The 141,821-nt window shown below is 52.4% G+C and overlaps 1 protein-coding gene, 1 non-coding gene and 1 pseudogene across 7 annotated transcripts; 1 reads left to right on the top strand and 2 right to left on the bottom strand.

The window, feature by feature from the left end:
- Positions 1–6,593: 6,593 nt before the first annotated feature.
- On the bottom strand, positions 6,594–107,295 carry MYO18A (myosin XVIIIA). 6 transcript variants are annotated; one of them, XM_061142957.1, is made up of 42 exons: positions 107,206–107,295; positions 94,050–95,130; positions 52,692–52,779; positions 52,368–52,474; positions 52,068–52,244; positions 51,502–51,715; positions 51,022–51,164; positions 50,363–50,463; positions 49,584–49,647; positions 49,225–49,369; positions 47,542–47,553; positions 46,561–46,737; positions 46,289–46,379; positions 45,878–46,070; positions 44,944–45,030; positions 42,759–42,900; positions 42,423–42,582; positions 41,918–42,104; positions 41,342–41,588; positions 39,283–39,392; positions 35,853–35,918; positions 32,324–32,452; positions 31,490–31,633; positions 31,029–31,118; positions 30,765–30,884; positions 30,454–30,565; positions 29,780–29,907; positions 29,311–29,465; positions 27,432–27,555; positions 27,144–27,344; positions 26,471–26,581; positions 25,586–25,690; positions 25,172–25,318; positions 24,697–24,810; positions 22,949–23,065; positions 22,697–22,780; positions 22,127–22,264; positions 19,925–20,110; positions 19,404–19,543; positions 18,576–18,620; positions 15,300–15,422; positions 6,594–7,983 (listed from the first exon to the last, which is right to left on the bottom strand). In XM_061142957.1, the coding sequence occupies exons 2-42, from the start codon at positions 95,046–95,048 to the stop codon at positions 7,839–7,841; spliced, it is 6,168 nt and encodes a 2,055-aa protein (XP_060998940.1). In that variant the 5' UTR covers positions 95,049–95,130; positions 107,206–107,295; the 3' UTR covers positions 6,594–7,838. The 6 variants fall into 6 exon arrangements, with proteins under 6 accessions (XP_060998940.1, XP_060998938.1, XP_060998941.1 ...); XM_061142955.1 differs by lacking the exon at positions 107,206–107,295 and adding an exon at positions 104,726–104,844; XM_061142958.1 differs by lacking the exons at positions 47,542–47,553; positions 107,206–107,295 and adding an exon at positions 104,726–104,844.
- A 6,741-nt stretch (positions 107,296–114,036) lies between these two features.
- LOC133058136 (small nucleolar RNA SNORA72) lies at positions 114,037–114,182 on the bottom strand (annotated as a pseudogene).
- Positions 114,183–140,496: 26,314 nt separating this feature from the next.
- TRNAG-CCC (transfer RNA glycine (anticodon CCC)) lies at positions 140,497–140,569 on the top strand. The gene has a single exon. It is a non-coding gene; the product is annotated as a tRNA-Gly (tRNA).
- Positions 140,570–141,821: the final 1,252 nt, after the last annotated feature.

Below are 141,821 nucleotides of genomic sequence, written 5' to 3' on the forward strand. Positions count from 1 at the left end.
GTTTTCTAGGCTTATTTTGCCAGTTTGAGGGAGCAGGAGCTCCTTTTCTGCTATTAAATCCTGCCCAGTGGCTCAGTCTATGGTCCACTGGGAGGACCAGCCTCCGCAGATGAGCTGCTGGACATGCAAAGGCAGGTCATGGCCCTGTGCTTCTAGTGTACAACCTTCCAGGGTACTGCCATTCACTAGGGTCAATCCCCCTTGCTCTCCAGAGGACAGCATTCCTGTGGAGGCCAAAAGCAGCCCTTAAGCAAGGATGTTAACCTGCAACTGATGCCAGTCCCCAGGATTAAATATGTCACGAGGCTTATTTCATCACATACAGTTTTATATTTGCCTGGTTATCAGCTGTTGACCTGTCTTTCAAAGAGGTAATATTTCTAAAGCTACTGGCTGTATTCCCATACCAGGATGCTTTTTTTTTTCTTTTTTAATTCTCCACTTTCAAATTCCCTAGTGTCCTCTCTTCCCCAAATCCATTTGCTTCTTTTTCTAATCTAGTCAGATCATATAGATGTGGCACAAAACATATAAAAATTTATTAAAATGTGGAAACTCTTTGACTCTTAAACCACCTCAAATATAATTTGCCTGGGTAGTGTCAAAACTTAATATCTTTTTTGCGTTTTTTTTCCGTAAAGCTGTCATAGCTGACTTTTGATATCTAAAGCAAATTCTATATGCACATTTAAGTATTCCTCTGGGAGATTTATGTCACTGACTTCAATTGCAAAGCACACATCCTTTTTGGACTCTCCCTCATGTATATGACCCATCACTGGAGCTTACGCTACAGAAGACTCCATTTCTCTGTAAAATTCCTTCTAAATAAACCTAGCATCCTTGTTAACTCCAAAATGGCTATTGCTCTGAAAATCACTCCTCCCAGATGGAATCCCAGAGAATGGTCTGGATTGTTCCATTGTACTGCAATGAAATTAGACTGAGGTGCCTAGAGATTCAAATATGCATTCCAGGCCATGTGGAACATCATTGGCACTGTGTTCTTGAAGCACACATGTGATCACACATGGGGGATGCTCTGAGAATTGTAAGGAGCAACACAAATGTGAGGTTGACATTTCCCCACCCCCACCTCCCCAAATTGTCAGAAAGTGCTTCCTTCCTCTGGGCAGGCCTTGATGAATACCAGGCACACAGCTACTTGAGAGGAGGATCATGACAGCAAAATTCTTGGCTTTCTCGCCCCTCCCTTCATCCTCTGACAAGGCCAGAGTAGCTCGGAAACGCCTGGCCAGTTGCTGGAGCCAAGCTGAGGTCCCTGCTAGGACAGACATCACCCTCCCTGAGCCTGTTTCCTCAGGGGAAGGACACTTCACGGAGCTGTGACAAAGGTTAAGTGCGATTATGAAGTGCTTAAGCATTGGGGACATAGTTAGCGCTCACGATGGTAATATTGGTTGAGCCTTCCTCGTCCTCCGCAACACTCCTAACAGGCGAGGCCGGTCTACATCAGCCTCAGCTCCCGCCGAGGATTTCTAAAGTGAAAGTGAAGTCCCTCAGTCGTGTCCGACTCTTTGCCACCCCATGGACTAATGTAGCCCACCAGGCTCCTTGGTCCATGGGATTCTCCAGGCAAGAATACTGGAGTGGGTTGCCATTTCCTTCCCCAGGGGATTTTCCTGACCCAGGGATCGAACCTGGGTCTCCCACATTGCAGGCAGATGCTTTAACCTCTGAGCCACCAGGGAAGCACTAGGATTTCCAGGAGCCCTTAAAAGGGCGGGAAACAGTACTATCAGGTTGCCGAGCGAGGGAACCGGTTCCTTAGGCTTCTGGAACCCTTCAAGGGCAACGACTCGGTCCTGTCAGCGGCCCTTTATAGGGCGTGGCTTCCGGAAAAGGGGCGGGGGAACCTTCAGACGGGGGCGGAGCCAGAGGTCCCAGGCTCCTGAGGCCGGGGTCATGAAAATAAAATATGAATATGCTAATATGCCCAGGTTCGCCGTGAACCGGAGGGGCGCCGGCCTGGACGCTCAGAACCCGCCATTAGAAAGGTAAAGAACTGAAGAGGACGCAGGAGGTGCATCCGGGCTGCTGGACGGAACCAGGCCCAGACAGCCCTCGCGCTGGGGTAAGACAGCTGTCTCCCAGCCTGCGGGTCTCGGGGCCCCACTAGCGCCACCCGTTGGTTCCTCTGGCCCCTCACTGCAGGTGGTGAAGAGGTGGGAGTTAGAGGTTCTGTTGGCAGCATTGAGGGGTTCTGTAAGAACCTAGGAACCAAAAGTTTCTTGCCAGCAATTCCACCTTGTTTTACAGATGGGGAAACTGAAGCTCAAGAGGTCAAGGCCTTTCTCCAAGGTCTCAGTGCTGGCAGCAGAAGCGATCAGTTTAGCACTGGTTTTGTTTTCATGAGGGTCTGTGGACACCACTCTGTAGGTGAAAAAAAGCAGTAACTCCAAATGGGGCAGAATTTGGTATATTAGCAAGCATGTCCTGGACTGCCCACCAGCCCGGAGGACGTAGAAAAGAAGGCTTCCTGGGGAAAGATGAAAGGCATTGGGGTGGCAGCCAGTTGCAGGAGCAGGCAAAGACAAATTATCATAGGCTGGTCTGGAATAGGTTGCTATATAAGAGGTGATGAAATGTTACAACTTCCCTGAGAACCAGCTCGGAGGAAATGAAAGGGGAACGGAAAGCATGAAGGTTAGATTTAAGGCAGCACTTTCTCCCAGGGGTGATAATGGGGAGCTTTATTCAGTGACCAGCAAAGGCTGTGGACTCGCCCTGTCTCTCCCACTTCTGAGGCCTCTGGGAATCCATCTTCCTCCTGTCCCATGTGGGCCTGCTTGGAGGACAGGAAGGAATGACTGACTTTGAAAAGTCCCCATCACTCAGGAAGGAGGTCCTTCCCCCTCGGGCTCTTTGCTGAGGGGGAGGACAGCAGACACGCAGGCTCCAGGGCCCTGGGGGGTGGGGTGGGGGGAGGAAGCAGCAGTCATGGCATCTCTTGCAACATACTCCCTGCCAAATTGATTCAAATTGGCTTGGATATGAACATATGATTAAAGGAGCGGCGCGATTCATTTATCAGGAGAGATTAAAGAGCGGCATCTGCGCAGCCTAGCTGGGGGACAATTAAGGAGCAAATCGCTAAGTGTCTGTGCCACCAGGCATGGGGGCGGGGCCTGGGGGAAGGACAACTGGGATGTCTGCCAAGAGGACACAGGATGAAAGGAGGTGCTCTGGGAATCACCACGTGCTGCTCTTGTCTCTGGGCACCATGGGAAGCCTCACGGGGTTTTGGGCACCCCCATGCCTCTTATCCAGGAGTCAGAGTGGTCCCGGTGGTCTGAGATTACAGAGGAGGATCTAGCGAGGCAGCTTTGAGCTTGGCACAGGGACAGACTTGCTGCCTGTTTTGTGGGAATCACTTACATCTTAGGGACCAAGGCAACCATGAGTGTACAGGTGAGGGCAGGAGCTTAGAGAGCTAAGGCATATCCCGAATGAAGATGGGCTTTGATAGCCTTGCAGGTCCCGGGTCTCCCCTGGGGAGTTTGGTGCAGAGGGAATTGCCCCCTTCCCAGTCTGGAGCCCAGCACGCTGGCCAAGAGGCTTTGCTGCATCTCGGAGAAGTGTTGGTCATGTGAGGTGATGTCCACCTTCTCTGGACACCCTGCGGAGTTCTCCATCACTACCTAGCATTCCCTGCCTCAGGGCCTTTGCTTAAGTTCTTTTTTCCCAGCACACCTATGCAGTAATATCTGTCTGTAGAAGTGCGTGAGCGCGTGTGAGCCAAGTTGCTTTAGTTGTGCCTAACTCTTGGCGACCCTATGGACTGTAGCCTGCCAGGCTCCTGTGTCCATGGGATTCTCCAGGCAAGAATACTGGAGTGGGGTGCTGTGCCCTCCTCCAGGGATCGAACATGCATCTTTTACAACCCCTGCATTGGTGGGCAGGTTCTTTACCACTAGTGCCACCTGGGAAGTATAATCCTTTATTCAAGTACCAGCTCAAAAATACCAGCTCCTTTTAGAAGCCTTCCCCGTTCCTGACCCTCCTCTCTCAGTGACAGTGTCTCCTCTTATAACATGCCCAAAGCAAATTCTTTGTCCTTTTATGTCTCATGTGATTATTTCCAAAGGGGTCTGCCCTAGCCCTAATCCATGAGTCCCTGGAGGACAAACACTATGTTTTACTCCTCTCTACTCACCCAAAAGGAAAAGGAAAGTGAAGTCACTCACTTGTGTCCAACTCTTTTTGATCCCATGGACTGTAGTCTACCAGGCTCCTCCGTCCATAGCATTTTCCAGGCAAGAGTACTGAAGTGGGCTGCCATTTCCTTCTCCAGGGGATCTTCCTGACCCAGGGATCAAACCTGGGTCTCCCACATTGTGGGCAGACGCTTTACCATACTCACCCAAAGCTTGTATATATTAGGAGGGGTGGTACATATTTTCTGTACCTAACTCCTCTACTAGAATATCCACTTCATGCAGGCAGGACCTCATCCCACCCCAGCACTTAGAACAGTGTCCAGACGACAGCCAGACAGTGATGAAATATTTGACTGTTGAATGAATGAGCAGATGGATAATACATATTTTCTGATTTGAATAGGTCCATCTGCCCCAGGCCAGGCTATCAGAGGTTGATGCTGGGACTTTCTCTCAATAATTAGAGGTCCGACACGTGCACCCCAATGTTCATCGCAGCACTGTTTATAATAGCCAGGACATGGAAGCAACCTAGATGCCCATCAGCAGACGAATGGATAAGGAAGCTGTGGTACATATACACCATGGAATATTACTCAGCCATTAAAAAGAATTCATTTGAATCAGTTCTAATGAGATGGATGAAACTGGAGACCATTATACAGAGTGAAGTAAGCCAGAAAGATAAAGACCATTACAGTATACTAACACATATATATGGAATTTAGAAAGATGGTAATGATAACCCTATATGCAAAACAGAAAAAGAGACACAGATGTACAGAACAGACTCTTGGACTCTGTGGGAGAAGGCGAGGGTGGTATGTTTCAAGAGAACAGCATCGAAACATGTATATCATCTAGGGTGAAACAGATCACCAGCCCAGGTTGGATGCATGAGACAAGTGCTCGGACCTGGTGCACTGGGAAGACCCAGAGGGATTGGGTAGAGAGGGAGGTGGGAGGGGGGATCGGGATGGGGAATACATGTAAATCCATGGCTAATTCATGTCAATGTATGACAAAAACCACTACAATATTGTAAAGTTATTAGCCTCCAACTAATAAAAATAAATGAAAAAAAAAAATAATAATCAGAGGCCCGAGTCAGTGTGGGTGAGCAGAGTTGGGATCTTGCCTGTAGGTGGCAGCGACTTTTGTCACACTAGTTCCTTGGAAGAAAAAATGCACCAAACTAGCTGAAAGCAGGAGTAAAAGATGTGAATGACAGAAATGAACATGAAGAGTCAGCAGTTAAAAAAACAACCCGGTAACTTCACTTCTACTGTCTTCTGTATTCAACCTTCAGGGCAGTTTCTTTCATTCAAGATAGAACCACATCACACTTCACTCCCATTCATTTTGGGGATGACTACCCCCCTCCCTCTTTCCCTTTCTTGCCCCTTTCTAGATGCCTGACATCAGCAGTAGGCCTGTCTGATACCCTTTCTTGCCTACTTGTCCAAACCAGGGGAGTCTGTTTGACCAGCTGTAAATACTTCATGCATGCAGGGATTATCACTGGTCATATTACAAGAGGTAGAGGAGGAGGAGGGTCATTTGTTTTTTGTCCTTTTGCATGAGCTGCCTCTCAGCTATCAGGGAGGGGACCAAGTGTGGACTGGGACATGAAGGCAGAGATTGAGCAGGGTGAAGCCAGCATACCCAGCCTATTCAAACTGCCCTGTGGCCCATGGGATTGGAGGTCAGAGAGAGTTCTGCCAAGTATTGATCAGAAAGTCATCTTTGGGACTTCCCTGGTGGTCCAGTGGTTAAGAATCTGCCTGCCAATGCAGGGAACAGAGTTCAATCCCTGGTCTGGAAAGATTCCACATGCTGTGGGGGAACTAAGCCTGTGTGCCATAACTACTGAAGCCTGTGTGCTCTAGAACCCATGCTCCGAAACAGAAGCCACTGCAATGAGAAGCCTGAGCACCCCAACTGGAGAGTAGCTAGCCGCCACTCGCCACACCTAGAGAAAGCCCGAGCACAGCAACGAAGACCCAGCACAGCCAAAAATAATAAAGTTTAAAAAAAAACCTGATAAACGTTTGCATCCTTAAAAAAGAGGACAGCATTTCTGTAATTGGCAAGATTTAACAATCAGAGTAACCTCAACATACCCAAGTAGAGGCCAGGGTAGGACAAGACCTAGACGGCTCTGCCAGCCTGAATTACAACCCTCAGGCTTTTAAAGCAGAAGGGAGGTTTATGTGTTTCTTGACCAGTTCTCTCACCCACTGCCTGCTCCAGATGACCTGCCAAGGCTCTCTGAGTGGCACTGGTCTGACACGGCAGCAGGTCAGAGGCCAGGGTGACTCCCCCAGGTCCTCAGCAGCAGCCTCGTTCTGCTCCCATATGCCGACCCTGCACTTTACTGAGCCTGAAGGAACAGGAAGGAAAACTGGCAGCGCCAGGAGAAAAAGGACGTTTATTTCCATACATCAGGTAAACGGGGAGGAGAGCACAGCCCAATGAGTACAAACCAATTGCAGGAGAGAAGAGGGGGACAGCAGATGGGAGCGGCACCAGGCACTGCCCTTGGGCCCCCAAGCCTGGAGGTATTGGTGGGATGATCTTTTGCAGTGGGGGTGGGACTGGGACTGTCAGTCCCCATGTTGTCATGTCTTGGATAAATGTGTGTGGGCAGGGTGATTAGAAGAAGAAAAATGACTCAGGCTCAGGTCTCAGGGTGAGGACTTGTGTCTGATACATATTAGTACTGACCAAAGCCTCCATCTTCAGTTTCTCCAGACACAAGCCCTCCACCCAAGGCCTTCCCTCTCAAGTTGAGCTTGTGATCCAGGCAACTTGGACTGAGGGGGAGGGAGGCAGTGCTTGGATAAGCACCGAATTGGCGTAGGTGGAGCGGGTTTACTCTTAAATAGGTCATTGCACATAACACACGAATAAGACAAAGAGGGGTGGGGGCTGGAAGTTCCTGATGGTACATCCACACCCCTGTCTGTGTAGGCTTGCTCAGCTTGAACCCAGAAGCACCTGAGAGTCCCTCCCCACTCGGACTCTTAAGAAGCTGGACCCAGCTCTGCTCACCAGTCTCTCCAGCTGCACAGAGAAAGGCCTGCTCTCTGAAGAGTGAAGATGAAGCGGAGATTCCTCTAGTCATTCCCGGTGCGGGGAGACGGGCCAGCTGCCACGGCAGCCCCCCTCCCACTCTCAGGGATACAGCTGCGATGGAGAGGTTGGGTGTTTAAATTAAAAAAAGTAAATAGACAGCAGGCACTGAGAAGAGAAAGCCCTCGCCCCAAGCCAAGGGGGAAGGAATTGCTGTTTCCTGCCCCAGACTCCACCCCATGGACCCAGCAACCCGAGAATGTCCCAGTAGGCAATCTGTCCACCGTCCCTGAGCGGGGCGCTGACATGGAGGTCAACCTGCTGGCTCCGTGTGGTGCCAAGCCACCTGCCACCCACGGTGGCCCAAGGCAGGAGCAGAAAGTTCTCTTTTCAGAATTGCTCTTCCCTCCACTCTTCCACGTGGAGATGTCAGATACCCCCAGCCTGGGAAGCCCCCAGACCGAGGAGGGTCGCGGGTGTCCCGTGCAGATCCGCAGTCAGATGGGGGAGACCCGTGCCCCACGAGAGAGGCGCCCGTGGCAGCAGGCGGTGGGTGGGAGGGGTCCACACCACTCCCCTGGGCTATGCGTTGGTTTCTGTTTGCTTGGCCTCTGTGTCACTGTCACTCAGATAGTTGTGGGAGTATCGGGCCCTGGAGGTGCCGTCGAGAAGGTCATGCTCATCGTCTGAACGGTCAGGGGCAAGGGACTTCCAGTAGCTGGTGGGGCTGCAGGGAGAGAGAAATGAGGTCAGAGGAAGGGCGCTCTTTACCTTCAGCACCCAGGCCTTTGGTCCAAAGGAGGTCCCCCCCAACCTTGTCACAGCATTCCCCCAAAGCCACAAATTGAGAAATAGAAGCCTTCCCCGGTTTCCCCAGAAGATACGCAGAGTAGTAAGAGGAAGGCCATCTCTTTGATTCTGAGAACTTTCTACAACTCCGAAGGAAGCGATGCTGAAGAGCGGTGGGTCTCGAACTTGAACATGTGTAAGAACCGGCTGCGGATCCCCGTGTTCTTTCCCCAAGAAGTTCTCATTTGCTAGCTCATAGGTGAAACCCAGGAATTCTGCATTTTCAACTCCCTCTCTGGAAGATTCTGCTACAGGCAGTGCATGGACTGCATTGACTTGGAGACTGCAGATCTGGTGATTACAGGACTACAGCCTGTCTTAGTAAAGTTTCCTTCTAAGGAGAGGCTTTCCCCCATTGAATACTCTCAGATCATAACCCTGCTTCCTAATCAGATTTTCCTAAGGGCAGTGAGAATTTCTGTCTTTGACCATGCCACCGTCTACTCACAAGGAATGGAGACTGAGAGGATGTAGGAGCTGGCAAGACCTATGTTTCAAGGTGGCAAAGTCATTCCTGTCTTGGTACCACAATCCAACCCCATAGTTTTCATCAGGCTATTGGGAGCCTTGCACTGTCTCTCCGACCAAGGTATGAAGAAGCATTTCTCCCTGGATGGAGCAGACTCATGGTGTCCAGCATGGAAGGGATCTCACTTCCAGTTCTAGTCACCTTCTCTTTTTTATCTTTTCCAAAGCCTTAGAGCACCCCTTCCCTGCCCCTCCCACCTTCGCTGCTGCACTGTAATTTCAGCACTGCTGGAGAAAATGCAGCCCAGGGCGGCTCCACCTCTACCAATGCCCTGCGTCCAGGGGGCCCCTGCCCGGGGCTCCCAGGAACACAGCCCTGCTTCCAGATCCTAGAGAGCTTCTGCTAGGATAAACAGGAATCCTGTGATTTCAATGCCTACGTTTCTGATTTAAGGATCTGAGGAAGGCCCTTGTTTACTAATCCTTTCAGAGATCTTGTTTCTCTAAACCGAAAGAGGAGGAAAGAGTGTTGTCCAAGAAAGAACCACATTCTCAGCTTTTCCAACTGTGGTGAGGAAAGGATTTGATCGCTTGAGTATTTCCTCTATGTGAGACACTGTCCCAGGCAGGCTGGATGTGCTTATTCTTTACCACATAAAATGTCATGAGGAAGCTGGTTCAAAGAGAGGAAGCAGCTTGCCCAAGGTCACACAGCCAGTATGTAAATCTGAACCTGGGACCTTAGGCCTCAGAGCCTCTCGAGGACTCCACCTTGTCGCCAGACAGGTGACCTGAGGAGAAAACAAGACGAAACCTGCATTCTCCCCACTGGCCTGGGTGAGAGCCCGCCGGGTATGTAAAGGTCCGTGTCTCTCTCTCTCTCTCTGCCCCTGGGGAGAAGGAAGAGCCTGATAGAATACATGTTCAATTATGCAAAATGGTTCAGGAATGGGGCAGCCTGGTTAATAGTTATCGTATGTCTCATGAATGAATTACCATTTTTAAAGGAATCAGAATAGCACAAAACACATTTAATACAAACTAGACTGAACATAAATGAGCCTTACGTGGATGGGCCACAGGCACTTAAGGACTCTGGGGTGTCTCAGGGACAAAATTATAAAGCTCAACGAGCACTGTGCAACATAGGAAAAATTGGGGTCATTTTAGTTTTTGGATTGTTTGAATTCTGAATTAGTGGGAGCCTGATTTCCTTTTCTTTTTTTTAGACAGAACTTCTGGGCACCCAATGCTAAGGTCTGCTGTTGGGCAAAGGAAGGAACTGGCTTTGTGGAAAGACAGGAGGGTTATTTTAAGGGCAAAGGAGGGGGTGAGGTAGATGCCAGGGCTGGGACCCAGATGAAAGTGGGGTGCTCCTTTCCTTCCTCACACCTCTCCTCAGAGTGGAGCCGCAGCCCCCACTTCCATATTCCTGTGCCTGCCAGGCAGACACCTGGATGAATGACAGCTGGGTTTCAACACCATTCCATCCAGATGCTGGAAGCAACAGCGGAGGCAGCCGGGAGGGGTGGATGCCAGGCCCCTCTCTCCCCTGCTCCCACCTCGGATGCTCCTTAGCCAGTTTCCTTTGTGGCTTCTGAGGCCACAGCTGTGACCAACAGCAGGTAGCTAGCCACCTTCCCCAGGGCAAGAGTCAGGGCTGCAATTTGAACGTTTTAACCAAATGCTTTCAAATGCTTTCCTTCCCACAAGCCAGTGTTTCCTGCTCCATGCTGTCACACATGATTTGGTGCACAAGCTAATTTCTGCTGGGTGAGCCCAGGGTGGCGGTCCCCTCCCCCACCCTTTGCTGTGGATACTTTCCTGTTCAGAATTCTCGAAGGTCCCCATCACCAGGTGGGAAGCTAAGCCACTCAGCTCCTGCCCCAACTCTTCACAGTTTATTTGCCCAAAGCCAGTTCACCCTGAGTCCAACTAGGTCCTCTCTCCCCTGGCCCTTCTCTTGCCAGCTCTGTATTGGTTGGTTAGCTTCTGGCTCGGTGCCCACTCTCCCCACAGTGAATCCAATTCTTGTTGGAGGTGGTGGTGTATAGGGTTTCAGGACGACTTCTGTGTTCCTGGTGGATAAAAAGGGCTGTGCTGGTGGCTGAGGGAAGAAACAGGTTGTATGTGTTTTTGTTCTTGCCGGGTCAACAGTGATGATGGACTGAGTCACTGGGGTCTGCAGTCCACCAGCTGCTGGGCAGTGTGGGATAGCCTGGCTAGGCCCGTGTCTCCCTCTCCAGGTATTAGTGCAGTGCTCAGAAGGGCCTGGCCCCCTCTGCTTCCCAAACCTCCCCTCATAGCCTATCAGCTGACTTCCTGTGCTGGGGCAGTAGGGCATTCAGCAGGGCGCTTGAGTGGAAAGCTGCGAAGGTCACAATATCATGACCCCTGCCTTTTCCCACTGTGGTGCTGACAACAGCTCCCTAGAACAACTGAGATGCTTCCTGCTCCTCCCAGAGAATCCTGCAACCATCTGAACATGCGGGAAGCCACAGAGCAGGTCTAAGTCCAAGGGCTTGGTTCTGGAGCAACTCAGGGCCCACAGAATCTGAGTTGGCCATGAGCCTGGTCTGGCTTCAGGTTCCACCTCCCCCTTGCTGTCTCCCCAAACCCATCCCATCACCATCTCCAAGCAGCTGCAAGTAACATTTGCTTTCGCAGACTCCGTTCCTTAAAACGAAACTGGTCCTTTTCAGCAGAAACCAGCTCAAGTCAGTGTTCTTGCTCAGCAGCTCCACTGCATAAGAGGCTCACAAGCATGCAACACGTGTGTGTTAGTTCATGCATCAAGGAAACACTGCCCGTGCCCCAGGGGGGCTGCGCTCTAGGGTCATACCTCCTGGGAAGCAGCAAGCTTGCCCTGGGAGGGTACCATGCCAAAAACAGCTTCATATAACCAGGGTGATCCAAATGTCACCACCCACCGGGGAGAGTGGCAACAATGGTATTCCAGTGAGTCAGTCTTTGCCTTTCTTCCAAGGTGGGAGTGTGGGCATAAAGGGTCTAACAGCTTGATCTTCCTTCCCACAGGGAGAAGGCTGGGAGAGGCAAGAGAGCCAGGAGGGGGCTGTCACTCAACAGCTGCTAATTTCTATTCATTAAAACTTTACAAGATGAGCTAAGACGAGGTGACACCCATGTGTGGGCTTCAGGTGGGAGGGGTGGGGAGAGAGTCAGGCACCTCCAGGTCTGCTGCAGGGTGTGGTGCTGTGGGTGCTGTAAGCCTTGCACTCTGAGCCTCGAGATCCATGCCAGAGGGGAAGATGACAGTGCAGGGCAGAGGGAGAGCTGAGCAAAAGGCCCCTTGATTGCTGATGGCCACTGATGCATCAACTCACACCCGGGGCTCAGTTCCAGCCCTTTCCGGGGCCCAGCCTTTCAGGGCCGTGGGCAAAAGTTCTGCGTGTGTGCTGCTAGGCCCATACAGCCCATACAGATATTACGCTCATGTGCTCTGCCTTGGGTCATATGAAGGAGTGGTTAAGGGTGAGTTGAAGAGACTTCATTCAGATCCTGGCAACATCACTTTCCAGCTCTGTAACCTTGGCAAATGACTTAACCCGCCTGAACCTCACCTTCTTTTCCTAGAAAATGGGCTGGTGATCAGATATTTGTTTTGGGGTTAGTATGAGGATTAAGTGAATAAAATAAGGCAAGTGTCTAGGGGGGGTGGTCCCTGGCCCAGGGTAAGGGCTTGCCAAGTGGGAGCTGTGACCTGAGGTCACCAGCGAGCTCAGGTGATTGGGCTCAGGGCTCAGAACGACTGACCAGCTCAGCCAGCCTCCACTCTCTGAGGAAGCCAGGAGGCTCTGCAAGGCCAGGCTCGCTGGAGAGGAACGCAGAGGGGCCGAGGGGTGGCGGGTGGACCGGGAGCACGTTAGTTCACACCGAGTGGCACACGCCATGCTCTGCGCGCCGCACTGGGCGCCACCTACTGCGCTAGTCGCTCTCGGGCCGGTACAGGTACCGCATCATCAGGCTGTCCACCTCCTTCTTGCGCTTCTTCTCCTCCTTCCGGGATTGCCGGCGCCCCTGCCTGGCCTCCTCGTCCTCCGCAGCCGGGCCCTTCTTCACGCTCGAGCGGCTGTGGCCCGAGACGGTAGAGCCGCTGGACGAGGACGACGACGACTCCGACTCTGTCTCTGTTCTCTTCCTTCTCGACTTGGACTTCTTCTTGCTCTTCCGAGAGCGCCCCTTCTTCCGCCGTCTGTGCTCCGAGGAATCTTCGGAGCTGGAGCTGGAGCTGGAGCTACTCCTCCTCTTGCTCCGGCTCTTCCGGCTGCCGCGGGACCGAGACACGTCTGCGGCGGAGGCGGAGCGGCGGATGCTGGTGGCTCGCTCCGGAGGGTCCAGCTGGGCGCTGCGGGTGCTCTGGATGCTCTTCCGGTCATCCTCCTCGGAGTCCGGCTCCAGGCTGCTCCGGTGGAACGGGGCGGGTTTGTAGCTCAGGACCTCGTTGATGGCGGCCTCCAGGTCTGGGTCCAGGTAGGAGCGGCGGCTGACCGGGCGGACACTGGAGCCCAGAGGCTCCTCCGGGGTGGAGGAGGCGGAGGCGCGAGGCCGGGGTGGCACCGACAGACTGCGGGCCAGAGACGACGGGTGGCTGTACTGCGAGTGCGCCTCGCTCAAGGCCACGCTGGCTCCATCGTCCCAGTCGTCCAGGCAGCTGCGGCCCAGGGACAGGCGGGAATCGGGGCTCTCCCGGCCGAGGAGCGAGGCCCGGCCCAAGGACGGGCTGAGGGTCATCGACAGGCTGTCGAGCCGGGAGGTGCTGCGGCGGGAACTGGGGGAGCCCGACAGCGAGAAGCTCAAAGAGGAGCGCACCCCGTCCTCGCCGCCGGAGCCGCGCCGCGTGGCCGAGGAGGCCCGGCTGACCGGCGCCGAGACGGCCGAGGCCCGGTCCAAGTCCGAGCCCCAGCGCTTCTCCAGCCGGCTCGTGCGGCCCCCGATGCCGCCGGAGAGGACCGAGCCACCCTCGTCTGGCTCCTCGGACTTTCTGCCCGAGCCCGGCTCCTCCTTGGGGCCCCCGCGGGCCTTCCGGGGGGGCCTCTCCGGGGAGGCCGGCCGCTCACTCAGGGTGGTGAAGAGCGAATCCTCGTCCCCGGTGCCCCCGATGGAGTCCTTCAGGGTGAGCCGCTTTCGGTAGCTCAGCGAGCTGAGCACCGAGGCCGGCCTCTCCTCCACCCCCTTGCCCTCCTTCCCCGCGGTGCTGAGGGCGGTTCTGGCATGGATAGATTTGGGGGCAGCGCGGGGGGGCGGGGGGGGAGAGAATGAGAGAGAGAGAGAGAGAGAGAGAGAGAGACAGGCATTAAACCCAGAGAATAAAGACACTGGGGGAGGGAGGAGGAGGAGGAAGGAGGAGAGCTCGGCAGCGGCTCTGGCAAAGTGGTGGTGAGCACGTCGGAGGAAATGAAGCAAAATAATTTGCGTCAGTGAAAATAGCTTCACGGAGAATGTCATGTAAATTAGACTATTGTTCTATTTCATCACTTTTCCCCCTCTAAAACGTTTAGTTCAATTTATTTCATTGTCAACTACCTGCAGCCTGGTGCCACGCTGCGGTGAACGGCAGTGGGGTGGGGAAGGCGGCATTTTCTGCAATAACAAAATGTTGTTTGGCCAAATACATTAAACCAATTAGAGGGGGGCCGGCTGGGTGCTTGTGGTGAGGGGCTGGGCTTGGCAAGGGGCTTCAGGGGCGTTAGAGAAGGAATTGTGGTTGTGGCTTAGTTGCTAAGTCATGTCCCCGGGCTCTCTGCCACCCCCTGGACTGTAGCCCGCCAGGCTTCTCTGTCCATGGGATTTCCCAGGTAACAATACTGGAGTGGGTTGCCATTTCCTTCTCCAGGGGATCTTCCCGACCCAGGGATCGAACCCACGTCTCCTGCATTGAAAGGTGGATTCTTTACCACTGAGCCACCTGGGAAGCCCTTGAGGGAGGAGAGGGATTGCTCTTTCTACCCAGCACACCAGCTGTCTCTCGGAGGGGGTGGAACAGTGTGTCCTGGGGGATCAGGATGGCTCTGAGTTGGGAGGCAAGAGTCAGCAGAGAAGTGGTGGCAGGAGGGGTAAGAGGGGACCAATGCTGGCCAAGAGGTGAGGGATGGGAATCGGAGTCCCAGATTTCCAGGGAAGCTGCCTGTGCCATCAGAAGACTGTGACTGGCATGGACAACAGGGGAGCCAGTTTCTGCAGTGGATGGGTGTTAGCAGAAAGCATAGTGGAGGGCAAGTGAAAAGGCCAGAGGAAGAAGAGAACGGGCAGAGAATGAAGTGTGTCTGTAGCTGTGATGGGGAGTCAAGGGGAACTGAGGCCTCTTCTACTATTCCTACCAAGACCTCAAAGGCCCAAAGCTGGCCCTGTCCAGGGTTGTGGGATCCAGAGTCCCCCTTGCCCTATTTCAGTCTTGATTCCAAGTACACAAACCATCAGGCAGTTCGGTTAACCTTTGTTGAATAAATGAGTGGGGATGAAATTAAACCTACACCAAACCAAAGCCCTGAACCTAGTAAAGGAAAACATTCCTTAGGCAAAATAATGGTGATGCAGACCCTGAGTAAGAAGAAACCTGGCCTCCTGTGCATAGCCTATGTGCCTAGGTGCCTCCAGGCAAGAAAGAGACGCAAGTGGCGTGAGGTGCACCCTCTGGGATCAAGGCACTGCTCATCCATCCCTGGGGCACGAGGTGGTCTTTGCTCCCAGCCAAGGCCATATGCTTACCTGGAACTCTTCAAGCTGCCATCGTCAGAAGCCGCCTTGGAAGGCCCCTTGTTTTTTGACAGCCATGACTTGACTCCGTCGACCCGGTCCTCCAGCTCCGAGTCCACGTCTGAGTCCCCCTCGCTGTGGGATGAGGAGCAGAAAGGTAGGCAAGGATGGGAAGAGGTGATGAGCACGGTCCAGGAGGGAGCACTGAGTGGCAGCCAGTTTGCCTCAGCGGGGGGTGGGATGCACGGCGGCATGCGCATCAGTGAGTCAGAGAGAACAAGGGGTTAGACTAGAGCACACCTTTCACAAGGACCCTGCCCCGCTCAGCAGGCCACACTGTGTGACAGCCACCAAGAAGACCCTGGGGGGCATGGAGGTGCCTCCACCCCACCTTCTGGGACGAGCTGCTGTTCAGCCAACCGAGAACAACAGGGAGACCGTCCATTCGTCAATTATAGCTAAATGGCTCTTGGTTAAAAAGCAGAGTCCGGGGCCCTTCACCTCCTCCCTGAGGCCTGTTCTGCTGTTCTTGTCTGCCTGTTCCCCCAAATGTGGCTACAGCTGCTCCCACTTTCCAAGACTTCACTGCAAGAGAGGGGTTGGTGGCAATGGGACGGAGAAGAGAAGGGTTATTATGACTTAAGTGAACTTGAACCTGGAGTCTCCTGGGCTGATGGCAATGCCAACCTGGACACTACAGACCGTACCCCAGATCCATCCTGAAGCTCCCCTTGGCCTTTAAGAAACAAAGAAAGGACAGGGTGGGGGCAGCAGCATTTTCCAAGGGGCTCCCGGTCACAGCTTCAAGATTCAAGCTGAACCTGGAGATCAGGGTGCGGGGGCACCCAGAAGTCCCAGACAAAGTCTCTGTCTCTCCTAGCTCCTCTTCCTCCCTCAGGAAGCCTGTGGCTCTTGCTCCCCAAAGGCTTTTATTGGCCAAGCTGACCTGAGCCCTCTCGATAGCCCACAGGAGTCAAATTCTGATGCTGAAATCATGGAGATTTCTTCACAAAGCAGCAAGGGCTTGGAGACAGCTTCTGAGTGAGAATGCTTCTAGAATTCTGCAAAATGTCTGCTCACCATGTTCCCTGCTAGGGATATGCTAGGATTTCTCCTTGATATAAATTTCCTGTCATTTGTGTCAACAGGAGCAGCCCCGTTCCTGAATTATGTTCTTGAATAAATAGTCACACAGGCATGTACACACACACACACACACACACAAACACACACACACACACACACATGCACAGAGAAGAAACCACACCACCAGACACTGTTCTGGGGACTGTGAGACAGCAGGACTCGTGGGGAGGGGAATAAAGAGGCGTATTTTATGGGCTTCCGTCAAATACAGAATTATAACAAAGACGAGGCTGGCTGATGCCCCAGGTAAACAGGAGTTTAGTGACAACCCCGAAACCATTAATGCAAGCCCTGTGCCCCGTCTGAGCCCGGCAGATTTAGTGTGGTGCATGGGCCCCGTGGAACGCCAATAGCTCCTGATTTATACACCCGTGCAAAAAACCTCCTTCTCCAGCTTCAGAGCCTGTAATTTATCACCGCCGTTCATAACCATATTGATTGCCTTTAGAAAGGAGGTGCTGTATGCATCGCAAAATCTATGTCTACATGTTAAAAGCGTTTCTGTATAAATCTCCCTTAATACTGTGCTGTTTACTGCTTTCATTAAGGTTATGGCAATAACAACTGTATCTCTAAGTAAATCGAAACATTATTTTTCGCCCGCCTTAGCACGCGCGCTCAATAACTTGGAGCTTGGGCCCAGAGCTGCCGAGGGAAAGACCCACACCACCCCTCTACCATCAGCAGGAACTGGGCTAGGACTGCAGACCCCCGTGTGCCTGCATGAGTGGTGTGTGTGCACGCGCATGTGTGCGGGAGTTTAGAATGTGATCTGAAATGCGCATTTTATCAGGCCTAGAAGCTCCAACAGCCCAAGGATTGCAGGGCTGGAACACACAGGGGACAGACAGTCACGGGCCCAGAATACGAATTTGCCTCCTTACATTCAGAGCAGCGAATGAGTTGAGAAGCTGGCCTGCCTGCCCTTGCCTTCTCTTTAGTTTCAAGCCTATAGAGGATGTTTGGCTTCTTTTCCTTAAATAATCAGGCCCGTAAACAAACTCCAGGGCCAGGCCGGCTCAGGGGGCAGTTGAAATTTTAAATGGTTGGAATTAAACCTCGCGTCAAATACAATTTATGTCCAGGCTCATGTGCTATTAGTTAACTGGGAGCCGAATCGCGGGGGAACAAACAAACGGAGACAGAACGGCGGGGGATATTAATTGTGTGTGACAACCGGGCTCCAGCGGCCCTCTATCACTGTTACACACTATTACATTTATCATTAGCTCTCACGGAGTCCTTTGCGCTGCCGCCAGCCCATCCTGGCCAGAGGAGGAGGTCTGCCAGCAAGAGAGAGGGGAGGGGTGGAAACCCAAGGCCGCCCTGGAATAACAACCTCCAAAGACCAGCCCTGTTGAATCTGACGGAGGATCACTTCCATCTAATCCTCCTGAAGGCGCAAGCATCTGCACCTGCTGTTCGGCTCCCACCCAGAAAGAAGGAAACGGAAAGGGGGTGGGGCTATTGGGCTCCCCCCACCTGACTGACAGCTCCAGCACCAATGCCTGGGGCCTCCTTGCCAGGGGAGCCCACGGTGGGGGGTGGGTGGGGGGTAGGGCGGGGTACAGTAAACACAGCTGGCTGTGTTCCCTCCCCCTGCCACGCCATCATCCACAGCTGCTTGCTTTCCCCCAACAAGTAACTGTTAGATGCCCCTCTCCTTCTTCCCCGTCTTCCAAAAGTAGGGGGCAGACCTTTCAAAATGAAACACACCCACTTCTTTCAGGCAGGTCAGGCTCCAAAGGAGCCCACGGATGGGGAGAAATCCAACCCAGATCTTCCCCCAAGAGAAAGAGGCCAGAAAGTGGCTACCCTTGGTTTCTGAAGGAGGTGAGGCCGAAACCCAGGAAGGCAGACCGTGGGGACCACCCACTGAGGCACAGCTCTCCTTTCTGATGGAGCCCCCATCCTGCCGACCAAGGATGTGGGGGCCAGGAGCCTCCCAGGCGGAGCACCCTCACGGCCTGTCGCCCTGCCTCCCCCAGGAGAGAGTCAGCCCGGTTAGCGTGAGAGACTAGCTCGAGGAGTGGAGGTCACTGTGTGTCCACATGCGACATGCAGCACAGCGGGAGCCCGGGGTTAGGGGTGGTTAGACACCACGCGAGGAGAGGCAGAGAGCGCGCGCGCTCCAGTCCTCACGGTTTATTCTTTCTTTTCTGATACTTTGTCACCATGTCCTGCAAACTGGAAACAGAAAGAAAAGGGTGGGCAAGGGGGCCAAAAGAACACAGAAAAGTCAACGGGCAAACCAGGATGGACCCTTCAGCCGAGGACCCACTCCTTCTTCGGCAAGACAAGGCTCTGGCTGGCTGAGACCAGGAGGTGGGACAGTGCTGTACTCAGAAGGAGGTTGCCTAGGGTACCATCTCCCTGCCCCAAAGAAGCAGGCTCCCTGGACAGCCCAGGAGCAGGATGGAGTCCCAGCCTTCACGCGGGATGGGGGCAAATCCCAGGGCAGGGGGGTCTGCCCAGGGCAGCCTTAGGAGCTTCTCCAGGGCCTGACTCACCTCTACTGCTGGTCTGCCTGCCTCGTGACTGCCTCCTCAGCCTAAGACCACAAATCTCTCTCCTAAACCTTTCCCCGGGTGGGTTTTATGAGAGAAAATCTCTGGCACAGTAACAAGGCACCACGGCCCTTAAATCTCTGCTCTCCCCAGAGTGGGGCAGGCGCCATCAGAAATGCAGCTAAACGGGGTAATAACTCATCTTGAACAGGCAGAGCTGGAGAGCCAGGTCCTGGGAGGCCTGGGGAGGGGTACGGGGAGGACATGGGGAGGGCATCTCACACAAGCCCCACCTGTCCAGCCCTTAGCCACCACCAGATGGGGGTCTGTGCTGGGGTTTGGCAGTGAGGGGAGGGTGGGCAGGCTCAGTGGTGGGGAGACCTAGGTCGCAGCTGCTCTACCTGGTCTGGATGTGGTCACGAGGGCCTCCGAACCAGCCGCAGTTGCCACAGAGGCCCCTCACCTGTTGATGAGGTCCTCATTCTCGTCGCTCTCCATCTCATCCTCAATGGCGGCCTGCAGGTCCCCGATGCGCTTGAACGCTAGTTTCAGATCAGCCTGCAGGCTCTGGTTAGCAGCTTCCAGACTCTCCAGATCCATTTCCTAGGAGGGAGAGGGGACAGTCCAGTCCACAGGAGGGCTGGCATCTCATCCAGCTGCCCCAGAAAAGGCTGGCTTCACATCTTTCCGGGCCAGCAGCTGCTCTGTGGGTGCTGCAGAGAACCTGCAGAAGTTTCTCTGCCCTGGTGTGGCTGGGCTGTGGGGGCCCGGCCTCGCCTGAGGCAGAGACTGGTACCACCCTCAGCCCCTGGCCTGCCCTCAGGCTTCGTGGACCGTCTGTCCTCTTGGCACGTTCTCATCCCTCTAGTTCTCTAAACCATGGTTTCTTTGCAGCCCACCTCCACAAGCCCAGGGTGGGGAGGTGTGTGTCTAGCAGCTTCTCGGAGGGCTGCCGGCCTGCGGCCTCGCGGGTGGGGGCATTACCAGCTCATGCTTCTTGCGGCTCGCCTCGGCCTCCTTCCTGGCGAGCTCGCCCATCTCTTCCTTGGTGTCCCGGAGCTGCCGCTGCAGCCTCTTGTTTTGCTCCTTCTCCCGGTTCTCAGCCGCCACGCGCTGATCCCGTTCCTCAGTCAGCTTCTCCATGTTCTCCTTGAGCCGGCTGGCCAGGCTCTGGACAGGGTGGTGGGAAGAGAGACCCATCAGCTGGGCAGAGAGCGGGCTGTGGCAGAGCTCCGGGCTCAGGTGGGCAGGCACTAAAGCCCTGGGGGGTGGCTCCCTGTGCTTTTCTGTACAAGGGGGAGAATAACGCCTATTCCCCAGGGGTCTTTTAAGGACCAAATATGGTAAGGGAGGTGACAGCACATCGGGAAGATGAAAGGTGCTACATCATTATCACCACCATCACCTAGGTCGGAAGAGGGCTCTGTCTAGAGTCCACACTGACACCATGTGTGGGGCCTCCACAGGCAGCAGGGCTTCCCCCAGAGACTCTAACCCCAGAAGCTCTAAAAGCGAGAACCTGTGCTCAGAGGCAAATGACTTTACTGAGAATTCTGGATTAGGAAGAGACTAAACAGTCATCACGTGCCGAACACAAAGCCATCCCTCTAAACCTGATGAATCTCTCTTTCCCCAGAAACTTGAACATATTTCCTCTCCAAGGCCATAGGATGCCAAGCAGAAAACAACCTGGAGATGGGGGCAGTGTGAGGGAAGCACCCTGACTCTGATCCTAATCTTGGACTGGTCATGGGGGCTCCGCTCTCAGCCCCTAGCCTCTATGTCTTGAAAATAATTAGAGTGCTAGGCTACATCTTTAAGGGCCATAGGTGTTTAACATTCTGTGCATCTAAACCACAATACTGCCTGTCTGAGCTGAAGGCAAAATGAGAGACAGAGCTGAGGAAAGGGACTGGGACCCTCGAGGAAAGGAGGCAAGTGCTGCAATCTGTTCTGCGCCCACCAGCCCACCGGCCTCCTCTGCCCTGTAATAGCTTTGGGGCCTGAGGCAACCTACTTAACCCTTTCTCTGTGTACACTGTGGACCAGAATATTACCAAGGCAGAGCACGGACTATTACTAAGCCTCCTCTAATTCTCTCTAGCTCTCTGGAGAACTGTGACCTTGTCTTAGGAGGTTCAGCCACGTTTTCTTCCTAGGTCAAGGGTACTAATGCTCTCCGAGGCCCATTGCCAGCCCTATGGTCACCTGGTTCCATCCCCATCCTCTTTCCTGCTCCACTGACTCAGGGGGAAGGGGGAAGGAGGCAGGGATGCTCAGCACCCACACCATGAACACACTTCTCATGGAGGCCAGTCAGTGCTCAGATGATGTTTACACGCTCGAGATGGAGGAAAGGAAACAGGGAGAGAAGGCTGTAAACCCAGAGAGATCATTTTGCCGGCCTCTTTCTTCCTACCTGCTCTGCTGGAAAGAAAGGTGCTGGAGCATGCGGGCTTCGGGAGAGTGGAACCGAAAGGATTAAATGTGGAGGATGGAGATTATAGTTAGGAGGCAGGAGGGATGGAAGGAGAAGATGGGGGTGAACAGAAAAAGGAGAAGGGTTAGAGGGAAGAGAATGAAAAGTAGAGGGAGAGGACAAAAGGGATGGGGAGAAAGGAAGAAATAGCTCAGGATAAGGAAGGGAATGAGATTGGAGAGAAAACAGACTCAGAGGGAGAGGGAAAAAAATGGGGCAAAAATGGAGGAAAATGAAGAGGGAAGGAGAAAAGCAGAGACAGCAGGCGTGGGGAAAATTGACGGAAAACGGGAATAAGAAAGGGAAAGAGAAAGAGCAAGCGGTGAGATGAGAGGACAGACTCCAGCCCTTGAAGAAGTGGCGCCATCCACTGCATATTTATGACCCTGCCGGAGAGCAGAGAGGGGACCGACGGGGGGAGCGCACGGTGGAGGAAAATATGAAGACGAAAAGCTAAGCTGCTGTGGTCCCTTGGCAGAAAGCACGCACGGAAACAGAATGTAAAGCAGGCAGGCTCCGTGGTGCCCAGAGAGCAGGCCGGGCGGGCGGGGGAGAAGGCACCCGCCCCGTCAGCTGGCCTGGCAGCTTGGCAGGGGCCTCGGAGGAGCGGCCTCAGGCCTGCCTGGCCCTGCTGAGCATGCGTGGCTCCAGCCGGGGCCACTCAGCCCTTCCCCACTGCGGAAGGGATGGGGGAAGTGTGTGCCCACCTCCAGCCGCTTCACTTGGGTCCTTTCAAACTCCAGGCGTGTCTCCAGCTCCCGGATCTTAGCTTCCTGCCTGCTCACCAGGGACTTGTCCACCATGGACTGCTCCAGGAACTCCATTTGGCTCTGGAGGGCTTGTAGCTGGGGGGCGGGGGCAGGAAAGGAAGAAAGAACTGAGCCTGGGAAGGGAAGGGGCAGGCTCTGTACCCACTTCCCTGCCGGCAGGATCACCATGGTGACCAGAAGCTGGGGAAGGGAGGGATGCACAGAGAGCTGGAAGGATGGGTCCCTGAGACAGGGGCAGCCCCCACCTGACCCCATGCTGGCAAAGATTTTGCCCTTTGGAGAGAAAGGAGAGAACTAAGGACCAGAGAGAGAATAGAAATGCAAAATGAGGCGGTTGAAGCCAAAAACATCTGCTATGGTGACATGGCTCCAAGCCGAGGCCTTTGCACTCACTGATGCTGACTGATGGCAGAAAGAAGCGCATGTGAACCTGTGAGCTTGGGAGCTGGTCCCCACGAACAGGGACCCTGGCACCCTCTCTCTACCAAGGGAAATCCTGGTCCCCACCTTCTCCTGCAGCTCTTGCTTCTCTTTGTTGGCTTCTTCTAGCTGAGCTTGGAGATCATTCATCTGGGCCAGGTCCCGGGAGGCCTGGAAAAGGAGAGAGTGCCGAAGCAGGACTTCCCATGAGCACCAAATTCCAGCCGCTCTGCCCCACTCGGAGGGCCAGGGCACACAGGCACTGTGACGGGGACCTACAAGGAGGACCAGGGGACGGTGCCCGTGCAGGGGGTGGCGGGGCACTCCTGGGCGGGGTACCTGAGCCACGGCCGCCTTGTGCTTCTTCATCAGCTCGTTCATGTCCTCCTGATCCTCCTCCAGCCGGTTCTGGATCTCATTCTTCTCACGCTGAAGGCGGCTCAGCTGCTCCTCCAGCTGGACAGAGGCAAAGACAGACCGAGAGCATCAGGCCTGGCGTGACTGAGGGCCCTGGGTTGGAAGACTGAACCTCCCTTTGCCACCACCAGTGGGAGGAGCTAATGATGGGGCCAGGTGGACCCGTGGGAGGGGGTGCCAGGACCAGTGATGCTCAGGGAGCTGCCTGTCCTGCCCTGCTCTGGGCCTGGGAGCTGAGTGGAAGGACTATCTTTGCAGCTTAGGCAGCGTGCGTGCGTGTGTGTGTGTGTGTGTGTGTGTGTGTGTGCGCGCGCGCGCTACATCACTTCAGTTGTGTCCAACTCTTTGCAAGTCTATGGACTGTAGTCCATCAGGCTCCTCTGTCCATGGGATTCTCCAGGCAAGAATACTGGAGCAGGCTGCCATGCCCTCCTCCGGGGGATATTCCCAACCTAGGGATAGAACGCATGTCTCTCATATCTCCAGGATTAGCAGGCAGGTTCTTTACCAATAGCGCCACCTGGGAAGCCCAGCTCAAGCAAACCCTGGGCTAAATGACAGCTGCTTCCCCACAGCTCTTTGGAGGCTAATGAGAAGGCAGAAAAGGTCTACGCAGAACCAAACGACCCATCGTCCAGCACTAGCAGCTAGGCCTTAACCTCTGCACACGCTGCCCTCTCCAGGCCCCAGGGAAGGACCCCTCAAATCTGTGAGGCTCTCCTGGCCTGGACTCTTGTTCCCCCCTGGGACTGCCTGCTCCCTGCCCATCCAGTCCCCACGGCCAGTCCACTCCTGTGGGGAGGTGAAGAGACAGCCAACAGCAGCTTCAGGAAATGAATGAATCTATTAGCCAGTAATTCCAAACCAAAATGACTGCGTTGGCTCCTTCTCTGCCCCCATCCATCTTGTTACCGGGCTGCGGGGAGCTGGGGATGCCTCCGCCAAGAAATTTATTAACTTGGATTTAAATAAAATGGTAATTTTATAACAGCCTTTTTTAACACAATTAAGGAATTTGAATTACTCACCTGAAAACTGCTGAGGAGCACAAATGTCACAGGGATAAATCAAGCCCAGGAGACTGGCATCTCTCTGCAGCTGGGAGACTAGCTGGGGGGCTGGGGAGCCCAGAGCCAAGCCCAGCCTCCTCCCCTGCCCCGTTCCCTGCCTGAGGAGGTATACCAGTGGCCGCATCCCAGTAATGAGCTCTCGGCCGATGGATGGGCCGTGGGAGAGGTGGGGAATTAAAAGGGAGGCATTAAATAAGCGCTCTAATTAGCTGCCGCTTGGGCTTGTCAGTGGGGCTGGCCGGGGGCAGGGGAGGGAAACGGAGTCATCCCGTCCTCTTATCGGTGCTTCTGCTAATCTCTAGGTACCTGTTTACATCCCTCAGCCACATTAGCTGCTTTATTTATGGTGTTAGGGCCTGTGGCCAAGCTCCCACAGGCAGGTGGTTAAATAGGGAGATGGGCCCTTGCTGGCTTCTTCTTCCATCTTGCCGCCCCCTCCCAGGCCTCTAAGTGGGGAGAGGCAGAGGAGTGGAGGCCTATTCTCCCTGCAGAAAGTCCTGGGCTGGGGAAGGAGCCTTGTTTGGGGTAAAAGGAGCCACTGTCATGGCTCCATCGTCCCTCAACCCCCTGAGTCTGGCCCTGCACACCCTGTGTCCTTACCGCTGTCTTGGCCTTGGCGATGTCGTCGATCTGCAAGTGCAGGTCTTCGATCTCCACCTCCATCGCTTTCCGCGCTTTCACGGCCGCTGCACAAGTGAACTCTGACTCCTCCAACTGAACATAGAGCCAACCCCCGCCCCCGCCCCAGGGAGAGATGTCAGCCACTCCCCGGGGAAAGGAAGGCTGTGCAGGGGGCTCCTGGGGGAGAGGGAACCCCGGCGCTCTCCTCCTCCTCTGTTCGCTTCAGACCCCAGGGCTGTGATGTGTTATGAGTGCACTGAGGTCTCTGCCTATGATGGGGTGGCAGGTGCGGGGCCATCCTCACCACCCTGGGCTTGACAGTCATGCCTGCAGCACACGCTGACCCTCAGGAGTCCAGCTTCTCCCCGCTTCCCTGTCACCTTCCTTCCCAAGGACTCAAGAACCACTGGCAGGGGCAAGGAGAGGGAACTGATGACATTCTGTCTGCGGATACCTGGTTCTTCAGCTGGGCGATCTCTCTCTTGCTGGGTGCGTTGTTCTTCAGGTGATCCAGCATGATCTGGGCGTCTGCCAGCAGGGCCTTGGTGCGCTTCAGGTCTTTCCGGAGCCGTTTCTCTGACTCGAAGTCCCGCTGGTTCACCTGGATAGACACCAGGAGCTGGGGCTCTGGGCTCTGCCATGGGGCCTCCTCTTGTCTTGCCCGAGCCCCCTCCTCTCCCTGCCCTCACTCTGAGATGCCTTAATGAGCAACGACAGTGGCAGTGCTGGGATTACACCGGCTGAAGTGAGAAAGCCCGGTGTGCCCTGGGTGGTGATCACCCTCCCGCAGGTGATGCAGGGCCCTACGGAGCTCCCAGCGCCCTCCTGCTCCCGGCTTTCCCCGCCGTAGCCAGCGGTCTCTGCTCACCTGGTCACTGAGTGTGGCCAGCTTGCTCTCCAGCTCCCGCTTCTCCCGCAGCACCTTCTGCTTGTCCTCGTACTCTTCCTCAAGTTGTACTTCCATTTGCTTTAACTGTAAACAGGGGCCCATGGGTCCCTTCAGAGTCAGGTGCCAGGCAGCCCCTTCCCTGCTGGACCCCCCCATGCCCGTGGGAGAAGAGTGGGGCGGGGGCTGAGGATGGATGACCTGGACGGGCAGACCCTGAACTCAAAGTTCCCAGTGTTTCAGAGCAGCCTGGGAGGAAGGGGAGGGATGGCAGGCTACGAGCAGCAGCACAGGCCCAGGTGGGAGCCCTTGTTCCAGAGCCTTTCTGCCTGCAGCTTGGCACAGAAAGCGAAGGGTGTTAGCTCCCCAAGGGCCTGGGCCTCTCTACGGACCCTCAGAGCAGCACACATCCTGGCCAACGCCAGGATCCCAAGCAGAGCTTCCCAGTCCTGAATAGCAATGGAATATCGTGAAGGACAGGGAAGCCTGGTGTGCTGCAGTCCATGGGGTCACAAAGAGTCAGACACGACTGAGCGACTGAATGACAACAGAGATAAAGAAAACAGAAAAGCATTTACTTTAGATTTGTTTTTTAACTGAAATATAGTTAATCTGCAATGTTGGGCCAATCTCTGCTGTACGGCAAAGTGGTTTCGTTATATACATACAGACATTCTTTTTAAAAAAATGTTCCTCTCCATTATGATTTATCTCAGGATATTGAATATAGCTCCCTGCACTATATGGTAAGATCTCAGTGTTTATTCATCCTATATATAATAGTTTACATCCAGAAAAGTTCTTACTGTAACACATGGATGGGGGAAGCAGTGTTTCTACCGGACGGGTCAGAGCCAACTGGTTTACCTTCTTCTGACACGACTGCCGGGCCTCCTCCACCTCCTCATCCCGACTCTCCATCTCCTTGGAATGGGTCTGCCTCATCCGCTCCATCTCCATCTCGAGTCGCAGCTTGGCCTGCAGGTGGGTGGGAGTAAGGGCTGGGTTTCTTCCCCGGCAGTACCCTGACCCCTCCCCACCGCACCTCGATCGGCCGCTCTCCCCGGGCTCGGGAGCAGGGAACATCTCTGCCAGCAGTTCCCTGTGCTCCCACCTTGCTCTGGTGGCAGCTGGCTTCTCCAGAGAAACTGAACTCCTTTACTAGAGGCCTGGCACAGGCCCAGGGAAGGCTGCTGGGTGTGGGGGCAATCCTGCCGCTTTTCCACTTGGCCTCAGGGCTCTAGCTGCCTGGACTGACACGGTGGCTCAGTGGCAGGCTGGGCGGGCTCACGGCCTTCCAGCTGCCCTGCCTCCTGAGCCCCTCACCAGTGGAGCTCAATTAAGATCTGTTCTCGTGGAAAGTGCCGTGAAAAAGCTTAATTATCTTCACACTGTGGCTGGCACAGATCAGATGCCCCCTCAGTACTTTGTGAATAAGAGAAGCGACTACAGATTGGATTTGGGATCTTGTCCTCCTCTGGCCCACACCCCGGGGCTACGGAGAGGATGGTGTTGCCTCCCTTGGCCCAGCCCTTAGCACCTGCTCCAGCATCTGGATGGTCCCTGCCTGCTCGTCCAGCTCCTCCTCCTGATCCTTGACCTTGGCTTCCAGGTCTCGGAGCTGCTTCTTGACCTTGGCCAAAGAGGCTTCATCCTTGGACTCTTGGGAAGAAATGTCCTGGAGCTCGGCCTCCAGTGACACAACCTTCTGGGTGAATCCTGCGATGTCCATGTCTTTTTCCTGGAGAGAAAGAGAAGATGAGGCTGGTCCTGGGTGGGCCTGAGCCTGGGGCGGGGGGAGGTGTGGATGGCGGGCAGCCCCACGCACCTCCATTTGCTGCTTCAGGCTAAAGGCCTCGGCGAGGAGCATGTCCTTCTCCCGCTGTAGTTTCTCCCGCTGCAGCTTCTCTCGCTGAGCCTCCTCGTGTGCCTGTGAGAGTTCGCTGTCGAACCTGCCAGGGAGCGTGGCCACGGCGGCTCCATCAGATAAAGGAAGAGTCCGGGCCTCCAGCACCCGGAGGCTGCCAGGAAGTGGTGCCACAGACCCGGACAGGGTGCAAGACGGGAGGACTCATGCTGCCTGAACTTGGGGCCCGCGCAGAGAGGTTACAGGTCAGGCCACCAGCGCCCTGCTGAGCAACCTGGTCTGGGATTGAGGGGTGGGAGAGCATTTCATCGAGAGGGCCTAAGAGGGACCCACAGACTGCTTCCAGGGAAGAAGTGGACAGACTCTCCTCTGGCATTAAGTCTAAGCATTTTCTCCTTCAACAGATCAAAGAATAGGAAGAGAGACCAGGGTGAAGGCAGAAGGGGTGGCAAAAGGGCTGGAAATGAACATCCTGCCTCATCTCACTCACTTTCTACAGCTCTAGACAGAACAACTGGCTGCTGCCCCACCTCTGGGCCCCAGCTTCTACCCAGACCTACCTGTCCCAGCAGCACCCCATCACCCCAGGACACCTCACCCTGGGCTGGAAGCCCCATCCCCCTGTGCCCAGTTGGCAGCATGCTTCAAGGGGGAACACGGGCCATGGCTGGGGTCGGGGGCTCCTCCTTTGTTCCTCCACTTCCCAGCCTTCCATCTCCTGCCCAGTGACTCCAAACAAGGAGCAAATTGCTGAAATTCCTCTTAACACCTTCCTGGAATAGCTAATCGGGTTCCTGTCCCTATCGAAAACTGACGAGCTCACTCCCATCCCAACCCCACGTCAAGAAAAAAAAAAAGTAAGAAAACTCCAGGCCTGCTGAAACTTAATAAGTTGCCCAGCAGGGAGTGCAGCAAGATAGTAACTAGGTCGAGCTGGCACTGTCATGGGGTGCTCCAAGGGGGGCCCCTAAGGGTGCCTGCCTCTAGGTAAAAGGGAGGGTGCGGGTACAGATAAGAACCAGGAGAGCAGAGAGTCAGAGCGCTGGGAGGGAGGAATATAAGGCTTTCCTAGTGCCCCTCACCTGGCAATGAGCCCAGGAGGCCGAGGGTAACCCCAGGTCCCTGGAGGGACCCAACCTTGCCCTCCTCACCCCCAGGGCTGTGGGGCTGTCCCTTCACAAAAGCAACTGGTGCCTCTGCTGAGAACCCGATCTCTGCAGAGGGGAACCGGGTGCCCACCCCACTCCCTGGAGCGTCCTGCTGTTCCCAGAATGTGGGGGTGCCTCCCTGTTCCTAATAAAGGCGTCCCATTCCCATCCCGGCCTGGGAAATTAATTTAGATTGGCTTTTCTCCTGTGAGGGCTATCCCCCGCACCCTGCCACTTCAGGTCATTATCATAATGAGATGGAAGTAGCAGGTAGTTTAATGACATTAGCCAGGAGTCTGTATTTGTGTAGCTGAGGCAACAGGGGCGGGGGTGGGGGTGGGGCACGGGAATGGGGAGCCGGGTGTTGGGGGGTCCAAGGGACAGGACCGCCCTGGAGTGGTTCCTGCATGGGTCCTGGGTGACGCCCATCCTTCCAGATCCCAGGCTGGGTAACAGCACATACTCGGGAGTGGGGGAGGCAACATCTAAGAGCAGAGTCCCGAGCAGGCCGTCAGGAACGCTGTGGTCTACACACGCCTCAGAGGTCAGAAGTCAGACCCTGACTCTGATTCCAGGGCGAGGGACCAGGCAGGTGAAGCCCCTGCAAATTCAGGCCCTCTCGTCTCTCCCCCCGGAGGGAGGCAGGGAGCTGCTCAAGGAGGTCCTCTAATCCCGGCCAGGGGCCCACCCACCTCCGCTGCTTCTTCTCCAGCTCGTGGTTGCGGACCTGCTGGCCCTCCAGGTGCAGCCTGGTGTCCTGAAGCTCGGCCGTCAGCCGCTGGCACTTCTTCTTGAGCTGCTGCAGGGTCCGCTGGCTCTCATCACTATCTGCCTGCAGGTCCCCGAGCTAGCGGGTGAGATGGGGGTGCAGGGTCAGCGGCCATCGAGAGGCCTGGAGGTGCTGGTGGAGGAGGTGAGGAGAGGGCGGTGCGTGAAGGAGAGGGAGGTCTGGGGACCAAGGATGAAGTCAGGGTTGTCCGGGGAATCTAAGACACTCTGACAACAGTCTGCCCTTGGTCGTCCCTCACATCCAACGTTAGCCCTTCCCTAGTGCTCCCAGGGCCTGCCTGGCTCACCGGCCATTCACCACGCCAACATGTGGCGCCAAGCCCTTCCCCGCCCCTCCCAGGCACGGGCCTCCACTCCCTGCACCAGCCTCACCCGCCTCTCCAGCTGCCTCTTGCTCTGCTGCTCCACCTCCAGCTTGTCCTCAAACTCCTGCTGGAGCCGTTTCTTGGTGAAGTCCACCTCCCGCACGGCTCGCTCATACTTCAGACGCCACTCGCCGCCTGTGGGGTGGGGGCAGACAGGGGATGAATGAGATGCTGAGAGTCCCCGAGAAAGGGTGGAGGGGAATGAAGGCTGGGAGAGCAGGTGGAGTCAGCCAGAGGGACTCAGAAAGGTCCCTGGATTGGTGACTTCCATCCAAGGCAGAAGGAACCACTAGCCAGCCTAGAGAGAGTGACGACGTGGCCATGTGTGCTGTCTTCTCCCAAGGACCGCCAGAACGTGGTCCTCAAACATTTTCATTATCATGGTTGCTGTGGTGGTTTAGTAGCTATGTCATGTCCGACTCATGCGACCCCATGGACTGTGGCCTGCCAGGCTCCTCTGTCCATGGGATTCTCCAGGCAAGAATATTGGAGTGGGTTGCCATTGTTACCTCCCTCCATGATAATCCCCTGCACTTATTGGCACCTCTACTTTCTCATCAATTTATTTCACGCAGCCTTATAACAGCTCTACAGACAGGAGACAAAGGGTGTGGTTATCCAGGGCTGGGCCTCAGAACTCGCCACTCAGGCCACTGCCAAGTCCTCCGGCCTCTGACCCACCTGTGTCACCATCAGCCACCTCCCCGTTGATCTCAGCTGCCCGGATGAGACGGGCCTCCATCACCTCCATTTCCATCACCTCCATTTTCTTCTTCAGTGCATCGTACTGGGTCTACAGAGAGGCGGTTATGTGCTATGCTGCCCCACCCCCTCACTCAGTACCGCCCACGCCCCTGAACCACACAGACCACAGTCACAAGCTTACCCAGGGCAGACAGGGGTGCTGGGCTGGTGGCAAAGATGCCACCTGTCCTGGGGGAGTGGACAGGCACTAGCGTGTATGGCAGCTGCTAGCTTGGCCCTGCCCTCACCTGCAGCTCCTTCATCTCCTTCTCAGCCCGGAGCCTCTCTGCGGTCTCTGCGTCCAACAGCTGGGAGGCGGACTCTCCTGTGTTACGTTCATCCGTCAGCTCCGATGTCAGCTCTGAGATCTGGGGTTGGGGGAGGGAGTCACCACCCGTTGAACCAACTGTCTCACTCAGCTGGAACAGTGGTGGTGGTGGTGGGGGGGCCTCCTGGGCTAGGCACCCTGCAGAGGGGGTCGGTCTGTCTGGTGCCGGGAATCACTCACTCACCCGGGTCTCCAGCCGGTCACTGCTGAGCCGCAGCTCGTTCCGCTCCTTCTCCACTTTCTCGAGCTTGCTCTTCAGCTGCTGGATCTCCTCCTAGGGCGCGGGAAGGAGGGCAAAGTGAGCCAGAGCCCCTGGGAGACGCTGGGGTGGGATCTGCACCCCTGGGGTGAACCAAGCTGGTGAAGCTCAGGCCGAGACATGAGGGAACTGGAAGCCACCACCTGCCTGGGGCTCCCTCCCTAGACCTTTCCCCATGGGCTGTGGACGCCTGAGGTTTTATCCTAAGAGGATACCCGGGGGCTCAGCCAGCACCCTAGAGGGACGCCTTCTGTTTGCTGGGCATGGCTCAAGGACACCCGCTCTGTGGACTAAACAAAGGAGCACTGGGGAGCCAAGGACAAGTTGGCAAAACTCTGGCCCACGTGGATGAAGTTCAGTCCTCCCCTCCCCGGGCCGTTCCGTACGTCTTTGTTCCGGATCTGCTCTTCCGACAGCTGGACCTCGATGAGGGGTCTCACGGTGGTGAAGAGCTTCCACCAGGGCCAGTCCTTCACCCCTTTGTTCTTCTTGATGTTCTTCTGCACGCAGCGAATGGCCAGGTCCTGGATCTAAGTTGGGGTGGGAGTGGCGCGCAGCAGGCTGTCAGTCCCAAGTCCAGCCAGGATGGTCCCCGCCACCAGCCCCAGCCTCTGGGGCTGCCTCTCTGGCCACCAGACCCACCCCTTGCCCCCAGCCTCCCTCCGACCCTCAGAGAGTGGGCGGCAGAGAGCGCGGCCCCGGGAGCACCGCGCTGGGCACTAACCGATCCGCCGTCATTAGGAATAATTTCGTCTGCTTTATTTGCTGCCTGATTATTTCCAGCACGCCGGCCTAGATGTGCTATAAAACCTAATCTTGCTGAAACACAAGAGGCGGCGGTGCTGGCTGTTTTATGGACTTGCTAATAAGAAAAGGAGTCGCTGACACAGCTCCTTAATCTTCATGGAGCAGCCTGCGATCCCTAGCCCACCTTTGCCTGGGCCCTGCTCCCCACCACCCAGCCTCGGACCAGGCCACACGATCTCATCACCAGGCACATGAGCACTCTGGCTGGCACAGGGGGGCTGCCCATCCCCTGCCCTGGCCCAGAGTGCCCCTGGGAGGTCCTGCCTCTTCTCCCCCAGATAAAGATAACTCACAACCCCATGACTGGCCTCTTGCCTCACGGGAATGCCCCTCCCAGTCCCACCCCTACCCCCGGAGCTCAGCTCTGCCCAGATAGGCTGGGGAAGGGGATCAGGCTGTCCCTGGAGCAGCACCTTCTTCTTCTTGAAGTGCTGACGGGCCAGGTAGCCCCTGCAGGCTGCTTGGAACAGGGTTAAGTTCCGGCTGGTTTGTTCATCTCGCTGCTCCTCCAACCGTGCCAAGGTGCCTGCCCGGAAAAACACCTGTGGAGACACGGGCCAGGTGAAGGTGGGGAAGGAGAGAGGTGGGGGGCAGCTGGGCGGAGAAATGAGCAGCTGGCACAGAAAACCAGTGGACCCAGGACGTGGCCTTTGGCCTGGGGAGAGCCTAAAACCCCCTTGTGTCTAAGGCGGAGGAGGGCTGGCGTCTGGGGAGGCCTGGGTGGGAGAAGTAATGTGGGAAAGAGAGGAAGGAGACGGAGGCCAGAGAGAAGTCATCTTGGACAAGAAGGACGCGCCGTGGATGCCCCATAACACCTCTGGTGGCTTCATCCCCAGGGCCACCCACGCCCCTGTGCCCGCGGCCACCACAGGCCCAACCACAGGCTCCAGCCGCCTGGGATCAGGGGACGGTGTACGTGTGGAAGAGGCAAAAGAGCAGGCAGTGGTGTGCAGGGAAGGGGGAGGGTGGGGAGGGGGCCCCTTCTCTGCACCCTCCCCACTCACTTTCATTTCAGACCGTCTCCTCTTTCATGTGCCAGCACCCACCCCCACACCCAGGTTTCACCTCGTGAAAAAACCGGTGGGGTGGGCAGGGGTTGGCCCAGGCGAGGGACCTGTCATACAGGTTTGGGGGCAGGAGGGCAGATGTGAGAGGAACCAGCTGGGCGCCCCCACATCTGGCCTTTCCTCTCACTCTTCTCTGCCCTGAGCTGGGCCTGGGTAAAATTCTCTGTGCTAAGAGAAGAAAAAGAGGGGGAAATGGTCAGGTGAAAAAAACAGGACTCTGGTATCCTCAGAGAGGACAAAGGCCATGGAAGTACAGGCCATCACCACCGTGCCCAGAAGACAGAATATTTGCTTTCGAGGGACACAGAGAAGACGTGCACTCCATAGGAAACAGCACCGATAGGTATGGCGTCCCCAGGCTTCCCTCCAAGGAAGGTGCGGGGAGACGACCGCACTTTCTGCTGGGAACGTTTTGCCTCCTGGCAGGAACTGAGTCCCGTGGGGCTGGCCTGGGAGAAAGCCACGCAGTCCTCCACAACACATGGGGCTGAGCGTCGGGCATCTCCTGTGGGTCTCAGCCCTCCCTGAGCGTCCGTGTCCCACAGTGTGGGAGCCTGAGATTCCACAGCGGCTGGGGAAGACCCAGGTCCCTAGAGGGAGAAGGCCAACGTGCTAGTGGTCAGCGCGCAGCTGTCTGAGCAGGCAGCAGCAGCGAGGTGCCAGGGAGGGGGATGGAGAATGGCCCAGAAACACACGGAGACGAGAAAGGGTGGTGTAGAGTCGAGAGCAGTGAGCCTCTCTTAACAGTTGTCCGTTTACGCAGTTGAGTCTCTTTGGGTTATTAGGTGAAATCTCAGGGCCATCTCCTCCCCTAGACATACCCACCCATTCATATTTTACAAACAAAGTCAGGGAGGCTCTCAGACCCCCAAACTTCTTTGCCTAAGCTCCACTCCCAGCCACCTGTGGGCTCAGATGGACACCCCATTTCCTCTGAAACAATGTGACAAACACAGTGGATCCTTGTTCACCACCACAGCCTGTGTGCGTGCGTGCTAAGTCGCTCAGCCGTCTCCAACTCTTTGCGACCCCATGGACTGTACCTGCCAGGCTCCTCTGTCCATGGGATTCTCCAGGCAAGAATACTGGAGTGGGTTGCCATGCCCTCCTCCAGGGGATCTTCCTGACCCAGGGATCAAACCTGGATCTCCTGTGGCTCCTGCACTGCAGGGGGATCTTTCATGGCTGAGCCACTAGGGAAGCCCAACTGCAGCCTAGAAACCCGGAAATGTCTCTTTCAAACCAGATGTCAGCAAACATCTGACTTTGCCCCTAATTCTGCTCTGAGGGTGAATGGGCCGTGGGGCTCACCGGCTTCAGCAGGCGCCTGGGACGATGCCGAGAGACAGAGACGGCAGCTGGGAAGAGGACCAGCCTGGACAGGCCCTCTTCTACCCAAGACATGCCTTGGAGACGGTGCCATCCCCCCAAGGCTAGCCAGCAGCTCAGCCTGCCAGAGGGACAGGACCCCACCCAGAGAAAGACCAAGAGGCTGCAGTGAAAAAAACCTGACTTCAGGCTTCCCAGGGAAGAAGAGCTTAGAGAGAGGTGGGGAGGAGGAGAGGAAGGAGCCAGACACAGCAGAGAACAAAATCAGAGAGACAACACAGAAGAGGGCGGGCCCACAGGAGGCAGAGAGAACCAGCAAAGAAGCAGGAAATAGCAGAGCCCGAAACCAAGGAACACAGACCAGCAGGGACAGCCGGGACCCAGAGAAAAAGGAAAAACCAGGGACAGCAGAGCCAAAGACAGGAGGACAGGAAAGGGATTCCCAGCGAAAGAGGGAAGGAGGGAGGGGGCGGTAGGAATCAAAACCATGACTCAGAACACAGAACAGGGAGAACAGAGCCGAGAAGCAGAGCGCGAGCCTTTTCTGCAAGCATCCCCTTCCACCTCACTCTCCCCACGAGTTCCCTCCCTCTCTGCGGACAGATGGACAGTCCAGAACCCTCCCAGGGGCTCCTCACTGCTCTTTGCCCACCTTGGCCCTTGGAGCACGTCCGTGGATGCTGTCTGTCAGCCTCCCAATCTCGGTAGGGGGACGCGCAGGCTCCCGGCCCCGAGGGAGGGACACCCGGCTGGCCCTCTGGGGTGGAGTGATGCGGCAGACTGGCACTCAGGGCCGGGCACGCCTGCCTTTGATGTGCATTCCAATCAGGTGAGGAACCCGGCCTGTGGGCAGGCGGCGGCGGCACAGACTCACAGAGCCCTGCTTCCTCTCTGTGACCCTGGACAGCTCAGCAACGAAGACACGCTTTCCGCCTCTCCCAGCTCTCCCTTCTGTCTTCCCCATTCCCCACGCCAGGACTCAGGCCGACTCAGGACCACCTTCCGACTCACTCCCTCCTGACATCACAGAGGTATTCCTAGCACTGAGCAAGCCATCTATTGACAGGAAAGCAGAGACAGGTTTGCTGCAGCTGGAGCATCTAACTTCCCGGCCCCCGGCCCTGAAGGGGGCAGCTTGAAAAGACGCAGTTGTAGCAATAGTGTCAGTCAATCAGTTATGTCTGACTCTGCGACCCCATGGACTGTAGCCCCCCAGGCTCCTCTGTCCACGGGATTCTCCAGGCAAGAATACTGGAGTGAGTTGCTATTCCCTTTTCCAGGGGATCTTCCCGACCCAGAGATCAACCCTGGGTCTCCTGCATTGCAGGTGTGTTCTTTATCATCTGAGTCACCAGGGAAGCCCATTTGAGAGGAAGCACAGCCCCAAAGCAGCTGGGGTGAGGGGCTGGGAGGCAAGACCCAACAGGGGCCCCAGGAGACTCCAGAAGTTGGACTGAGCAGGGAGGGCAGGAGGGGAGGACCAGCCACTCGGACAAGGGTGACCAGAGAGTGTGGGCCCGGCTGCCTTCCTGCAGGGTCAACTCACCCGGCTCAGGCCCATGCAGCAGCTGCTCTTCTCCAGGTCCAAGGACTCTAGCAGCTCCTCCACCGCCTGCAAAGAGACGCCTCTGTCAGGAAGCCCACCTGGAGACTCCCCGCCTCCATGCGGGGCTTCACCCAGTCACTCAGCCCTTCTTATTCTCCGCTCAGTCTACTATGTGTTCAACAAGCACTTTCGGTGGCTTCTGCAGCACCAGGCTCTGTTGCATTCTGGGGATATAAAGATGACTGCAAGAGGAACAAAGCTATCTTGTTGGGGAGCCAGACAGGAAAACTGATGAAATGCACAGAGGAGGAGGCATCTAAGCCAGAGAAGGGGGCTGTGGAAGGCACCCGGAGGAGGTGTTGCTTGCGCTGTCTTTAGCTACAAGTAAGGATTAGCCAGACAGTAGGGGCGAGGGCATTTCAGGCAGAGGGACAAGCAGGCGCAAAGGCCTAGAAGCATAAGACAGTCAGTGGGAAGCACTGAGGAAACTCCAGGTGGTTCAGAATAACTGGAGAGGGGTGGGCAGCAGTTAAGGGGCAGGTGGAGAGGAGGGCAGGGGCTAAAGGACGTGAGACTGTGTGCTCTGAGCCCCTGGAGGTTCTCTCCCTGGGAGGGGCGTGGTCAGGTTTGCTCTTTACAGAAATCCCACTGGCCCATAAGGGAGGATGCATGGACCCCTTAGGCAGGAATACGTAGGAGAGAAGACTAGAGCCTGACCCAAAGGGAGAAGAGGAGGGGGAGATGCAAGAGATGTTAAGAAGATGGAGCTCAGAGACCCCTGGTGGTCCAGTGGTTAAGACTCCACACTTCCAATGCAGGATTCAATCCTGGGTCCAGGAACTAAGATCTCACAAGCCACGGGGTGTGGCCAAAAAAAAAAAAAAGGACAGAGCCTCGCTCAATGTGGGGGAGAGATAGATGAGAGAGAGGAAGCTAGGGACACACAGAGGCTTCTGACTCGCATAGCAAATAGATAATGGTTCCATTCTCCATCTCTAGTGGTCTCCCTGGTGGCTCAGTGGTAAAGAATCTGCCTGCAATGCAGGAGACCCCAGTTCGATCCATGGGTTGAGAAGATCCCCTGGAGAAGGGAATAGCAACCCACTTGCCTGGAGAATTCCTGAGACACAGGAGCCTGGCGGGCTACAGCCATGGGGTCACAGAGAGTCAGACACAACTTAGCACATAACCAGTTTGGTCTGAGCATGGTGAGTTTGGGATGCTACAAGGCATCCAGGTAGAAGAGTTAGAAAGCAGCTAAACAGAAACGCATGTCTGGAGCGGGAGAGAAGCCTGGGCTAGAGGTATTGATCTGGGAGTCATCGATATATATGCGGTAATTGAAATGATGGGTGTGAATGAGGTTGCCTAGGAAGAGGGTGTTGCATAGAAAACAGATACGGTCAAGGACAGAGTCTTAAAGAAGAGAGGGACCTTTACTTCAGGGGCATGTGGACGAAGGGAAGCTCAGAGGGACTGAGAAAGAGAGAAGAGGGAGGCAAGGGCAAAACCAGGAGTGGCAGCAAAGAAACTGGGCAGAGAATGCTTCAAAAAGAGCAGGGCTGTCACGTGCTGGCGAGAAGCACTGAAATGTGCCCTGAGCTCTGGCAACATGGAGGGCTTGGGAGGACAAGCCCGTCCCGGGTGTCCTCGGGGTGGGAACCGGGGGGAAGGATGAACGGCAGGAGGGAAGTCAATGTTGACGACCCAGGGCACCAGGGAGGGTTGATGGAGGTTCCCTTCTGAACGTAACATCTGTGGACTACTTCACTCAGAGAAAAGAGCGGGTGGGGAAGGAGAGGTGGAAGGGACAGGAGACAGGAAGACATCGTGCTGATGGAGCAGCTCTCCAGAGAGACCAGAGGGAATGGGTTCTAAAGCCCAGGAGGAAGGGACTGGATGAGAGGTGCCCTTCCCGCACCCAGACAGGAGGGCGGGGGAGGAGGGGACACCCGGAGAGGACTGCACAGGGCCCAGAGGAGGTTGGAATCCCGATCTGTATTAGGGTTTGGAGGCAAGATCAATTGCTGGGAAGATGCAGTAGGGGAGGGTTCGAGGGGAAAGATGGAGAATGGAATAGCAGAGGAGCTCGGAATAGAAGCCAGGTAAGGATGGAGCACATGGAAAACCAGAGATCATGGACCTAGAGGAATTCCAGTCCCCACAGTTGTGTCATTTTCTCCCACAGCCCTCTGGGAGCTCCAATCCAAGGAGGGCTTAATGCCCAAAGGTGGCCCTTCAGGGAAAGGGTTGGGCAGGGCAGGTGCTCTGGGAGACTGAGGAGCTGAGGGTGGTGAAAACCAACTGGACCACGGCATCCAGACTGAGAGGAAGAGGAAGGGAAGTCAGGAAGGGATGGACACAGCAGAGAAAATGGAGTGGGGCTGAGAAATGAGAAGTCTCGATGGAGTCACAGAGAGGGTGTCCCGAGAGGGAGAGGTGAAGAGCCGCACAGACAGGAGGCTGTGGTCAGAGATTTCAGAAGCAGAGCACTTCCAGAGATGATGAGGTGCTGGGTGTAGTCCTGAGGGGGAGGTGGGAATGGAGGTCAAGGGTCAGAGAGAAGGGGGCGTGGCTCGGGTCATCTAAATCCATGCCAAGGTCACCCACATCCACGCCAAGGTCACCCTGGACACTGGCAGGTCCCAGATGGACAGGGTGGGGAGAGGGTCTCTGAGGCTCCATCAGTGTGGGTCTGTGACTTAGGGGGGCAGCAGGAGGTGTGGGGGTCCTGCCCCATCTGCCATAGTAGGCTCCCTTGTAGGAAAGCCAACCTAAGGCCTAAGATGCCTTTCGAGTCAGGCTGTGCCTGAGGCCAGGGCACAGCACAGGAGGATTCCTCTGCTCAAACAGCCCTTTGCCTCTCCGAGGAGCTGCCTCTGGGGGTCAGCGTGACAGCCAAGAATGGCAGGAAGACATCCCCTTGTGTGGCAGGAAGTCACCAACCTGACTGACAAGGGCCCGCCCCAGGAGCCCGAGGCTCACCCTGCACCAGGGCCACGTCAACCTTTCTCCTGGGTGGGATGCCTGCCTCACCTCTGGGCAGCTTCCTGTTGGAGGGAGTGGTCCCTGACATAGAGGTCAAGGCTGAGGGGCCCGGGTGCTACCGGTGGGGCATCCGAAACGCTAGTTCTAATCTGCCCCCCCAGGAGGCTCTTGGGTGACTGTCTGGCTCAGCAGAGAGCAGACACCCTCACCTCGGGCCTTGAGAGCAGGTGGCTCTTCTGTGATTCCTGCAGTCCATGTCCCGGGTTGCCTTCCCGCCACTGGCCAAGCCCGTTGCCAGTGCCCACCCCAGCCGTGGTTGGCACAAACCAGGCACCTGAGCAAGGGCCAGCCTGGTTGTCTCTCGGCAAGGGAGGGCAGCTGGCTCAGAGGGGTCTGAGCAGGGGGAGGAGGGTCCGGTGGGGCCGTGGGGGCCCAGACCTACCCGCCTTTCGTCCACCACGATGTAGTTGCGCCCGTGCTTCTTGGTCAGGTGCGGGGCCAGGACATCAAAGCGGCGGCGGAACTCGGAAAACACCATGTGGTCAGGGTAACCTGGGGAGACAGGAGCCCGGAGCCAGGCCCGTCAGCCTCGTCTGCTCCCAGGGAATGACGTCTTGAGGACTTCATAAAATGAGGGCATCAGGGAGTAGCAGAGAGGAAAAGTGCAAGTGCTTGGGGCTGGAATCCTGCCCTGGCTCTTCCTATCACGTGACCTTGGATGAGTCACTCAACCTCTCTGAGCCTCGGTTTCCTCATTTTTAAATGGGGAGCCCTCCCACTTATCCTGCAGTCACAGTGCTTACAGGAGAAAACATGGAGAAACAAGCTTGGCTCACTTGTTGAACGTTCAGTAAAACGTTCTCTTCCTTTCCTCAGTTCCCTGAGGCAGATATGAGAAAGGGCACCCCTCCTGCCCCTATCCTGACTGTGGGCCCCCGGCCAGGTGACCAGAAAGCCTCCCTTTCCCTAAAGAGTGTCGGCTCTAGCAGAGATCCGCTACCGCCTGGACTTAAAGGCTAGAGCAAGGTCAGGATGGAGGCCAGTGAGAGGTAGCCCCAACTCACCCAGAGGACCCCAGAGCCCATAGCAGAGGACCAAGAGACCTACTCCGACAGAATCTCAAACCAAAGAAGTCTTAGAGCTGGAAAGAACTCATCCTCCAGACGTGGAAACTGAGGCCCGCGAGGTGGAGGGACAGGCTTGCTCAAGGTCCCAAGGAGCAGCTGAGGGCAGCCCTGATTCCAAACCAGGGCTCCCAGCAGCCCGTCGGGGGCTGTCTCTGCCATGGCAGCCGGAGCTGCTCTGGGAAACCCTCCAACTGAGAGAAGGGCTGATGCATGTGCCTGATAATTGAAACAGGAGGCGGGGGCCGCCGAGGGGCCAAGACAAAGTGAGCTATTGATTGTATCTGAATTGCAATTAAATTGATGGGCTGGGATAGCAGGTCTGGACGCCTGGCATCTTAATTAATCATCAGTGCTATCGATGGGGGCTGGGGGCTGGGGGAGGGGAGGGGGGGCCTGCCGCCACTGGCCGCATCGACCTGCTTGTTTGAGTAAAGCACATTGATTTTGGTTCAGAGCGGTAACAATCTGGTTTTGAAATAATAAACACCAACTCCATATCAAGACGTGGGGACAGATCGATGATTTATTTTCAGCAGGGCAGGGAGCCCGTTTCCTGGCTCTGGCTGCTAAGGAAAAGTGACGGTGCCCCTGGGGGTGCCTCCAGGAGACCTGGCTGTTGGTGGGTGGGAGCCTGCCTGCTCCTCCCACTAAGGGGGAAAAGGGCAGAAACCTGGCAACTCATAACATCTTGGGAAAACGAAACACTATGTGGAAGCTGGTCTGCTTAGGTCAGATCTGCTCTGCCATTCACGAGCTGTGTGACCTAGGGAAAGCTACTCACCCTCTCTGAGACTCAGCTGCCTCATCTGGGGATGATACTAGCACCTACATCTCCTGAGGTTGTTGTGAGGATTACATGAGTTAATCTGTGTGGTATGTTTAGCATAGCATCTGGTATACTATAAAAGCACTAAGGATGTTAACCACTATTGTTATCATCCTCTCTGGCCCCCTCTTCTAGATTGGTCCATAGAAAGGGTCTATCTGACCCTTCTTGGGAATTTCAAGTTCTTCAGAAAGAGTTAGCACCTCATTTCTCACTGGCCCCTTCTTACAGGCAGCTGCTCCAGTAAGACACTGGGTCAGCTGTGGGCAGAGCTGACCTGCCCAGACCAGGGGAGGGGGAAGGAGACAGCTGTGGGGACAGGGCAAGTGGTGGGGCGGGGATGAAGAAGGCTGGACTGTAGAAGAGAAAGGAGATCAGCTGGCTGGAGAGCTGCAAGGAGAGACGCCAGAGGAGGCAGTGACAGAGAAGAGCGAGGTCCAGGGCTGGTGGGAGACGGGAGGGGAGCAGCTCCCCTCCAGACCCCGCGGTGGGGGTCCCTGTTGGAGCGGTGGGGAGGGCAGGGGCTGCTCTGGGAGGGAGGGCCCCACCTTGGCGGTACATGCGCATGGCGTCGAGCAGGCGGGAGCCCCGGAGCTGGGCCCGTAGCAGCGGCACGTCCAGCGGCAGGAGGCCACCGGCCTCGCAGTGCTCTCCAGGGGGCAGGTCCAGCTCGCTGCTGCTGCTGACTCTGCGGGAGGCGGCGGAGCGGGGCTCCCCGGCCCAGCCCTCCGCCACTGGCAGGAAGCAGTGCACGAAATGCAGTTTGGACTTCTTCACGGTGTCAATAAGGGCGTCCTGCCGAAGCGGAAGGATCGGCCCTCAGTGGGCACAGACAGCGCGAGCCAGGGGGCGGGGACCGGGGCGCCAGCATCTCCACCCTGGGCAGGATGGCAGGGGGCCCCCTCCCTCCCCCGGCCAGGACAAGCCTGCCTCTACCAGGCCCCGGAGACTGCTCACAGGTGGCAACATTGAGCAAGGACCGCGCGCCCCACCCCACCCCCGTGAGCCGCGACCGAGGCAAGTGGGGTGCTGAGCGGGCACGGGTGACCTGTGTGCCCAGGAGGCCCCCGGCCGCCTGCCAGTGTTCCGGAAGTGCCCCCCGGGGCCCCCGCGGGCACACTCACCACCTGCAGCTTAATCTGGATGCACAGGGACTTCTTCTTGACCGCCGCCATCCCCGTGGTGAAGGTCTTCCGCATGCTGGTGGCCCGGCGCAGCGCCAGCTGCGAGCCGCCCTCCAGGCCTGCGATGGAGCCTGAGAGCACCGTGGCGCCGCCCGCCCGGCCCAGAAACAGGTTGCTGATAATTTTTCTGCCCGGGGAGAGGAGGCCAAGGAAGGGAAAGGTCTCACTCATGGAGCCTGTAGAGGCCGGCTGCCCCTTCTCACAGCTCCTAGGACGCCCCACCACCCCCACATGACTGTGGCCAGGGGTCTAGGTTATCTGGGTGTGTGGGGGCGGATGGAGGGCCCTCCCCTCCCCCTCCCCTCCCCCTCCCCTCCCCCTCCCCTCCCCCTCCCCTCCCCCTCCCCTCCCCCTCCCCTCCCTCATCCAACAGAGACACTGCAGAGGAAGCCCTCAAACAGCGAGAAGAGAAAATCCGGGCACATAGAGCCAGTGGCGCTCTTACTTCTGGGAGTCCTGTAGGAGCCGGGGGGCGTTCTGGGCGGCCGGGTTCTGCTTGGTGTAGCTCAGCCAGCCCGCTGTGTTGTACTCCACCCAGTTGGTGCCGTGGCTGTGGCCCAGGAGGAAATGGTGCGATTTGCTGCTGCGGAGGAGGGGGCTCTGGCCTGGTTTGGGTCGGGGGGAGAAGCAAGGTTCAGATCATCAGGGCCCAGGCCCCCCACTCCACCCCAAAGCCTATGGACTCAGTGAGCCCCATCCCGGGCAAGGCCAGTTGGATCCGTATATACATAACCAGGTTCTCAGGAGAGGAAGTGGGGAGCGGCCCTCCAGGGCCACCCACCTTTCTTGTCACCTTCCTGCGGGCCATAGTAGGAAAACAGGCGCTGCAGGAGGGTGTCCTCTGTGGCCCCTGGGACCAGTGCCTCCTCTTCCAGCAGCCACAGCAGGCCCCTCGCCTCATCCGTGCGGGCCAGCGAGCGGACCTGTGGAGACGGAAAGAAGTCCCACGGGGTCCCACGGAGCTGTGGGGAGGGAGCCAGGACCGCTGGTTCCCAGCCACACACTCTGAACATGCCACACAGACACACACACACACCCTCCAGCTCCTGCCACTCACGGCTGCCATCCTGTGGAGCAGGTGGGCAGCAAGCAGAAAGCGGGGCAGAGAGAGGAGCCCACAGCACAACATGATTCCTAGGACCTGTGTCCAGAGTCCCCAAAGACTGAAGGCTTCTTATGAATGCCAAGCCCACATCCCGAGGCTCTCCTCTACCTTCAGCCCCAGGGAGGTCGGGGGGGGGGGGTTGGGCAAGACCCATGTTGCCTGCATTCTCTGGGTATCACCTTCTAGGCACATTAAAGAGCAGGTCTGTAAGGCCCTGAGTACAGAGGATGGCCCAAAGGAGGCTGTCAGTAAGAGGAAAGAGCCGGCTGTGGGGTGACCCCTGGTCCCCCCAAGAGGGGAGAACCTAGAGAGGGCCTGGAGCTCTGCGGGTGGGGTCACTGCAGGGTCATAAACTTGAGTGCCGAAAGCCTAAGACGGTTGACTTAATGCATGTGGCAGGTAAAATGGGCAGAGCTGGGGTGTCCGGGGAGCAGTGTCTGCATCTACCAGCTCCCACTCAGCAGTAGCCACCTGCCGTCCTGGAAGAACTCGGGCCTGAGAGTGTAGGTAAATCCCCCAGTTTTTTGAGAGAATGCAGAAATACTGAACTCCGTTTCTAATTCCCCACATAGACCAAACAACTAGGTGTGAGGGCGCCTTTTCTATGCAGTTCCCAGGTCTTCCTTGGGCAAGAAGGACTCTGGCCTGGCCTCTAGGGACTGGGGACAACAGAAGTAGAGAAGTGCCTTCTTTGACCCCAGCTGCCCAAGGGAGACTGTGTGCTGACCAGGAGGAAGCAGAAGGTGGCTACCGACAGGCAGGCAACAGGCTAGCTGGAGCTGTGTGGTAGGAATGATCAGGAAGCTATTGGAGGGAGGGGTGAGTGGCGGGCGGGGCACGAAGGGCTTCTTTGCCCAGAGGTGCAGCTGCCGATGCCAAGGCCCATCAGGCGAGGGGGGTCAGAGGAATGAAGGGACAGCTAAGCGCTATCCAAACACACCACCTGACCCACTGCTGCATGTAAGTCCCCTGGGCCAACTGGCCCACCTCCTGGGAAGGGCAAAGACTCTCGAGGGAGGCCTTGGTGGGGGCCCAGGTATCAGGAAGAAAAGCCAACTTCCCTCGGGGAGGTGGGGGACTCGGGCACATTAAGCACTTGTCCCAGGGGGATGGATACGCGTTCTCTCAGGGCCCCACCTCTGGGCCAGAGCCTTCCCACGGTGAGGAGGGGAAAAGAGGTAGGATCCAAGCAGAGGAGGGAGATCGGCAACCTGGTAACATTGCCGGTTCTTCAATCAAGCACCTTATGAAGCTTCCCTAACTGAAGACGACTGCCAAACGCCAAGTGCCCATCAGGCCAGCCCGTCCCCCAGGCAGCAATGTGCCCAAGATGCTTGCCCAGCAAGTGACGAAGCCCATCCCCAGAATGAGGGGCAAGGGCTCACACCCACACAGCCCCTCGGTGTTGTATCTGCACACTGTACCTATATTCAGGCAGAATGCCACCTCCTCACCCTGTTGTTCCTGTTCTTGGGGACAAGGGGCGGGGATGACTGCGTCCTCTGGGTCTAGCCAGGCCCTCACCCGTGAGGAGGTGGTACGAGGGCTCCTGGCAGACACACCTGAAGCACAGCTGAGACAGGGCCTGAGCTTAGACACCCGGGGCGAAGCTCCCTACCGCACCAGGGCCGGAGGTCACAGTATCTGCTTCCTGGCCAGACCAGCTGACAGCTGAGGGCAGGGCACATGACTTCAAAGTGCTTGGTATCTGGGCCTGACTGCTGCACGCCCCCACCCCACCCCCCACCCACAGTGCCCCCTCCGACTGGCAGGCAGCAGCTCATAAGGGGAGGACTCTACCGAGGGAGAAGAATGGGAAGGGTGATAAAAGGCCAGCCCAGGCCCTCCCTGGGATTCCTACCAGGGACTGATGGGATGCCTGGTCCACAGCGGCTACAGAGTCATCCGTGGCCGGCTCCAAGTCATCAAACGCCAGCTCGATGTTCTCCTAGGAAGGAAGGTGGGGTGGTAGTGAGCACGGGGCCGTGTGCAGCCCTACAAGCAGGCCAGGCGGGGAATGCTGGGGTCAACAAGTCCAACGTCCCATCAGAGCGGGAGGGACACTCCAGCAGCCCGACTGATGGACACTCACCCCCTCCCAAGTCCCCGCACTGTGTCTCTGGACAGTTAACCTTCTCCTCACTGCCTTCACGGTGAGCTAAAGTCTTGTACACATTCCTGTTACTCACACCCGCTGATCTGGCCACCTGGAGTTAGCCCACTCTCGATTTCACATACTCATCCTCGAAATACTTGAACAACTGTCATTTTCCTCCTGAATCTTCTCTCATCCAAGATAAATATCACCCCCCCCCCCCAATATCCCCCAGCTCATTCAACTCAGCTCCAAGTGAGGTAGGATTCTCAGATCCCATCTCGGATACCCTTTTATGGAAGTGAGGGGGGGGGGGTGCTTAATAATTAGTCTTCATCCTAACACATCAGGAGACAGGGAAGGCCAGGCCAGACACACATGGAGACAGGAATTGCCCAATGATGGTTCATGGGGCCAAGGCAGGTAACCTTGAACGCAGGCATAGAGGGACTCCCAGGGAGGGACTCTGCATGCATCTTTGGCGTGTTGGAGAGCAAACTCCACAAAGAAAGGATGCGGCCTCGGCAGGAAAAGCCTCCTGCTCCAGAGAGCGCACGGGACAGAAACGTCAGAGTAAAGAGCTGGGCAGGGAGCAGCTGGTGGGGAATCCGCTGCATCCACAGATGCCCCCCGACTCCAAGTGTGCCAGGGCCAGGCGAGCCTGGGGGTGCTAGGCGGCAGGGGCAAGGTCAAGCGCTACCTCCTTGTATCTTTCCAACTCCTGAACGAAGGTCCGCTCGTGGAAGAGCCTCTGCAGCCGGTCTTGGGCGTAGTTGTGGCACAGCTCCTCAAAGGAGGCCCCGCGGGCTGACCCACCCTGCTCAGGGTTCTGGAAGCCTGGGGTGTCCACAATCATCACAGAGCAGAGGGAGTGCTGGCTGGACTTGAGAGCCCTGCCCGGGGAGAGCCGGGTCAGAGCCCCCCAGCGCGGCGCCCCGGCGGCCAGGCAGCCCACCCTGCCCTGAGCCCGATCCCCATCCCTGCCCAGGAGCCCAGGACCTGTGGGGAGGACTCAGCTGGTGGAGGCTGGCTCTGCCTCAGCGACCCCACAGGCAAAAGGCATCAACCCTACCTGTGTCAGGCCAGGAAGCCGAGAGTGCCTGGCACCCACCTGTTCGCCAGGGAGATGAGAAGCGTGAAGAGCTCGCTGTAGAGGCCGGACGCCATGCCCTCCAAGCACTCCAGCGCACTCAGTTTGGGGCCTGTGGGCAAGAGGGTCAGCTCTATCTCCTGCTCCCTGGGACTCCATACGTGGGTGTTCCCCCCCCCCACACCCCCACCCAGGCCCAGGCAGCACGGAGCATCTGTTTGCCCAGCAGTCTGCCCACCCGGAGATGGCAGCACACCCCGGAAGAGGCCTCCGATCACACGGGACTGGGGTACCTGTGCCCTCGCCCAGGCTGCTCTCCTCGGGGCCCTGGCGGAAGGACGTGGAGCGCTGCAGGGTGCCACCCTGGTGGTGGTGCTTGAAGATGGCCGAGGAGAGCTCTTCCAGGCTGCAGCCCAGCAGGTACGCAGCCTTCTGGGCCCACTCGTGGCGGGCAAACTGCCTGCGCCCAGCTATGAAGTAGAAAAAGGAATCTAGCCTCTTGGGTCTGCCTCCTCAGGCTGCTAGATGACCACTGTGCCCTTCGGCTCCCTCGCTCCCGTAGCGATAGGGAACAGGCACCCTCCAGAAGGAAAAAACAGCCCTGATGACATCAGCAAGAGCTTCAGGCATAACAGGGACAACCAGCAGCTGCCAGTGTCTCTCAGGGGTGGCGTTTCCGACTGTTTGTGACCCCATGGACTCCCTCCCCTCCAGGCTCCTCTGCCCGTAGAAGTCTCCAGGCAAGAACACTGGAGTGGGTTGCCATTTCCTTCTCCAGGGGGACCTTCCCCACCTAGGGATTGAACCCCAGCCTCCTGCATTGCAGGCAGATTCTTTACTGTCTGAGCCACTAGGGAAGCCCCTTGGAGAGAATGAGCAGATCCAAAAAGAGGAGGTAACTCCAGGCTGTGGCCACCAGAGGGCTCCCCAACAGCTGGGAAAGCCCCTTTAGAGGGCTTGGCTCCAGGTGCCAGCGTGGGGAAGGACCGAGGATGAGCCGGCCCACCTGTGAAAAGCACAGGACCAGCTGTGCCTGGTGGTGGTGGGGGGCGGGCAGCGTGTATCAGAAGAGTACTGGAGCCCCCCCACTTCCATGGACACACCAGGACCCTTCCCCTTCTCCCCAGGCATCCACCAGGGGAGATCTCAAATATCCACTGTGGCCCAACAGTAGGGAGGCAAGAAAGAGCTGCAGGGGACTGGGACGACGCGCCTCAGCCAACACGTGTCTAATCGCGGCAATTAGGGAACGCTAACAAGAAACAAGGTTTTACCTTCAGCAGCTTCTGTAAGGCAAAGGACCAGCATGCAGCATGCAAAGAAAAACAGCGTGTTAGCAAACAGTCATCAGCTGAGCCTGCCAGGCCCAGGGAAGGGCCTGTAGGGGGTGGGGGTTTGTGAAGATGAGCCGGACAGAGAACACAACCCGCATTCAGAAACTCAGAAACACAAACACACACACACATGTGCACACATTCACAGCCTCATAGTATTTGTATAGATATAATCACACTGACACACACAGAAAGAGACCCACAAATACTTTCTACCACACATACACACATGTGAACACACACACACACACACACACACACACCCTAGAAAATCCTGGAAGCTCTGCAGAGGTAACAGACTCTGCTGAACAAGGTCCACGTGCTGACGCACTCAGCACTGAGTAGGGCTACAGGAAACCTGGGCTTTCACCTCCTCAGAGTGAAAGACGCCCTCAACACACAACCATACACCCATCCACCTGCCCATCCACAAGTGTGGAGACAACTTTAACTCTGAGCCTGCTTCCTCTTGGGCAGGGATGCCACCTGCTGGGATCATAAGGTACCTACCTCATGATGCCTGCTCCTCCGTGCTCCCACCCTCCCTCCCACCCACCAGTGCTTCCTCACTCCTGCTGACAGCCTGGGGCCCTTCATATCCCAGAGGAAGATGAAGCCAGTGCCCCAGGTGCCGTTCAGAAGCAGCAGCCCTTTCTCTACACTGGAGAGAAAGAGGTGAAGAGGCTCTCAGAGCGCCGGGCCATCCATATCATCTCGGAGGAAGGCAGACCAAAGCCAGACCAAACTCGAGCCATTCGTGAGACACCCAAGCACTAATGCCGAAGCTGCAGCCCATTCGATACCACGGCGCCTGCTGCCCCCTAGTGGCCGCCACCCTGACATGCAAGAGGAAAAGCCCCTTAATAACCACAGCGCCTGCTGCCCCCTAGTGGTCTCCACCCTGACATGCAAGATGAAGAGGAACTCGAATACCAAACCAGTGAAGACTAGGGAAGACTGAGGGGAAACTGGCCTTGGGAAGCCCCAGGAAGCAACACACCCTTCCCCACCTATGCCCCAGGGAGGGCATCCTGAGAGGTTCCAGGACCTGTACGCAAAACACGTAGAAGCAGCTGTTCCTGGGGCTCTGAGAAGCCCCACCGCCCGCAGGCACCCTCTCCACCCTCAAACCTGGGGCTTCTCCCAGGCCAGTGCCCTCTGCTCTGATAGAATTAGCCCAGCCCCCAGAGAGAGCCCAGGGCAAGCACCAAGACAGGGCACGGTGGCCCCAACACCCCTGATCGGGGTCAAGGTCAGTTACCCGCTTGCTCCTCGGGGGCCTCTGTCAGGAAGGGAACAGAAGGAGAATTATTCTGGGGGGCTGGGGCGGGCTACTCTGAGTTTGTACCCTCCCAGCCTCCGAACCCCCAAGCCCCCTGCTGTTCACAGCACTTCCGGCCACTGTCACCTCAGGCCAGGCCTCTGGCCATCACTGGCAGAGACGCTCTCTGAGTGTTTACAGGCTTCTGCTCTGACGAGGGGGACTGGGAAAAGGGACAAGCCAGAGAAGGGTTTCTGATAACAGGCAAGTCTGTGCAGGGCAAGGACAAACTGCGGGTGGGCCGGGCGCCCACCAGCTCTCCCGGGTGACCAGCCAGCCTGCTGGGCTCCACGGTGGGTTACCTTTGGTGGCGCCTGCAGCCCCCAGGTGGTAGATGGCAGCCAGGATGAGCCAGCAGACTTTCTGTTCGTCTGGGGAGACGCCCAGCACCTTCATGGCCATCTGGAGCTTACTGAACTGCTGAGCCGCCTTCTGCTTCTCCTCAGGCTGCAGGGATGGACGGGCACACGGGCAACGGATCTCAGACGGGCTGTCCTTCTGGCCATCCCCATGTTGCTGGGCCCTCAGGGTGGCCCAGGCTGGGGTACTGCCACCCACCCAGAGCTGGGCTCCTGCTATTCCCCTGAGGCACTTCAGGCCACTTGAAGCTTCTCCTACTCCAAGGCCCCGGGCTGCCAACCCCTCCTCACAGGCCCCTCACCTTGGCCAGCGGCACAATCCCAAACACATTGTTCTCTGCCAAGTGGTTCAAGTGGAGCTCTGTCCTAGGGGTACACACGAGGTGTCAGCGCAGGGCTGGGTCCCCACACCAAGTCCATCTCCCCACCAGGCTGGAGGCAAAGACTGCCTCCAGACTCAGTTCTGTCTCTCCACCATGCCCTCCCGTCAGGCACCTTTCCTAATTGGCCCAGATGCAAGGCTAGCACTGGCCCGGATGCAAGGCTGGGCTGCTTGCTCAGCCTTATCATTTATCCTTTTTTCAGTGAACACAGACAGCAAGCCCAAATGTCTAAAGGGAAGAGCCTCGCAGAGGAGCCAACATCAAGGCAAGGGGGCCAGCGTGGAGGGCAATGGAGAAAAGGCTCGGCCTTCGGCCCCCAGGTGGGCTCCAACACCAGCTCAGCCCCACACTGGCCGTGGGGCTGCGGACAAGTCCCGGACCACCTGCCCCTCGGGGTGCTTTCCGCTCCAGATCTGGCGTCACGGGGAGCAGAGATCCTGGCCAGGCCCTGGGGATGCTGAAGGGTCAATGGTGCCCCTCACCTACAGCCAGGCCCCCGGGGTCCAAGGCCAGGGAGCTCCAGTCACGCAAGGTCTATGGCTCATTCAGCTCATCACCTCCAGGGCCTAGCTCAGAGCCCAATACACAGCGGCCATGAAATAAACAACCGGCATGGGATGCAATCAGGGGGCAAAGCCCAGGAGCTGTCAGTGGGTGGGAGCCCAGAGCATCCTCCCAGTGCCCTCTGAACCACTCACCTGAGGGTACCATCCCCACAGGCCAGCAGGTAGTAGAAGACATTGAACGTGGCCTCACCGGCTGGACGTCGGGCCACACGCAGCTTTTCGAGAAGCATGGTCTGCGGCACAGCATAGAGGGTGTGTGGGCCAGAGGGCAGGCCCAGGTCAGGCTTCCCCGACCAGGCCCGTGGCAACAAGCGGCTGCATCTTATTCTCCAGGAGCTGAACCAGAGGCCAGATCACCTCATAGGCAAGCGTGGGGCAGACCCCAGAGCTAGGGAAGATCACAGGCCCTGCCACCTCATCCAGCCACCAGGGGAACCAGGCACTCGGTGTGAGCTATTTCACAAGCATGGAAGGGAACCAGCCTCAGAGCGGGGGGGGGCTTACTTTACTGACAAGCCAGTCCTGCATGGGTCAATCAGGCTGAGAGAAGGCCCTGAGCAACTAAGGTGTTGGACACCCCAGGATAGGCAGGAAGCCAAGCCATGCCCCACCCAGGGCAGGAGGCATGGCAGGTGGGCAGAATATGGAGGCTCCAGGCAAAGCAGGCCCCTGCAGGGGCCGGGGTCCATTTTGTTGGGGCAGAATCTCAGGAAAACGAGGTTCAGGAGAGAGTCTGGTTTCTAGGCATGAAATCGGACAGCCAGTCTCTTACTACTCTGCATGTCCCTCACCTGAATAGAGGCGGAGGCCACCTGGCCGGCCTGGTCAAAGTCCAGGGAGAGGATCTGGGAGAAGCGGGTGGCGTTGCCGTTCATGACGGTGGGGCTATTCCCAAAGGCTTCCAGGAGAGTGGAGAGAGCCTGCCACTTGTCCACTGCAGAAGACAGGCCCAGGGGCTCTCAGAGGGCCAGGCACTGCTCGCCCCCAGCCATGCCCCCAGAGGCCCAGGCAGAATGGGAAGCCCAGCCCGTAGCTGCTCCCCTAGTACCCAAAGGCTAGTACTCACACCAGGACTGCTGGGGACAGAGGGGTTTTGAGGACAGAGAGGCCCGGGCGGAGAAGAGCTGGTATCTTGGCAGGGCCTCCATCCCCCGCCCCCTCTCCAGGCCCCGCCCCTCTCCCTCCGGCCCCGCCCCCTCTCCAGCACCCCGCCCTCTCCAGCACCCCGCCCCCTCCAGCCGATTCTGTTTCCCCGGTTGCCTCTGCCTCACCAGAGAACACCTTGTTCCCGCTGGTGCCTGCGATGGTGGCCAAATATTGCACCAGATGCTGGCAGCTGGTGGTCTTGCCACTGCCACTGCTGCCCAGGAGGATGATAGACTGGTCCTGACGGCTCATGAGCATCGCCCTGTAGGCGGTCTGGGCTACTGCGTAGATGTGGGGGGCCATGTCCTCCCGCCGACATCCCTTGAACATCTGCATCACCTTGGGTGTGAGAGGGATGGAAAGAAGGGGTGGGCGCTCTTAGCTGGCCCCATGTGGACAGCCCTCACCCCCAAGACCCACACCTTTCTGGGCTTTTCACTCCAAAGGAGCCAGAAGGTTCGGAGGCTAAGGTCATGCATGGAAATGCAGATACCAGTCAAGTCCTGGCCTCTATGTGAGGTGGGGGTGGGTGGGGGGGTGGTGGCTTCTGTCCCCATCTCTTGAAATGACTCCTGTCCCCAAGGTCACTGTGAGTGTGGACAGGAGCCCTGTGGGATGCCAAGTGAGGGGGCAGAGCCGGGGAAGGTGGGCAAGGTGGGGAGGTAGAGGGTGGTGGGTCTGTGGGGCACACCTTCTCCGAGTACACGGCCGGGGCCCCTCGGGGACTGAGGACCAGCAGGCTGGGGCCGGCGTACGTGTGCAGCAGGCTGGCACCGTAGCGCTGGCGCAGCGTGTGCAGGACACTAGACTCGTTGAGGTACACCAGCGAGGCCAGATCCTCCAGACGGTCGCAGGAGGGAGCATTGGCCTGCGGGATGGGACAGACAGGTGGGCACCGAAGAAGCAGCAGATCTGGTCGGCCGCACCAGCAGACAGCCTGCCCAGCCCAGCACGGCCCCCCTCTGGTGCCCTCCACCAGCCTCCGGCGAACCTTCTCCACGTCATCCTCATCCACGTCCAGGACAGCCCCGTCGTGGTCAAGCTTCACACGCAACTTCCCCTCAGGCAGGCTGAGCTCCTTGGATTTGAGCTGAGTGGCTGCAGAGCAGGGACAGACAGACGGACAGACAGACATGGGCCTGGGAAGCCGTGGCAGTCCTCTCTGGACCCTTCATGGTCCTGCCTTCTCCCGGCTGTGCTACCAGCCTCTCCCCACGCACCATCCAGCCCTGGCCAGACCCAGAGGCCCACCAGCTGCCCAGTCCTGAAACCAGAGAGGCCCAGGCACCTGCCCCCTGGGCCTCCCCAGACTCACCCAGCGAGAAGCCATCCTTATGGACGAGCCACACCTTCTCTGTCTCATACCAGGCCTCCTCAGCTGCAATCTGCTCTTCTGTCTTCACCTGCCAGAGGGAGGGGAAGGACAGAGAGTCAGAGCCTGTTCTGGAAAGCAGGCAGGGACAGCGGGAGAGGAGATGCGTGACAGGAGGGGCTTCCGGACGAGCCACTGGGCGAGGGGGATAAGAGACATCAGAGATGTCAGAGAAGAAGGCGGGGGAGTCAGGAGCTGGTGGTGGGTGGTCCTGAGGAGCCCTGAGGACAAGGACACAGGACTAGGGACCCTGCCATCCCTGAGAGTCTGGAAAGACAGGGACACGTGGCGGGTGTGCCCAGGAGACAGCAGATCCCAGGAGAGCAAATCACCAGCTGCCCTCCTGCCCCCTCCCCGCGAAGCCTGGACCATCGGTATTCTGCGCCCCCAGCCCTCACCCTGGGCTGCAGCTGCTGTGACCTCACAGGCCCAGCTTCTCCATCATCACCTGACAGGCCCTCCTTCACCAAGTGGGGAAAAGGCATGTGCTCAAGATCTGAGAATGTCTCCCGGGGACTCAGTGCAAACTGATGGGACGGTCTGGAGTCCCAGCCTTGTCCCTGGCCTCCCCCCAGAGGATGCTCTCCTGGCAGGGGCTGTGTTCAGATGCACACGCCAGCATACTGTGCCCCCTCCATGCCTCCTCAGAAGGGGCCCAGACCCATATGGATGTGCTGAGGCCATACAAGGGCATGAAGCAGCGTGGCTGGGGACATGAGGCGGGGGCAGGGGCAGCACTGCTCTGTCAAATATAGGAAGAACCATGCATGCCACACGAATGGACGTGGACATGGGTATAAAGGGGCTGGGAGCCCCTGGAGGCCCAGGTGGTCACCAGTCAGAAAGAAGCATTCACAGGCACTGTCAGGGCATGGGGCTGCCAAACCTGGCATCCCCTAAGACGACCTGAGCTGGGCAGAAATGGTGCCTGGGGGAGCTGGGCAAACGGGAGAGGTGCTCAGCCCCCACGGCCCATAAGGGTCCTTTTGTCTTGTGGGCGAAAGGGCAGCAGGATTCATCCAGTGGCCTCGTGGGGAGATGGTCACCGCCCCCCATGGCATGAGGAGTCCTCAAACTAGCCCTAACCCCCAGCTCTCAGGGGGTCCCCAGCTCAGAGGTATAATTAGTCTCTTAGAGTCCCCCAACCTCACGAGGCCTCTGGCCAACATATTGACACTGCTCTGTGATACTGATCTTCTGGGTGAGGGATCAGAAAGGACAAGGGCAAATAATAACAATAAATATTTTCTCTATTACATTTCTTGGAGCTGAAAGAAAAAGATCTGTGTCCTACTCCCAGGGTAGACTCCAGCTTCAGATCACTCCCTTTCCCTTGCTTCAGCCCTCCCAGGCTATAGAGTCAGAAGGCTGGCTAACACACTGGTCTCTAGACTCTGCACATCGTGGACTGATGAAATTACCCCTCAAACAGGAGGATCACCACCATGGGGCTGCCAGCATTTTAATAAGACATCTTTTAAAAAAGGCTAGATATTTATATTTGAAAAAGATTGGCTTTATAAAACAAAATTACTTTTTTAAAAAAAATCATGAGACAGGTGAAACATTTGTCTTGAATGGGCACGTTGTAGGGGTCAGATGTTTGGCAACTGATGACATCAAAGGATAAGGGCCTCTAACTAACTCAACGAAGTCCTTTAGGGCTAATCCGAAGAGAGGTTCCCACACTGGCCAGCAGGGGGAGACAGAGGAGGCACTTCTTCAGGCTCCAGAGTGGGGGTGGGGGCAGAGGTGTGTGTGGGGTGGGGGGGGCCGCCGGGTAGAGATTCGGCCTTTTCAGCTGTCTCTACCCAGACCTGGAGCCACAGGAGACTCGGGTTCCAGACTCTTCCCTGGGCCGGGAAGATCCCCCGGAGGAAGGCATGGCAACCCACTCCAGTATTCTTGCCTGGAGAATCCCATGGACAGAGGAACCTAGAGGGCTACAGTCCACAGGGTCACACAGAGTCGGACACGACTGAGCAAAGACACACACCCAGAGACAGTGGAAACTGAAACAGCTAGGAACCAACACTCTGGCCAGGCCCTTGGGCTTCAGTGGATGAGAACCTCACACCACAGAGGCCTAGACATTCCTCCAGGGCTGGACACAGAGCAGCGGCCCTAAGTCCAGCTCCTGGCATCGCCTCCCCCGGGGGGTCCCCCCAGATACCGGCTGGGAGCCAGAAGGGGAAAGAGGCCTTACACTCCAACACGAGGCCCGAGCACAGACGCCAGCCCAGGTACAGGCCGGGGGTGGCGGGTGGTCACCGGAGGGCTCCTGAGGGGGGCAGGAGTGCCCTACCTGGCTGTGGGCAGGAGAGGCGGCCTCAGGGTCCAGCTACCAGCGGCAGGCAAAGGAGAAAGAGAGAGAGAGAAGAGGGGTGAAGACAAGCAGGATGTCCATGTGTCCCCTTCAGCAAGCACCCTGGCCAAGTAGGGGGGAAGAGGGATGCAGCACCAATAGGTGAGGGGGCTGGCTGGGGCAGGTGCATTGCACCCAGGTAAGGAGGGGCCCTGGATGGTGAAGAAACACTTGTCACCATCAGACTCCTTAGTGCAGATGCACATCTGATAGTGCAGATGTTCCCTGCGGCAGGTGGCAGCCTCCCTGCCTCTGGCCACAGTCTCTCCTGGTATCTAGTCCACTCTGCAACAGCCTCCTCTTCTGTGTTGCTTGGTCAGGCCACCTCACCACCCTCAGGGCCGAGACCCCTGGGAGCCTGTGGTCTTATGTCCTGGGAACTGCCCAGCCTAGCTCCCCTGTAGCCACCAGACCCCAGCACGGTTGTCCCTGGCCTCCAAACACCCACCCGAGGGTGCCACTCCCCATGCCAAGGGCGATCTTTCAGACCGCCTGTTATCCCTGCGTAGCTCATCAAACAAGACCACCAGCAGCTGGATGTCTAGGACCCCCTTTTCAAACTCCCATGGCACCCCTGCACCATTCCCACCCCACAGCATCCCCACACCACTCCCACCCCACGGGACCCCCGCACCACTCCCGCCCCACAGCATCCCCGCACCACTCCCGCCCTGCAGGACCCCCGCCCCACAGCACGCAGAGGCTGCACCTAGCCAGGTGCACCCGCCAGCTAGCTGCCCAAGGATCACAGACTGGACAGAGCCTGGGCCAGCCCCCACCTCCCCATCTCGGTCTGGTTACTCCAAGGCTTTTCTAGAGACGAAGGGGAGGCAGCCGGCCTTGGACCTTGCCTGTGAGAAATGGGCAATGAGTTTAGAGGTCCACCTGGATCTAGAGAATCAGGGCTTGATCCAAAAAGGAGAGTGACTGCTCCCTGCCTCACACCCACCAGGTCCTGGCACCGAGACAGGCCCTCCGGGGCAAGAGACTGGGGCCAGAGGAGCGGGCTGGATCTCCAGCCAAGAGGGGCCCCTCCCATGGGTTCCCTGGAGGAACAGGCCTCACTCTGCTCAGACCCCCCGCCTTGCCCTTCTCTCATTTCTTCACAGGGGAAGCCCACGTGAGGGCCTCCAGGCCCCCAGGGAGACCCCCTTCCATGGCCGGGTGCTCCTACACACACGGACACACACAGTCTGGCCGGCAGCCCCCATAAAGGGACCAGGGGCTGGGAACCACAGGTGAGAGGCGGCATTACTGGAGCTGTGAAGATCCTCTCGAGCCGCCGGTGGGCCTCCTCTGGGGGGGTCAGCCAGACCTCAGGGGCAGCTCCAGCCTAAAGGTCAAACCACCATTAGTCCTGGCCCCAGGGAACGTTAGGGGCACAGCACACCAAGCTTCTAGCTCAGGAAGCCACTGGGACCCCCATGGGTAAGTAGAATATGGTCAGCGAGGCAAGCAAGGCACCACTTTAAGCTTTTAAGCTATCAGATGAAAATAAAAGGGCTTCCCTGTGGTCTCAGAGGTAAAGAATCTGCCTGCAATGCAGAAGTTGTAGGAGGCAGAGATTCAATCCCTGGGTTGGGAAGATCCCCTGGAGGAGGGTGTGGCAACCCACTCCAGTATTTTTGCCTGGAGAATCCCGTGGACAGAGGAGCGTGGTGGGCTACAGTCCATGGGGTCACAAAGAGTTGGACATGAATAAGGCAACTTAACATGCACGCATGAGAATAAAAAAAAGGTGCCTGGAGCTCCAGGGTGAATTCTTTCCACCGCCTTAACCCTTTCAGCTCCTAGATGACTGTTCTCCCATGCATCCTCTGGCTCCGGCCCCAGGCCCAGGAAACACATGGCTGAACTCCAGGTCAGGGCCCCAGCCCCAACTCCACCCTAGAGAGAGGCAGGAGGCCAGAGAGCCAGAAGGAGGGCAGCCGGCCCAGGACCAGGCACGTGACCCTCTCTGGCTCCTTGGAGGTTCTCCTTAGGGGCTAGCAGTTCACTTCACGACCAGCCTGTCCGGCCAAAATGTCCCTGCCAACTCCTGAGTGCCAGGTCGTCACTTCCCTGAGGCAGAGTGGGCCAGGAGGGATGGGGGAGCTGTGGCTGTTCCCCTCTCAGCTCTGCAAAGCCCAGGAGCAAGGTGGGTCTGGGACCTCAGGAATCCTAGCGGGTAGCAATCAGAGAGGCAGGCCTCCAGGGCCTGGGGGACAGGACAAGCCTTTGGGAAGTGCCCTGCCCCCACGTCCCTGACTGTCCCCTTCCAGCCAGAAGGAGCAGAGAGAAGCGGTAGTGAAACTTGGCACGTACCCCACTCCCCTGCGCAACGCCATGAGGCCCCAGAAGGTTCACAAAATGGCAAAACTTGAAGAGAAATGCCCCCCAACCCAAGGACCAGCCAAGCAGGCATCATCTTCCAGGGATGGCCGGATGGATCGTCCTCAGTCCTCCCCTGCGCCCCTCAGCTTCCTGTCTCACCCACAGGGCACTCTGTGGACAGATGGGGACCCCAGATCCAAACAGGGCCCACTGTGCTCTTTGCCACTCAGGCCTAGAGTTCCTCAAGAGTCCTGCTGCCAGAGGGGACAGCAGGGGACAGTTGTCCAGGCCTGAAGAAGCCGTGACGGTGGGGATGGCATCAACAAGCACTGTTATCAACACCACTATGTGCTCAGTCGCTCAGTCGTGGCCGACTCTCTGCGACCCCTGTGGACTGTGGCCCACCAGGCTCCTCTGTCCATGGGATTTCCCAGGCCAGAATACTAGAGTGGGTTGCCATTTCCTTCTCCAGGGGCTCTTCCCAACTCAGGGATCGAACCTGCACCTCCTGCCCTGGTAGGTGGGTTCTTTACCACTGAGCCGGGTCATCATTTTCTCATGGAAATAATGTGTTTGATCACTGGTTGCTGCTCATTATGTACATTGTATGACACTCCCAAATACAAAAATCACCCATTTCCAAAACACCTGTGGCCCCAAGGGCTTCAGAGGAGAGATGGTAGACTGATGTGAACCCCATGCAACAGCGGAAGGCTCAGAGATGCTGAGGGCCCACAGGAGTGAGGGGCTGGGGGCAAGGTGTGAGCACAGGCCACCTGACCTCAGAAATTCTTTCTACCCTCACAGCAATCTGCTAAGACTCTGAGGGGTGGCTTGGGATGTGGCGCCTCCCGCTGACATGGTGCGGGGCTCAGGGCCAGGCCCGGCCTCCCATGCAAGAGTGAGAAAAGAGCAGCTCCAGGCAGTCACCAGGGCCCCTGGGTTCTGGCGTTCGGTAAACGCAAGCCATGCAGCCCTGCCGTCGGCACGTGGCCCGGGCCCAGCTTCTTTGCAGTCATGCGGGGCTTGTGCAAAAGAGCCTGGGGAAGCTGACTGCCAGCCCTCCGTCGAGGGCAGTGCGGGGACTGGGCAGTTAGTGACACACTCGGGTACCTCCTGCTGCGCGTCGGGGACTGCTGACTTGTTCTGCTGCAATCCAGTGAGGTTCGACTTGAGATTCGGGCCAGCGGAGCCTGGGTCCGCCCGCTCTTCCGGTGGGGCCGGGGAGCCTGGTTTCCCCGAGGAGCCTGGCTCCTGGTTGGAGGGCTTCTCCGCCTTCCCAGGAGACTGCCTGCCACGCGGCTTGTGGTCCTTGCCCCGGCCCCGGGACATCAGGCTCCGCAGGCCCACGGAGAGCTCGTCTTTGGGCGCCTCCTTCTTGGCTTCGGGCTTAGGTGGAGCAGGGGGGACAGGAGGGGGTGGCGGCTTGGGGCCAGGGGCTGCCTTTTCTCCCTTCTTGCCTCGAGCCGGGTGCTCAGGGGATCGGACCCCTCTGGCCGGAGGCTCCTTGGCGCTCCCAGGCTCCTCACCAGGCAGCACCCTGCTCACCACCTTCCTCACTGCGTTCGCCACCCTCTTCCGGGACAGGCCCTGGGCCTCCTCGCTGGGGCCGTCCGCTGAGGGAGCCGCCGGGCCATTCATGGCCGGGGTGGACGTGGGGCTCTTGGCTCTCTGGGGAGGCTCGGAGGGCACAGGGCTGGTGGAAGGCTGAGGACTCTTAGATGGGCCACTGCTGCCCTTTGAGCTGCCCTCTGGCTACGGTCATACAAATACAGGGAGACATTAGCAGCAGGCCCTGTGTCCCTGCCCACCCTCCCCAGAGGAAGTAAGAGGCATGCCCTCACGCCTGGTCACGGAGGAGACCTTCCATTCATTCAACAGACAACACAAGCTCCCAGAGGCCGCCCCCAGGAGACCCACGTTCTATCCTCCAGATAGAACAACTGCATCGAAGAGTTTGGCTTCTCTCTCCCATAAAGCACGGGCAGGTCACCTGCTGTCTATCTCCAGGCTGAGCTTTGAGAGGCTGGCACAGGATATCCAAAGGCCCAGGAGGCACCCCAGCGTTACGGGCTTACGTCAGGATAGCAGTCAAGCTCGGATCCAGGGAAGCCCACCCCCTCACAGCCCAAACACAGCAGAGATGCAGCACAGTGAGGCCAAACACCCATTCGCACCATTAAATCCTGCGCCTAACTCTGGGCCTTCCTGCCTCTGTGGTCCTCCTCTGACCCGGCTTGCTCAGCAGTCAGCGCCAGAGCCTGCCCATCCCAATGAAAACCACAGCCAGGAAGGAATTCTCGGGCCTCAGACACGCCAAGTCTCTTCCCTCCCGATTCCTCTGGTCTGTGGCCACCATCCGCTCCTCACCCGCGCTCTCCAGGGCTGCGGAAAAACAGTGCTGGCCCAGGAAGCTTCCACCTCAGCCTGCTTTCTGCCACTCTCCCTGCTGTTTTCCTTGTGCAAACCTCTCAAGGGCTGGAGACCTCCTGGCTCCCAGAGTGTGCATGGGGAATAAGAGGGGGCAGATGCGGCACTCAAAGGGCTAAGCACTCAGCCCACTTCTGGGCACCCAGGAGTCCCCTGGAGATGCTGCGGCATTCTGCCTGGTGGGGACAGTCTGTGGTCCCCAGGGATCGCCACTGGGGCAGGGCAGACCAGGCTGGCTAGTATGGCAGGGCAGTTTCCTGCAAAGATGGCCACCCTGCCTGGGGCAGCCAGGTCAACCTAGGGGCCCCTTGCTGGTCAGGTAAGCCCCTGCCATTCATGAGATGTGCTCGAGTCCTCATTCTCCCAAACAGTGACCTTGGTTCTAGGGTGTCCCTGGGTGCCAGGCTCTGAGAGGGGCTGGCAGCCACTCTGATGAAATGCAGGAAGGCGCTCAGAGCAGTGGACAGACCTCTGGCTGCCGTGTGGATTGAGACCCACGTCCTGGGCAGAGCTAAACCAAATGACCTCAGGCCAAGCCTCTGCTGCAGGGGTGGGGAAGGGAGGCCTTGAGGGGGCCCCCTCCTCAAGCTCTTGGGTTGAGAGTGTTCAGTGGGATGTAGGGCCCTGCAGAGCTGATGTGACCCCCACTGCTGGGTCCCACGCCCCACTCCCTTCTGGTTTTCCTCCCACGCCCTCTAACTGAAGCTGATGATCACAGTGATGATGCTAGTAACTGCTAACATCATATGGAGCTTATTATGTGCCAGGCAGTCTTTTAAGCACTTGACATCTAATTCTCCCTCCAGAGCTGGCATGCTCTAAGGCCCCTCCCTCACAGATCTCAAACATATCCCTTTGAAATCACCCTGGCCTCACAGGACTGCTTACAGATCAGGTAGAAGCCATTAACACCTGGCTAATCAAATCTCCACCCAAGGAAGGGGGGCAGGGGGAGGGCAGGCACCTTCTGGGGTAACAAAGTTAGGATCTGTTCTGTGCCCCAGCAGTCCCGGAGCCCTGGGCGCTCCTGCCCGCTGGGCCAACAGCAGCCCTCATCTAACTGCACATCTCTCTCCCCTCTTGCCTTAAAGGTGTCCAGCTTTATTCAGGGTCTCTGTCCCTTTATTCTGCCGCTGTCCCGAAGCAGAATGACTGGTGGGGGTTGCGGCACCGGGTGGCTGGCGCCTGCCTCCGGGTCGCCCGCACCGAGCAGCTGACGGGGTCTTGGGAAGAGAAGGCAGCAGCTGCAGTGAGATCCCTCCCCACCTCGTCTTGTGCCACCAGAGCAGGACTCAGAGGCCCAACAGCTGAGCTCTCATGTGACACACGCCCACCTCAGAGCGATCCCACCCATGCCTCTCCAGCCCCAGAGAGTTCGGGAAACCAGGACCATAGGAAGGAATGAAGGAGAGGGGGGTTAGGGAGAGGTCCCCAACATGCCTGGCACTGCCAGCTCCTTCACACACCCCGGGTTGGCATCACATTTGCCGTTCTTCCCATCACTTTAGTGGCCTTCCCTCTAGCCACCCCACACGGGAAGGGTGTGGGAAGGCTCCAGCGGGCCTGCTGGCTCCATGGAACTGCCTCCCAGACACAGCCTGCCTGGACACACAACTCACTGACTTTCTCTCTCTTTCACACACACACAGGTCTGGGATAACCACTTACAGCCCCTTCCTCTTTGGCAGGAGGGCCAGGCTTCGGGAGAGCTTTATCCTCCTCTTTAACCTGAGGGAGCAGACAGAAGAGGTCACTGGCAGGTCAGAGGTCAGAGTAGGGAGACACAGGAGGAAAACATCCAAGCTGTTGCTCCCTCTGAGAGGCAGAGCTCCTGAGTGCTTAGGAGTCCTGGGGCTCCGGACCCGGGCAAGTTATCCTACCCTGGGGTCAAGATTGTCCAGGGACAACTTCAAGGATGAAGCATCTCTGTGGGGGATTAAAGCCACGGATCCTTTGCCTTCAGTGACCGGCCATGTGGCCCACGTAGGTTGCCTACAGAAATCCACCTATGAGAGTGACATCATGGCCTTGCTTATAGGAAGGATCCAGCGAGTTCAACTCAGGCTAAACTACAAGAGCCATTCCCAGCTCAAACAGGAGGTGGTCTGAACAAGAGCCCCCTGACCCCAGGACTGAGGCGGGGGAAGGACCCCAGTGTATGGGGTCGGCAGAGCTCAGTGTGGGGTGAACAGGCAACCCAATCAGGCTGGCCTCCAGGTCGGTACGATTTCCCCAGCACAGTCTGTGTGCCTTCCCCACCAGCCAGCCGAGCTCTGGCTGGAGACAGGAAGTCGGGCAGAGGCAGGAATGCAGGAGACCAGATATCTTCCCAACCTCAGACCCACAGAACTCTGCCAACCATGCAGTTGAGGGAGGCAACCCCAAGGTTGGGGGGTGGGGGGGAGGAAAGGAGGAAAGATGCCTGGGCTCTGGGGTCTGTGCCCAGCCTGGGAGCTGGCTGGCCTGAGTTAGAGAGGAAGAGCAGAGTCAGGGGCAGACAGCAGCAACCGTTACGTATCTGGGAAAAGAACAGACACTATGGCCGCTCTGATGGTTCTTTCAGCTCAGAGCCTGGCCCAGATCAGACCCAGAGGGCCAGCCCTCCGGTCTGGGTGAGCATTCTCCTCTCCCCCTCACTAGCATCCCTCCCTTCAAAAGCTCAGGCAGTCCCAGTGGCTTTCATTTCTCTTTTTCCCCCAGTCACTTAGGACTAGAGGAAAAAGACAGATCTGTCAGCAGGGACAGGAGAATGGGAAGGAGTCCTTGATTCCTAAAGGAAAAGATCTTAGAAATGCATCCAGAATCATTTTAATTATCCACCCAGGGGGACTCTCCGTGTGTAATCAGGGTCCAAGGCTAATTCTGAGCTCTAATTAGCAATGCCTGGGGGCACTGACCAGCATGATGGCTGCTGCAGTTTTAAAGCTAATAGCCCACAGAGCTATTTTCAGTGGGCCCAAGCTTCAAAGTTAGCTCACACTGCCACAGACAGAGGGAAAAAGGCCATTATTCATCAGAGCGGACTCCACGACTTTAGAAATTGGGGACTGGAGCAGAGAACAGGCAGAGAGGAGCTAGTGGAGAGGAAAGGAAGGAGAGTCTAGGTCTGCACCTGACGCCCCCACAAAGGCCCATGCCACCCATCTCCCATCACACCGTGCATTAGTTCCAGGGCACATGGGTTAGAGGGTCAGCGAGTGTTCACACACCACCCAGACACACTCATCACGGCACGCAGTGCTGTCAGCTCGGGCCCAGCGATGGCCCAGACTCCCAAGTCCACTCCGTGTCCTTCGTCAGCTCCAAGTTTGTCCTCCTTTGTGTGGCTCAAGCTTGGGGCCCCGAGGGTCTTTCCCAAGTGGTGAGGCATGGCAGCCCCCTGCGATGGCTGGGACACGAGACCCAGCTCTGAGCTCAGGTCTGGATTTAGCCTGAGGCTGACTCACCGCCCCTCCCCCACCGAAGGGTTGAGTCTGCTGGAGGTCATTGCCCAGCTGGGGCCTGTGCATAGCACAAAGGCACGCGCAGGTCTGCGGCCTGAATCACCCTCTGGCCCCAGGCAGCCAACTGGCTCAGCTCCCCACTCCTGGCTCCTTCTCACCCTCCCCATCACAGACCCCAGACTCGGGGAGACCCAGTCCTGAGGCCAAAGCCTCAGAAGCCAAAGAGCCAAAGCCATTCCCAGCGGCCCCTTCACAGCAGCTCAAGTGCCCAGGGGTGAGTCAGAGCAGCGGCGGGGTGCAGAGGGCGTGAGGGGTTAACTTGGAGGGGCTCCCGTGGGACAAAAGGCAGCTTGGCTTACCAGAGGTGGAGCTCAGGGGAGGAGCATGACCCAGCAGAGGAGCCCATCCAGGCAGGAAGAGGGAGTTCACGCCCCACCCCGGCCCCCTGGTCCTTCTACCCAACCTCCAATACACATGCCCCAGTCCATCGCCAGGTCCCAAAGCTCCCTCTCCCACCAGCCAGTCTCCTGCCTGCACACACCATGCCAAGCACAGAGAAAAAAAAGAAAAAAGCACAAAGATTTTGAAATATAACTTTCCTTTTGCTCCCAGAAGGCAAACCTTGATGAAAAGGCCATGGTGCCGAAAGCAGCCCACACCCTGGGTCAGAGAAGAAATGAGGGCAGGCTCTCTCAGGGGCTCGGAGTCTTCCTAAAGACCAGGACCTGCCGGGACAAAGACCGTGGGCCACAGGGGAAAGGAAGAGTGGAGTGGAGGGGGAAGGATTACGAAGTTCCAAAGGTCAGAGACGGAGTAAGGAATAAAAGATTAGAGGAAAGAGAAGACAAAGTGAGGTACGGGACCTTGACCTTCCTGCCCTGGGCAGCTGTGTGTCCTTGAAAAAGCTGCTTCACCTCTCTGGGCCTCTCCGTGGAATTAGGGGATGGGCTAGTCCAGACAGTGTCTAAAGTCTTTTCTAGGTCTGGTACCCTAGGAGTTGGGGTGAGGACAGGCACGTGCGTGCATGCTCTGTCGTGTCCAGCTCTTTGCAATCTCACGGATTATAACCCGCCAGGCTCCTCAGTCCATGGGATTTTCATGCAAGCCCTTAATTCAGTGAACCTGCAGGCCTGGGAACCAGGAGGGGATTAAGGAAGGACTAGGACTCCTGGGGCTCTGCCTTTTACCTGCAACTCACCAGCACCTGCCAAGGGTAGGAGGCCTGGGGAACAACAACACAGCTGCCCCATCGGGGCGTTAGAAACCAGAGCGGGTCCTCTCGAAACTCAACAGGTGGAATCTGCCTCAGCCCAGGGAGAGGTGTCATCTCAAGAATCTGTTCAAGTCAGCAGAGTTTAAACTGGTTCATTCTTATTCTTGTTGTTGTTTAGTCACTAAGTCATGTCCGACTCTTTCGACCCCGTGGACTGTAGCCCACCAGGCTCCTCTGTCCATGGGATTCTCCAGGCAAGAATACTGGAGTGGGTTGCCATTTCCCTCTCCAGGGGATCTTCCCCACCCAGGGATCAAACCGTCATCTCCTGCATTGGCAGGCAGATTCTTGACCACTGAGCCATCAGGGAAGTTTCTACCCTACTGTCAGGTCATATTCTAGACTTTAAGTTGGCTTGTTTAATTCACTGACTCATCCTCTGATGCCCTGCTCCGGCTGTCCTGTGTGTCCAGAGAGGAGCCCGTCAGCTTCAGGCTCTGAGGACACCAGGCTGCCTTCTTGTCAGCCGCTCGCTCCTCAGGAGCATCCTTCCGACCACAGATGTAGGCTTTTCCCTGGAGGAAATTCCTTCTGTGGCTTCTGTGCTCAAGTGCCCAGATCTTCTCTTCTCTTCCTTATCACTAGATTTTAACTAAAATTAGAATCAAGAAACACCTGTCTTTGTCCCACAAAGAACAGGTAAGGAATGCAGTCCCAAAGATGGTGGCAGCATCTCCTCTACAATCACCTGCATCTCTGCTATAATCACCTGCATCTCTCTCTGCTACTCTAGCAGAACTGAGATCTGATGGTTCTGTGGAGCAAGGGTGCCTGGGAGCAACAGCCTCTCTTCTCTGACCTGTCCTCTCACCTGTCTCTGGTGAATTCAGACATTTCCAACAACAACATTCATTACTGAACATGGAACACCTGCAATGAGAAGAGCCCTGTAAAGGTGTTTTATATGTATTTTTGTATATAAATCTTATAGCCTTAGGATAGGAGAACCACTATTAGTCCTGTTTTACTGATGAGGAAGAAGACTCAGAGATGAAGTCACAAAGCTGGTAAGTGGTGGAGCTGGGGTTTCAACCCCAGTGGCTCCAGCTGCAAGCCTGTGCGGCTCCCTTGGAGGCCCATCTTTTCTGCTGTGTCAGGCAGGGTCAGGGGGGCTGAGTCATCCTTAGTGGCCAACTCTGGTTAAGATCTGCGTCAGCATCGAGCTTCGGGAGGCCTGGGTCCAGCCAAAGCAGAGATTAAGAGGGCGGAGCTTACCAGCATTCAACGTGCCCAGACTGAGTCTCTGGACTTGCGAAGGGACCACGACCCCACCACTCTCAGGCTCTGGCCACCACCTGCCTCTCTGGCACTCCTGGTCTCTTCTCTTCCGGGAAAGGGAGAGAAACCAAGGCTCACCAAATCCTCACTGTGGTACTCAGCACGGTGGTAGGTGCTTCATGCTCCCTCCTCACCTAATCCTCACAAAACCCCACTTTCTAGGTAAGGAAATGGAGAAGGCGAGTCACATGTTGAGGGCTCCCCAGCTGGTGGGTGGGAGCACTGCGATTCACAGCCAGGATGGATCTGGGGAGCCGCTTGTGCTGTCTAGATCACTCTCCAAACTGTGATTTCCTCATAGGCAGGACTCTGTTTTTACTCATCATACTGTGGGCACTTAATAGATGTTTGCTGCCTGGCGGTCCTGCAGTGGGGGTCCTCTGCACAAACCTCTTATTCCCATCTGGTCTCTTCTGCCAGCTGTAAATTATCGAGGATAAAGCTTGTCCATCCTGATTCCCAGGGATGTAGGGAAAAACAAGGGAGGTATAATCTCTAAATTTAGCAACAATAAGTAGATAGTAAACCCAATTGCCATGGGGATGAGGGGAGGGCAGGACACTCTGAAATTGCTTAGTAGCTCTTTGCGGAGCCAACAGTAGCCATCCCATCTTCAGGAATGCATAAGCAATGAGCTGACTTAAGAGAAACCACCCCCACCCCCACCCCAACACACACACACACATACAAACCTATGCAAAGAGGCACCCTCTATAATAGCCCTAAATTGGAAAGAATTAACTCCCTAGAGTGGGAAGGGGGTCAGGTAAACTGTGCTAAATCAGTACAATCCATTATTATGTTGCCATTTAAACTAACAAATATGTGGACAATGTAGCCATATGGAAAACTCCTCCTAAAATAATATCAATCAAAAACACTAGAACCTAAATAGTAAACAAACATGGATCATAACAATCTTGTAAATTGTGCAAATTAGACGCAATAGAAACACTTGGTATTTATTGTGTTATGTATTTGTTACTTACTATTTATTTCTATTATAAAGATGGCAAAACAGTCCATAAAAAAGAAAAAGTGGAGGGGATAACAGCCAAAAACATTTGTTCTCAAGGGGGAGAAATCCAAGAAATGTGTGAAGAGACCCATCTACCCTCTGCCCTGAAGGCTTCCAAGGCTGGGGCAGGCTGGGTCTCACCCTCTGCATCATGAGCAGGACCATCCGCCCTTTACTTATGATCCTCTGGGTCCCTTGCAGGAGGGAACAGGTACACAAATGCCTCTAGGAGAACCAGTCCAATCACCAGGCACCCTCCAGGCATGGAGTGCTCAGCCTGGACAAATGCATTGAGGCCCAAGTGTCCATGCAAGACATCCACCCCACTGCAAGCCCCCAAGGGCAGTGGACACCCCAAGACTGAGTGCCTAAAGGAAGAGAAGATCCGCCATTTGTGACCAAGAAGCCTGGCAGCTCTCCCCTCTACCAACACTGTCCCATTTGAATGCAGAGGGTCGCTCCCAGGTGACCCTCTCTCTGCTAGTCCTAACCTAGCACCAACTTAGCTAAGGATGGGAGAGGAGGGTGGTGGTGTAAGGAAGAAAACCAGTAAGAACAGTTAGCCTTTACTGAGCATGTACTGAGTGCCAGGTACTGTGCTGAACCCTTGACATGCATTATCTCAGTTAATCCTCACAACACCCCTCTGAAGCAGATACTAGTATGATTCCTACTTTACCGATGAGCAAAAGGAAGCTCAGAACTGACCTGTCCAAGGTCTCATGGGTTCACATAGTCAGACACGACTTAGCGACTGAACAACAACAAAGGTCTCATGGGAGCAAGCAAGTGGCCGACTGGGACGTACACCCAGGTCTGTCCTCCAGCAGGAAACTTGGAGGCTCATGTTAGGGGCCAGAAGGTAGCCCTGCCCCCTCCCTTCCTTGATTCACCTGCGTCACTGACCTCCCATGACACCTCCTGCCAGAGCAACAGTTTGGGTAGAAAGCAGGGGTTTTCCAGAGATGGCCTTACCCCTCCACCTGCCCGTGACTGCCATAAGCTTTATACTGAGCTGCCTGGGAGGAATGGGGGGAGCACTGCCAGGAATGCCCTCAAGGCCAGGCTGCCAGAGGAGAAAGGGGAGAAGAGTTTGGCAGGGACAGCCTGGCCCCTTCGGTCCAGCCTCCAGCAAGAGCCCTCCTTCGGCCCAGGGCGGAACAGAAAGCCGCCGAGTGCGAGGCCACCGCCGGTCGGGCCAGCCTGGAGGAAGCAGGTGTGCTGGGATGGCTTCCTGTCAGCACTGCAGTTGCAGAAGGCCCAGGCTTCCTCTTCCAACGGCCAGACCTGCTGGGGGCCCCCCTCCTCTGGGGATCCTCACTGCCCACCTACAGGGAATTGCCAACTGCCTGGCCATCATCGTGCATGGCCCCAAGTCTGTGACCTGGTGCCAGAGACCTGGATGCCCAAGATGGGCAGGGGTGGGGTGGGTGGGGTGTTAAGCAGGAAGCACCCACTCCCAGGGTGTGAAGTCTCTTGGGCCCCACCCCCGGCCGCCCACACACCTCAGCGCTGCTGCCAGTGTTGAGGCTGGGGCGGGGCAGGCTCTGGGTACAGGGGGACACAAATGTTCTCGGGCACATCTCAGGCTCCTGATCCACCTCCGCCAGGCCAGCTCCTAGACTCGGCCAACTGCTGACACAACTGAAAACCTTATCCTTGGTGGCCGGGAGGAGCGGCGTGGGGGGAGCCCAACACACTGGAGGCAGCTATGTCTCTCCTCACTTGCTTTTTTAAGGAACTTACTCTGCTGAAGTAATCTCTGCTAAAAAAGAGACCTGTAGAGGGGTCAGGGCATCCCCGAGATGCCATCTGTGCCCCGTTTGAGAGTCCAGTTCACAGAAATGGAGGAGGCGACGCTGAGCCCACCCTCGGGGGCTCTGAGGAGGGAGCCCTGACAAGTCCCCAAACCAGCCCTCTCAAGCCCCTCTCTCTCGTTCACCAGGAGGAAAGAGGGGTGGGGGGTAGGTGGAGGGCTCTGCTGGCAACGCAAACCAGGGATAGGACTTCCCAAGGCCTGGGAGATGCTGGGGTTCTGGGCTTTGGGAGGAAATAGCATTCCCAGGAATGGAAGCCTGGAGCACTCACGGTTTGTGGGGAAGGCGTGTCCCAGCAGGTGGGGTGAGTGATACAGTCCCTGGACCCTGAGGTTTAGAGGATGGTGCCCCCTCCCAAACTCCCGAAGTCATGAGTCAGGCCCAGGAGTCCCTGCCCCTCGCCTTTGAGAGGCAGAGGCTTTGGGGATGAAGGATTCCCTCCCCACCAAGAGGCCAAGAGAGGAGCCTGACCCCTCCCTCCCCACCTACTTTAGCCACATCGAGGGAAACGACAAAAAGGCCCCTCCTTTCCTAAATGAGGAAACAGCGTGAGGAGTCTGGGACGTTTCCGGGGTGGGGGGTCAGAGGGACACTCACCCGCATGGCCTGGCCTGGAGCAGCCCAGAGCAAGGAGTCTCCTCTCCGATGCTGCTCCGTTAGCGGCTCAAAATAGCACTGGCAGCGGCCCCGCCCCTGTTCCCCTCCCTCTCCCCAGGCCCCTCCCGGCCGGAGCTGCCCAACCCTGGCCAGAGCCAGTCGGGGAGAGTGAGAGATTGAGTGGCCTGGCCGGGAGGACTGCGGGAACCAGGTATGCTGGGAGGCAGAGGGGGGATACGGCGTGCCTGGAGGAAGAGGAGGAGGCTCTCAGGGGAAGGACGTGGGGTGGGGTGGGGGGGCAGAGGTGTTGGAGGGCTAGGGGCAAGGGACAGGGCGGGGGAGACTTTCCGACTGACACACACCCAGGCTCCCGACAGCTGAGCTGATATGGCCCCTAAAAATAGCAGAGGAATTTGAGACCTGCAGCCCCCCAGCCCCCCAGGCCAGGATCAAGACGAGCACATGCGTGTTCGTGTACATACGTACACACACACACACACCCCCCAGCACGCATGAACACTCGATCACAGCACAGTGTTCTTGAGAACGCGTAATCACAGGCTCACCCCAGCCATCTAATGACTGCGGCAGAGGCCAAGACAACCACTAACGTCACCTCCGATACAACAGCAACAGACACACACAGGGCCCGCTGCACGCTGCGCCCAGACAGCAGCCGCACAGCCATCCTGTAAAGTCCAGCAGGAGCAGAGACCCGCACGATCCGTCTGAGGCCCACTGTGGCCGCCTCCCTGTTATAAATACACCGGGGACGTGCATGGAATTGACTGCACGATCTGTGTAGACATCCCTCTCCCCCACACCGCCAGCGACTGAGGAGGGTGGGGCTGGTGGGGCGGGGTGGGTGGGCCTTGGCCCTGCAGGCAGAGGAAACTGTGGGTGTCTGGCTGATGAGCAAGGGCTGCAGTGAGAGGCCAGTGCTCCACATGAAGAGAGCTAGTATTCCAGGGTGCCCAGACCAGGGCTGGGGACACCCAGGAGGCCGAAATGGGGGCTGGGAGCAGGTGGGAAGGAGCCAAGAGACAGCCCTTCTGAAGCTTTCTCAGACGCTGTCAGCTCTGCAGAATAAAGGAAACAGTTGTCGCCTCCCTCTTCCTCTCCAGGAAGAGCAAGGGTGGGGTGAGCGTGGGGGTGCGAAGAAGCCCGAACAGAGCTGTCACCTAACCAGGGCCCAGCAGTGGGTCTGGAGACCCTGGCCTGTCATCCTGGCTGCTCCAGTGAGCCCAGTAGGCCCTGTGAAGAGGCTGCTAAGCACTGCCCAAGAAGACCAAAGCCCAGCTCCACCTCCTACCTGCCACTCACTGTACCAGCCGTCAGGACCGGGCTCCCCAGGTGGTGCTAGTAGTAAAGAACCCGCCTGCCAATGCAGGAGATGTAAGAGACGTGAGTTCGATCCCTGGGTCGGGAAGATCCCCTGGAGGAGGCAGGGCAACCTACTCCAGTATTCTTGGCTGGAGAATTCCATGGACAGAGGAACCTGGCAGACTACAGTCCATTGGGTTGAAAAGAGCCGGACATGACTGAAGCGCTTTAGCACTCAAGCTCTGCTTTCTAGGGAGGGGGCGTCCCAGGTGGCTCAGTGGTAATGAACCTGCCTGCCGATGCAGGAGATCCAGATTTGATCCCTGGGTCAGGAAGATCCCTTGGAGAAGGAAATGGCAACTTACTCCAGTATTCTTGCCTGGGAAATCCCATGGACAGAGGAGCCTGGCGGGCTACAGTCCATGGGGTCCCAGAGTCGGACACGACTGAGCAACTAAACCACCACTGCTTCCTAGGGAATGGTATGTCCTCCTGAGAAGATGATCTGGCCCCTCAGGGACACATGCCATGTCACAGGTCTCTGCACCTCCAGGGCTTTCTTGACACAATGATGCCAACCTCGGCAGCACGCCGAAAACCCCTGTGGGACTTTAAAGATGCTGACACCTGTATCCCACCACTTCCTCCCAGTTTCTGATTTGATTGGTCTGGGAGGGCAGCCCGGACACTGGGATTTTGAAAAGCTCCCCAGGTGATTCCTACACGCAGCCACAGCTGAGAGTTGCTTGATTGGAGGGCCAACATAAGGCCTAGGGCAGAGGTGCCTGTTTGTTAAATCAATGAGAGAGTAGGTGAATGAAGGACTGAATGATTTATCTGTGCAACCATAGGCAGGTGACTTAAATTTCCGTCATCTGCAAAACAAGGATTAGGCTGAAACCTCAGTTGGTGAAATGACTTTGGTTTTCAAAATGTGGTCCCCAGCCTGGCAGGATCAACATCACCTAGGAACTTGTTAGAAATGTAAATTTTAGAGTTGCACCCCAGACCTACTGAATCAGAAACTCTGGATAGGCGACCCAGCATCTATGGTTTTAACTGCCCTCCAGGTGATTCTGAGAATCACTGCTTTAAAGGAATTGTTCACAGTGTACTGTGCTTAACTCAGTGAGACCTCCAGAGTCAGACTGTCTGGTTCAATCTTGGCTCCTCTATGCAGTAAACTACACAACTTAACTCTGTGCTTTCATTTCTTCACCTGTAAAATGGGGAGAAAAACAGTGCCTACCACATAGGTTTATTGCAGGGATTAAATGAAGTGGGACTTGCAAAGCCCATATGTTTTCAGTAAGTTTTAACAATTATTATCTATCTGTGATCATTAGGGGGAGAAAAGGGACATCACAAGCAAAATTTCCAGGTAACTGAAGTCTACCCCCTTTAAGGGTCAAAATAGTTTCTATTTTAAGTAGTTTTCTCAATTCTGTGACTACTTAAAAATCATAAAAATAAGAGACTTTTTATAGACTCTCAAAATGTCTTTAGTTAAAATACTCTGAAAGGGAAAGTGTTAGTCTCTCAGTTGCGTCCAACTCTTTGTGGCCCACCAGTCTCCTATGTCCATGGGATTCTCCAGGCTAGAACACTGGAGTGGGTTGTCATTCCTGTCTCCAGGGAATCTTCCCTTCTCCAGAGATGGTACCCGGGTCTCCTGCACTGGAGGCAGATTCTTTACTGTCTGAGGCACAGAAGTCATCGCAAATACCTTAAACTCTGTAAGCTCCTGACTTAAAACCTGGCTTCAGCCTCATCGATGCCCAGATCCACTCTCCGAGGGCACCAGGCCCGTCTCGGCACTGCAGCCAGCGTGAAGCCTCGCTCTAGCCCCGTGGCTTCCGACGCCCTTTGTGTCTGTCTGTGTATCTGCTGTTCGTTCGGTTCCTTTGTCCCCTACCTCTCCTGTCAACTCCGCCTGTCAGGTGCCCGTCTCCAGCAGTCTCACCTCCTTCTGACATGCTGTTTCTGCCAAAGGCTGTAAAACCTGATAACCAAGCCTGACAGAAGAGGCCAGAGCAGAACCAGTGGGATGTCGGCGAGCCTGCAGCCTCTGCTGGGAGTGAAGGGCCTGGGCTTTCACACACAGACTGGGTGTTCTCTATTGTGGCTGCGTGAGAACCTTCGGGGCTCCCCTCCCCTTCAGCAGGGTCCTGGAAGCTTCTGGGTGACTGAGGGTCACTTGATCTGCACAGTCTTGTTCTGACTTCCTAGTAACCACAGAGGCCCATCCACTCCGAGGTTCTGCTCTATTCTGTCTCTGCGATGCTTGGTGTTACAGACGGGGACCCTCTCGGAGCAGTTTCACTTCCCTTCGTGAGAAGGACGACCTCTTCATTCCGAGGGGGAGGCTGGGGCCCTGGCAGCCTGCTCAGCTTCACACATAACCACGGCTGGTCCCTCTGCGGCTCAACGCTCAGCGCTGTTACGGGGCCTGGTCCTTACACCTGCCCTACGGCTCTGGGGGGCCACACAATCACTCCCACAGCTAGCCAGACCACGCCGGGTGCCTCAAGTGCCTCCAAGACGGCACGCCAGGCTCTCGCTCTCTCAGACAAAACCGCAGGCCCTCATCAACCTCAGATCAACCTCTACTTCTGAAAGCCTCTCCACCAGCCTCTCCACCTTCCAACCCTCCCCATTTCTCCAAGTCCATCTCGAGTCCCACCTCCTTCACGAAGCCGTTCCTAAAACCCAAGGCCTGCATGATGCAGTAGTGCACAAACCGAATCTTAGCTCAGCCTCTTTTTTTTTTTTTTGCAGTCTGACCTAAGGGGAAGTTCCTTCTTCAACTTCCCACTTTTTTGCCTTATAGTATACTTATCTTATTGGGTTGCTGTGAGAATTGAAAAAAATAGTACGTGGAAAGCACCTAGGTCTGGCAAATTAGGTCTGGCAAATGGTCGATAGTGATTAAATTATTACTAAAAACTACAGCGTTCACTGTCTATACATAAATATTAATATCACCGCTCATGCATGGTGATTCTTGAATATACTCAGCACGGTGCTTAGTCACATACTTGGGAGTCACACATCACGTGGGGTTAGAGTCTCTAAAGTCAACATGTAAGACAAAAATAGAATATAGTCAAAATTACTCTTAAAAATCCCTTAACTTGCTCACAAAATACAGTACACATGCTTTTGTATATACCATCCTTATATGTGAAAGCATTATATACACAGTGAAGTAGACAAAATACAATGTTTATAATTTCAGACTACATGTAATACAGTTTCCTACACAACCACATGCAGGTATCCTCTGCTTTTTGAAAGTTTGCTTTATGCCACTTAGCTTTACAGAAGACCTACATTAGTCTCTGCTTCCGACAAGCAAAAGAAATCTGAAGAGGATGTTCGCTTTTACAGAAAAAAAATGCTATAAAAGCAAAAGCTGTGTCCAGCGTTGGTTTTGCAGCAAGCGTTTTAGAGGTAGCACACACCCTGGGCAACCCTGCCAAGCTCCTTCCCCAGGAACCACACTCAGCCTCTCAGCATCAAATCACCATAGCTTTGAACTGAATCTGTATCTGTGCTTTATGATTTGTGCTTTATGATTAGCAAAATGTGCCCTAAGGTAATTGCTTCTTCACTTTACACCACTTCATCTTCCAAAAGGTTTCATAGGAAAGCTCTACTTTTTGCACTGGTGTGTGTGTGTGGTGGGGTGCTGGTGAGCTGTATTTGAATTTATTGAATTTTAATGAGTGAATATATGCCATGACCAAACTGATATTTTGATGGTAATACATTTGTGTCATATGTTTAAGCATTCTTCTCTCCCTGGAGAACAAGAACATTTCCTACTTCCTTTAGAGACCATCCCACCCTCTAGAACTAGGCACATAGTAGGTGTTCAGTAAATACCCACTGGATTTAACCAACTGAACCAACTGATCTGAAAGGTAGTTGTGCAACTTGTTGTTTAGTTGCTACGTCGTTCCTAACTCTTTTGCAACCTTATGGACTATAGCCCTCCAGGATCCTCTGTCCGTGGGATTTCCCAGGCAAGAATACTGGAGTGGGTTGCCTTTTCCTTCTCCAGGGGATCTTCCCAGACCGGAGATTGAACCTGCATCTCCTGCATTGGCAGGAGGATTCCTTACTACTGAGCCACCAGGAAAGCCTACATGTGCCGTTAGCTGTGGAAAAAAGAATGAGGACCAAAGGAATTTCTAGACAGAGTAACAAGTTCAACTACCCTGCTCTCCCACATTGGTAGCGTTGGATGAGTGAACGGTCCTTGACTCTGTTTTGGGCACTGGGCCAGACAAAGCGGCAGAGCAGAGCTGGGGCAGGCTAGGCAGGAGGCTCTGAGGAGTAAGTGGTTTACTTGTGAAACTAGTATTGACATGTAATACCTCAAGATGAACACTGTGGGGAAGCACAATGCCTGTTTAGGGTTTTTTGTTTTTTTGTTTGTTTCATCCTCTAAGCACTAGACTGTGAATTTCTTGAGGCTGGTTTAGAGGGAGATAGTTTGTAAAACATTGAGACTGAGTTTCTAATTAACGTATTAATGAAAGAATACTGCTCTGACCCCATTTGTCTTTGTCATCCCCTTTTAATCAGAACTCAAAAAAAGAAAAAGGCTATAAGCACTGTCTCCATAAATGGATACTAACTGTGTTGTATCCATTGTATTATTACTAATTACAAGTTATAAAATGTCACTAATAGGACTCTTGGCCTGCCCCCTGGCACTACTGGTAAAGAACACACCTGCCAATGCAAGAGATGTAAGAGAGGTGGGTTTGATCCCTGGGTCAGGAAGATCCCCTGGAGGAGGGTATTGCAACCCACTCCAGTATTCTTGCATGTAGCCCACTGTGGGCTACAGTCCATAGGGTCTCAAAGAGTCGGACACGACTGAAGTGACCTAGCATGCAATGTGAAAGTGAAAGTCTCTATACATGGACTGTATAGTCCATGGAATTCTCTAGGCCAGAATACTGGAGTGGGTAGCCTTTCCCTTCTCCAGGGGATCTTCCCGACCCAGGGATTGAACCAAGGTTGACCATGTTGCAGGTGGATTCTTGATCCACTGAGCCACCAGGGAAGCCCAAGAATACTGGAGTGGGTAGCCTATCCCTTCTCAGGGGATCTTTCCACCCGGGAATTGAGCCAGGGTCTCCTGTATTGCAGGCAGATTCTTTACCAACTGAGTTATGAGGGAAGCATGCAATAGAACTCTTTATTTAGGGAAGTTGGGGCAAGTCCTGTTTCCAGCACTCAGCTCTGTTGGCTGGGGAGGGCCTGGAGCATTTCTGCTCCCTGGGGTAGGAGACGCCTCACCAACAGACAAATGCATTCTCCAGGGTGATCAGTTCAAAGGTTTCTCAGTACTTGTGACTTTCCTCTTTTGGGAAGGATTATCCTTTATTACCAGTGTGTGTGTATAACAAACATCTTCTCGCCTATTAAAAAACAGTGTAAGGGTGTTAGTAGTGACTGTACCCTTTGAGATACTAAGGGTTTTTTTTTTTTTTTTTTTTTTAAATTTTGTTGGGCATCGATAACCAGTGGAGCGCAACAGACCTCCTTGAAGAAGCCTAGGGATGGCAGCCGGGAGGGGAGGAGGGCTAGAGGAAACCTGCTGAGACCCAGGGTGCACACCCAGGGCTGGGCAGATAATCCTGCCTAGGAGGTGGCTAGGGGCCCAGTCAGCCTTGGCCCCGCCCCCAACCCCTGAGGCCTACGCTTCCTGGCCCCGCCCGCTCGCCGCCAGCGCAAGGGCAGGATGGGGGGGCGGGGCCAGGTCGGCACATGCGCCTGGAATCCCGCGGTGCATCCGCCCTGTGTTGCTGCTAGAGCCCGGCAGAGGGCGGCCGCCTCCTTCTCAAGGGTCCGCCAGGGCCCAGGCAGTGGGATATCACCTCCTGGGGTCGCCCTCCCGGCCCCGCCCCCAAGAGGCGCCCCCTGGAGATGGCCTCTCCCTTCACCCCATGGGTACTTCGAGAAGAGGCTAGGACGAGCTCCGCGCAGACTTTGCGCTCGTCACTGCTCCATCCCTAGCCCAAAACAGTCCTCATGGATAGTAGGCATTCAAACGCTTACTGATGGAATAAAACGGATGAATGGGTGACTTCATGAATAAACAGAAGACTCCAGGGACGCCTTGAGCCTGTGTGGTGGGCTCAGTTCTGGGACAAGCAATCCAGAAGGGTCAGTGGGCTTGCCCCAGAGGTGGTCACTGAGGCTTGTGAAGTCGCTCAGTTGTGTCCCAACTCTTTGCGGCCCCATGGACTGTAGCCCCCCAGGCTCCTCTGTCCATGGATTTTTTCCAGGCAAGAATACTGGAGTGGGTTGCCATTTCCTTCTCCAGGGGATCTTCCCGACCCAGGGATCAAACTTGGGTCTACCACAACGCAGGCAGACTCTTTACCAGCTGAGCCACCAGGGAATCCCACTAAGGCTTAGGGTCCCCCAAGTCCCGGCCTCTGCATACCCAAAGGTTTGCTCAGAGCCTGTGGACCCCGTACCATCTCATGGGCACAGAGCCCAGGCAGGGAAGTCTGGGCTTGTCCTCTCTGACAAGACCAGGAGTACATTTCCTCGAAGTCAGGTCCTGGCTGCCGGCAGGGACCACCTGACTGGTGGCTCCATTCGGCCTGCTGCTCCCTGAGGACTCTCAGCTGCTGGGGATTTCCTCATGGCCCCTGGGGATTTCCAAACTGGCTCTGCTTGCCAAGCTCCCACAAGGTCCAAAGCCAAGGGCCAGCCTTGAGGATGATTTCCCAACATCCTCCACACTCCTGCCCCAAATTCCACCAAGACTTGCGGCACTAGTAAATGCATAACACAATATTCCCATCCCTGCCCCCTCTGAGAGACAGGAGCTGATAAGCATAATGAAGAACTGTTCTCTTTTTCACATAATCAACAGCTCTTCTCTATGTGCACAGGAGAAAAAAAAGGAAACCCAGTTTAAGGGTCAGACACACCAGTTTAAATAAAATATTAGTGAGGTCTCCTGGGGTGTGAGCTGGAAGCCTGCGCTATTTATTCTCAAAGTCAGAGCCGTTCTTTCAGCTAAACCTCAGTGTCTTCCAAACACTGGACATTCAATAAATGTTTGAGGACCTATGTGTTCACCTTTGGGGACCTCTATTGGGCCTGTTGCTAGAACCCTTTGAAGTCAAAATAAAGCACAGATCCAAACTCCATAGAAGCAGGAAGGAAGATGCAAAAGCTTCTACTTTTTCTACCAACCTACCACCTCCACGTTAAGAGCCCTGGCCAAATCCACTGGGGCATGTGAGTGCCTGTGTGTTACCAGGCTGGGCAGAAAACATGCTTGGTGAGCTGGGGAAGCGCTACCACAGTTGTGGTGGCACACGGCCAGGACCTGTTGGCCCTGGGGCATCAGGATTCCTGAGCTGGTGAAGTGTAGAAATTGCCCAAGAGGACAAGCCCTCCTTCCTGGGAGGAAGGGAAAACAACCCCCGCCCAGACTCACCACAGGGGCTGCAAGAGGAGACAAGCTTCCAGACCACTCTACCATCTCTTCCTGAATGAGCTATCTAGAGATGCCCTATTCAACATGGCAGCCATTAGTTAAGTGTGGCTATTTAAACTGAAACAAAGGAATGCTTCTGATTAAATTAAAAATCAAATAAAGTTTAAAATTCAGTTCTTAGTCACACTGGCCACATTTCAAGTAGGCACTAACCACGTGTGGCTAATGGCTACCAAGCTGGAAAGCAAAGACGATAGAACAGTTATCACTCTGCAGAACTTTCTACTGGGGAGGTCTGGTCCAGAGGATCCCTGTTCAGCTTGTCCTTGACAAAGTCTTTGTCGTCCCTGACAAAGACTCCTTCAGGCATTGTCCCTGACCCCCTGCTGTTCTCTCCCACCCCTGACCCAGAGTCAGCTTAGACTCCTGTCCCCATGTGCTTTGCCTTGACCTCCAGGCTTCAGAGAGAAGTGGAGGAAGGGATGGTAGCCACAATTGAACCCCCAGCCTGGAAGCAGAAGCCAGATGCCAAGGGGCTGAAAAGGAAAGGCTGAATGGAAGCCAGCCCCCACCCCAAGGCATCCCAGGCCTGGGAGAAAGCCCCTCAGTGCCACACAATCGTTCCTTGTTTCTGCAGAGTCTCTGGACCATGCACGGGTAAGACATCTGGAATGTAGTGGCCTGAGGGCTTCCCCACATCACCGGCTGCTGGACTCGTCTGATGTTAGTGCTCCCAGAAGGAGAATTGCCAGCAGAACCCTGAACTCTTGAGGGCAAATAAGGCAATGAAGTCTTGTACTGAGCAGAAAGCCAGGAGGTCTGCCCTGGAGTAGTGGGGACCACGGCTGGACACCTCCCTGCAATGCCATCTGGATAAAGCTAATGAGGAGGGGCGGGAGGAGGACAGAGTGGAGAGAGGACTCTGGGGCACGCTCATCATGCTAGAGAGGCTCCAACAAGCTCCCTCAGGAGAACAGGCAACAAGGCATGGATCTACTGCTACCACATTCTATCACAGGCACTTCACTTGAAAAGTTTTGCAACAGTAGCTAGAAAATTCAAGGTGTGAGTGCGTGGGCAAACTCCTATGTGTGTAGGAAGGAGCAGAGAGCAGACCCAGGAACTGGTGGGTCAGGGCTGCCTCTCTGTTCTGTGCCACAATACTTTTTTTTTTTTTTAAATATGTATTTATTTGGCTGTGCCTGGTCTTAGTTGGAGCACATGATATCTTCATTGCCACACTGTGGCATGCAGGATCGTTAGTTGTGGCATGTGGGATCTTGTTCCTTGACGAGGGATCGAACCCGGGCCCCCTTGTCCAGTGGTGAAGGACGCATATAGCCTTCGCCACTGGACCACCTGAGAAGTCCCATATGCCTCAATTCCTGTTAGCCCTAATCCACATGGGCTGTCAGAGGCAAGGCAGGTGTAAAGAAATACATTGAGTTGTAAAGAGACCACAAAAAAGTAGAGTTTGTTTGTTCAACTGAAAAACAAATAGGTAGAAAGAAGCCTGGCCTTGGAAAGGTACTGGTATCAGCCAAGAATTTGACTGGAAGAAGTCACAGGAAAAGGATCAGAGCTTCAAAAGCTGGCAGCAAACTACAGATGACAGTGGATGCTCAGGGCAAAGCAATCCCACTCTGAGGCTACTCTGTGGCCCCGAGTAAGCGTGGGGTCCCGCCTGGACCTTATTTCCCTATCTCCGCCTGGAAGAGCTGACTCATTGGAAGAGACCCTGATGTTGGGAAAGACTGACAGCAGGAGGAGAAAGGGACGACAGAGGGTGAGATGGTTGGATGGCATCACCCACTCAATGGACATGAGTTTGAGCAAGCTCTGGGAGATGGTAAAGGACAGGGAAGCCCAGCATGCTGCAGTTCACGGGGTTGCAAAGAGTTGGACACGACTGAGCAACTGAACACCAACCACCTGGAAGCCCTCAGGGGCAAAAGCATCATCCTGAGAAGCGCAAACCCCTCCCCCGACCTGCCATGAGCCGAGCTGAGCTGTTAACAGACTGTGGCATCCCTGTGGGCAGATGGCCCATCGAGCTCCCAGGTATCAAGAGCTTCTCAGCCGTCAGAGACAGATGATAATGACGTGACACTGTTCTGAGCGACTTGTATTAATTCATTCATCCTCAAAACAGCCTTATGAGGAGAGTACTATTATTCTTATTTTACAGATGAGGAAATGAGGCACAGAGAAATTAATTTGCCCAGGGTTTCCCAGTGAGGCTTCCCTGATGGCTCAACAGTAAACAATCCACCTGCAATGCAGGAGATGCAGGTTCAGTCCCTGGGTTGGGAAGATTCCCTGGAGGAGGAAATGGCGACCCACTCCAGTACTCTTGCTTGGGAAATCCCATGGACAGAGAAGCCTGGTGGGCTACAGTCCATGAGGTCACGAAGAGTCAGACAGGACTGAGCACGTACACCTAGTAAGCAGCAGGGCCAGGATTCAAACCCAGGCAGTCGGCTCCAGAGTCCGTACTGTGCCCGGTACCAATGTGTTAACAACACACACAATCACATACAACTCTCTATGTGTGGGCCCTTCTGCCCACGCCGCCCTCCCCCAAATGAGCTGAAAGCAGTTCTTGCAGCCAAAACCAGCCCTCCTAACCAACTTCAGATCTGCCAAGCATCTGTTCCTACAGAACAGTAAGAGCTGCAGTTTGGAGATTTTGAAGAGAACGGGTGGGGAGGGAGGATGGGAGACTCTTTACAGCAGGGGCTCCTCCTTTCAGAGGCATAGAAAGAGACCTCAAAACCAGTAGTCTAAGGAAGACACAGGGGTTGGGTGGGGAACCTAGGGCCCTGATTAAAAAACAGGAAAACTGTGCCACCTTCTGCCCCAGAAACCAAGTCCTCTGGTTTGAGGCCAGCCTGCCTCTGCACAGAGAAGGTGACGGCTGGTTAGAAGGACTCATGGCAAAAATGCTTTGGAAGGGTCTGGGTAAAAAGGACAACCCAGACTAAATTCTGCTGTGAGTGTGTGTATATGTGTGTGTGTGTGTGTGTGTGTACAAGCTAGTGTGTGTGTGTGTGTGTGTGTGTGTGTGTGTGTGTGTGTGTACAAGCCATTTCCAAGCTCGGTGTCCCGTCACAAAACCTGATTCTTCTCCCCAAGTCAGGGCCAAGTAATGATGGGTGCGGGGAGTGAAACCGCCCTGCCCAGGCAAACAGATGCCTTCCTGAGAGGCATGTGGGCAGGCATCCGTGGACCTGGGCAGCGTGGTTTACCTCCCACAATGCAGGCTGAGGGCATTTTGCCAAGCGAGGTGTTCAGGCTGGTACCCCTCACCTTCTCCAAACCTAGCCTCATTCCTGCCTGCCACCCCCAACCTCGCCTAGATAAGAACCTCCTGTCACTGTCCAGAAATCCTGAAGCCAGAATCAGGCTCACCGGGGACTGCCAGAGAAAGTGGGGGCTCCGCCAGGCAAGGCCAAGCAAAAGGGGAATAAGGATGTTTGCTGGCCACTGGATTCCAGGAAGACAGCCCACAGCCGCCCCCGCCCCCCAGGCTCTTCAGGCGGGGTGCCCAGTTTGCCTCTTGCCTCTATTGATCTTGATGCACCGCCAAGTGAGTGGGGCCTTGACCTCACCCTGTGCCCATGTCCTTTAGGTAACCTAGGCCGCCTGCAGAGGAGGAGGCAAGGCTGCGGCAGGCCCAGTGCAGGCTGGGTCCCCTGTGCCCGCGGTGCCAGGCACACAGGCTCCAGGGGAGAGAGAAGATGCCAGCCCACCCGGAGAGGAAATCTCTCACTGCCCCAAAGCCGGTGCCTCTGCAGGCAGCTCCACAACCAAACCAGCACACAGAGGAGGGAGCTGGGGGTGGGGTGGGGAGGACACGGCCACCGGTAGAACTAACGAGGGCATTGTATCAGACCCCTCCCATCGCTTTGTCCCTGGAAGTCTCCTCGGGACTCTCCAGACACTTTCCCTTGATGGGATGGGGCTGGGTGTGAAACCGGGTGTCACAGACAGCCATGACCGTCTTGTGCCGCCTGACGAGTGCTGTCACTGCTTGGCCTCCGGCCCGCGCCACTCCGGGCTGAGATCTATCTTTTCGCAGATGTCTTCTGTTCTAGAGAAAGCACTGGCTTCTTGATCCCAGGGATGATGTCATCAGCCTTTCTTCTCCCCAGAACCAAGCACCCCCCAGGGTAACGGGGCTCAGGTACTCCTCAAGGTTTCCCGATGTCCCACCCTGACTGTCCCAGGGCTCCGGGCGCTGGTACCCAGTCTTCCCGATAGCCCAGAGCCAGGCCCATCCCCGGTCCACCTTGCCTCCAGCCCTCCTCTGCCCAGTGCCAGGGGCAGCCTCATAGTCATGCTGACAGAGAAGGGAGCCCAAGAAGTGCCTGGGAGAGACCCCTGCTCCCTGTGGGTACCCGCTTACCCTAGGGCCTGTCAGTGAGAGAAGCTGGTGGGGAAGGAAGGAAGTGAGTCAGCTCCTTGCAGAAATGGGAGTGGGAGGGAGGAGCCAGCAAAACTGAGATCAGAGGGCAGAGGGGCTGGAAAGGTCACTAAGAAAGGGAACCAGGCCCTGGATGTAGCTATGGGGACCCTGCGAGGTGGAGGAGAGATACAGGTGATAAACTCAGCAATGCTACCTCATGCAAAGGCTGGTGGTCCCTAGAGGCCAGAGAACCTGGGTCTGAGCAGATGCAGCCCCACCTGAGGATGGAATTCGAGGCGGCACCTCTTCCTGATGCATGCGCCGACTGGAGGAAGTGAGGGCTTGGAGGATAAGACCAGCCATGTTCTTGCCTTGCTGAGGTGAGGTCTCTGGTCCCCAAGACCTCCCACCGCTTCTCCAGGAGCCCGGCTGTCCCCTCGCTGGGCCCCCCTTGCATCTCCCAGAGAGGATGGGAACCAAGTCCGGGCCCCAAGCGCAGAGCAGTTGGGGCTGTCCCACCTCTGCCTGCACCCCCCCAACCAGTCTCTCCGGTAGCCCCTGCCCACGGGGGAGCTGTCCCCAGGCTCCAGCTGGAATCTGTCGCCCTGACTGGGAAAAATCCTTGCTGTGAACATTCCCAGCCTGCCAACATTCCAGCACTCAGGCAGCCCAGGGAAAGCAGAGGGGAAGAGGGCGCCCTGTGCCCTGGCCAGGCCACGCTCCACCCCCTCAGAGACCTGCAGCCACTAAGACAGGCACATTCCTCCCAGGTCCCCTGGGCCGGACACCGTGTGACCCCATGTGACCCCAAATCTGCTTCTCACCCACGCTCGGTGCCTCCTTGGGCAGGCTGTCCCAGTGACCCTCCTCCCAGAGCCCCCTCCCAGGCCCCTGCTCCTGGCTGTCTAGTCCCATCTCGCCTCCACTCCTGCGAGGGACACTGAGCATCCAAGCACAGAGCAGATGAGTCGCTGGGGACGGGCAGCAGGGAGGATTCTAGAAGACCCAAACTGCGCTGAACAAGGAAACCAGTTTCTGACTCGAGAACCATCTTCTTTCCTTCAACGAAATATCCACCCCTCTCAAGCGCTCCAGCATGGCAGAAATGAGAACAAATTCATTACAATCCTGATGGAGGCTGTGAAGGAGAAGGAGGGCAATGTAGACCTGATGTGGTCTGAGAGGACCAGGGAAGGTTTCCCTCAGGAAATGATATTCAAACCAGGGCCCGTGTGTATGTATGAATATACGGGGGTGGACGGGAAAAAGCACTATAGACAAAAGAAACAGCCGGGACTCGACAGTAGAAGCCAGTGAGAACGCTGAGTTGCACGCCCGCCACCTGCCAGGCACTGTGCCGGGCTGTGGTCCTCCTCACCTTTGTCCCACAGGGCACGCTAGAAAACAACATGCTCACTCCTGTATAAAATAAGAGGACCTGCTCCTGGTCAGAGGCGACATTCTGGGATCTTGCTACCCTAAGGGCTACAGAGGTCAGTACCAGCATGTCAGTGAGAGCCAAAAAGGTGAGGGGGCAATGGGCCTGGCCTCCAGGATCTAGCAGCAGCAGACGTATAAGGGGCAAATGAACACCCCTCCCCTACTTCAGGGGACCGAACCCAAAGGCTGCCAAAACACTTCTCTTCCCATGGCTTCCCTCAGGCTTTCCAGTACCTCTCCCAGCTCCCACAAGGTTAAATCCCAGGACTTCCCCAGTGGTCCAGTGGTTAAGACTTCACCTTCCAATGCAGGGGGCACGGGTTCGATTCCTGGTCAGGAAGCTAAGATCCCACACTAGTCAGCACCCAAAAACCAAAACATAAGACAGAAACAATATTGTAGCAAACTCAATAAAGACTTTTAAAATGGTCCACATCAGAAAAAAAAAAAAAAGATTGAATCCTGCCTGCTGCCCCTTGGGCTCGCTTCCTCAGGTGGATCCTCCAGAGAGGCTGAGAGCAACAGTCACACCCTTCTGTAGCATCCACACAGCATGAGTGGCCAGTCACCCCCCTGGCTCCCCCTTTCCTTCTGGAGAAGAGGCTTCTAGGGACCTGGGAGCAGGAACCAGAAGGCCCAGGCCTGGGCTGGGCAGTGAATGTATAAGGATACCCAGAGACTGCCTTCCTCTACCTTATGTAGATGTATGGATATATACATGGATATATGGATACACAAGGCTTCCCTCGTGGCTCAGACAGTAAAGAATCTGCCTGCAATGCAGGAGACCCAGGGTTTCATCCTGGGAAGATCCCCTGGAGAAGGGAATGGCCACTCACTCCAGTATTCTTGCCTGGAGAATTCCATGGACAGAGGAGCCTGGCAGGCTGCATACAGTCCATAGGGTCGCAGAGAGTCAGACGTGACTGAGCAACTAACACACACATACGCCTGTGGATACACAGCTCTCCTATGTGGAGTGAAGGGCCAGGAGGTGTACCCTGAGTTCAAATCCTGACCAGGCACTTAGTAGCCATGAATCCATAGGCAACTTACCTAACCTGAACCTCTCTGTAATCCAATTTCCTCATCTGCAAAACAGAGATCATTATACTAGCTACTTCAAAGGGTTGCTGGGAAAATGTACTGAGTTCATATGTGGAAGACATCTAGAACAGCCTCTAATAGAAGCGGCGTGAACGCTAACCATGATCTTCAACCTCTCTACTCTTTTTCCTGCCCTTCCCTCAAAGCATTTCTATTCAGACTGAATCTTTACCAGATCAATTAAATACCACCTAGGGAGCCTGTCGGAAAAGGCAATGGCACCCCACTCCAGTACTCTTGCCTGGAAAATCCCATGGACGGAGGAGCCTGGTAGGCTGCAGTCCATGGGGTCACTAAGAGTCGGACACGACTGAGCGACTTCACTTTCATTTTTCACTTTCATGCATTGGAGAAGGAAATGGCAACCCACTCCAGTATTCTTGCCTGGAGAATCCCAGGGACGGGGGAGCCTGGTGGGCTGCCGTCTATGGGGTCGCATGGAGTCGGACAGGACTGAAGTGACTTAGCAGCAGCAGCAGCAGCAGCAGGGAGCCGGTGAGAGCTACACACTGTACTGGGTGCCACACAGAAGGCCAGGTGAACCCCCGACATTCTTTCCCGCCGCAGAGTTTGTGCAGAGTGGCCGGGAGAGCCAGGCCGGGGCAGAATGCCATGCCCTGATTCTGAGGAACATATGGTGGGAGGTGAAGGGAGCCAGAGCAGTGACCCAGGTCTAAGGAAATAGTTTCCCAACCCAACTAGAGCCAATGACTGAAAAAATAAGCTTTGCTAACACTGTCCCCTGTATTTAACAGAACAGAAGCTGCTGCCAAATACCACATGGGACTCGAGGGTTGGCTGGGGGCCCCCCAAACAGCACAGCAAGGGGTGGGGGACCATGATGACTCCACTCCTTGGCAGTGCCTGTCTGGCACGGTAGGTGCCCAGGGTGCTGCGGAGGCCTGGGGCACATTCGTACCCGCTGCCCAGACGGACAAAGGAGGCGCCAGGCAACCTGCCCAGGCAGCAGGGGAGCCCCCACCCCAACGGGTCACCGATCCCCACCCCCACAACGCTGCTCCCCACCCCAGGCTCCAGTGAGGAGAATCCAGCAGCTCGGGGTAGGGGGGCAGTGGGAGCCCTGCTGGCAGGCAGAACGCGTGCTTGTGGTTTCTGGGAAAGGCTGTAGAGATTTGCAGCATTTTTAAAATACTTGTGTTCCCACCCGCCACACACACACCCCCCCCTTCACCCCACTCCTCACCCACCTCCCCCCGTCTGGGTGTTTGCATATCTGGTATTTTCCAGAACCATTTCAATATAAATAAAAGAGATCAGAAGGGAGAGGAGGCCAAGGTGGTCTGGGGGATCAGGGTGGGCCGGAGGGGCACTGGCCAGGGCTGGAAGGGGCTGGAGCAGCCCACCTCCATCAAGGCCCTGCCCCTGCATCAGGGCTCCAAGCTGTGCCTGCGAAAACAACCAGTGACCATGACATGTCCCCACACCCAGGCCAATGCGGCCTGGGCGCTGTGCCCACCACCCACGGGCTGGGTGGCCAGGGCACTCTGGGGCTGTCATTCATCTAGCATCTCCCTGGGGAAAAGGCAGACCGGACCTCTGAAGACAGGAGGGAGACCTAGCAGAATGGAAATGACCTTGTCCACCACACTATTCTGCTGGTCCCAGGCACCCAACTAATCCAGGACAGACAACTCCCCAAAATGCTCCCAAAGACCTTTTGTTCACCAGGTCATGCATCCTTGAACCTACCCACCTGCCTTTCACATAACCAAAAGGACATAGTTTCAGTTCCACCCTGAGCCCCCAAACCAGGCTCTCCCAGACTCTGATTCCAGGAACTTTGGCATAAAATGAAGTGAAAATGTCCTGGAGTAGCAGTAGGAACAGGGCATTCTAGAACACTGAACTCAGGCAATACCCCACCACCCCACCACCAGCAGAAGCCCCTGGGAAAGACTGTTGCCCGGAAGCCAGCCTGGCAGACCAGGAAGCAGCAGTTTCAAGTCTCCCCTTGGAATCTTTTGGGCCCCACTGCTGATAGCACCCAGGGGTCCTTGGGACCAGGATGAGGAGGCTCACGCTGTTTCTTCCCAGGGCCTCCATTATAGCCTTCTCCCAAATGCAGACAACCCTGCCTGGCCAGTCCCCTGCAAGGCCACTGAGGACCACGCCTGCAGGTCTGAGAAGCCTGGCTCTAAAATGCTGGAAAAAGCAAGAGAGCACCCAGTGTCCCATCTCTCCCACCAGTGGGCTGTCTTTAAGAATAGAGCTTCAAAGAAAGAGTTTGGACAAAAGTGTTAGGAGTCCTATTGGAAAGAAAACCTTATCAGGAGCAAGAATGGGAGAGCACTAGAATGGATTGATTAACACAAGTAGCATGTTTGTGTGGGCTCAGTCATGTCTGACTCTTTGAGACCCCATGGACTGTAGCCCGCCAGGCTCCTCTGTCCATGGGGATTCTCCAGGCAAGAATACTGGAGTGGGTTGCCATGCCCTCCTCCAGTTGGCACTTTCCCAACCCAGGGATCAAACCCAGGTCTCTCACACTGCAGGCAGATTCTTTACTGTCTGAGCCACCAGGGAAGCCCATGAATACTGGAGTGGGTAGCCTATCCCTTCTCCAGGGGAACTTCCCAACCCAGGAATTGGACTGGGGTCTCCTGCATTGCAGGCAGATTCTTTAGCAGCTGAGCTACTAGGGAAGCCCCTCATTAACACAGAGGCTGTAAAACTGCCTTCCATGGATGGTATTAGAGACTAGGCAGAGGGAAGGGAACTAATCTCCTTGAGCGTTTACTACTGCTAAAGTCAGCACAAGCTGGAATCAAGACTGCTGGGAGAAATATCAATAACCTCAGATATGCAGATGACACCACCCTTATGGCAGAAAGTGAAGAACTAAAGAGCCTCTTGAAAGTGAAAGAGGAAAAAAAAAAAAAGAAAGTGAAAGAGGAAAGTGAAAAGTTGGCTTAAAGCTCAACATTCAGAAAACTAAGATCATGGCATCCGGTCCCATCACTTCATGGCAAATAGATGGGGAAACAGTGGCTGACTTTATTTTTTGGGGCTCCAGAATCACTGCAGATGGTGATTACAGCCATGAAATTAAAAGACGCTTACTCCCTGGAAGGAAAGTTATGACCAACCTAGACAGCATATTAAAAAGCAGAGACATTACTTTGTCAACACAGGTCCATCTAGTCAAGGCTATGGTTTTTCCAGTAGTCATGTATGGATGTGAGAGTTGGACTATAAAGAAAGATGAGCACCAAAGAGTTGATGCTTTTGAACTGTGGTGTTGGAGAAGACTCTTGAGAGTCCCTTGGACTGCAAGGAGATCCAACCAGTCCATCCTAAAGGAGATCAGTCCTGGGAGTTCATTGGAAGGACTGATGTTGAAGCTGAAACTCCAATACTTTGGCCACCTGATGATAAGAGCTGACTCATTTGAGAAGACCCTGATGCTGGAAAAGATTGAGGGCAGGAGGAGAAGCGGACGACAGAGGATGAGATGGTTGGATGGCATCATCAACTCAATGGACATGGGTTTGGGTAGACTCCAGGAGCTGGTGATGGACAGAGAGGCCTGGCGTGCTGCGGTTCATGGGGTCGCAGAGTCGGACACAACTGAGCGACTGAACTGAACTGAACTGAAAGTCTAATAAGTGACATCATCTAATATACAAACATGTTTATCTTAAATAAAGGCCCACAGAGCATGGTATGCAGAATAAAAAACAAGTCTCCAGTCTTATTCTCCTTCTCAGAGAAAACTGTAGTTAGTTGGACATGCATACTTCTCTGAGTTAGTCTTCTCAAATTCTGGGAGGAAAGAATAGAGCCTGTTTAGAGTGGTCACGGCTCACTTTGCCTGGGAGGCCTCTCCTAATTGCCATCCCTTCGCCTGTGGCAGAACCGACTGTTTCCTCCTCCTCATCCCACTGCAGAACTGTTCAGACCTGTGATAGCAGTTATGGTACTTGGTTGCATTTCTTTACTTAGGTCTATGCTTCCTCAAGGAAAGATTGCATTTTATTTATTTAATCTTCCTATGCCTGGTACAGTGCTAGTCCCTAAGCAGATTCATTAAAGGTTTAAGGGAGGGACTTCCCTGGCAGTCAGGTGGTTAAGATTCCACCTTCCAATTCAGGGGGCCTAGGTTCCATCCCTGGTCAGGGAACCAGATCCCACATGGCGCAACTGATCAGTGGTCTAGACCCTGCATGCTGCAACTAAGACCCAGCACAGCCAAGCAAATTTTTTTAAAAAGCTTAAAGGAGTAAGTAAACTAAAGCTCACCAAAGCTTGGTAACTTTAGGAAAATGCAAATACAGGTCTTTCTGGCTACAAAGTCCATGCTCTTTACACTATAAATGCTATCTTCCAGATTCTCCTGAGTGTGGAGGGGGTTTTAGATGGACACGATGACCTCTTTAGGAAACTTACAGCCCTTGAGTACAAACCCCAAGTTCCAACAGAAGAGACTGGACTACAGATCTCAGGCAAATGTCGGACAGCTTGAGAGGGTTCAGGAAACCAGCCTTGGACGGGAAGGAGCGATACACCTTCCTTTAAGCACCCACCTCTCCCCTCCTACCACATCCTTGAAAGCTGAGGGGAGCAGTGCTTTTAGGTACGGCTCCCGTGCAGGCCAGCTCCCCTGGCTCTTGGTGGCAGGGGGACAAACACATTGGCCAGGGTTTAGCCAGGTGGGCTTTTCTGAGCTCAGCAGAAACACCCTCCATTCTCAGACACCATATTTGCCCCCCATGAAGACACAGTGAGAATACAAACAGAAAGGACCGGCTCTCCCCTCTCTCAAGTCCTAGTCCCTAACAGGTTCCTGCCCCTTCTTAAAGAGTATTGACTTGCCCACACAGACTCACGGACCTGCAGGAAGGAATTCTGAACCAGCTAGGGTTTTTAAGATCCTCATCATTACCAATACCTCCTCCAATTTCACCAACTCAAGGATCTCTTTGCCTTTAGAAAATTTGAGTAACTGATCCCCAAACGGATGTCCTAAAACATTTTCCCTGAGGAGCTGAAGAAAGGACTTAGCCTCTTCCCTTAAATCTGGCATCACACTTGACCCCTCCTTTCTTCCTTCTCCCACACAAGCCAATCAACAAGACTACAGGGCACCACTAAGTTCATAACAGCACTATTTACAATAGCCAAGACAAGGAAGCAACCTAAATGTCCATGGACAGATGAATTGATAAAGAAAATGTGATATATGTATATATATATTTACATTCATACACACATACATACACACACATAATGGAATACTACTCAGCTATAAAAAAGAATGAAATAATGCCATTTGTAGCAACATGGATAAACATAGAAATTATCATACCAAGGGAAGTAAGTCAGAGAAAGACAAATATCATCCTAGGATATCACTTAAATATGGAGTCTAAACATTTGATATAAGTAAGCTTATTTACAGAAGAGAAACAGACTCACAGACATAGAAAACAAACATAATTACCAAAGGAGAAAGCGGGAGGTGGAACAGACGCATTAGGAGCTTGGGATTAACAAATATAAATGCAAATAAAACAGATAAGCAATAAGGTCCTACTGTATAGCACAAGAAACTATATTCAGTGTCTTGTAATGAACTATAGTGGAAAAGAATCTGAAAAAAAATATATATATATACACACACACATAACTGAATCACTTTGCTGAACACCAAAAATTAACACAACATTGTATATCAGTTATAATTTTTAAAAATTTTTTAAATAAAAATAAATAAAAAAGACAACAGAGCCTACTTCAGTTGCTCCTGTCAGATATGTCTCTCCATCTGCACTGCTTCTACCCGAATTCAGGCCTCCGTCCATCTTATTGAGATACTACAGCTCCCTCACTAGTCTCCCCACAGCTATCCTTGCAAGAGCTGAAAGCATTCTCCATAAGCAGCCAGAGAGGTTTTTCAAAACCTGTTCCCATCACTCCCTAATTAAATCGCTTCACTGCCTTTAGGTTAAAGTTCGCATTCCCTAGATGACTCACAAGGGCCTTGGTGACCTGCTTCCTGCTTGCCTCTCCTGCTGCTCCTCTCAATCCTGTCCCCACACAATCCCCCAGTCTTATTCCCCAAATGTGTCATTCTCTCCAGTCTCCAGACCTTGACGTGTGTCTTACGGCCTTCCTCTTCCTCCCCTTGTCTCCCCTCCACTCATCTCCCTCCCAGATATCAGTTCTCCCTCATTCCTTCCCAAGGCTGCACTAGAAGCCCCTCTTCTGTGCTCCCCAGGACCATGTCCTGGCCTCCGTCATTGAGCTCCTCCAATGGCACTGTCTTTGCCTGCTGCTTGAGCATCTCTCCCACCAGACTGTGAGTTCCTTGGGGCTGGGGTTATATGCTATTCAGTGCTGGACTCCAGCACACAGGAAGTGCTCAACAAATGTCTGTTTCATAGGCAGGTGAGTGGAAGAAAAGACACAGAAGAGCTGCTTCTCCCGGGCCAGCTAAGTGATTCCTATGAGGTCCCAAGTCTATCCTACTGCCGAAGCTCACCCCTGCTCCCAGTGGAACCTTGTTGAGCAGCCACAGGGACACACGAAGGAGGTGTGAACCGAGCATTCTGGACACACACCGTGTGAGAAGGAAACCCATGGGGCTGTGTCTCCCTGGGGCCCTCTGAAGAGGTTTCGGAGAAAAGGCCCCATGGTCCCCATCTGTGTGCCGAGAAGGAACAGATGGCTAGCCAGCTCCCTCAGAGCTCCCTGGGGACAGGCGACGTGTGGACACAGTTGATGGACGGCCTGATGGGCATGGTGGCCGCCAGGAGCTGTCCCTGTGGGGCTGGAGTTGTCAGGGTTCCCCGCCCAAGAGCCTGGAGGAGGCGGGAAGACTCTTTTCTTGGCATGGAACTGGGATTAGAATCGCTGCCAAGAAAAGGAGCAGGAGTAGGAGTGGGAGGAAGAGGAGGAGATAAAGGATGAGAGTCCCAGAAGAGGCTGCAACACTCCTCCACCAGCCCCGGGGGACCGTCCCAGGACACTGGAATGCTGGGCTCGCTCTGCTCCTCTCTGCTGTGGCCCGAGTCCCCACCACCTACCCAGGTAGGAAAAGATACAGGGGTTTCTCTGAACCTGTCAGAAGGCTCTAGGAGACTCCTGACGATGGGACTTTCTACTACCTCCCCTGCCCGATCCCCCAGGTGGAGGGAGACGTCCTCTGGGCATCAGCTGGGTTTGCCCCACAGGGGCGAGAGCAAGCTGGCCTTTCAGGGGTACCTGCTGTACTGCGGGATCCCCCAGGGCCTCGACAGCTGAGCCATCCAATTCCCCAGGGAGGAGGCAGCAGCAGCTAGCTGGGAAGGGAGTGGGAAATGTGAGATGCCAGGACAATCCGTGTGCTATAAGGACAAAAACTGAACAGCATCTGGGATGCCAGGCCCAGGGCCCCTCAGAGGCCTGTGCTGTGGTTCAGCAGGGAGCTGGCAACAATCTCCCAGAGGGGATTCATTCTTAAAGAGGAAGAAAATTTCATCTGTTAAAAGCAATGTTACCCTGGTAGAAAGCAGAGAGACCCATGGTATGATCACGGTATGATCTCTGGCTCTGAAATAAAGACTACTTCCTCTAGGCTGTGGTTCCCTGAGTTCAGTTTAGTCTGATGGCTAACACATAGTGGGTGCTTGATGGGTGTTTCTGGAATAAATGAGTTCCAGTCCTCCTCTGGATTCCATGACAGGCTCCCTCCCAACTCACGACCCTTTCCTGACTAGCAGAGCATCCTGACCCCACCAGCCCCAGAGTAGAGGAAGGTCGGGGACCTGACCCCAGTGCTTCCTGCCAGAGCCTAACCCTGCTGCTCCCGGGCCCTCCAGGCCCGAGATGCTGCCAGACTGAACAGCCAGCGGAGTGTCCACTTCCCCTCCCTGGGAGAAAGCTAGGACAGGGACTCTGCCTGCTTCCTTAGCATTTCCTCCCACTTTTGACTTTGACACATCTGGCCAGTCACTTAGTGCTGAAAGGTCCCAGCCAGGCTATGCAGTGGTCAGGCTGCAGGGACCAGATCCGGACAATCCTAAAACCCAAAGGCAGGAGAAAGGGAGGGCTAGAGCCAACTTATCCCTCATGGATTGTCTCTAGGCAGAACATTCCAAACTGATATGTAGCCACCCTATCATAAGTCCCCTGGGGTTAGAGATATCCATTCCCCTAGAGACCTGCTCACGCATCTAATCTCAGTGTCTTCTGCTCCTATGTCACCCCTTCCATGGCTGTTTTGTGTGGGCTGGATACGAGTTGAGATCTCAGGGACAGTCAAGTCATACTATCTCTGTAGGCTAGATCCCTGTTGCCTTTCCAGAGCTGTGCTTTTTCTTCTTCCAGGAGATAATAAAGACTGTTGGAGCCCAAGTGATCTTTATAAATCAGATCCAGTCACTCCCCTGCTGAAAATCCTACAATGGTACCATTTCACTGGACTAAAATCTAAACTCCTACCATTATTTACAAGGTCCTCCAAGATCTGGCCCCTGCTTATCTCTGCAACCTTACCTAGTGTTCAGCTCCTCAGTTGCTCAGGGGTAAAAGGAGGCCTGCAGTCACCTCCCCAAGAGCTACTACTAAAGCAGCCACACATTACAGACGTCCCATGTGAGACCTGATTTTAAATAATTTATCTTTTTTTCACCTCCACTCCATAAAAAATGGAAATCCTTTATTTTAGTCCACATACCAGTCTGGACTAGTAGTAGTCCAGAGTGTCTCTCATAGCTGGAAATGGCACATGTTAGCTTTCCCAATGCCTCAATTTAGGGCTCAGGACATACAAGCTCACTCAGGTATCATACAGTCTGTATTGCAGTATATCACATCTGCTGGGGTCACTTCTCCCCACAGGCCAGATAAGTTGTCCCGGAGCACAAGGAAGGGACCGCATCACCCCTCACACTTGCTAGGCTCTGATGATAGCTATTGGGTACCCCAACCATCCTCCCAGGTACAAACGTCGGGGAGGCCAGCATACCCAGTCCCCGCTCACCCCCGGCTGCCCAGGCAAACACTCACATGGGCTGGCTCCCTGCGGAGTCCCTCCACACTCTGCAGCCAGCTCTGGCTGAGTTCGCTGAGCTCTGGGATAGGCTGCACCTTGAGCCGCACGCTGTCCCCAGACTGCCGGATCATCTCCACAATCTCATCCCTGGACTTGTTCTCCACCTTGAGTCCATTGATCTCCACCAGACGGTCACCGGGCACCAGCCCCAGGGCCAGGTCCTTGGTGCCCGCACCGGGCTCCGCAAAGTGAACCACCCGCCGGTAGACCTGGCCTTCGGGCCCGCGATCAAGCATGGTGGTGCGCCGCAGGGAGAAGCCGAAGTCCCCGGTGGGCCTTCGCAGCAGTTCCAGTTCCCGGAGGGCAGGGGGTGGCGGGGGCAGCACCGGGGGCAAACGCAGGTCAGCCGGAAACCTCTTGGTCACCAGCTCCGGGGCTCGGGACCGAGGTCCTGATCGAGGGATGCCAGGGCCGGGATGCTGCGTCAGCTGTCCCTCCAGGGTCCTCACCTCTACCTGCGGAGATGGGGCGGCAGAGTGCTCCGAGGGGGTGGAGGTTTCCGACGTGCTCTCGTCCCGACTGCGCTGGGAGAAGGAGAAGCGCTTGGCGATCATCTGCGAGTTCTGCTTGGCCAGGGAGCCGAACTTGGCCGCCCGCTGCAGCACCGAACCCCGCCCGCCGCCTTCCTCGCCCTTGAGGTCGTCGCTGGAGCTGGCTGTGCTCAGGTGGCCCGAGTCCAGGACGACGCTGCCCCTGTTGCTGTCCGAATCGATGTCCGTCAGGTGCAGGTCGGAGCCGCTGGCCACCTTGATGGGGATGGGGTTGGAGATCTCCAGGCGCGTTCTGGAGTCGCGCTTGGAGGAGCGGTTCAGGTTGAAGAAGCCGCGACGCAGGCTCATCTCTTCCAGGCTCCGCAGCTCCGCCGCCGACATCCGCTCCTTCTTCTCCTTCTTTTCCTTCTTCTCCTTCCGCCCGCCATCTTTGTCCTTGTCTTTCTTCATGAGGTTAAACATGGTGGGGGCGCTGTTTCCAGGGGTGGCACCCCCAGAGGATTACAGGTGCTTAGTACAGGGCCTTTGTGCCCCGCCCTTGCCGCTGCAGACGGAAACAGAGAGAGGTTATTCCAGCAGAGCCCAGATGTGGCCAACCAGTGAGCACAACTGCCCCTCACTGAGGGCCAGCTACGTGCCAGAGGCGCTGTCTCACCCAATACTGTCTCGAGGTGACCCTCATAACACTGCTATGGGTGTTTTTGCTGTTGTTGTTCAGTCACTAGGTCATACCCAACTCTTTGCGACCCCATGGACTGCAGCACACCAGGCTTCCGTGTCCTTCACTATCTGTCTGAGTTTGCTCCAACTCATGTCCTTGGAGTTGGTGATGCCATGGCTAGGTCTATCATTACTCCCATTTTACAAAGAAGGAAACGAGATAAGTTTGTAGAAGACCAGACTCCAAAGTCTATCATTTCCTGTAATCCCTGATAGACCCACGCTTAGGTGTACACAGCGGTGGCATCTGGGAGCTCTAACCTCCTGGTTAAGAGGATGCTGTTGGGGCTTCCCTGGTGGCTCAGTGGTAAAGAATCTGCCTGCCAATGTAGGAGACACAGGCTCAATCCCTGATCCAGGAAGATCCCACATGCCACGTGGAGCAACTTAGCCCATGCACCACAACTGTTGAGCCTGTGCCATAGACCCTGGGAACTGCAACTCCTGAGCCCATGTTCTGCAACTACTGAAGCCCCGGGGCCCTAGAGCCGGCGCACCCTAAAGCCCGGATCCCCAACAAAAGAAGCCACCACAATGAGAAGCCTGAGCACCACAACTAGAGAGTAAGCCCCCACTCGCCACAAGTAGATAAAAGCCCATGCAGCAATGAAGACCCAGCATAGCAAAAAATGAGTCAATAAATAAAATTATTTTTTTAAAAAAAGGATGCCATCAAGCCAACCTGGGACCTAACTTAAGATTCAAATACAAAGGAACAAGGCAAGTGACCTCTCACAGCCACTGTCCATTAACGCACCAGACGTCACATGCTCCTGGGCTCGTTCCTAAACCTGCTATCCCTGAAGCAGCAGCCGGAGCCACCGCTGGACAGATCTCAAAGAACCAACACTTATTTAATGACTGCCACTCACCAGGCATAATGCCAGGCCCTTTACACTATCTCATTTGAACCTCACAGCATCCCTGCAAGGCAGGTATCATTATCTCTACTTTGCAAATGAGAAAACGGGGCTCCAAAAATTAAGTGTATGTTAGTTGTCACACAGCTAGTAGGTGGCAACTGCAGGATTCAATGGCAAATGTTGTTTTCTTTTTAGGGCCTGGGCGCCCACAGTGAAGCAGGGAGGGAAGTAAGGGGGAAGTTCCAGACTGAACAGAGGACAGACAGCTGCAAGGTGGGGGTGGGGTGGGGTCTGCTGGATAAACAGGATCCTGAAAAACTCACATCCTTTTCCCCAGACCGACACCTAAATATAGCCTTGGGAAGTAAGTTGCGGCAGCCGGAGAGAAAAACCTAGCTCCAGAGCTGTAGTGTTTATGGTACCAACCTCCTCCCATCCCCAAGCACACCCACCTGGGGACAGGACCAGAGAAAAACCTGGTGGGGGTGGAGTTGAGAGAGCTTTCCTTGTTTTAACCAGCAGAGAGCAAGAAGTAGGCCATACCACCTAATTAGAAATTAAATGTAATTTTTTCTCTCTCTGTGAAAGCTTCCTGCTCTGAGTTCTAGACCCAAGACCTTACAAGCTTACTCTCTGTAGCAGTGAGCTCTGGCCAAGCCCTGGAGAGGCCCTTCCCTTCAGTGTACCCCATCCTCACAACCAAGAGGGCCTTCTGGGCTCCCCATTCTACTGAGAAGGATTCCCAGCCCAGGTACAGTGCCTAGGAAGGCTTCAAGGGCCAGGAATGCCCAAGGGCCCAGGGGTGCTGGTTGACTGTTTCTGCTCCACCCAGCGCCCTGACCCATGTGGCTCCTGAGAGATCATCGTATCTTTTCTAGAGCAGCACTGTCCACGAGAAATATGATTCAAGTCATATATGGAGTTGTAAATTTTCTAGCAACCACATTAAAAAAAAAAGGTAAAAGGAAATGGGTAAAATTAACAATACACTTTATTTACTGTAAATATATCTAAAATATTGACATCTCAACATGTTATTTATATAAAAATATTGAGATATTTTACATTCTCTTTTCCATATTAAGTCTTCAAAATCCAGTGTGTGTTTAGCATTTAGAGCATGTCTCAATTCAGACAAACCACATTTCAAATACAGTAAGTCACCCTACATATGAACAAATTCTGTTTCAAGAGCACTTTTGTAAGTCCAATTTGTTTGTAAGTCCAATTTGTTCACAAGTCCAACAAAGTTAGCCTAGGTACCCAACTAACGCAATTGGCTATATAGTACTATATTGTAATAGGCTTATAATACTTTCCATATAAATAATATGTAGATTAAAAAACACAAAAAATAAAGAAAACATGTTTACTCTTACAGTACTGAACCTTGAAAAGTATAGTAGTACAATACAACCATCAGCTGGCATATAGGGGCTGGAACACACATTTGTGTCTTTGAAAGTTTGCAACGTGAAGGTTCTTAAGTAAGGGACTTACTGTATTTGACAGCCCTGTGTGGTTTGTGGCTATCAGATTGGGCAGCACAAGCCTAGAGAATTCTTCTGTTGTACAGCATATCCAAAGAGGTGGGAAATCTGGCCATCAGCTCCCTCTGGACCTAGCAGGTACCCTTCTCCCCCTCTGACCTCAGTTTCTACCTGACAAAATGAAGTTCCCTTTCTTTAGTTCTTACTGCTCCATGCATAGTACCTGGGGGTGGGAAGCCAGGAAATCTAAGGGCCCAAGAAGTACAAACCCAGGAACAGCCTTGGCCAGCAGCTGCACCTGGACTGAGATAGGGTGGCGGAGTGCCTGGATCAGGCACTGTCTCTTCAGGGCTCTATTTCAACATAGCGAGTCTCCCTCTCCTCCTGAATGCTGATGGGGGTGTGGACAGACCTACCATATATTAGGATGAAGGATTTCTGGCTAATCACTGCCCATCTTACCTCTCACCCATCACTACCTGCATGCTCTTAAAAGGCTAGCTTAGAAGATGGTTCCAGAGGGACGTACAGGGGAAATGGGGAAAGAAACCCACCTTGGGGACTTGGAGGGAACAAACCAGTATCTCAGCCCCAGTTCAACCACAGAGAACCCAGCTGCCTCCAATGCTGTCCCACCAAGACACCTTTTATGGTCTCCAGTTCTCACTCTGCAGTCCTTACCCAATCCTGGCTCTTTGCTGGGGGCTAGGTATCTGAGCAGTATCAACAGAAAACAGCCCCCAGAATTCTAGAATCTCTGGGCTGTCTCGGCAAAAGCTTGTCCCTCACTGTCATTGCAACCGGCAGAAACCGCAGACGGTCACAGCAGAGCACAGGGGGACAGTGCTGGCAGGAAATGTTAGAAGATCTGGTATCTAGGCCTGGATCTGCCAACAAATCACTGGGGGACCTTGAACCTGTCACTTTGCTCAAGGTTGGACGACATGATCTAGGTCTCTTCTAGCTCTAAAATTCCAAATATCTAAGTCTCCTGTGGACACAGGTTATTTATTAACTTTCTGCCAAAGTCACCGCTCTCTCATCCCAATCCTTGGGGCCTCTGGAGACTAGATCCATTGCAGCCCTTCTCTCATCACCCCTGTCCTGCCACTGTTATCTGCACAGCTCACAAGATCCCCCCTCCTCACTGTTGTCCCTCCAATCGCCAGGCCTGGCTGTGGCCTGGGTTCTCTCCTGTGCCCCACGTTTAGAGCTCCTGGCAGTGTCCCCCTCCAGGGTCAGACCTGCAATACAGCTGCAGCTAATCCTTTATGTCTCAGAGCCTAGTTTGCCAGAGACCTGGGTTCTGTCAACTTCCTATAGACCTTGGACTTTGCTATAACTCCTGTCCTCAAGTTCAAAGTCTCAAGTAGCAATGATATCATTACCTCCCCACTCGTTTCAGGCTGCAGTTTCTACCTACTTCCCCTTCATCTCTCACTCCCTCCAGTGAAGATAACTTTTTTTGATCCACTTCTCTGCTTTTCACCCCTCACCCTACTCCAGGAGGTCTTTCCTAATTTTAAGTGGAGGAAAGGTATGTATGAAAATTAGGATATGTACCTGAATCATCTTGACCCTGTGTGTGTATGTGTGTGCTCAGTCGCTCAGCCATGTCTGCCTCTTTGTGACCCCATGGACTTAGCCCGCCAGGCTCCTCTGTCCATGAGATTTCTCAGGCAAGAATAATGGAGTGGGTTGCCATTTCCTCCTCAGGGAATCCTCCCAGCCTAGGGATCAAACCCATGTCTCCTGCATTGGCAGGCAGCTTGTTTACCACTGTATCATCTGGGAAGTTCTCCATGTTGACCCTACTATCCCCAAATCTAAGAAAAATACCATTGACTCAATCAACTCAGCTGCTTTATCACATTAAGACAAAGCATTTTGAAGACAAGGACCATTCAGTTCAAATATGCATGTATCGGGCTTCCCTGGTGGTCTGGTGGTAAAGAATCCCCCTGGAAGTGGAAGAGACACCAGTTTGATCTCTGATCCGGGAAGATCCACATGCCATGGAGCAACTAAGCCTGTGCTCCACAACTATTTAGCCTGTGCTCCAAAGCCCAAGAGCCACAACTACTGAAGCCCTGCACCCTAAAGCCCATGCTCCACAACAAGAGAAGCCATCTCAATGAGAAGCCTGGGCACCGCAGCCAGAGAGTAGCCCCTGCTTGCCACAACTAGGGAAAGCCCAAGTGCACCAACAAAGACCCAACACAGTAAAAAATAAACGCATAAATAAAACTTAAAAAGCAAATATGCATCAATTCAATTTACAGGGTCATATGATGGAATACTACTTAGCAATAAAAAGGAAACAACTACTGATACACACAACAAGGATGAATCTCAAAAACATCTCTTGCTGCTGCTGCTGCTAAGTCACTACAGTCGTGTCTGACTCTGTGCGACCCCATAGACAGCAGCCCACCAGGCTCCTCTGTCCCTGGGATTCTCCATCTCTTAAGTGACTGTAAAAGAAGCCTTGAACTACTGGTTTGGTACTATTTATTTATTTATTTTTTCAATGAGTGAACAATATATTTATAAGAAGAAAAAAGAAATACAGTACTTATTCAAGAAGGAAGGACTTCATTGAACAATTACTTGCAATAAGAACTTGAGTGAGTGATAGTCGCTCAGTTGTGTCAGACTCTCTGCAACCCCATGGACTGTACCCTGTCAGGCTCCTCCGTCCATGGAATTCTCCAGGCAAGAATACTGGAGTGGGTTGCCATTTCCTTCTCCAGGTTTGGTGCTATTTATAATGAACTTCTGGTATAATCAAAGTAACCTATGGTGAAAAAATATCAGAACAGTGGTTACCTCTGGGAAGCAGGAGTGGGTTGGGAGTGGGAATTGCCTGAGAAAGGGCATGAGGGAACTTTTTGGGGTGATGTTCACGTTACATATCTTGATAAGGACTAGGGTTAACAGATGTAACAGTTATCAAGGAAGACTGGTGCTGCTATTTCTTCATTGGAAGAAACACTCAAAAGGCAAAAAGAATTATAAACAAATACTGAACTCTATGATATGTATGCTAATGTTTTGGGGGCAAGGTATATTTAGTGTCTGTTATTTACTTTGAGATGCATAAAAAATGTAAGATGGAGGAATTCCCTGGTGACCCAGTAGCTAGGACTCAGCACTTTTACTGCAATGACCCAGGTTCAATTCCTAGTCAGGGAACTAAGATCCCACAAGCCACACAGTGTGGAAAAAAAAAAAAAAAGTAAGATGGCTTAGGGTTGTATCAAAGGATAAAGATGTGGTAAACAGCATAGTAAAGTGTTCATTGTGGTTTCCCAGATGGCTCCATGGTAAAGAATCCACCTGCCAATGCAGGAAACAAAGGAGACTCGGGTTCAATCCCTGGGTCAGGAAGATCCCCTGGAGGAGGCATGGCAACCCATTCCACTATTCTTGCCTGGAGAATCCCATGAACAGAGGAGCCTGGCGGGCTACAGTCCATGGGGTTGCAAAGAGTCAGACATGGCTAAGCACACACACAGACAAAATGTTCATTGTAGAATCTAGAAGGTTCTGTAAAACTCTAACTTTTTAAAATGCTTGCAGAGCTTTGTGATAAAATGTTGGAGAAATATATATATTTATCAAGCACCTTACCAAATGCAGGGAATATAAAGGTAAATAAAATTCATGATAGAGTTTAGGCTTCAGGTACCAGGTAACAAAGCTGAGAACAAATTTGAGTTAATATCGATGCAATCTTGGGCAAGTCACTTAAGGCAATGACTTAAGTCATTTTTTTTTTTTTTTAATGGAGATAACAGTACCTGCCATTTAAGGCATGGGAATTAAATGAAATACATATATATACCTTTCATAAAATGCCTAGCCCAGACTAAGCCCTCAAAAATGGTACCCAACAGTAGCAGGGCAGAGCCTTGCCATCTAAATGGGATGGTAGAGAGGATGATAAAGTACATAAAAGACTGTCAGCACAAGTACAACAAAGTAAGTCCAGACACAGAATCTTTTTTTTATTTGACTGTGCTGTGAGGCACACAGGATCATAGTTCTCCGACCAGGGATCGAACCTGTGTCCCCTGCTTTGGAAGCTCAGAGTCTTAACCACAAAAATGCCAGGGAAGTCCCTAGACAAACAATCTTAATGCTGGACAGGACCTTTGTGTATGGAAAGTAAAGCCCAAAGAAGTGAGGGCAATCCAGTGAGAACAGGGCCAAGCTGGATCACACTGGCTCAAGTCCAGAGGCCCCATAAAACTATTGCCAAGATAAGGACAAACAATTAATAGTTGCAGAAATATAAATGGCCAACAAACACGAACAGGTATTCAGCCTCAATAATAATCACAGATGTGTGAAATAAAACAGAGATATACTGTGTTCACTTAGCAACTTAGTAAAAAGTACCAAGATTAATAACATCAATCAGAGGACGAGCAGGGTGTCTCATACATGTTGATGAGAATATAAATTGATATAAGAAGGGCAGGTTTGTGGTATCTATGAAAATATTTGAAGATATATATTCTTTGACAGGGTAATTCCATTTATAGGACATCTATAGATATATTCACACAATAAATGGGGTTAATCTTTGCAGCATTGTTTGTAATAGCAAAATTCTATCTCTCTAAATATCCATCACTAGGGTAATAGCTATAATTATAGAACTAGACAGTTATTTAAAAGAATGAGGAAAAAAAAAAGAATGAGGTAGATTTGTATATACTGACCTGGAAAGATTCTATACTCTATTGTTTAATGAAAAAAGAAAGCTTCCAGGTAGTATATAATTTTTACTAAGAACTTTTAAGCTATGTATATGGGTACATATATATACATGTGTATTATGTATAGTATTTCCACATGTATAGAAAAATGTATACTCTAGGAAAGAGACAAAGATTTTGAAAGAATCAAAGGCGACTTCTGTGTTTTGTCCATATTGTTTTAATTATTGACAGTGAGAATATTTAGCTGGTAGGGTTACGTGTGTGTGTGCCTGCATGTGTTCACTTAAGCCTAGGGCCTTTAGATAGTGGGATTATGTATAATTTTTCTTCTTCATGCCCTTTATTTCCCACAGAAAGAAAATTTATATAAAATTCTGTTTATATAAAATATGAGTATTAAACTATAAATACATAATATATAAAATATTCATGACACGGTTTAAAAAAAAAAAATAGCCTGGAAAGATCCATTATACAAATATATCCGTGATTTTCTCTGTGGAGTAGTGGCAAAGAGGGGTAACACTTGTAGACTTGCTACAGATCGAACCTTTTTTTAGCGTGTTACTTTTGTGATTTTAAAGTTCAAAAGAGAAAAAAGGAAGGTTTGACAAAGTAGTAAGCAATCCATTTAGCGTTACCGCTGTAAACGGGTTTGCAAGGGCAAGTTCAAAGCTTGCTTTCTCATGCTTTGAAAAAAGTGACTTGAGGGACTTGGTTAAAATAGATCTCATTGGTGTCTTGTGGCTTTAAGTCGGGGACAGATTTAAATGGGTCACCCTGCAGCTGGCAAAGCAGAAACCCCAGGAAATGGAAACTATAACGTTAGAATCCCAAGACAGGGCGCCCAGACTTGGCTCCTGTGGGTGGATACTTAAAACGGTCAGTCCCCCCATTTTCACCCCCCGACTGCACTCATAAATAAATACAAAGGAAATACTTTCCCAAGAGAGCCGGCCTCTCTCGCTCGGCCTCTGACCTCCCTGAGCGGCCGTTTCCCACTGCCCCGGGGCCTCGATGGGGCGCTGACCGGCTCACTCGCCCGCACCGAGCAATCGCACGAGTGGCCCAGGGTGGGGGGCTCCCCCGGCACCTGGCCGGGGCCCCGGGACAGCGCAGGGTGACGCCTGTCGCCGCCGCGGAGCTTCTTCCGGGCGGTGCTGCTGAGCCCCGCTGCGCCCCGTGACTCACGGCCGGGTCACACGGAGCTTATCTGGCTCCAGGTGTGCTCGCTCACTCCGTCTGCACGCTTCTCACATGACATCAGCCGGGCCCGCCCGCCCGCTCCCTGCCCAGCCCGCCGCCGCGCGGGGAACCTCGACCCTGGCACCTCCAGGCGGCCCTGTCCGGGGCAGCCGCGGCCCCGCGGCGCCTCCGCAGCGATACCGTCTCCCCTGGAACGCAACCATCCCGCGGGTCCCGGGAGAAACGAGTGCGGAAGCGATGCCAGCAGCCCCGCCAGGTCCCCCGCGGCTCTTCCAGGAACGCCTCCTCGGCCCCATGCGGGGCCTGCCGCAGCCCGCAGGGCACCAACCTCAGCTGACATCCCCACACCCCACCTCCGGGGTGACCTTGAACCAGTCCCGTCCTCTCTCTAGACCTCAGCTAGTCCAACTCCAAAATCTCCAGGGGCCTGAGACTTCAGACGTGGCCTTTGCCGAAGAGGTATTCTGTTCAATTCGTTCAATTCGAACCACACAGCAGGTTCGAATCCCGCTCTCCCGCTGACTGGTTGTGTGACCGAGAGCCCAGTTATCCGACATCTCTGAATACTAGAGAATAACAAAAACAATTCCTTGTGAGTGACTCCAAAGTACTTGGCTGAGAGAGAGGGCCCTGGGCCCTATAAAATCGTCAGTCCACAATTTAAGCTGCTGCCTGACTGTAAACTATTTGAAATGTCAAGGGAATGTGTATAATTTACAAGCCACACAATTCCTACCTCAAGAGAAAAGACAGGAAAGTGGGGGTGGGGTGGGGTTTTCAGGTCTGCTCCCCACCCTTCCCAGTCCAGCTCCCACCACTGCACCACCTCACCCTCTAATTTAGGCTGCCTCAAAAAATGGTGAAGGGGGGTGGGGTGGGGTGAGGAGGTGCAGTGAGCAGACCTTAAAGAACCCCAGGGCCTGATGCAAAGCAGAACTTAAAAGCTCCATCAAGCCCCCAGCCCAAGTCTGGGGAAGCCTGTTAATCATAGCACAGCGTGGGCTGGGCCCTCCCATCCCCTCAAATGTTTAAACTACATGGGGCCAGAACCCCTTGGCTTTACCCGCCACATCCAGGGGAGATCTAGGACAAGGCCTGGGCCCCAGGGCCACCCACGGGACCCTGCTCACTCGGATGCTCTGGCTCCAGTCTGTGGTGTCCACTCCAGGTGAGGGAGGTCTGGCAGAGGGCTGACCTCTGACTGAGAAAGAGTCAGCAAAGCCCTGCTGCCCTGGAGACCTGTGTGTGACACAGCAAGCCTGGATCAAGGCTTCCTGAGTTCCAGCAGCTCTCTGCTCCACCCAAGCAGGGTGGATTCTCCCTTTCACACAAGCCGCAGTTCTGCCCCTCCCAGTCCACCTTCAGGTGTCTGCCTCTGGGGGGACCCTGGAGTTTTCAGATTCAGCTTTCTGAAGACACACGCACCCCTCAATGAGCAGCCGCCGCAAACTCAACCAATGAAGGGGGCTCCAGGCAACAGGCTGGAGCTTGAGGGAGCAGGCAGGATTCAGGAAGTGCATATCCACCTGAAGGCTCCTGAAGACAGCCTGGAGCATGAGAGGAAACCCTCGGGCACACACCCTGGCACCTGAGCCAGGCCAAGAGACTATAAACAAACCAGATATTCAGAGCTGCCAGGAGCCAGGTCATCGATTGTTCAAAGCTCAAAGCTCCCACAGGAAGTGACAATCAACATTCCCCCCTCCCTCACCCACCCTGCACTCTCACCTGTGACCCTTCTCATTCCCTTAACCCCCCAACACAATAGTTTCCCCCACCATCTTCCTGGAATTGAGCCCCAGCTTCAATGTTCCTAACCCCAAATGCACAAGCACACCTCCACCCGAGGCTATATATAACCAGTCATGTCCAGCAACCAGGAGGATATTTCCTGGAAAGTCTTCATCACAAAAGGACAGAGGGGAAGCTGAGGAGGTGGCAGGCCACTGACAAAGAGCCAGTGAGGTCTGTCCGGAAGCCAGAGACCTCAGGAGAGTAACTTTCAATATCCCCAAATAGAAAGCAACTTCTGAGCTAAGAGGGTGGAGAACAGGAGGCAAGGTGGAGCCCATTGCCATGACAACAGGATACCAACCTGCCCAAGAAAAGGGCTCCAGACCTGGCAAGCACCTGGAAAGGCAGCTTGACCATCTAGATTCAATGTCTTGCTAAGGTGATCTTGCTCTTAATCACCTGGACGACCTTCCATCCTGACCAGCCTGACTGCAATGCACACGCACTCAGCTCATTTAACTCTTTATATGCGGGTTTTACCAGGCCTCCTCAGCCACCAGGCACTCCAAAAGACAAAATGAACCCACATCAATCATTGCCATGGTGAAGCGGGGAGCAAATGCAATTCCATAATTTGGGGGGGGCCATCTGAGGGCAGGAAGACCTTAGGCAGGAGAGCTCTCCCAGGAAGCATCCTCCCAGGCCTCCCTGCACAAACACAAACCGCGAGGACACTGCCAAACACTTGCCCCATTGGCCAAGTGACCGGGCAAAAGGAGCACCACTTCGAAACCCAGCTGGCAGCCTCCCGCATCCTCCCCCTCCCTACTGGCAGTCTCTCCGACTAATCAGCAGGACACATGTGCCTTGCAACAGGGTGACACCCCCACCCCCCACTCCACCCCACCCCCAACAAAGCCCCAATATGCAGTGTGTCCCTGCAGGCCTTGTCCCTGCAGGCCTTATCTCAGCCAGGAACAGCACCCACTCTTTACCAGGCTGGGTACCAGTAGCACCCCCAACAGGGCGGTGCGGGGTAGGGTGGGGATGGGGGTGTGTAGGGGGGGGTTGCGAACCTTACCACCTCCCCTTCCCATTGGTGAAGCAACTGGCATGACAGGTTCGCAGGGCGGGGCGTCGGGTCAGTCTCTCCCAGAGGCCTGGGGCAGGCGGGCCGACCTTCCCACACGCACCCCACCCCTTGGCAGGGAGAGGCGAGGTGAGCAGCCAGTTGCAGGGGGCAGCCTGCACGCCCTAATCCCCGCAGCCTACGGTTCACCCCCCACCCCCATGTTCTGTCCCAAGGAGAGGGGGCCCAGGCAAGCAGGGTCTCCATTGTTTTGCCAGCTGTCTGGCAGCTGCTCCTTTGAGACGAGCCCGGTGTCGGCCTGGCAATGAAAGGGTTGAAGGCCGCTGGGAGGGATAAAGGGCTCTTCCTCCGAACCTCGGTCCATCGGTCTGTCGAGGGTGGGGGGCCTGGGCCTGGCCTCAAGAATCCCCCTTACACCCCTAGGCTGCAGCCTGCACCCCGCAGCTCGGGGCCACCTGGGCTCCCCCCAGTCCCGAACCCTCCCAAACTGAAGGCCACCCTGCCCGGCCTCCCCGCGCCGCTCGAGCAGGCAAAGGGGCCGGAGCTCGCCCTCCCGCCCCCCTTCCCGGTCGGCCCCGCGTCCCCGGCGCCGAGCTGCGCGGCGCGGCCAGGGACCGGAGCCGGGAGTCCGGGCCGCCGCTTCCAGGGGACAGGAGAGGAGGAGGAGGAGCCGGCGGGCCCCGCCGCCCGCCCGCCTTCCCGGCCCGAGCCCGCCCCGCCGCCCCTCCACCCCCACCCCGGGCCCGGCCGGTCACCGAGCGGTCGCCCCCGCCGCCCAGCACTCACCGGCCGCCGGAGCCCGCCCGGCAGGGAGCAGGAGCGGAGACGCGGCATCCAGCGGCCCCGGCCCGGTCCGGGCAGGAGCGCAGCGCGGCGCAGCACAGCACCGCCCCCCGCGGCCGCGCGAGCCGAACCGAAAGGGAGCTCCCTGCTGGCGGCTCCGGGGATAAACGGCCGGCCTTCCTGGCAGCGCCTGGGCGCGCCTCCAGAGCGGGCCAGGCGGGCACCGGGCGCTGCCCTGGAGACCTCTGTGAGGGTCCCAGAGGCCCTGCCTGGAGGTTGCTCTGCACCGGGCATCCGAGGCTGCTGGGCGCGCCCAGGGCGGGCACTGGGGTCACGCTGAGTGTATGAAATAGGCCCTGTCCCAGGCGGGCGCCGGTGGACTCTGCTGGCAGTGTTCAAGAGGGTGCCTTCCCGGGGCACTGCTGTCCAGTTGAGTCTTGCGGGTCACATCTCCCCAGAGCAGCTCTGCAGAGGCAGACACAGGATGATGCTGGAGGATGCGGTATGGCCCAGACCAAAGCAGGGGCTGCCAAGGGGTCAATGGCAGGATGTACCCCCCAGATTCCTGGTGGGCTGGTTTGAGAGAGGCATGCTTCAGGTGGAGCTGTCTATGGGAGTGAACCAAGACCCAGCGGTGATAACCATAAGTGGCATGCACTCCCTAAAGGAGCCCAACAATACCAAGATTAACAGCTTCAGAAGCTCTTAGGAATGAGGTCTGCCCCTGGGTCCTCATGTCCCGTCAATATCAGGTGAGCTGCTCTACCCCTTGAGAAGGAATGTTAGACTCTCCTGAAGAGGCCAGAGGCACTTAGAGACCAGGTTTCCAAGAAAGGGCTTATGTCTTGAGCTGAGAGAGAGGTGGGCACTTCTATAGGCCATGTCCACGCTGAAGGGAGGTACCCCAGAATGTGGAAGAAACAGCCGGGTGGTGCAGGAAAAAGGGTGCAGCAGACAAGGGCAGCTGCCTCCGTAAACAGCCCAACCCGGAATTCTCCAGGCAGAGGTGGCCCAACCTGACAGACCAGGGAAGGTTCAAGCGAGGGGATTCAGGAGCTAAGAGCTGAGTATTAGCTGGGAAATCCTGAGGAAGAGACCACACCCAGAATGTGCATCTTGAATAAGGGAATAGCACGCAATCCAAAGTTAATTCAACACACTTTTGCTGAGACCCTGCTAAGTGCCAAGGGCAGCACCAGGCACTCTGAGGAACACAGAGATATCAGATTTGGACCCTCTCGCTAGGGAACTCACATGGTGAGGCTGAGGGGTGAACTTTGACTGCAGTAGGATTCACCACGGGCTTCCCGGGTGGCCCTAGTGGTAAAGAACCTGCCTGCCAATGCAGGGAACATGGGTTCGATCCCTGGGTCAGAAAGATCCCTTGGTCAGGAAGATTCCATGGAGGAGGGTGTGGCAACCCACTTCAGTATTCTTGCCTGGAGAATCCCAAAGACAGAGGAGACTGGCAGGCTCCATCCATGGGTAGCAAAGAGTCAGACATGACTAAAGCGACTTAGCATGCACACAGGATTCACCACACTGTCATCCCTTGGATGATGAGATGATGCTATGATGGATGGCTCATTTGGCTGAAGGAATGAAAGGAAGCCGCTCTGAGGACATGACACTTCAATGAAACCTGGGAAGCTAGGTAGCACAATGACTATCACACTTGCTTTCTGAGCACGTACTATGTGCTAAACACTATCTCTGTTCCTCACAACAAACATATTAAGAAGACATTATTTTTATAGATAGGGATTGAATGCATGGACTCAAGAGTCAGGTTGCCTGGGATCAAATGTCAGCTCTGTCATGTCTACCTGTATTACTCTGAGTGACTTACAAAAACCTGTCTGTGCCTCAGTTTTTTTATCTGAAAAAACGGGCTAAAAATGCCCACCTCAAAGTTTAGTTTGAAAATCAAATGAATTTAGTCTTCTCAACAAATGGTGCTAAAACAACTGGACATCCTCCACAAGCAAAAAAAAAAAAAAAAAAAAGAGTCTAGACCCATACCTTACACCCTTCACAAAAATTAAAGTGAGTCATAGACCTAAACATATCCACAACACTGTAAAAAGTAGCATAGGAGGAAACCTAGCTGATTTTGAATATGGTGATGATTTTTCATATACAGTACCAAAGGCACAATTTATGAAACAAAGAATTGATGAGAAAAAGAAAGAATTAATAAGAAGCTAGACTTCATTAAAATTAAAATTAAAAACTTCTGCTTCATAAAAGACAATGTCAAGAGAATGAGAAGATAAACCACAGACTGGGAGAAAATACTTGCAAAAGACATCTGATAAAGAACTGTTATCCAAAATATACAAAGAACTTTTAAAATTCAATAAGAAAACAAATGATCCGATTTTAAAATGTACCCAAAACCTGAATATACACTTCACCAAAGAAGATATACAGATGGCAAGTAAGCATTTGAAAATATGTTCTTCATCACACGTCATGTTGTTGTTCAGTCACTAAGTCTGATTCTTTGCAACCCCATGGACTGCAGCACGCTAGGCTTCCCTGTCCTTCACTATCTCTAGGAGTTTGCTCAAACTCATGTCCATTGAGTCGGTGATGGAATCTAACTACCTCATCCTCTGTCACCCCCTTCTCCACCTGCTCTCAATCTTTCGCAGCATCAAGCACTTTCCCAGTGAGTTGGCTTTTCGCATCAGGTGCCCAAAGTGTTGGAGCTTCGGCTTCTGCATCAGTCCTTTCAATGAATACTCAGGGTTGATTTCCTTTAGGATTGTCTGGTTTGATCTCCTTGCTGTCCAAGGTACCCGTGTCATAGAGGGTTGCAAATTAAAACAACAAGATACCATTACACATCTGTTAGAAAGGCCAATAACTGGAACACAGACAACGCCCAATGCTAGAGGGAGTGTGGGGCAACAGGAACTCTCATTCATTGCTGATGGGAATGCAAAATGGTACAGCCTCTTTGGAAGACAGTTTGGCAGTTTCTTATAAAGCTAAACACACTCTTTCCATATGACCCAGCAATTGTCCTCCTTGTTCTTTACCTAATGGACTTGAGAACGTATCCATACAGACACTTGCACACGGATGTTTACAACAGCTTTATATATAATTGCCAACACTGAACAAGCAGCCGAGATATCCTTCAGTAGCTGAATGGTTAAACAGAGATACATCCAGATAATGTATTCTTATTCAGAAATAAACTATTAAGCCATGAAAAGACATGGTGGAACGTGCATATTATTAAGGGAGAGAAATCAATGTGACAAGGCTATATGATTCCAACTCTGTGGTAAAACTGTGGAGACAATAAATAAAAAGATCAGGTGTTGTCAGGGTTGTGATAACGAAGGGATGAATAGGCAGGGCACAGAGGATTTTTAGGGCAGTGAAACTATTCTATTTGATACTACAATGATGGATGCATGTCCTGATACATTTATCCAAACCCACAGAATGTACAACACCGAGAGTGAACCCTAAAGTAGACTATAGACTAAGTGATGATGATGTGCTGTGTAGGTTTATCAGATTTAACAACTGTCCCACTCTGGTGCAGGGTGTTGACAGTGGGGAGGCTGTGTGTGGGGAGGTGAAGAGGGTATTATGGGAACACTGTACTTTGAGCTCAGTTTCGCTATTGCTTTAAAGGGAATTCCCTGGCAGTCTAGTGGTTAGGACACCACACTTCCATTGCAGGGAACATAGGTTCCATCCCTGGTAGGGGAACTAAGATCCTACATGGTATGTGGCACAGTCAAAAAAAAAAAATAATAAAATGGCTTTAAAAAATAAAGTTTACCAACTTTTTAAATAATTCAGTGAGTTAATGAGTAAAAAGGGTCCAGCATATAGGAAGGATTCTGTAACATTTAGCTTTATTGTCATAAACTTCCCAACTCTCAGCTAAGGAAATAGCCTGCAAGTGGCAGCGTCGGGATTCAGATTGAGGTTCCCAAGGCTCAAAGCCCATGTTTTTTCCCCTATATCATGGCAGTGAATAAACGAAGATATTAACATCTGTTTTATTTATGTGTGTCCACATCAGGGCACTTGGAGCAGTACATGATGTTCCTAAAAGCTCCTCTAGCTTGAACCAGGAACTGATTTCAGAGACCCAGCAAGAACGAAACACCAGGGCAACACCCACAATGACTTTGCCTCAAGCTCACTTGTTTTTAACCTTTCACTTCTCAAAAATCAGAATAACCCCTGCCCCAGCTCTAAGTAAAAGTGGAGCCCCGTCCACCCCTCACAGAAAAACGGCACCGCAGTGTCCACATAAAATAGCTCAGATGACCACAGCAGGGCCAGTTTTTCCAGAAAATTCCTAAGCTCCGGAAGCAATCTGACTTGAGTGGAAAAGCGCCCTGAGCAAGAAGCCCGGTGATAATAAAAATTGATTACAACAATTGAACGCTCACTGTAGGTCAACATCATGCTAACCCCTTGGCTGGAGTTGTCTCATGTAGTGCTCAATCTCACCCTATTACAGAGGTGATGTTCTTTTTTATATTTTTTTAAATTATTTTTTTCACTGGAGTATAATTGCTTTACAGTGTTGTGATAGTTTCTGCCGTACAACCACGTGAATCAGCTGTATGCCTATTTATATTCCCTTCCTCTTAAGCCTCCCTCCCATCACCCCCCACACACCCTACCCCACCATCCCACCAGGGAGGTGATGTTCTTATCCCCATTTTGCACATTAGAAACCAGGCTGAGGAAGATGAAATAATTTACCCAAGACCACCCAGCTAATAAATAGCGGAGCCCGGAATGCTTGCTCTGAATCACGCGACTGGCTGTCTGTGTCCAGGGCAGAATGGAACACTTGGTCTAGCAGCTGTTGGCAAGTTCCTTGGGCTCTCTAAGCCTCAATTGCCTCATCTATAAAATGGGGATAATTATAGTGCCTACCTCATAAGCGTGTAAGGATAAAACAAGCAAATTCATTTAAAGCAATTAGCCCAGTACTTGACAGATCGTAAATGGTTAACAGATGTCCGCCCTTGTTAATCTCTCTGACTCTCCCCATCTGTAAAGTGGAGGCTGGTAATAACGTGTAAGTCATAGAGGTACTGTGAGGCTTAGGAGAAATAGCAAATGTAGAGCATGTAGATGATACTGTCACATAGTAAGCTACCAAAACATGACCCTCCAGAGAGGACTGCGGGTAGGGAAGTCATTTTTAAAAATATATATACATATATATATACTTAATGTGGACCATATTTTTAAAAAGTCTTTACTGAATTTGTTATAATATTGCTTCTGTTTTATGTTTTGGCTGTGAGACATGTGGGGTCTTAGATCCCCGACCAGGGATCGAACCTATACCCTCAGCACTGGAAGGGGAAGTCTTAACCCCTGGACCACCAGGAAAATCCCTAGGCAAGCTCCTATTTCAAGCCGACAGAATCGCATAGCTGCCTGATAACAAGTAACGTTCAGATGACAAGAACGCATATCGAATACTGTTCCTTAAAATGTATTTATTAGCATAAGATCCTTTATTATTTTGCATAGACACTTGGAATGTGGGTGGAGAATGCTCTTTAGGAAACTTGAAGCTAAATTCTTGGAAGAGAGCACCTGCCGAAGGTCAGCCCAAAATAAAGGAGTGTATCTCTGAAATGACATTAAAAAGTTTTATTTGGGAGGACTTCCCTGGTGCTCCAGTGGTTAAGAATCCACCTTCCAATACAGGGGATGGGGGTTCAGTCCCTGTTGGGGAACTAAGATCCCACATTCCCAGGGACAACTAAGCCTGTGCCCCACAACTAGGGAAGCCCGTGCACTGCAATGAAGAGCCTGTGTAGAGAAAAGGAAAAAAAAGTTTTATTTTGAGAAAGTTCAAACACAGACAAAAGCAAACAAGATAAGACAACAAACCCCTGATTATCCATCACAAAGTTTTAATAGTTATGAACTCATGGAAATCTTATTTCAACTCTACTGTCTCCCATAACCTTAAAACAAATTCCAGGTGTCATTATCACTTCATCTGAAAACATTTTAGTGTATGTGTCTAAAAGATAAGGACTTTTTTTAAAAAAACAAAACCACATACTATTGTCACACTTAAAATTTTTTAACAATAATTCGCTAATATCATCAGATAATCAATGTTCAAATTTCTGATTATCTCCATAACATTTTTTTTAAAAACTACTTGTTTGATTCAATCAAGATTCACATGTTGCAGTTAATTGACTTTTTTTAAAAAATATATAATTCACTTAATGAAAGTGAAGAAAGTGTTAGTGGCTCTCAGTCGTGTCTGACTGTTTGCTACCCCATGGGCTGTAGCCTGCCAGGCTACTCTTAGCATGGGATTCTCCAAGCAAGAATGCTGGAGTGGGTTGCCATGCCCTCCTCCAGGGGATCTTCCCAATCCAGGGATTGAACCCAGATCTCCCACGTTGCAGGCAGATTCTTTACTGTCTGAGGCACCAGGGAAGCCCAATTCATTTAATGACAACAGTTAGTCATCAAATCAGCAATGGTTATCTTCAAGTGTTAACGCTGCGTGTGTGCTCAGCCGCTCAGTCGTGTCTGACTCTTTGCAACCAGGCTTTTCTGTCCATGGGATGATTTCCGCAAGAATACTGAAATGGATTGCCCTTTCCTCCTCCAGGGGATCTTCCAACCCAAGGATTGAACCCACATCTCCTGCATCTTCTGCCTTGGCCAGCGGATTCTTTACTACTAAGCCACCTGGAAAGCCCATTATTATACTAGTTATGCTGTAATTTCTCACGTTTGGTCAGATACCTGGAGTCACAGACATTTCCCACATAAGATGCATTATGTAAGTCAGTCTTGATTTACTACCAGCATTTATACAACCAGAACTAAGGAAAGAACTAGGTCTGGAGACCTGTGTCTGGAGACACAGACGTGGTCTCAGTGTAGCAAATGTTTAGTCTGCCCTAATTATTACAAAATTAGAAGAGCAAGAATATTCACAGGACAAGACTGTTAAGTATCTTTTATATCTTTTTTATCTCTTCTATCTCTATATTTTTTTCCCCTTGCAACTTATCTGTAGAAGAAACTAGGTCATTTATCCTACAGATTTTCCTGTCTGGATTTTGTTGATGGCATCCCCATAGGGTAGTTTAATATGATACTCAGGCCTCTGTATTTCCTGTATATTGGCAAATCTAGAGGCTTGAACAGATTTGAGTTTTATTTTGAGGGGACAAATACTTCATAGGTGGCATGGTCTTCTTTTTTTAGGAGGCATATAGTATCCTTGTCTCTCAAATGACACTTAAAAACATTAGAAATATTTTATTAACTTTATTAGAAGTATAAGAATATGAAAAGAGCCCAACCCTCAACAGATGTATGTATAAACAAAATGTGGCATTTATACAACGGACTATCCCTCAGCCATAAAAAAGAAGGAAAAATTCTGACACAGGCTGCAACATTATTGAGCCTTAAGGACATTAAGCTAAATGAAAGAAGCCATATACAGAAGTACAAATGCTATATGAGTCCACTTGGATGAGGTACCTAGCATATGCAAATTCATAGAGGCAGAAAGTAGAATAGAGGTTACCAGGGTCTAGGGGAGGAGGAAATGGCGAGTCATTGTTTAATGGGTACAGAGTTTCTGTTGGGGCTGATGAATAAGTAATAGAAATGAATAGCGGTGATGGTTGTACAACATTGTGAAAGTAATGATGCTGAATTATACACTCATGGTAAAAATGGTAAATGTTATGTTATGCATGAGTGAGTGAAAGTCAAGTCCAACTCTTTGTGACCCCAACAGTCCATGGAATCCTCCAGGCCAGAATACTGGAGTGGGTAGCCTTTCCCTTCTCCAGGGGATCTTCCCAACCCAGGGATCGAACCCATGTCTTCCGCATTGCAGGCAGATTCTTTACCAGCTGAGCCACAAGGGAAGCTGAAGAATACTGGAGTGGGTAGCCTATCCCTTCTCCAGCGGATCGTCCCAACCCAGGGATTGAACCCAGGTCTCCCGCATTGCAGGTGGATTCTTTACCAACTAAGCTATCAGAAAAGCCCTATTATGCATATTTTACTGCAATAAAATAATATTTAAAAGAGCCGAGCTATTGGGAGTTCCCTGGGCAGTACAATGGTTAGGACTTGGAGCTTTCACTGCTGGGGCCTGGGTTCAAACCCTGGTGGTTGAACTAAGACCCTACAAGCCATTCAGTCACAGTGAAAAAAAAAAAAGGAACCCAGCTATTGAATAGAATATGGGCCTTCTTACACAACTTTGATGGCCTCAGTTTATTTGTCTACTTTTGTTTGAACCTGTAGCCTTACTCCTTCTGTATTGATCTGCATATAGTTATAGGGTTCATTCCATGCTCCCAAGAATTTCGTGGCCTTTGCCTAACTCTGCAACAAGCAGGGGATCCACAGTCCCACCAGCCTCCAGCCCAGCATCCTAGATTATAGACATCTACAAGCAGAGCCGTGGAGGCAGCCAGGACATGGGCTTCTGGAATTATGAGGCTTGAAATTGAGCCTATTTTGCATGAGAGCTTAACTTCTCAGCTTCCATTCCAATAAAATTAGGGCTATGAACTCCTACCTCACAGGGTTGTTGTAAGGATGGAATAAAGTTGTGTAATGGTCAAGTGCTGTACCAAGAGAGGGCTTCATGTTGTTATTATGCTAGCAGGGACTCAAAGAGGATCCAACTAGGATATAGGTTTATCAGCTCAATGGGAAAATAATGTCTCCGGAAGTTAGTTACTTTTTAAAAATATTTTAAAAATTTATTCATTTGGCTGCACCAGGTGTTATCTTGCAGCATGTTGGATCTTAGATCTTCACTGTAGCATGTGGGACCTTTTAGTTTCAACATGTGGGATCTAGTTCCCTGACCAGGGATCGAACCCAGACCACCTACATTGGGAGTGTGGAGTCTTAACCACTGAACCACTAAGGAAGTCCTGGTGGGGTACTTTGCAAGCTAAACTTTTCTTGACATCATTCTTGGTGATGTCAGTAGTAGAGCAACAAATTGTTAATGCCAACACTGAGGGTTCCCTGGAGATATGAGATTTTTCAGTGTCAAAACAGAAAGTTCCAGGCAAAATGGGACAAGTTAGTCACCCAAACCATGACCTACCAATTGCTAATCTAGGGACTGCCTTTCAGGCTTACTCACTACTGCCTATTTGACCTGCCTTTTCTTCTCAACTTGGCCTCTAGAATCTCTTCTTCTGAATCTCTTTGCTGAACACACTTCTGTTTGCCTTTCAGTGTTGGTGCTTCCTAGGATTTCTTCCTTGTGTTCTGTTCTTTCAATCTTGCACCCCCTCCTTAGGAGATCTTGTTCATTCCCAGGACCCCCAAATACCTCCTAAGCCATGGATAACTTGCAAATCTCCATGGCAGACATCACACTAGAGGGCTATGTACTTTCCCCATCTCTTGCAAATACCCCAGGTAAACTGTCTCCAAAGCTAAGTGTGCAAGCCTTCCTCGCTGACTTCTTCCTTTCGGCTGATGACTCTAACCCTCGGCCAGTAAAGTCAGAAATCCACTCTCCCTGCCTCGTCCCTCTCCCTCCAACCCCTCCTTCTCAGACCTCATGTCCTATTGGTTCTTCTCCTTAAATATCTCTCCAGCCTGCATTGTTTATCCATCCCCACCGCACTGCCTCAGTTCAGGCCTCATCAGTTCTTGACCAAACAGTTGCAACAATCTCCTCACAGTCACCTGCTCCCTCCTCATCCCCTCTGACACATCTTCCAGTGATGTTCCTAAAATACCAACTCGATCATGTCACTCCCTGGCTTGGAATTCTTCAAAGGCTTCAGATGGCCTAGTACAGGGATCAGCAAACTTTTTTGTAAAGTGTCTGATAGTAAATATTTTAGGCTTTTCACATGTCTCAACTAGTCATTTCTATGACTGCAGCACAGAAGCAGTCATAGACAATATAGAAACCAATGATCATGGCTGTGTCCCAAAAACAGTTTATTTATGAAAACAGATGGTGGGGACTTCCCTGGTGGTCCAATGGTTACGAATCCTTCTGCTAATGCAGGGGACATTGGTTCGATCCCTGGTCTGGGAAAATTCCACATGCCGTGGGCAACTAAGTCCTTGTACCACAACTATTGAGCCCAAATTTTAGAGCCTGTGAGCCGAAGCTACTGAAGTCTGCGTGCCCTAGAGCCCATGCTCTGCAACAAGAGAAGCCGCTGCAATGTGAAGCCTGTGCACCACAACTAGAGAGCAGCCCCTGCTTGCCACAACTAGAGAAAACACAAGTGCAGCAAAGAAGATCCAGTGCGGCCAAAAAAAACAGATGTGCGCCAGATTTGGCCCAAGGACTACGGTTTGCTAACCCATGGCCTAAAGAATAGTGTCCAAGCTTATTAACATAACCGAAAGGCCCTTTTTGCCTTTTCGCATTGTTCATGGCGGTCCAAAAATCAGAGACCTCACTTTGCCGACAAGGATCCATCTAGTCAAAGCTACGGTTTTTCCAGCAGTCATGTGCGGATATGAGAGTTGGACCATGAAGAAGGCTGAGCGCCGAAAAATTTATGCTTTTGAATTTTGGTGCTGGAGAATACTCTTGAGAATCCCTTGGTCAGCAAAGAGATCAAATCAGTAAATCCAAAAGGAAATCAACCCTGAATATTCACTGGAAGGACTGATGCTGAAGCTGAAGCTCCAATATTTTGCTACCTGATGCAAAGAACCGACTCATTGGAAAATACCCTGATGCTGGGAAAGATTGAAGGCAGGAGAAGAAGGGGGCAACAGAGGATGAGATGGTTGGATGGCATCATCAACTCAACGGACATGAGTTTGAGCAAACTCCAGAAGATAGTGAAGGACAGGGAAGCCTGGCATGCTGCAGTCCATGGGGTCGCAAAGAGTCAGACACAACTGAGCAACTGAACAACAACAAAAAGCGCTAGCTCACTGCTACTCAGACCTAGACACCAACTGCCTAGGCCCAAGGAGAATAGCTTCCACTGCAGCAAGCAAGACTCTAATGAGACCTTGGGAAGAACTTTCTTAGCTGTTAAATGACTGTTAAAAATTGCCCCAAGTTGTGGAAGGAGACAGAAAACCATCTCCTGTGGTTTTCTGACATGCTTCAGACGAAGCCCTGATTGGCCACTCCTAATTCTGGCCTAACGATATCAGGATAAATCAGGATAGATGCATCAAGCTGCTATTCCATGCAAAGCCCTGTTAAGAGCAGGACTGTGTGTCCTCTTTCCACAAAGCACAGCACCTCTCCCCCTCCTGCGACTGAGATGCAAAGACATCAGAGATACGCGAAAAGTCACACAACAGGATGGATGGAAATAACCACTGAAGGCCACGGTCAAGGGGAGTCACAGCAGTGTGTAACTAATTGGCAAGTGGAATTGTCATGGAGGCTCAGAGGAGGAACAGAGCAGAGGAGGAGTCAAGGAAGGCCTCACAGACAAGAGGCTAGGATCTGAGCCTGTAATAGTAGAATTTAGATGCTAAGAGTACTGCTTGCTAAGGAACATTGTGCACCTGGCACTTTATTTACATTATCTTGTTTAATCCTCACAATAACCCTGTGAAGTGGGTATTATTAGTCTCTCTTTCTTTTAAGATTTTTTTGTGTGTGTGATGTGGACCTCTTTTTAAAGTCTTTATTGAATTTGTTACACTATTGTTTCTGTTCTATGCTTTGTTTTTTTGGCCAAGAGGCATGTAGGATCTTAGCTCCCCGACCAGGGATCGAACCCACACCCTCTGCATTGGAAAGTGAAGCCTTAACCTCTGGACCACTGGGGAAATCCCTGTTAGTCTCTTTATACAGATGGAAACTGAGTCCCCAATACCCTAGCTGCTTGTCCTAGATCACACAGCCAGTGAGTGGCAAAGCAGGGTTGGAACCTAGTTAGTTCGGTCCTGAAGCTGACCACGGCAGAGCTCCCCCAGGAGGGACTGGAGCAAAGGGTGGGAAGAAAATCCAGGCACGGCCCCTAGCGTGGCTGGAATGGGAAAGAGTGGATAGCGAGTGAGGTTGGGGTTGACTCATAGAAGATGCTGGATGCCAGGTTGAGGAGCTTCAAGTGGTTAATTCAGCTGGAGCGCTGACCAGGAGGCAAGTGCTGGTTGGAAGGGAGGGCGGGGACTGTCCAGGCAGGAAGGTGCTGGGCAGGTTCAGCAATGGCAGTGAAGGCAGGTCTGAGCCAGGGAGGTGATGGGGGACTGGAAGGAGGGGGACAGCGTAGGAGAGACTGGAAAGGAGGATCTGTGTGCGGACTTGGCTAACAATAGCCATAGGAGCAAGTGAGGGAGGAATTAGTAATTGATTTCACAGTTCTGGGTGCACCAGACAGCAAGGCAAAAGCAATTCTCCAGAGAGCTAAGGTTAACACAATGGCTAGGGACTTCCCTGCTGGTCCAGTGGCTAACACTCCAAGCTCCCAAAACAGGGGGCCCGGGTTCAATCCCTGGTCAGGGAACGAGATCGCACATGCCCCAGTGAAAATCAAAGATCCTGCAAGCTGCAACTAAAACCCAGTACAGCTAAATAAATAAATAAATATTACAAGAAAAAAAAAACAGTGGCTAATGTTTATTGCAAGCTACTATTGGCAAGTACTTTACATTTATAAACTCATCTTCACAGTGTTCTTAGGAGGTAGGGTTCATTTTTATCCCCATTTTTCTTTTTTTTTCAGGTGAAAGAACTGAGGCACAGAGAAGTTAAGCAACTTGTCCAAAGCTATCCAGCTGGTACCTGGCAGAGCTGGGATTTGAACTCAGGCAGTCTGGACCCAGAAACTTTGCTCTTAATCATTTTGCTATCTCACATCTGTTAAGGTAATGCTTTTGGGAGGAAGCAGGGTTCCCCACTCCCACGCCACATTCCCCAACCTCAAGGATCAGGCAGGAGAGTGGTGGCCAGCGCAGGGTTTCTTGCCCAGTCAGACCTCAGGTCTCCACTGCTTCGTTGAGCTGGTTGCTTCTCACCATCAGGGAGTGAGCCTGAGGCACGCCGTGCTGGGGTCTGCACTTCCCCAGCTACACCTCCATGCAGGAGGGTTCCTGGAATCCAGGGCTGTCTTGTTAGAAGGGAGCAGGGGAGGATGAGCAGGCCGGCCCAGAAGTAGGAGCACCTGATGCAGGCTGCAAGGAGGTGCTGGCAGGGGAAGAACTACAGCTCCACCAGGTTCAGGAGGAAGCAGCCCACCCTCACCCCCAATTCAGGAGGATCATCTTCTTTAGTACAAGGGGGTGGGGTAGGAGCGGCCATGAAACAAGCATGGAACATCCACCCCAGACAGAAGGGATTGCCCCGGCAGGAGGACCAACCCCGTAAAGGCCCCCAGCACCAGGTGGGTGAGGTAGATGGACAAGGGCCTGTGTGATCTCAGGTTGGGGTCCTGGGCTGCAGCCTCCAGGTACTGGGGGAGAATTCTCTCTCCCACCAGAAGCTGTGCCTCTAGGAAGTGAGAAGACCCCAGGAGCTCCACTCTGGGTCCCTGAAATCGCAAGCTTTAAGGAAAGAATTGATGTAAGGGGAAGGAAAAGGAAGGGAGGGGGGAGAATATAAAGCCCCAGCAGCCAGATATTTGCATAACTATTTCTGGCCCGCAGCAAGAGCTCCAGTTCCATCTGTGCCTGACGCCCAGGCGAGCCACTTGCTGCCTGACAAGGACAAGAAGAACAAACTGGCAGAGAAAAGGACACTGAGGAGGAAAGGACGGACGCAGCAACTCTCCAAGTTTCTCCCCAACACAACCCCGAATTAACCAAGACAGTCTACATGCTTAAATGCTACAATTAGGCTTCCGCAGAAATGCTCCTGACTGGTGAGATTTTGAACCTTCCAGCTGTCCTGGGCACTTTTTTTCAGACTTACATAGCACCAGGCATGTTTTTCCCAAGAAGCCACAGCAGACTATTCACAACTTAGATGGTTTTTCCTCAGGTTCCAGGGTCACATATAACTTTAGTCCCCATGGCAGGATTTGGAAGAGACAGGTCTGACAGCCCCCATTCTTGCCAGGTGGACCCTCTTTAAGGCCTCACATTGTAAAAATCTTATCTGACTTTACATGTCTGTAGCTTCTCATCCTGGGAAGTACTGAAAATATTTCCAAGAATAGTTTGGGGGGTGGGCAATGACATCCCTTGGCTTCCCTGGTGGCTCAGTGGTAAAGAAACTGCCTGCCAATGCAGGAGACGCAGGGGCAGTCCCTGGGTCAGGAAGATTTCCCTGGAGAAAGAAACTGCAACCCAATCCAGTATTCATTCCTGGGAAATCCCATGGACAGAGGAGCCTGGTGGGTTACAGTCCACGAAGTTGCAAGAGTCAACATGACTTAGTGACTAAACATAACAACATTGACACCCGTTATGACCATCAACTCCATCTTTCAGGCTCCCAAATGCACAATCTAAATAGACCAGCAGCTTGGCTTATTGTGCAAACTCAGGGGCTAGATAGGACTTCAGCCTTCACCACTGACTTCATTGCCCTCCCTCCCCTTGTCTCCTAAACAGGATCCTGGAGCTGTCCCTAGGACCTTTCTATCCCCCTTAACTTTCTTTCTTTAAAAAAATATTTATTTATTTTTATTTATTTATTTGATTGTGCCAGATCTTAGTTGCGGCACTCTAGATCTTCTAGGTTTGACATGTAAACTCCTAGTTGCAGCATGTGTGATCTAGTTCAAACTCCAGCCCCCCACATTGGGAACGTGGAGTCTTAGCCTCTGGGCCATCAGGGAAGTCCCTCTCCTTAACTTTCAAGAAGTCAAGTTTTCAACATGAGTGAACAAATGTTGATGTTTCTGGTTACCAGGCCTTTTAGACAATGGATGAGAACACAATCTCTTAGGAGAACTTTGAAAATGGGGCAGAGATCTATCTGTGCCCAGCCCAGGTTTCTCAACCCCAGCTTCAACCTCAGCACATTGACATTTTGGACCTGATAATTCTCCTTTATAGGGGACTGGCTTCTGCATTGGAGGAGGTTTAGCAGAATCTCTGGCCTCTATTCACTAGATGCCAATAGCACCTGACTCCATCTCCAGTCGGAGAAGGCAATGGCAACCCACTCTGGTACTCTTGCCTGGAGAATCCCATGGACCGAGGAGCCTGGCGGGCTGCAGTCCAGGGGTTGTGAGGAGTTGGACACAACTGACCAACTTCACTTTCACTTTTCATTTCCATGCATTGGAAAAGGAAATGGCAACCCACTGCACTGTTCTTGCCTAGAGAATCCCGGGGAAAGGGGAGCCTGATGGGCTGCCTTCTATGGGGTCGCATGGAGTTGGACACAACTGATGCGACTTAGCAGCAGCAGCAGCAGCAGCAGCCATCTCCAGTCGTGGCAATCAAGTGTTCCCACTGGGATTTCCCTGGTGGTTCAGTAGCTAAGACTCCATACTCCCAATGTGTGGGGCCCGGGTTCCATCCCTGGTCAGGGAACTAGATCCTGCACGCCACAACTAAGAGTTTGAATCCTGCAACTAAGACCTGACACAGACAAATAAATAAATACATATATTTGAAATCTTCATTGCCAAATAGCCTCTGGGGAACAAAACTGAGAACCACTGGTCTAGGCTAAGCAAACTGTTTTTCTCCTTGGAGCAGGGGATGATAGAGCTGACCTGCAGATTCTAAGATCCAAAATGAAAAACTGCAAGGGAGGTAATCAAGATGCTGTGACTGGCTAGAAGTCAGGGAGCAGAGCAAAACCCCACATCACAGAAAAACTCTGAATCTCCAATCAACTGGCCAAGGGCACATAGCAAGGACCCTGCAGTCAGGAGCAATGAGTCCCTAGGTTCTCAGTCTCACCTCTGTGGGTCCAGTGCCTCCTCTGAACTCAGACCTTCCGGGGCTGGGGGAGGCTGCTGGACAGACTTCTCTGGGCTTTCCTTGGAGCCACGATCATAGAAGCTTATAAGAAGAACTGAGGCCTGGGAAGACTTCCAGGCCATGTCTTAGAGGATACCTGCCCTTCCCCCAAACCCTAGGACACAGGGCCAGAGAGTGGCAGTACTTGGAAATGTTCTCAAGCTCCTCTAGTTCCAGATCAGTAGTACAAATTTTTCCTTTTGCCTCAGGCCCCAGTGTGGCCTGGCACAATACTGTCACTGATCCTGTCTGTATAGAGAACATTATTGTGTTCAACATGAATTTTTTTTTTGCATTCATTTAAATTTTTGAAAATATTCCAATAAAATATTTTTTATCTTGATTAGTGAGTTTTTGGCATTCCTTCAATTTTGTGCCTGAGGCTACTGCCTCCCTCACCTCACTCTCACCCCAGCCCGGCTCACTGGGTCCCCAACAGGTCAGTCTGAAAGGCACAAGTGAACGCTGAGGTCACAAATGGAAACCCGTGGGCTGAATTCTGCACATAAATGTGTTTTGACTGGCTAGCACTGTGTTTTCAAAAATGTCTTGATTTGTTGCCAATCTTTTTAAAGTCAAGAGAATCACATAAAAATCCACATTTCTGGCTTCTTTTGAAATGTTGGGTGATCTAGATACACTACATACCATAGACAGTGGCTGACAGGACCTGGTTAGTGGTTTTTGGCTTAGGGTAGGAAAAAAGTGAAAGTGAAAGTCACTAGGTCGTGTCCGACTCTTCACAACTCCATGGACTATTCAGTCCATGTAATTCTCCAGGCCAGAATACTGGAGTGGGTAGCCTCTCCCTTCTCCAGGGGCTCTTTCCAACTCAGGGATCAAACCCGGGTCTCCCACGTTGAAGGTGGATTCTTTACCAGCTGAGCCACCAGGGAAGCCCAAGAATACTGGTGTGGGTTGGGTAACCTATCTCTTCTCCAACAGATCTTCCTGACCCAGGAATTGAACTGGGATCTCCTGCATTGCAGGCGGATTCTTTACCAGCTAAGCTACCAGGGAATCTTAAGGTAGGAGGCGCTGTCCAACTTCCCTCAGACACACTCCCCCGGCTTATCTCACTTATAAGACCCATCTGATTTTCTGTGCCGGAGCTGGTTTATACCTGCTTACAAGAGTCAACAGTCAAATTTCCAGAGTCAGTTGTTGAGCACATTCATCATAAAAAAATTAAATTAGGGGACCTCCCTGGTGGCCCATGGCTAAGACTTCCTGCTCCCAATGCAAGGGGCCTGGGTTTGATCCCTGGTCAGGGAAATAGATCCCATGTGCCACAGCTAAAAATTCACATGCCTCAACTAAAAATCCCTCGTGCAGCAACTAAGACCTGGCACAGCCAAATAAATAAATAAAAATAAATAAATATTAAGAAATCTACATGGCACAACACTGCAAATCAATTATACTTCAATAAAATCAGTTTTTAAATTAAATTATATAAACTTACAATTAAGTACATTAAATTGAAAACAAAATTCAACTTCCTAATTACTACTTCTACTATTTTACTATTGCTGTTCAGTCGCTCAGTCGTGTCCAACTCTTTCCAATCCCATGGACTTCAGGACGCCAGGCTTCCCTGTCCATCACTATCTCCCAGAGTTTGCTCAAACTCATGTCCATTGAGTTGGTGATGCCATCTAACCGTCTCATCCTCTGTTACCTCCTTCTCCTCCTGCCTTTAATGTTTCCCAGTATCAGGGTCTTTTCCAAGGAGTTGGCTCTTCTCAAATGGTCAGAGTATTGGAGCTTCAGCTTCAGCATCAGTCCTTCCAAGTTTTTACTATATTATTTTACCATTTTACTATTATCTATGCTCTTGAGGTTATTTATACCTATTACTCCTGTATGGTGGAAATATTATATATTGGTGTATTACTGCATCTCTTCCCAACACTGTGTTCAGTTTTGTCACGTTGGGGGCATGAAACTGGCCACAGTAGGAGTAGTTACAACATGGAAATTGGCAAACACCACAAAACAGGGCTTGTTCATTGTGTAGCTGATTGTCTAGGCTTGAGTTGTTATTTTTGGGGCTTTTATTTTTTTTTGGCTGTGCCATGTGACTTGCAGATCTTAGTCCTGGACTAGGGATCAAACCCCAGATCACCAACTGTGAAATCACTGAGTTCTAACCACTGGACCACCAGGAAATTCCCTAGATTTAAGGTATTGGTGGAGAAATATTAATAGTATAGAGTAAACTTAGTGCGTCACATCTATAGCCATTGTATTGTGAATAGCACAAAAATTTGAGGAACTAGCCTTCCAGTATTTGAAAACTACTATGCAATTCAGCAAGGAAGTTACTCAGTTGTTAACCAACAAGTCAAGTTCAGACAAGAAAAAAATCATGATTGTCGCACTTTCATCTTATGTCTTAAACAAAAATATCAACCAACATTCATGTCAAAACTACACCTATTTGGGACTTCCCTGGCGGTTCAGTGGTTGAAACTCAACACTTCCAATGCAAGGGGAGTGGGTTAGACTCCTGGTTGGGGAACTAAGATCCCACATGCCATGCATTGCAACCAAGAAAATTAAAAACAAAAACACCTATTTATCATGTATAACTTAAGGTTGATTACTGATACAAGCGGCTGTCAAAAATCAATGAAAGCATTTTGTGGGAATGAATTGGCTAAATGGAATTGACAAGAGTGTGGTATATTTGTTATTATTTCTAACTTGTGTGCTACACATTCTTTATACAAATAAAACATTTTAATAACCTATGTGTTTGTACACATCTTTCCAGGGAGCCAATTTTTAAACATTTACCAGCACACCCATGTTGGCATCTCTTTGCCACTCTTACTCCAAAGTTTCTTGGTTAAGAAGATGGTTTCTTGCTCTTTCATTTTCTTCCCAATTCCTTGTTTCACATGACCCCAGGTGGTCAACACTGGAGCCCCTTGGCCAACAGAAAATGTCTCTGAATTCGCTTTCTTTGCAGAAACCACCTACCTCATGCCAGGCTATTCACATGTGCACTATTTGAAGTTTTCCCAACAGCTGGTTGAGATAGACATGATTATCCCCACTTCACAGACGAGAAAGCTGAGTAGCAGAGCCAGGATTTAAGTCCAGGTCTGCTGCCTCCAAAGCTTGTGCTCTTTCTATGACGCAGCCTCCCAAGCAAGAGACAAACATGATACCCATAGGGTACGGGAGAAATACCTAGACGTCTCTCTGATCCCAGTTTTGAAAAAATGTCATTGAACCTGAGCCATAGACAAGGACTGCTCTGGAGCCTTCCTTCTCCTCCTTCCCATCAGCAAGGTAATCTTTCAGCCTATTCTAAATACTTTTTATGTTGGCTCTGGATTCTGGAGACCCCCAGAGTCAGGCCTACCACTTTCCTCCCTAACAGGGAATAGTTGTCGCTGAGAACTGGAGGTTGAAATAAATCTGCGGCCTGCTCTGGGATGCTGCAGAACTGGTAACATGAAGAACAGGGGCTCTTTATCCCCAAGGTTGGGGGGGCACTGAAGGAGGGAAACTCAGAAAAGAGTGGAGCCAAAACTGAGACAGGACTTCCCTGGTGGTCCAGCGGTTAAGAGTCTGATTTCCAGTGCAGAGGACATGGGTTCAATCCCTGGTGGAGGAACAAAGATCCCACATACCACAGGGCAACTAAGCCCAAGCAGCACAACTACTGAGCCCACACACTCTAGAGCCCATGAATGGAAACAAGAGAAGCCCAAGCACTGCAACGAAGACCCAGTTCAGACAAATAAATAAAATGAAGATTAAAAAAAAAAAAAGCTGAGACACACAACGAGCATTCTTCATGTTTAGAACCCTACACACTCATCCCAACAGAAACTACAAGTATACTCCCACCCTCCATGTTCTGGACCAAGCTGTGGCCAGGGCCTTCCAGGTTTGGGAAATTCCCTTCGAGCAATTTCCAGGTACAGACACCCTGACAAGTTTCCCACGCCGAGGCATCAGTGAGGCCTGGCTTGGAAACCACCTGGCCCCCAGAAGAGCTTGGCCGCCAAGACCATGAATGAGTCAGGAGCTGGGGCTGTTCCATCCCCAAAGTGGAAGTTCTTACTGGTGAAAATCCTTTCTCCCTGCTTGGTAGAGGGGCCTGGGGAAGTTTGGGGATGACGTTTAGAAGTGTCTCCCCGGGAGAAAGCCCTCTTCTTCAGAAAGACTTCCCAGTGTGTCTGGCAGTCCTGATGTCTCCAGCATCTGATTCTGAAATCAGGCTCTATCACTTCCTGTGTGGCGTGGGGCACACACACGCCACCTCTCTGATCCTCATTTATGTAATAGAAGCAAAGCAAATACTGTATGGCTTCCCAGGGCCAGATGCTGGAACTTTACATTCCTTGACTCTTTCATATCCTCTCTGCAACCCTGTGGGGTTGGTATTAGTTTCCCTACATTGTAGCAAGATGGACAGAAGACCAGAGAGGTTAAGTAACTTAACTGGGATCACTCATCTGAAATTCAACCCAGGTCTAGGTGACTCCAACTCCACAGATTCCCTTTATAACTATAAAGTACTTGAAGGACTTTCCTTGTTTTCCGCTGGCTGACTCCATGCTGCCAATGCAGGAGTGTGGGTTTGATCCCTGGCCAAGGAACTAGATCCCAGATGCTGCAGCTAAAAGACTTCACATGCCACAACTAAGACCTGGTACAGCCAAATAAATAAATAAATATTTTTAAACATATTTTAAAAATTATAGTACTTGACACAGCATAGCAGGAATAACTCTGTCCTCTACTGCAGAGTATATAGCAAATAGATGTGAAGTTTATATCTGTATTGTGGTGGTGGTGGTTTAGTCACTAAGTCACGTCTGACTCTTGCGACCCCATGGACGGCAGCCCGCCAGGCTCCTCTGTCCATGGGACTTCCCAGGCAAGAATACTGGAGTGGGTTGCCACTTCCTTTTCCAGGGGATCTTCCCAACCCAGGGATCAAACCCAAGCCTCCTGCATTGCAGGCAGATTTTTTACTGGCTATACGTTTTAGTTTAACCCCAGGCCATTTGAGGATCCCCTCTCCCTCTGCATCAGGACTGTGTCAAAGTGTCCCAAGGCAAGTGTGCAGACATCCAGCCCTCCATGTCATCCGCCTCTGTGCCAGGTGATTGGTGGAACTGGGCCACTCGTGGTCCAGCAGTGGGTTACTGTGGAGAGGTCCTTTATTTCTTGTCTGCTGGCTTTCTTTGTTAATGTCCATGCCAGGCTTGATGGTCCAGGGTTCTTGGGAGCCAAGTTCCCATCTGCCCCACCTCTGCCATTCTCTTTTCTCAGACCCAATACACCACAGGATCCCTCTTACTAGGACTCATAACCACCTACAGAGTCATCCCTTCCCCTCCGTCTCTTTGCCTCTCAGCCTGAAGGAAGCCTCTCCAGTTTCTGAAGGGAGCCCCACTGCCCTCAAACACCTCATCTGGCTTTCGCTTATGATGTTGCCCTCAAATATTCAGTCTCTACTCAGAGGCCTCTCTATTCTGGTGAAGACTAGGTTTCTGGAGTGTTAGTCACTCAGTCATGTCTGACTCTTTGTGACCCCACGGACTGGGACCTGCCAGGCTCCTCTGTCTATGGAATTTTCCAGGCAATCCTAGAGTGGGTTGCCATTTCCTTCTCCAGGGGATCTTCCCCACCCAGGGATCTAACCTGCGTCCCCTGTGTTTCAGGCAGATTCTTTACTGTCTGAGCCAGCAAGGCCAAAAAGCAACTTTATATCCGAGGCATCATCCTCTGAGGCAATGAGCACAAGATAATTATCCAGCTCCTTGAAAAGGGGGCAGTGGTGGGGATGAGCTGTCAAAAATATCAACAGTAAGGGCAAAAATGTGCAAGATCTAAAAAAAAATTACATCAACAATCTTATAAAAACTTACTATTCTTCTTCCAATTCTCTTTTTCTTAGAGGCAGAGATATAGCCTTAGTACTAGCAGTAGCAGGAATAATAACAATGGCTTAATATATGTTGAGGTGCACTATGATAAGTGCCATATTTGTATTATTTCATTTAATCCTCATAAAAATCCTATGAGACAGTTGTTATTATCTCCATTTTACACAAGAGGAGACTGAGAACTGTGCCCCTAGATCTCACAACATGTAGGTGAGGAGTCTGGCTCTCAGTTTTCTGACTCCAGAGGTTGTGCAGCAACCACTGGGCAACACTGTCCAGAGGCACCATAAAGCCTCAGGAGTTAGCTGACCAGTATCGTTCAGGCTTCTCACTCACCAGCATCAAGAAATATTGTATACGAGCAAGTCAGGCACCTTCCCAGGTGAGGATGTAATGGAATGTTGATGAGAACTGGTTTCACCTGCAGAAGCAGGAAGTTGGCTAGGAGAGAGGTTACTCCCAAGGACTAAAAGACCAGACTGTAGGTCCTTGGCCCACCCGACACTGGGGTTCCCAGGCCTGACCCAGAAGCATTGCTGGGATTCCAGGCTGGACCCACCACCAGCCTGTCTTCTCTCTCTTCTGCAGAACGCTGGGAAATCACTGCCCTAATTCAGAATCTCTTCATCCATCTGGAATGTGGGTACCAGAAAGTGGTGTCAGATGAAGCAAGTGTGAGCAGTCTGGTCCTGGGAAGTGAGGGGTCAACCTCAACCAAAGCTGCACATTCCAGGTCCAGCTGCTTCCTGGGCATACACACACACACACACACACACACACACAGTGACAGAGATTGCTAATCTTCTCCTAATATGAGATTCCTTTTCTTCTATAGTGATAGAATTTTTTATTAATAGCTAGGCAATATCTACCCAGAATAAAGACCTCGTTTTCCAGTCTTCTTTTCAGAGAGGGTGGCCATATGACTATGTTCTGGTCAATGGATGTACATTAAGTGCAAGTGCACCTTCCAGGTAGAGCTCAGTTAGGTGGTTTTGTACTACTGACTGAGGTCACCTGGGGGTGTTCAGTTGGTGCACGAGTTGGCTTGGAATGTCCAAGTCAGCATCACTCACATGTCTAGCATCTTGGCAGGGGCAGCTTTTAGGGGAAGGTTCCTGTGGTACAGTCTTTTAGAGCACCCCTGTGTGACCGGCATGATAACCTCGGGAGAGTTGGACTTCTCACATGGCAGCTCAGGGCTCCAAGAGCAAGGCTTCCAAGGATCCAGACAGACACTCCATGGCCTTTTACAACTGAGCCTTGGAAATCACCTGACATCATTTCCACTTATGCTATTGGTTAAAGCAGTCACAAGCTCACCTGGAGTTGAGGAGAAGGGTCACAAACCTATACTTCTCAATGGGAGCAGTGTCAAAGAATTTGCAACCTTATTTTAAAAGCATACCAGCCCTGGCCCACTAAGTCTGGACTTGAAGTCAGAGAACAAAGAAAATTCTATCTTGTTTAAACCAGACATAGTCACAAAATGCAGTGCACATACAGCCCACAAGACATGGGGGTTGGGGAGGGTGAGCAGATAGTGAAATCTCACAGGATTAGAACTATTCATTTACTCTCGTTTACTCATTCAACAAACCAAGCTCAGTAGCTGTCTCTCCGCAAAGCTCTTATACTTCCATACTCCATACTTCCCCCATCATAACACTTACCATGATCCACTGTAATTACCCATTTACTTGTCCATATCATCCTCGTTCTGCTTATCTCACGGACCATCCCTGTCTTGTTCATCATCATTCACTTATCACCTAGCACAGAACCTCAATAAATATTTTCACAGGTTCATATTTTACAACCAGACAGCAAAAGATGCTTCAGACTGCTGGGATCTGAAGACTGAGTGGAGAGAAGTGACGCTGGTTAGGACTCTGCAGGGTCCCTGAAAAAGCCCCCAGCAGCTTCAGGGGGATGAAATGAAGAGAGTAGAAGGTGGGACTGCCAGGCCTTGGTGATGATGGGTGAGGGAGAAGCAAGAGTCAAGAGTATACCTACAGGAATCCTAACTACCTAGTGGTTAGAATTCCAGCCTTTCACTGCTGAGGGCCTGGGTTCAATTCCTGGTTGCAGAAATGAGATCCGACAAGTTGCACAGTGCAGCTGAAAAAAGAGTGGTACCCAGGTTTCTTATCTGAGTAACAGAATAATAAACAGTGGCATCATTTGTTGAGAAAGAAAACAGAAAAGGGAAGTAGAAGACTTGGGAAGAAGGTCATGAGCTCAGTTTGGGCTATCTGCATTTTAAATACCTGGGAGCCACCCAGGTGGAGTGATGCAGGAGGCAGCTAGACACACAGTTGGACAGACTCGAAGACCGGTAAAGATATGTGCACACATTCCAGAACGTTCCCACTTGCGTCCATTCATTGTTCATTAAACGTGTCGGAGGAAGCCGGGTCCAGGGCAGAGCCCTGGGATGGAAGTTGGCAGACTCGCGTGCCCATCTCCACTACAACCTGTGATGTGTCGTCTTGAGCAAGGGGTTCTTTCTTCCTGGCACATAGTTTTCTGCTTTGTTGTAAAAGTGAGAGGATTACCTCTGACTTCTCTCTTCCTTCCAGCCCTTCTGTGCCATGATTCTTAGTGAAATATTTGAAGGTCTATGGCTTGAAGTTTATCACGCTAGACACTGACCCTATTCCTGCTCCTCACAAAAACCAGATGGACAACAACAACAAAAAGAAAGTCACCTTCAGAAGGAGGCTGGTAGATAACCCACTGTAACTCCCTGCATCCCTCCTGTTTTTCCTTTTCTCCAGTCTCTGTCTACCCAATAGTCACACCCGAATCCCACCTTAGCCTCCAGACTCCTTCAGCTGTTCTTGGCCTCACCCTCTTCTCTACTCCAACAGGTGTTTTCTTAAGACCAACAAGAACAACAGTTATCCTAATTCTTCACATTCGTGTCATTCTGTGTATTTCTACTTTCTCAGTATACGTGATATTTGTGGCACAGTAGTTATGTGGCAGGCAATGTGCCAGGCTCTGAGTCCCTGGAATGAAGACGACATGGGCCCTGCTCTTCTCACAAAAAGCAGAGAAGAGAATTAACAATGTAATCTCATGTGATACAATCACGCAAGGGTTAATAGGAACCACATAGGAACCACACAGGGGCTGTAGAGGTGGTGTGTGTGTGTGTACGTGTTGTGTGTTTATGATAATCCTCAAACCGTGTGAAGAGTTCATGAAACATTAGCACTGGAAGGGATCTCCCAGACCAATTAGTTCCACTCTCTCATTTTATTTGTGCAGAAACTGAGTCCCAGGGAAGTCAAGTGACCTGCCCAAGGACACACAGCTGGTGAGAGTAGCAGAGCCTACAGTGGAATGTCCTAGACTTCTTAGGGTCTCATCCACTGTGCTCTTGCCCCTTCATCGCACTCCTTCCTAAGATCAGTCAATAATAATGATATCCTGAGCTTTATAAGTGCTAACATACTGCCCAGCACCATGCTGAGCTCTCCACATGGACTGTCTCATTTATTACTCACAGCATCTCTTAAGAGTTAAGTCTGGAAAAAAAAAAAAAAAGAGTTAAGTCTGTTTTTAAGATCTTCTTTTATGATAATATCGAGTCTCAGGTTAATTGACTTGCTCAAAGTCACCAGTTAACATGTGAAAAAGTCAATATTTGAACACGGGTAGTCTGAATACTGGAGAAGGAAAAGGCAACCCACTGCAGTATTCTTGCCTGGAGAAATCCCAGGGATGGAGGAGCCTGGTGGGCTGCCGTCTATGGGGTCGCACAGAGTTGGACATGACTGAAGCGACTTAGCAGCAGCAGCAGCAGCAATCTGAATACAGAGCCATGTGCATGAGAAAAAAAAATTACCTGATGATCTTGCTTAAGGTACAATTCTTAGATTCTACCCCTGGAAAGTCTGATTCCATAGGTCTCATGTGAACAAGAAGGAGCCTGCATTTTAGCCACACACGGTAGGTGATTATGATTTGGTGGTACTTGGATCACACCTGGAAAAACCCAATTCTCTTGTATCTTTTTTCAAAATTCAGAGTTTTCCTGCAGACTCCTTTCTTCCCCAGGGAAATGTCTTCGGGAGAAAGAGGGTGCACCAAGGACAGAGGTGTGCCCCCTGGTGGTCAGATATTAGAAGCCAGAAACTGCAGCCAAGGGGGCTCCTGGTCAATATCACAAATGTGAATTTTTCTACAATTCTGTTCAGTGAATGTTCCTAAGGTGCCACTGTGTGCCAGCACTGAGCCAGCATAACTCATGGTGCGCACGACAGAAGCAAAACTTCTGAGAGCAGAATTCTTCAAGGTGGCCGCTTACTTGTTTTCACCCACCAATACAAAGGCATGGATTTCAAGCTGCAGTTGGGTGAATGTCACCTGTTCCAGGTAGTCATGTAGTCCATGGGGTCACAAAAGAGTCGGACACAACTGAGCAACTGAACTGAACTGATTCCAGGTAGTCATATCTGACAACACATGGCTCTGTATTTTAGATTTTTGCATGTCCGTGAGGGCTAAGTTGCTTCAGTCATGTCTGACTCTGTGCAATCCCATGGACTGTAGCCCACCAAGCTCCTCTGTCCATGGGATTCTCCTGGCAAGAATACTGGAGTGGGTTGCCGTGCCCTCCTCCAGAGGATCTTCCCGACCCAGGGATCTAACCCACGTCTCCTGTGTCTCCTGCATTGGCAGGCAGGTTCTTTACCACTAGCACCACCTGGGAAGCCAATTTTAGATCTTTAGGAAGGTGTAAAAGAGGTTTCTGAAAACAGCTGAGCCCGCACTCTGGAAAGAGGATGCAGGCATGTATTTGCCATGCAGTGTAAGGAGGCCAGGCTTTGGAGTTAGGCTGCTGCAACTCTGCTGCTTCAGGCTCTGAAGTCCTGGGACAGTTCTTTATCTTCCTGAGTTGCAGCTCCCTCGCCTGGAACATGAAGCAATAATAATTACCACCTCATAGGGTTGTAATGGGGAGGAAATGGCCTCTTAGGAGAGCGCCTGGCACATGGTAGAACTTGAAAAACTTAGTACTTTTGATATACTTTGTAGTTACATATCATGGGCTATGGATTTCCCAGGCAGCTCAGTAGTAAAGAATCCGTCTGCAATGCAGGAGATGCAAGAGACGGGGGTTCAATTCCTGGGTCAGGAAGATTCCCTGGAGGAGGGCATGGCAACCCATTCCAGTATTCTTGCCTGGAGAATCCCAAGGACAGAGGAGCCTGGTGGGCTACAATCCATGGAGTCGCAAAGAGTTGGGCACCACTGAGTGACTGAGCATGCACATATACCATGGAATATAAAAGAGATAAGCCAGGGGTTTTGATATCAATCTTGATTTATTCTCCATGAAAAGGAGCTAAAAGAACTATTAATAATTCTCAGTTCTGTGCAATTGAGGGGGAAAATCTATTCTAGTTCCACAAACATGCAAACTACTCCACACTCTAGTAGGAGTGTAAATTAGTACAACATTGGAAACTTGCTTGACAATGTCTACTAAAACTGTGTGTGTATGACCCAGCAATTCACCCCTAGGTATATGCTCCAAACAAATGCTTATAGATATTAACCAAAAACCTATATAAGTATGTTCATAGCAATGTTGTTGCTGTTCATTTGCTAAGTTGTGTCCGACTCTTTTGTGACCCCATGGACTGTAGCCTGTTAGGCTCCTCTGTCCATGGCATTTCCCAGACAAGAATACTGGAGTGGGTTGCCAATTCCTTCTCCAGGGGATCTTCCCAACCCAGGGATTGAATCCGTGTCTCCTGCACTGGCAGGCAGATTCTTTACTGCTAAGCCAACAGGGAAACCCAGTTCATAGCAGTATTATTTGTCCCAAAGTGGGAGCTCCTCAAATATCTATCAACAGTAGAATGGATTTAAAAACTGATATTTTCATAGAATACTACCACACAGCAATGAAAAGGAGCAAACTAGGAATAAACATAATGACATGGGAGAATCTCACAAATATGAAATTGTTTGATATTGAGAGAAAGAAGCCAAAGAAGCCAGACACTGAAGAAGACGTGCCTTACAGTTCCATGTATATAATGTACAAAATGGGGAATTCCCTGGTGGTCCACTGCTTCCATGGCAGGGGACACAAGTTTGATCCCTGGTCAGGAAACCAAGACCCTGCAAGCCATTTGGCACAACAAATAAATTTTAAGAAGTACAAAGCGGTTAAAATGAATTTAATGCTGTACAGGTTTGGAAGAGTAGTTACCTTTCAGAGCAGAGTACTGCTGTGCTTGGAGAGGGTATGAGGAGGCTTCTGCAAAGTGGCAACTAGTTCTATATCTTGATGTGTGTGGCAATCAAACAATTGTGTGCACTTTTTAAAAACTCATCAGATTTTGTGCACTCTTCTATAAGTATGTTGCATGCATGCTCAGTAGCTCCTCTGTCCATGGAATTTCCCAGGCAAGAACAGGCTACCATTTCCTACTCCAGAGGATCTTCCTGACCCAGGGACTGAACCTGCATCTCTTGCATCTCCTGCATTGGCAGGCAGATTCTTTACCACTGAGCCACCTGGGAGGCCCCATAGGTATATTAGATTTCAATAAAAAGTTTACCTAAGAATCTCTTGATAGGTCCCTCATGACCAGTCACAGAATATACTCAGATCTCACTCATCACAAGAGCCCAGAGTCCTATAGGGTATCAGAATCAAGAACTTTAATGCTCCTCTAAGGACGGGAGATGTGGCCTAGGCTCCTTGAGCTGGAGGCAGGTTTCCTGCTCAAAGCCAAGAAGAAAAAGTCTTTCTTGTGGATAAAACAGTTTCTAGAAAAACTACACCATTGTGCCATGGAACACAGCAAGAGGGCTCAGTATCTGCCGGAGTCTCTAGGGGGAAAAATCAGACTCTAACACTGAGCCAATCACAAAGCTAGCACCTGGACCCATGCTAGATTGCCTGTTTGAGAATTCCATTCCAAGAAATTAGGAAACAGAAGTGATGAAACCAATAGAGTAATAGCACAGAGAAAGACAAAATAACCCCTATAGGAATCCTCAAAACCTTGAGAATGAGCAAAATGCTGACCCCTGAAGAAACAAATACTGAAGAAAATGTCATGATGGAGAGATGGCAGATGCAATAAATGAGAAAATTTATACCCCTGGATTTACAGGTAAAAACATAATCTGAAAAAAATGTTTCCATTCATGAAACATGAAAGCTGACTTAAAATAAAGAAGTCTAAAATGTTCAAATATACGAAGAGAGAAGTAAAATCCATATTAAAAGTGAGATATTGTGGGGGGAAAGGTGAGTTTGAAAAAAACCAAATAGAGGGGCTTCTCTGATGATCCAGGGGGCTAAGATTCTTCACTCCCAATGCAGGGGGCCCAGGTTCAAGTCAGGGAAACAGGAAACTAGGTCCCACATGCCACTACTAAGAGTTTGCACACTGCAACTAATGACGCCTCATGCTGCAATGATGATCAAAGATCTCATGTGATGTAAATAAGACCTGGCACAGCCAAATAAACAGTATTTTTCAAAACCACGTCTTGTCTGAAAACAAAACAAACAAACAAAAATAACCAAGTAGAAACTCTAGAAATAAAAAACAGGTAGACATTTAAGTTTTTTAAACAGAATTTAGTAAAGAGTTGAACAATTAACTAGATCTTGCTATACAGTGAATTAATGAATGGAAGACAAAGATGAGGAAGTTGTTCAGGATGTGGTACAGAGAGATGAGGAGACAGAAGATAAGAAAGAGGAAGTACACGTGGTGTATAGGGTGAGAGGGCTTTCCTGGTGGCTCAGACGGTCAAGAGTCTGCCTGTGACGCAGGAGACCCAGCTTCAATCCCCGGATCTGGAAGATCCCCGGAGAAGGGAATGGGTTCCCTCTCCAGTATCTTCCCTGGAGAATCCCATGGACAGAGGAATCTGGGGGACTATGGTCCACAGGGTTGCAAAAGAGTCAGACTCAACTTAGCAACTAACACACTATACTACTATAGGATGAGAAGCGCCAGACAGGAGTTCAGAGAGAGGAAGATAACAGTAGTGGGAAAGAAAGGAAATACCCTAACAGGTAACAGTGGGGAAGTTCCCTGAGCTGAAGAGAGATGAGTTTGCCAAGTGAAGAAGCACAAAATGTCATTTTTTTTAAAGTTCGTATCCAGCACCTCCAATGGAATTGCAGAACATTAAAGATAAACAGAATATCTTAAAGGCTACTAAAGATAACAGGTTACCTACATAGGAACACTAATCAGATGGACAGTGGATTTCCCATCATTGCTCAAGTTTCCAGAAGACAATGACACAATATTATCAAACTGCTCAGGGGAAATAACTGTCAATCAAAAATTTATACTTACATGTAAAGTAAGGGTGAAATAATTTGATTTCAGACTTAACAAAGATTAAGAGAGTCTATTACTTTAATAAATTTGCTGAAAGAACTATTGAAGAATTACTATGGTAACAAGGAAGACAAATCCAGAAGAAAGGACTGAAATGCAAGAAGGAATGATAAAATATTAATTGGTAAATCTAAGTAAGTGTTTTTTAAAAGTGAATGAAATAAAGGACCAAACAGTAACATACAATATGGGAATAGAAAGTTCAGAATTAAGATCTTTATGTTGTTCAGAAGCATAGAGAAACTGGACACATTTAAGACTGTGTAATTGCTAAAATAAAAGAAATAGACTGTACACTTTTCAAGCCAGTGGAGGAAAAAAAAGGTCATTGAAAAAGTCATAAGGCAGGAGTGAAGGGAGAAAAGCACAGAAAATCACGATTTTTTAAAAAAGACACAAAGTAAGACTGTAAATTGTAGTAAAGACCCAGATGCTGGGAAAGAATGAGGGCATGAGGAGAAAGGGAGAACAGCGTTTGAGACGGTTGGATGGCATCATCGACTCAGTGGACATGAGTTTGAGCAAACTCCAGGAGACCACGAAGGACACGGAAGCCTGGCATGCTGCAGTCCATGGGGTCACAAAGAGTGGGACACAACTGAGCAACTGAACAACAAATTCACACTATGAAATATTAGACAGTCCATAAAGTGAGTGAATGTATCAGCATGGACAGATTCAAAAAATATAATGTTGAAGAAAGAAAGGGATTTGCAGAATTTATATGTGTTACTTACATTTATATGTATCTAATTTATATGTACATTATGTATTTAGCTTTGCAAAACATAGAAAATGATACACAAATATTTTTATATATACTTATTTTTGCAGAACATAAAAGTTATACATATATATCCTTATAAGTATGTACTAGAAATGTACAAACATAGATGAGGAACATCCATACTAACTTCAGAATAGTGGTTGGGTCTCAGAAAGAATTGAAGGGAATAAGACTGGGGGGAGTACAAAGGAATCTTTGATTCTATCTGTAAGGTTTATTTTTTTTAAAAGATCTGAAGTAAATATGTCCAAATGTTAACCTCGTTATTCTGGCTGTAAGGCATGAGGTTCAGAGGTTGAAGGAGGTTGGGAAAGTTCTTTTTCACTTTAGAAAGTCACAGGAAGCCACTCTCTCTCTTCTGATGGAAGTGAACAATGAAACACACAGCCCCAAATGCTACTGGAAAACACCCAATTCATGAAAGCAACCAGGCTTACAACGCAGCCAACACTGAAGTCAGTAAAACAAAGATGGAAAAAAACCAAGTTATTGCAACATCAGTGGGTCAATCAAGCCTGAAGCTTACCTTACTGCATTAATGTCTGTGAAACGAACTAAATAATTTTCTTATTATCTAAGCCAGTTTACATTAGGTTTTCTATTACTTACAGCCAAACTTATAATAACTAATACAATGGGGATGGAGAAGTGGAGACATCTAGAACTATTAAGGAGGTAGATTTAGCAATATTCAGCCAAAGTTTAGGTGGGATGGTTAGAAACAGAGAGGAGTCAAGATTGATCCTGATTTCTGGCTTTGATAACTTAATGGTGACATCATCTCTGAGGCAGCGAAAATCAGAGGAAGATCAAGTTGAGGAGTAGGAGTGACAGTGGAAATCATCCGAGCAGCTTGGCTATGTTGGGTCTGAGGAGTCTGTTTGAAGCTATCTAACTAGACACGTCCAGGAAGAAGCTGAATACGCAAAACTGGACTTGAATGGTGAATAGTGTCTCCCCAAAATTTCATGTCCATCTGGAACCTCAGAACATGACCTTATATGGGAGTAGGATCATTGCAGATGAAATTAGGCAAACTTAGATAAGATCATACTGGATTAGTGAAGTAAAAGTCATTACATGTCATGTACAGCTCTTTGTGACCCCATGGACTATAGCCTGCCAGACTCCTCTGTCCATGGAATTCTCCAGGCAAGAATACTGGAGTGAGCTGCCATTCCCTTCTCCAGGGGATCTTCCCAACCCAGGGATTGAACCCGGGTGTCCTGAATTGCAGGCAGGTTCTTTACTGGATTACAGTGGACCCTAAATCCAATGATCGGTGTCCTTATCAGAAATCAGAAATGTGACGACACAGAGAGCCACCTGGAGAGAACAGCATGTGAAGATAATGGCAGAGACTGGAGTGATAAACCTACAAGCTGAGGAAGGCTAAGAATTGCCAGCAACTCCAGGAGCTACGAGAGCGGCATGGCGACAGTTTCTGCCTCAGAAACTCTAGAAGGAACTGACCATGCTGACACCATGACACTACACGTTTGTGTAGCCAAAGGAACTGTCAGAAAATTAACTTCTGTTGCTTTAAGCCAAGTTTGTGGTTATTTGTACAGTAGCCCTAGGAAATGAATACAAAGAGAGATGTCTGAATTTGAAATTTAGCTTTGAGAGTTATCAGCATAGAGTAAGTGGTTGTTGAGGTCTTGGGAGTAGATGAGATTATCTAAGGAGAGTCTAGAATGAGAAGAGAAAGGAGGCCAAGAACAGACTCAGGAAAACCGACATGGAAGGAGCAGGAAGAGGAAAAGGAATAGATGAGGAAGATTGAGGAGGCGCAGCAGAGAGGTCACTTGGATGGAGGTCAAGGGAAGAGAGTGTTTGTGAAGAAGGACATGTTCAATGGGCCAAAAATCATAGAGAGAAAAAAAGGGTCAGTTGGGTGTGGCAATATGGAAATCACTGGTCTTCTGGGCCAAAGCAGTCTTGGAAGAAAGGCAAGGACAGAAATAAGACTGCTGTTTTTGAAGCGTGAGAGGGAGGTGAGGAAGTTGAAATAGTTACTAATTTTTTTAAGGCCTGTGGTTATGAAGGCAGAGGGAGTGGGTGACATCCAGAAGGGGAAGCAGAGGCTGGGGGAGGGGATAGATTGGGGTTTTGTTTTTGAGATGAGGGAGGCTTATGCATGTTTACAGGCTGAGGAAAAAGTCAGTTGGAGAGAGATTAAAAATTACAGGAACATGACACAGAAACCAAAAAACAGAAACACAAACTCCCTCCCTGTTGAAACTAGAGACACATGTAACTTCCAAGCAGATCTTTAAAACAAAAATCAACAACTTCCCTGGTGGTCCAGTGGCTAAGACTCTGTTCTCCCAATGCAGGGGGCCTGGGTTCAATCCCTGGTCAGGGAACTAGAGCTCACATGCTGCAACTTAGAGTTCACATGCCGCAGCTAAGGATCCCACGTGCCACAGCTAAGACCTGTTTCAGCCAAATAAACAAATATTTTAAAATAAATAAATAAAACAAAGAGTGAACAAAGGTCCTTTAAGGAGGTGCAGTATAACTCACCAGTCCTTGTGTTCAGGCCATGCACAATGACCCAAAGAGTGCAGTGTGACATCCAGAAGGGGAAACCAACCCAAGCAAAACATCACTGGTTTTTAATAATCGCCAACCAAAAAAAGGCTGACTGACCACCTTTTGCCATATAATGAAATCTACAGTTGACAGTCTCTACCCAGCCATCCAGAATTTCCAATCAGTTTTACCCAGTCTGCTTTTTTTCTCATAAGGATGGAATCCACAGATCATGAAACATTTGGGAAATGTCTCCAACATAAAATAATAATAATAAACAGAACTAAACGAATCTGAAGAGAGTGGAGATTATGTAGGGAGAGGAAGAAAACTTCAAAGAAGCAAACACATCCTCAGAGAGATAAAAGAAAATGCTGTGTCTCTGAAATAAGAACAAGATGCTTTAAAAATGAAACAATCAGAGAAAATAAAACTGGACTCTTGGACATTAAAAATGTGATAGTTAAAATAACAAATTTGGCAAAAAGTTTGCGGCAGATAGAATAACAGCCCTCCAAAGATGTCTACATCCTAATCTTCACAGCCTGTGAAGATGATCGTACCTGGCAAAGAGCCTTTGCAGATATGATTAAGGAATTTGAGATGGGGGAGATTATGGTGGGTTATCTGGCTTAATAGTCACAAGGTCCTTCTGAGGGAGGCAGTTAGGAAGACCAGAGTCAGAGACAGATTCAAAGATGCTATGCTATTGGCTTTGAAGTTGAAGGAAGGGACCATTGGCCAAGAAATGCAGGCAGCCAGACTCTAGAAGCTGGAAAAGGCAAAGAAACAGATCCTCCCCAAGAGTCTCCAGAAGGAATGCAGTCCTGCGTCCAGAAATGGAAGTCACTGTGTTTGTGGTAGTAATTCGCTATAGTAGCAATAGGACACTAACACAGGATTAAAAGCTAAAATCAAGGAAATCTCAGGCTTCCCTGGTGATTCAGTGGTTTAGAATTGGCTTTGCAAATGCAGGGGACACCATTTGATCCCTGGTTTAGGAAGAGGCACCTGCTGAGGGGCAACAAAGCCCGTGCCACAACTCTTGAGTTCAAGCTCTGGAGCCCACTCATTGCAACTGTT

Source organism: Dama dama, chromosome 5 (assembly GCF_033118175.1).
Source record: "Dama dama isolate Ldn47 chromosome 5, ASM3311817v1, whole genome shotgun sequence".
NCBI lineage: Eukaryota > Metazoa > Chordata > Mammalia > Artiodactyla > Cervidae > Dama > Dama dama.

Bases quoted from the DNA above. Each gene is read 5' to 3' on its own strand.
- MYO18A (XM_061142957.1), bottom strand. From the start codon at position 95,048: ATGTTTAACCTCATGAAGAAAGACAAGGACAAAGATGGCGGGCGGAAG. The intron at 39,393-41,341 runs GTGGGGCCCTCC...CTGTCTCCCCAG, and splicing joins CATGCGCATGTACCGCCAAG to GTTACCCTGACCACATGGTG. The intron at 29,908-30,453 runs GTGGGTCAGAGG...CCCACCCCACAG, and splicing joins GGTGGCTGATGGTGACACAG to GCGGCGAGTGGCGTCTGAAG.